This window comes from Eleutherodactylus coqui, chromosome 4 (assembly GCF_035609145.1).
Source record: "Eleutherodactylus coqui strain aEleCoq1 chromosome 4, aEleCoq1.hap1, whole genome shotgun sequence".
In the NCBI taxonomy this organism is placed as follows: Eukaryota; Metazoa; Chordata; class Amphibia; order Anura; family Eleutherodactylidae; genus Eleutherodactylus; species Eleutherodactylus coqui.
In genome coordinates, this window is record NC_089840.1 from 231,557,906 (window position 1) to 231,685,424 (window position 127,519).

Sequence of the window (127,519 nt, forward strand, 5' to 3'; positions counted from 1 at the left end):
CAGAGGGAATTATATTGTTTATATCAGCCCTCCCACAATGTATTGCATATCACCATGAACCCTCTTTGTCAGATTCTTGGTATTGCACACTAAACCACTCTAAGAGCATCAGAAATAAAATTGTAAACCCCTAATCCACCCTATGCAGAAATGTGTGATGTAGAACATGTGGAAAGTTGGTACATTTCTTCACAAAACTCAGTGGCATATAATTTCCTGGTGAATACACCTAATATACAGTATGTATCAGATATATCATATACAGAACCTTGTTTTCCCCACGAAAGCCAATCACCAATTACTCACAATGGGACTGATTCATTTGATAGAAGTATAATAAAGAATTTTAGTATAGACAACTCCCTAATGTACGAGGGGACGTTCCCCTAAAATCAGCTTCTACCTCATTGTTTACTTTTAGATTATGATCCAGAAGGTGTTCCAGTTGATCCCACTACATGGAAGATGGATTCGACGTCCAAACAATATAAGAACCTATATTCTGTCGTGGAGAAAGCTATAGCTTCTATAGTCAACATTGCGTCCCCAGAAAAGGCTAAGAAAAATACTCGTGATAGAAGCAAAGTATTCAAAGTCGCGTTATCTGAGCGGAACAGCCATGGTGAAGGACAGCCTAAATTTGAAAGCAAGAGTAAAAAGTGCGAAAAAAAATTGGAAACAAAACTAAAGGAACAAGCTGTAGAATTTTTGACTAAGGAAGCATTGAAGAACCTGGACACATTGATTGGAAAAAAAATGAAAAATAAATAACTGATCCCTGGCTACTGTATGTTACAGGTAAGAAAAGGAAAGAAGAACGAAAAATAAAAATACCATATAGCCAAACATTGCCAGGACTGGGCATTTTGAGTGTGCTATGAGGCCATCCTTGTATAGTCCCTGGATTACATCACATTAAATATTAGCATCATGTTAAAAGGTTTAAACCTCATTGTGAAATATGCTATTATTTCATTGTAAGTTAATAGAGAAGGCTCCTCCCATGTGACCATCATCAATTATCTGGAGTAGAGAGCAAGATTGGATTGACATTTATGCTGCATATTACGTGCACAAAATTTGTGTGTCTAATATGCATTTTATAAAACCCATTGATTTCAATGGGTTCATTACAGGAGCAAGAGTCAATTGAAATTAACCTTTTCCAATCCACTGTCTGACATCTGAAGACATTATGATTTAAGGCTGTACAGCTCCGATGTTGGAAGACATCCGTCTGGGTTCTCTTACTGTATATTGTCAGCCTCTCTGCTGTCGGAGCCTATCCAATGTGTCACCTCATGCAGTACTGGCTTTAGCCAGCATATAGCGCCGTTGTATAACGGCAGAAAAAGAGCAAGCCCCCTAGGAAAACTAGGATACAAATTGGATTGGAAAGGGTTAATAGGCTTGCATAAATGCGTGCGACATACACAAAAACTTGAATATTCAAGGTGCATATACACACAAAATCAATGGGATTTTGTGCACATTTATTTGCACGGCAGAAATGTGCTCCAAAGGGAAGTGGAGTACTCAGTATCTTTGCAGCTAACATGGAATGATCACATATTTGAATGGGTATCATGTAGTACTTACTTTTTCCTGTGATGGTGCTACAGAAAAACTGAGTACTTGCATCTTACAACTGAAGACTAGGATCACAGCGATGGGACAACTTGCGTCCTGCTTCTCTTAAGGGGGCTCTTTAACAGAAAGGGCTGTAAAAAGTGTACAAAGTCTTTAAAGTTCTTCTAAGTAATTATGTTATAAGAGATTTACGCTCACAGTTACCTTCTTTTTTCAGTTCTGGAAGACCACAAGTCCCTGAAGAATGTATATGTCAACAACGCATGTATGTTGATACAATGACAATAAAGAGCATTAACCAATTTCCTTTGTGTAATTACTTGTTCCTCTCATACATTCCACTTGTTCTGGATTAGACATTTCTAGTCTCCTTTCACACTTCGGCCTAAGTCACACGGGCGTTTTTCCGCGCGATTTGAGGATCGCATAACGGATGCGCATCCGCAAATCGCGTGACCGGGGCCGATGATTCGCTGAAAAATCTGCACCTAGTAGCGTTTTCAGTTAAATGGCCCAGCGCTGCCCGCTATCCTCTGCCACAGCTGTGGCACAGCTGTGGCAGAGGAGAACAATGCTCGCCCATTGAATTCAATGGAGCCGGTAATACAGCCGGCTCCATTGAAAGCAATGGGCTGCCGGCAAGTGCTGGATGAATGTTCGGGGAAGGGCCTAAAGTTTGATTGGTCACAGCCCTCACCAATCAGAGGCAGCTCTCACTAACCCATTCATGAATTCATGAATGGGTGAGTGAGTGCTGCCTCTGATTGGCTGAGCGCAGGGACCAATAAGAGGCAGCTCTCAGCTATTGAATGACAGGTGAGAGCTGCCTCTGATTGATCCCTGCGCTCAGCCAATCAGAAGCAGCACTCACTCACCCATTCATGAACTCATGAATGGGTGAGTGAGAGCTGCCTCTGATTGGTGAGGGCTGTGACCAATCAGAGGTAGCCCATTCAGCAGGCGGGGATTTTAAATCCCCACCTGCTGAATACTACAGAGAGCAGTTCAGGAGAAATGCCGGCCAGACGCGGCTGAACTCCAGCTGCAGGAAAAAGGTAAGTATACTTTTTAAATTTTTTTTTACACATTTGCAGGATGGTTTTCAGGGAAGGGCTTATATTTTAAGCTCTTCCCCGAAAATTCATCCAGCACTTGCCAGCAGCCCATTGCTTTCAATGGAGCCGGCTGTATTGCCGGCTCCATTGAATTCAATGGGCGAACATCGTTCTCCTCTGCCACAGCTATTACAGCTGTTGCAGAGGAGAACGATCTTTAGTATATGTTCTCAATGGGGTCGGCGCTGCTGCTGGCCCCATTGAGCGCATATATAGAACACAACGATTCGCAGAACGCAGTTAGGCGCGTTCTGTGAATCGTTGTGTCCTATAATTTATCGCACATCCGCATAAAAACGGACATGTGCCTGCTCCCATTGGCATGCATTGGGTCTATAGATCTGCAGATCTCAAGCGCGTCTGCAGATCGGACCAAAAAACGCTTGTGTGACCGAGCCCTTCAGCTGCATGCTCCTCTAGTTACAGCTTTCTATTATTACAGTGTTCCATCAGCAGCCTGAGGGCTCTTTCACATGAGCATGAAGATTTTTGGACAGACCGTGTCATGAACACAGCGCGGCTGAAAATTGTGTGAACAAGAGGCAGCTTGGACCAAGTCATGGCTGTAGCTCCTGTTTAAACGCCGCAGCCTCAGAATACCGTCAGCCGTTGGGTGGGGGCCAGTTTACAACAAGGGGATGGGGTGGGACCTTAGCAGAGCTACTCCCTCCCGCTCTCCGCTCCTGTTGCAGATTTACTGCTGCATGTATTGTGACACACTGTAGAGAGACCCACTGTTGCCCATGGGTTCACATAAACCTGGAGCTGGCCCTGACAACAGGTACTGTTGTTGTCTCCATTGGAGACATATTTATGTTCTTTGAGGCATGTATTGATACTCCTCCTTCTCCTTACTCCTTTTTTCCTTCACACTCACCCCCTCTTACTAGTTCCCCCTCATCTCTCCCTTCATTTTGCCCTATGTTATGTAAATTTCCATAAATATTAATGTCTTGTTTACTTGATATAACGTGATCTCAGAGTTACTTAATATTCTGCTGACTGCAATATGTTGAGAGCCTTTTTACTCTGGATTTCTGACTTTTTCTTTAGAATCAGCATGTTGTTGTATTCTTTGAAGTCTATTTCCAATCAAATATTTTACAAAATAGGATAAAAAGAAGCCTTTACAACACATGTTTCAAACACAAGGCCCGTGGGCTGAATCCGGCCCGCTGCCTCATTTTATGTGGCCTGCGGCGTGCCAACGCTGCTTACCATTAAAGCGATTACCAGCTGGGGTGCTGCAGCTCCCCGCTGGCATATTAACATTTTCCAAGCCACTTCTGCCCTATTCAGCAATTCCAGCAACCTGATTGGCTGTTTGACGAATTAGCCAACCAAAACAACCAATCAGGCTGCTGGAATTGCTGAATAGGGCACAGGTTGTATCGAAAAGGTTAACATGCGTACCGGCACACATACTGACGTCAGTGTGCATCCGGGCTCAGCACGAGCGGAGGGGGAGCGGTGCTGACAGCAAGGAGGAGGTAAGTATTGGGTTGGGGGAGAACTATTATTTCTGAGGGGGGGGTTAATGTTGCTGTGGGGGTTATTAGTGGCTGCTGAGGGGGTGGTTTAAAGGTGGCTGCTGCGGGGGTGTTTAATGGTGGCTGCTGAGGGGGGTGTTTAAAGGTGGCTGCTGAGGGGGGTGTTTAATGGTGGCTGCTGAGGGGGGTGTTTAATGGTGGCTGCTGAGGGGGTGTTTAATGGTGACTGCTGAGGGGGGTGTTGATAGTGGCTGCTGAGGGGGGGGGGTTAATGGTGGCTGCTGAGGGGGGGTTTAATGGTGGCTGCTGAGGGAAGGGTTTAATGGTGGCTGCTGAGGGGGGGTTAATGCTGGCTGCTGAGGGGGGGGGTTTATGTTACTAATGGGGCCACTTTGGGGGTCACTATTAGAGTTGTTTACACAGGCATAATCGATTTCGGTCGCACAAATATGCTGTGCATTTGTGCAATCGAAAATCTCTTATGCCTGCATACTTGGGCACGCAAAAACGAACGCAGATAGGCCCACTGAAATGGTGCGCAAATATGCAGTGAATACACAGGTTTCCTGCGCATTCACCAAGTATTTGCGTGGCCCATTCACTTCAATGGCCTATTGGGGTGCTTAGTACGCAACAAAATAGGTCATACTGTGGGAAAATAAACATTCATGTGAATGAACTCATTGAAATCAATGGCTTCTATTCACTGCATATTATGTACACAAATATGCTTGTGTGAACAGGCCCTTACTAGACTGTCTTACAATCGGCCCTTTGAAGGTCACCATAAGCCTGATGTGGCCCTGAGTAAAAATGAGTTTGACACCCCTGCTTTACAATACGAGGTAAGGAACTCCTTGTTATGGAAGCTTGTTTCATTTTTTGGCTGTAGTGTTCTGGAAATAAGCCCCATGAACCATTACCAAAACGTTTGAGAAGTTAAAAGGTCAAAAGTTAACATCACTTTTACAACCTTTAATCCACCATAATTATCAGATTTACGCACCACTAACTAGTGACATTTAGGTTAAAGCACCGTGTTTAGAAATAATACTTTACTCATGGATAGGGAAGGTCACTCCCTCTATGTCCTGCTGAATAGAAGCAGCATAAATACTTCAAGGCCAAATCATTGGTATAATACCTATCCAGGCTGTCACCACATTCCCCAACCATGTTGCGTTGTGCTACTTTTCTTTCTCTTCTGGTTCTAACAAGGACTGAACAAGGTATGGAAGCAGGATTATTCAATATAATATTGCTTTTATATATATATATATATATATATATATATATATATATATATATATATTAACTAGAGATGAGCGAGCACCAAAATGCTCGGGTGCTCGTTGCTCGAGTTGAGCTTTTCGTAATGCTCGAGAGCTCGTTTCGAGTAATGAACCCCATTGAAGTCAATGGGAGACTCGAGCCTTTTTCAAGGTGACCCATGCTCCGCATAGGGGAGGTTGTGTGAATCACCTAAAAACATCAGAAAGTGATAGAAACACCACAGTAATGGATAGGGAAACAGCAGGGGCAGCATGCATGGATGCATCTGAGGCTCCCAGGTCTCACTATCAAGCCAAATTGTAGATAAGAGCCTGGCGGTCACCCCCCTAACAATTTAGTTGGGCCAGATCATAATCAGCAAAGCACACTCGCTGGCACATCTTAGCTAAGTACCACACTAGGTGGAACTAAGGCCAATCACCGCCTGCGGGTGACACCGCTGCCTCTTCTCCTGTGTTACATGCTAGCATTGCTGTCCAATCCTCCACATGACACTGTGTCCACAGCACACACAAAATTTTCCATGCGCAGCGCTCAGCTGCCCTCATGCCACACGCTCGCTTCATAGCCCCACCACCCTCATGTCTATATATAAGTGCGTATTGAATGAGGAGGAAGAGGAGACAAACACTGCAGAGGGTTGTCAGGGCCTGGCAGCGACCCTCCTTGAAATTGTGGATGATAGCCCACAATGCTGATGAGAATTGCTGATAAATTAATGTACAATGATAATTCCAATCCCATGCCACCTCCATCACAAAATTGTCAGGAGCCACAAACGTGGCTATAAAGGGGACTCAGATGCCGGTACTTCTACCCATCTCCACAATTCTGCAACGCATTCTAAAACCAAAGATTGGGCTGAAGCAGGAGGTGTCGCAAAAGTAGCCACCACAGGTATACAGTGAAGATGTCAATTTCTCATGAAATCAGTTACACTTCCTTGGATCGCTACGAGGACAGTGTGATCCATGAAGAAATTTGAGTGGCCAAAGCAGGACCCCGCGCTGTGCAGCAGATCTGGAGCAGATTCTACAAACCGATGAGCGCTGAACCCCAGGGATGCGTGTGTTTCTCAGGCCTAAACCAATCTGGTTGTTTATGACTCTGGGTATTTTACGCCACCTTAAATCCAAAAATAGACAGTGTGCAATGAGTTCTGTTTTGTTATACAGTGCTGATCAGAATTTCAATCCCATGCCACCTCCATCACAAAATTGTCAGGAGCCACAAACATGGCCATAAAGCAGACTCGGATGCCAGTACTTCTAACCATCTGCACAATTCAGCAATGCATTCTAAAACAAAAGATTTTTTTAAGCAGGAGGTGTCTTAAAAGATGCCACCACAGGTCTATACTGAAACTGTCAATTAGTCATGAAATCAGTTACGCTTCCTTTGATCGCTACAAGGATAGCATAAACCATGAAGAAATTTGAGTGGCCAAACCAGGCACAGTTCACGCTCCCGTCTTGACCTCGGCCTCTGCCCAACCCTCATTCGGGCACCAACGTTCTCGACCCTAAGGGCGCCCACCCACTGGCGATTTTTTTTTCTTTGCGTTTTTTCTCAAGAGCAATTAGAATTGAATGTACTCCTGTCCACTGGCGTTTTTTTTTGCGTTGCGTTGCATTTTTTAACATAGGAACTGTCAGTTGCATATGTGTCCTTATTTTTCTCCTAATGCACCCATGAAAGTCAATGGAAATTAATGGAAAAGCCACGAAAACGCCGTGAAAACGCGGGAAAAACGCAGCGGAAAACGCGGGAAAAACGCCGCGAAAACGCTGCGTTTTTCACGCACGAAAATCGCAAACGCCAGTGGGTGGGCGCCCTTACCCCTAGTCTTCTTCATGTTGTATAATGCACTGCTTCAAAATGCTATGCAAACTGCAAGGTATTTTGCGTACGCTTTCAGCCAAAAATAGACAGTGTAAAATGAGGACAGTCTTGTGTGTCGTCTCGATCTGCACTATATAACCCTTGGGCCTATTATGCAAATGATTTTAGCCTAAAACAACTAAAAAAAACTGAAAAATGAGAGGAGTTTTGTTAGTTCCTATATAGTCTGTGTTCACCAGTAGCAATATACTGTATAGAACCGGTAACAGTATGCAGTATACAGCCGGGATGCTTGTGAATGCTTTGTGCGCACTACTGGTCCCAGCAGCCAAACTGATGATGCACACAATGAGAGGAGTTGTAGTCCTAGAAAGGACTGTTGGATTCCAATAATTCCAATCCCATGCCACCTCCGTCACAAAATTCTCAGGAGCCACAAACATTGCCATAAAGCATACTCTGATGCAAGTACTTCTAACCATATGCACAATTGAGCAATGCATTCTAAAACAAAAGATTTCTTTTAGGCAGGAGGTGTCACAAAAGATGCCACCATCTACAGTGAAACTGTCAATGTCTCATGAAATCAGTTACACTTCCTTTCATCGCTACAAGGACTGCATAAACCATGAAGAAATTTGAGTGGCCAAAGCAGAACAATTCATTCAATGTGTCAGATAGCTGAACACTGCGCTGGGAAACCTTTGTGTACCAAGAGTATAGGCGAACCCTTAATAGATTTGTTGTCCAAGAGTACAGGTGAACCCCTGAAACAATTGCTTTACTAAGCGTATAGACGAACCCCTGAAACATGTGTGTACCAAGAGTATTGGTGTGTGCCGCGAGAGGCAGCTAGGGGTGCCGTGGCTCTCTGGCTGGAAATTATATCGGTAGTGGGGACATGCAAGACGCTGCTAGAGGAGCTGGAGGAATGCTGCCAGGAGCAGAGACTGAGCAGAGGCACAGCCCCGCTCCCAGGGAACATGCAAGATGCTGCTAAAAGACCTTCAAGGACATGGAGGAAAGCAGCCAATGGGGAGCTAGGGCTGTGTCAGCGGCGTACCTACATCCCTGCACTGTCAAACCCCTAGCTTCATGGTGGCGTCAAGATACACCAGTACCAGGAGGAGGTAAGTATATGGGTTGAGGGGGTTCATGTTATTACTGGAGGGGGTTAATGTTGTTACGAGGGGGGGGGGGGGGTTAATGTTGTTACTGGAAGGGGTTAAATGTTATTACTGGGGTGGGTTATTGTTTTTACTGGGGGGTTGATTACTTGGGGGGTTAATGTTATTCCTGGGGGGGTTAATGTTACTGGGGGGGGGGGGGGGGGTTAGTGTTATTACTGGGGGAAGGGTTACTGTTACTGGGGTGGTTAATGTTGTTACTGGGGGGGGGCTAATGTTACTGGGGGGTTAATGTTATTACTGGGGGAAGGGTTAGTGTAACTTAGGAGGGGTTAATGTTACTACTGAAGGGGGGGGGGGTTAATGTTTCTACTGAAGGAGGGGTTAATGTTATTTATTACTGGGGGATAATGTTATTACTGCGGGGGTTAATGTTACTGGGGGGTTAATATTTTTGCTGGGTCTACTGTGGGGTTACTACTACTACTGGAGTCACAATAGGGGTTGCTATTGCTACTAGGGCCGCAATAGGGTTCACTATTGCTACTGGGCCACAACAGGGGTCGCTCTTGCTACTGGGGCCGCAATAGGGGTCGCTTTTGCTACTGGGGTCATCTATTGCTGCCAGGGCCGCAAAATGGGTCACCTATTACTGCCAGGGCCGCTATAGGGGTCACCTGCTACTGCCGGGGCTGCAATAGGGGTCACCGGTTACTGTGAGGGGCCGCAATAGGGGTCACCTGTTACTGCTGGGGCCGCAATAGGGGTCATCTGTTACTGATGGGGCCGCAATAGGAGTCACCTGTTACTGCCGGGGCCACTATAGGGGTCACCTGTTACTGCTGGGGCCGCAATAGGGGTCACCTGTTACTGCTGCGGCCGCAATAGGGGTCACCTGTTACTGCTGCGGCCGCAATGGGGGTCACCTGTTACTGCAGGGGCCGCAATAGGGGTCACCTGTTACTACCAGAGCCGCAATAGGGGTCACCGGTTACTGCCAGAGCCGCGATAGGGGTCACCGGTTACTGCTGAGGCTGCAATAATTACTACTGAGGCCACTGTGGGGGTCACCATTACTACCGGGACCACCAATATAGGGGGTCGCTTTTACTAGTGAGGCCACCAATATAGGGGGTCGCTATTACTAGTGGGGCCACCAGTATAGGGGGTTGCTATCACTAGTGCGGCAACCAACATGGGTGTGGGACGCTTTTACTCCACGGGGCGGATTAGTCGTGGAATCCATAGTAGCTGTAGCAGCAAAGTGGATGAGATTTTGAAAATCATCCACACGGTGTGGAAATAATCTGTACAAAACCAGTGTGGACACTGACATGAGGTGCAGGATTTAATTCCGCAGCAAATTCTGAAGCGGGATTTCCTGCAGAATTTCCGCTCATGCACGCCTACATAGGATTGCATTACAATACGCAATCCTATGCAGACGGCCGCGATTGGTCCGCGTAAAAATACACGCAGAAAACAAATTGCGGCATGCTCTATTTCTGTGCGGGTCTGTGCCTGTAAAGATAGGACATGCGTGCACCATAGGGAATGTACGCATTGCCTTCAACGGAGCCGCAGCTGCTGCCAGCGGCTCCATTGAAAGCAATGATCTGCCACACACCTTAATTGTTTTTCACGGAAGAGCTTTAACGATTTTTGGCGGATTTTCTTCTCCATTTTTCAAAAGTCATAACTTTTTTATTTTTCGGTTGATGCGGTTGTATAAGGGCTTGTTTTTTGCGTGGCGAACTGTAGTTTTTATCGGTGCCACTTTTGGGTACATAGACTGTATTGTAAAACTTTTATTTTTTTATGATAGCAGGGAGAGAAAACGCATCAATTCTGCCATAATTTTTTTTTACAGTATTAATCATGCAGCATAAATGACACAATCCATTTTTTCTGCGGGTCGGTACAGTTACAACGATAGCAAAATTCTTACTTTTTTTAGGTTTTTCGCCTTTTCTGCAATAAAAACCCTTTTTTGGAAATCTTTTGTTTTTTTCTAAATCGCTGCATTCAAAGTCCTGTAACTTTTTTATTTTTTCATGTACGGAGCTCAATGAGGGCTTATTTTTTGGCGAGACGAGCTGTAGCTTTTATTGGTACCATTTTGGGGTACATACGGCTTTTTTGATCACGCTTGTTGCGTTTTTAGGGAGGCAAAATGCCAAAAATTAGCATTTTGCCTCAGTTTTTTAGCGTTTTTTTTAACGCTTTTTTCCGTGCACAGTCAATGTGCAACTTATTGCTCGTGTCGTTAGGGATGCGACAATACCAAACATGTGGGGTTATAATTTTTTTTTTACTTTTTTTATGTTAATATGAGAAAAAGCATTAAAAGGGGTTTTTTTTAACTTTTTTTTACATTTTTCTTTTTTATTCATTTTTTAATCTTTTTTTTTTTTTTACACAATGTGAGTCTCTCTGAGGGACTTGCAGCACAGCACTGGTGATCGCTGTGATAAAGTATGGCAGGGCTAATGGTATTTAACAAGGAGAAATGCAAAGTCCTACATCTGGGAAGAAAATTGAAAAAAGCATATACAGAATGGGAGGAATTGAGCTAAGTAGCAGCACATGCGCAAAGACTTGGGTATACTAATAGATCATAGACTGAACATGAGTTAACAATGAGATGCAACAGCCAAAAAGGCAAACACAATTCTGGGGTGTATTAAGAGAAGCACAGAGTCTAGATCACCCTCTACTCTTCCTTAGTCAGACCTCATCTGGAATACTGTGTTCAGTTCTGGGCAGCCAGCTTTAAAAAAAGACATAGCCAAACTGGAACAAGTTCAGAGAAGAGTTACCAGGATGGTGAGCGGTCTGGAAATCATGTCCTATGAGGAACGGTTAAAGGATCTGGGAATGTTTAGCTTGCAAAAAAGAAGGCTGAGAGGAGACTTAATAACTGTCTACAAATATCTGAAGATTTGTCACACTGCAGAGGGATCAGCCCTATTCTCATTTGCACAAGGAAAGACTAGAAGCAATGGGATGAAACTAAAAAGGGAGGAGACACAGATTTGATATTAGAAAAAAACCTTCTGACGGTGAGGGTGATCAATGGTGAGTTCTCCTTCAGTGGAAGTGTTCAAACAAAGGCTGGACAAATATCTATCTGAGATAATTTGGTAAATCCGGCACTGAGCAGGGGGTTGGACCAAATGACCCTGGAGGTCCCTTTCAATTCTACCATTCTATGATTCTATGATATAAGCTGTTCCCTGAAAAACAACCATTTTAGTGTAAAAAAAAACCATATATAATATATATATATATATATATATATATATATATATATATATATATATATATATATATATATATATATATATACACACACACACACACATACACTTACCTGTGCGTCGCTGCCATGTCCCCCGCAAGGATGAAGAAAACATTTGCCGCATGCTGCAGATATTATTTTCATTCCCACAGGGAATAAAGAATTCCCTGCTGCACCTGTCACAGATGACAGCTGCAGTAGGGGGTCCAGCTGCCAGCACTCTGTGATTGTTTTTCAGGGGAGGCCTTTAAGGCAAAGTAATGTTAAAAATAATAAAATCCACATACTCACCTTTCTTCAGCTGCCAAGGCTCAGCCGCGTCCTCTCTGCACTGTCCCCGACTCTGCAATGCAGTTCTTTCAACAGGCGGGGAATTAAAATCCCAGCCTGCTGAAAGAGCTGCTTGTGATTGGCTGAGGCGCTCAGCCAATCACAAGCAGCTCTCATCTGTTATTCATTTAGCTCTTTCAGCAGGTGGGATTTTAATTCCCCGCCTGCTAAAAGAACTGCATTGCAGAGCTGGGAACAGCGCAGAGAGGATGCGACTGAGCTTCAGCAGCTGAAGAAAGGGGAGTATGTGTTTTTTTTATTATTTTTAACACTACTTTGCATGGTTTTTCAGGGAAAGGCTTATATTTAAAGGCCTTCCCTGAAAAACAATAACGGGGTGCCAGCAGCTAGCTTCCCTACCGCAGCTGTCATCTGTGACAGCTGCGGTAGGGAATTCTTTACTCCCCGCAGGGATGTAGATGTGGCAGGTGCAGCAGGGAAATCTTTAATCCCTTGCGGGGGACACAGCAGCGGCCAACAGGTATATATATATATATATATATATATATATATATATATATATATATATATATGGGTTTTTTTACACCAAAATAGTTGCTTTTCAGGGAAGAGCTTACATTTAAAGCTTTTCCATGAAAAACAATTAAAGGGTGCCAGCAGACCATTGTCTTCAATGGAACCGCCAGCAGCAGCTATGTCTCCATTGATAGCAATGTGCGCACCTGCATTCACTTGTGTTTGTGCACACATGTGGGTGTGCACCTATGTACGGCACATGGATACGCTCATGTGAAGCCACCCTTAGGGTTGGATTCCAAGGACTGTTCCAGTGTGTTCTGGAGCATTCCATTAATAGCACCATCTTGAGTCAGCCACCAAACTTCAGTATCCTATCCAAGAGAATTTTGGAAAAAATGCTGAAAAGTTCAGCTCAACTGAATATTCAGAAGAAAATATAAAATCACAAACTTTATTTCATGACATTAAAAAAGAATAGAGGGGTGACTGTCACGAATGGAAGAGGGGGGACCCCAACAGATCAACAGATCCCAATAATATCACCAATTTGTCACAGATCGGTGAATTCCAGATGTCTTGCTGCTATGAGCACGTGTCACCGCTGAGCCTTGATCGATCACTCTAGCAGGATTGCATGCTTGGAGTCGTTAGAATACAGGCTGATTTGTACCCAGCTTTCACAGGCTTCTGCATGCATGTAAAGCAAAAACTCAAATCACCACCTGATCTAGTCTAACACACTCCAATACTCTACAATGCCACGCACATACACGCTGCCACCACCAGCTTGTAAGGGAAGACTGAATTATGAACAGAACCTTCAGAGTAATGGTTTGTTTTAAAATGGACAAGGCTTAACTAATAAATTGCAGATTTAGGGCGAGCACCCACTGGCGTTTTTTTACCTGCGTTTTGCGTTTTGCGTTTTTCCTGCACAGGCATAGAGATAAAGTGTGCTCATGTCCACTGGCGTTTTTAAAATCGCCCCGCCCCGCAAAATCGCATCGCAGCTGTCCTTACACTCTGGCTCCTTTTTTTAATCTAACTTCTCCCATGGTTTTCAATGCTCCCGGAAAAAACGCAACGCAACGCAATTCGCACGCGCCGCGTGGCGTTTTTGCAGACAACATTACTGAAGACTGTGGAAGGGCGGGCATTCTTCACAGGTGCTGTAGGGTGTGTTGGTATAGAAACGCTATGCAACGTTTTAGGATGAGACATTCTCCGCGTTTTGCATTAAAAAAACGCAGCGAAAAACGCGTGAAAAACGCAAACGCGTAGATGCGAAATCGCTGCGTTTTTCACGCACTAACAACGCAAACGCCAGTGGGTGGTCGCCCTAAGTCTAGAAAAAGACTAGCAGTGCAAATATATATAAAGGATATACTAAAAGGTTGTTACACAGGAGTATAAAGTTATACAGGTATACACAACAAGACAGTTTTTTTTAAATGAAACAGGGAGAAAAGAAACAAGAGAAACCAAATTTGGGATTTCTGGCCCAAGATTCTGATTGGCGGAGTTCCTGGAAACAATGGGGAAGTCCTTATGCTGGGTGTATCTCTGAAGATCTGACACCCAGCCTCTGTGAGCCCCCAGGTTTAAAAGTTTCACCAGAACACACCTCCCCCCACCCCCTCTTAGGTCATACAGAAAAGAGAGGGTTGGATTTGTACAAGCTCTGAAAAATCATAATTCCCCATTTTAGTTATACCTCCGCATGAGTTACTTTGTTCGGGAAGATATGCCTGCCATATTTCTGGTCATGATTTTATCTATTTATTGATATCAAGCATGACGGTAAATTATAATCAGGTACGATGTTATCTGGTTAGAGGGTGTTCTAGGCCTATACTGAAACGTGTGTGTGTGCATTTTATTCAGCTGGGCCACCCTATTCTGAAAATATATTTCATACTGGGCTAGGACCCTGTTTTGCCAACTGGCAAACAACAAGTTCGGATACAGCTTTAAAGAAGGACAAGTGGGTTGATACAACAAAATTTATTAATACAAATGAATAAATGATAAAAACAAAACAATTTACATAAAAATAGGTGATATTACGCAAAAGTTTATAATGATTCTCTACAGGTAAAATACATATGACACATGATAAAACATAAACACTCTTTACAATACAAAAGACTTACAGAGACATACTTACAAGCTTAAACACTTCTGCCTGGAGTTCATCTTTCCACTGGAGAAGCCACAGTGAGAAGCAGGCAGGTTTCATGGACCAACACTGTAAGAGATCATCTCCCTACAGGTACAAGATGCTTCTCATCTATTACAATTTCTGTCCTATTTTATACACTAAAACGTGCTTAGTCATAGGCCATATGCTCCAAGCTTTGCATCCATGATGTTATCAAACTCTAGAATTGACCAGTTTCTATAGAGTGATAAGATCTAGTCAGACAAGGTCTACCTCCTAGACAAGAGATATGTTTATGGCAGGCTCCTGTACCAACAGTTTGGTATCATATGTGGTTACAACAAACACCAAAACCATTCTCTTAGTTACCCACAGTACAACACGTAGAACAGGTCTGGAGTTAGGTTCTGGGAATGCGGGGTCTAGTTGATATATAAAAGCCTGTTCAGATATATATATGAAATCAGAATTAATGGCTACAAAATAGCCATTAAAAATATTTGCCTTACAGACCCTCACACAACTTGTAATGTCATTCTGGCATATGGGCACTCTGCAGAGTCCTACTGGCACATAAACTGTAGAACTGTGAACTGGACAAAAAACTTACCAGCAGGCAAACTCAGAAATAGCAGACATAGCGCACAGTCAGACAAAACACACTGACTGACAAATGCTCAAAACACTCACCTGCACACATAGCCAAATGGAATAACTATATAATGTATGAGGTATTTGAATTTTGCCCCGCAAGCCCAACTTCAAGGGTCCTTGTTGTCTCGCAGGTCACTACACTAATGAGACAAACAACCCTAGGAAACTTGCCTCCAATAGGGATGACCCTGTGCTGGAACCTAGGGACCTACCTTGTCCCAGACGATAAAGGACCCACAGTAAGACATAGTTAACACTCCACGTACCGAGAGCCGCAGACATGCAGGAGCATGACACTCTTCACACTGAACATCCTGGATACTGCACAGACACTGCATGTCCAGCCACATGCACAGACATGCAGAAGCATGACTGTTAAGAAAATTGCAGATCAATATATCAGTTAATTGCTTTTGCTATTAGATTGTAGACTAGAAAGATATAGCATCTTGGAATGAGAGGGGAGGAGATGGTAGATCCCTTCCACATGATAATCAGGATTTAACAAAGAACAAACAATCTTATTCAAAGATGTAGGGATAGGTGGGCTAGAAGGATGAATTGGATGGAAAAAGATGATGCGAATGTAGATCAGTAATATCACAGACTGAAGGAAGTATTTGACATTAACAGTCGACTAGAAGCACCCGGGGGGGATACTCAGGGAGAGAGAGATGACCCTAACGCTGCATATAATCAGCAATTAAAGAATGTGTTTGTAAGTGGAGTAAAGTAGGAAATAGGAGGTTATATAATGAAACATATGGTTACTCTTAGGACGGGACTATTACAGGATGTTTTAGAATATGCAGAACACACAGAAAAGTTTTACGGGGAAAAGAGAAGAAAAGGGGGGGGGAGTCAGAATTTTTTTATACAGGGAGAAAAATGTGATATGATGGTTCAGGAAAGTCAGAGAGGTCATTGGACAAGGATAGGATGTGGAAGTAGAGGCAGGGAAGAAGCAGAGGTGGGATGTAGCCCGGGGATTCAAATATGTGTTGGAATTATGGGAAATCTGGTGATTTTGCCCGAAAATGTCCTGAGAAACAATGTTCTCAGGCACCTTGGGGAAAAAATGACTAGAAGAGGTGGATGTACAACACTTGGAGGATCTCTTGGCAATTTCTACTTTGCCTGAGATAGATCTCCAGGTTAATGGGTAGATGATTACTTTCTTGGTGGACTCAGGAGCAACCAGGACATTAATACATCCCAATGATGTACCTAATGTAAAATGTAGTAACAGTCATATCATGGTAAGAGGGCTTAATGGCCGGACCCAAAGGGAATCCTTCTCCGAACCCGTTATCATAACAGATCCAGAGACAAATAAGTCTGTGAAATGTCAGATTATATTGTCTCGAATATGTCCGGTAAATTTGTTGGGACAAGATATGATGACAAAATTAGGTATTTCTATTATCCCTAAGGGAAGAAGGTATGCCTTCACCAGAGTACCTCAGGGCTATTGGGAACATTTGTATCCCAGGCTATGTCAGCAAACTTAGCCCAGTTCCAACCTTCTAGAGGTAGTCAGCTACTACTGTATGTGGATGACATACTTCTAGCAGCAGATAGTGAGGAGAATTGTAGGGAGGACACAATTGAACTCTTGAGGTTTCTCTAGGGGGAAGGCCATAAAGCAAACACAAAGAAACTCCAATATTGTCAGCAAACAGTTAAATATTTGGGATATAATCTGTCACATGAAGGTAGGCATTTGGATGACATTAGGACATAAGCAATCCTGGAGGTCCCAAAACCACAAACAAACAAAAAAACAAATAATGTCCTTTTTGGGAATGGCAAACCTCTGCACAGCCTGGATCCCGAATTATACCTGACAGGGCCTCTTACAAGACTCATCTGTGATCAACCTCTGGCGGCAGCTGACAGGATCCAATAGGATGCGCCCTTTGAGGAAGCCTTTGCTATGTTAAAACAGACTCTGGTGGGCACATCAGTCTTGGGTCTGCTAAACTACAACAAGCCCTTTGTGCAAACTGTTGACTCAGGGAAGGATATATGACCTCTGTGTTAACTCAGGAACATGGCGGAAAAAGAAGACCACTAGCATACTACGCTTCCAGACTAGATCCAGTGGCCGGAGCACTGCCACCATGTGTACAAGCGGTAGTAGTGGAAGCTGAAGCTGTCAAATCTTCATCCACTATAGTACTGTTCCACCCACTCACACCGAAAGTACTGCACGCAGTTGGTTATACTCCTACAAAACAAAATCTCATATCTTAGTCCTTCCAGACATCTCTCCTGCATGACACTACTGCTCTCACAGCCACACTAGACAATTGAGAGATGTACTACATGCAATCCATCTACTTTACTGCCTATTTCTTCAGCTGGTACAGCACACAGAACTGTCTAGATATAGCACAAAATGAGTTACCCAGACCAGATCTACAGTACAGGGGCGTAGCTAGAGGCTCATGGGCCCGGGTGCAAAAGTTTAACTTGGGGCCCCCCTACAGACCCCTCCAACCCCCACTCCTTTTCACGGCTACTCCTTCTACATCACTTTTAGCTACATTTCTCACTGAAAAAGGCCCGAAAATAAAATATAATCTTTATTAATTTAAAGGATAAAAAACCCCTCTAGATTCCGGGGGTAATTGAGACCCGAAACAGACACAAAGAGACAAACACACAAAAAACCTATGGGAATTTAAGCAATTGGCTTAGATACATCAATTCATACCGACCTCATTGGTTTTAGAGGTAGGTAATACTGTGAGGGCGTAAAATGAATTAGTGAAAGCGGTGGCCGTTTCCTGTGAAAGAGGGCCAGAAAGGTGGTCACTAAATAATTAGCTTGTGGTTATTATCCACAGTGGATAATAACCACAAGCTAATTATTTAGTGACCACCTTTCTGGCCCCCTTTCACAGGAAACGGCCACCGCTTTCACTAATTCATTTTACGCCCTCACAGTATTACCTACCTCTAAAACCAATGAGGTCGGTATGAATTGATGTATCTAAGCCAATTGCTTAAATTCCCATAGGTTTTTTGTGTGTTTGTCTCTTTGTGTCTGTTTCGGGTCTCAATTACCCCCGGAATCTAGAGGGGTTATTTATCCTTTAAATTAATAAAGATTATATTTTATTTTCGGGCCTTTTTCAGTGAGAAATAGTCTAACAGCTTATAAGAGCCTTGGTTGTCGCAGTGAATTCTACTTTTAGCTACATTACTGTTTTTTTTTTTAAATGACCCATCAATAGATCATTAGTAATCAGGGGTTTTAGCAGAGTTTTAAAACTTCCAGAACACAAGCCTCAAGGCATGCTTTGCTTCCCCGAGAAAGAAAAAAGTAATTTATATTATATATACATATATATTTATATATTACATACACACATATACATTGGAGACAGCATAATAACAATACATACAATAGAGACAACATAAGCTAACTTTATATAACATGTTGGGGCTCATGTCCACGGCCAGGTTTTCACCACCTATTATGCGTGCGTTGCGCACACACACGTGGTGCGCAGTGAACTGAGTCAATGAAAGTCAATGGACTGCATGTAGATATGCAAGAGAAATAAATCCCAGCATGCTCTCTTCCTTTGTGTACCATGCAACGTGAGCCCTGTACACTTGTATGGGCTGCATATGATAAACCACCCATACGCAATACATTGTTTCCATACGCATTGACACTCTAAACAATCCCCATCACATGGAACACCCCTTGTCGTCGTCGCCCCCCCCCCCCACTCCCCATCACACGGAATGCCCCTTATACCCCCCCCCCCCACTCCCCATTACACAGAACGCCTCTCGTTTCCCACCCCCCACTCCCCATCACACGGGATCCCCCTCGTTCTCCCCCCCTTCCCCATCACACAGGATCCCTCTCGTTCTCTCCCCCCATCACACAGTATCCCCCTTGTTTTCCCCCCATTACACAGGATGCCCCTCGTTCTCCCCCCCATCACACAGGATCACCCTCGTTCTCCCCCCCCCACCACCACCACACAGGGTGCCCCTCGTTCTCTCCCCCCCCCCCCATCACTCAAGGTCCCTCTCGTTCTCCCCCGCCCCATCACACAGGGTCCCCTTTGTTCACCCCCCATCACACAGGGTCCCCCTCGTTCTCCCCCAGCCCATCACACAGGGTCCCGCACACTGACCGCAGTTTCAGCCCCACTTCTGTAGCCTTGAGCAATTCCAGCAACCTCATTGGTTGTTGGGGACACACCTTCCTTTCAGATGTGCCCGAGGATACATTTACACAGAGCTGTGCACGAGAAGCAGGTGCTGACAGGAATACAGTTACACAGATCTGCAGTGTATTCACTGAGCTGTGGAAGCACGAGAAGCAGTGAATGCACCGCAGATCTGTGTAACTGTATTCCTGTCAGCACCTGCTTCTCGTGCACAGCTCTGTGTAAATGTATCCTCGGGCACATCTGAAAGGAAGGTGTGTCCCCAACAACCAATGAGGTTGCTGGAATTGCTCAAGGCTACAGAAGTGGGGCTGAAAAGAAACATACGCGTGTGGGCCGGCAGCTTCTCCTGCAGAGGGGAGGAGTCTGAGCGGAGGTCGGGAGGAAGCGCCGGAGTGCAGGAGAAGCTGCCGGCCGGCGCAGAGACCTTAGTGAAAGTAACTGCGGTCAGTCCGTGTGAAAGAGGGCCCCCAGCAACCCCTATATGTACGCCTGTGCTACAGTATATACCTCTTGCAGATGCTGAATACACTCTCTTTGTAGATGGGTCTATTAGGAAGAACCCCGATGGCACCAACGCCACCAGATATGCTGTGGTTCCACTAGAAGAGACCATAATAGCTGGGTCCTTGCCAAAGCACTACTCTGCGCAGGCAGCAGAACTGCTAGCTCTGACTAAGGGCTGTCAGTGGGCACAGTGTAAAAAGATCACCATTTAAACTGATAGCGAATATTCCTTTTCTACAGTATATGTGGTTGCACAGCAATGGGAAAACAGAGGTATGGTCACCTCCACAGGAAATGTTATGCAAACACATGCCCCACAAAATGAAATACTAGATAAACAAAGGAGCTGCACAAAAAGATGGGTTAAACATTTCCACAGATGATAAACCCATCCTACCTAAGTCACTATTAAGGTATGCAGCAGTAATGAGCCATGGCCTCTGCCATGTCTCAACAGGAGGGATATGGTTGTACGCATATCTAAAGTATTCATCGCGCACGGCTTCAAAAACTACTCGAAAAATGTTTTTGTTTATCCTGTATTGTTTCTGCTAAAACACAATGCACAAGGGACTATAAGTCCAAAAAGAGGGCATTTTCCAACACATCAGTATCTATTCCGCACATTTGTATGAATTATATTGAATTAAACAAATGTGAAGGTCAAAAATATTGTCTAGTTATTATAGATGCTTTCATCAAGTGGATAGAAGTGTTTCCCACGAGTCAGTCGGATGCAGCCACAGTGGCTAAAGCATTACTATAGGAAATAATACCAGGTTATTGGGTCCTTATCAAAGTGGTAAAGAAAAAGTGGGAAGGACTCTACCAAGTATTCCTCACCCACAGCAATTAACCCCTTCCCGATCCATGACATACCGGTATGTCATGGGAGGCAAGTACTTCGTGCAACATGACGTACTGGTACGTCATCGGGATAGCGCGAGATCATGACTGACCTCGCGCTATTCCACAGTGGGAGCTGGCTGTCAGTCACAGCCGGCGTCCCGCTGCAACAGCGGGGGGGCATCGGAGATGCACCCCCCGCTGTTAACCCCTTCCCTGCCGCGATCTAAGTAGCGCGCTCCCTCTGTGTCTCCGGCCGGCTCTCTCGATGTTATTGCGAGAGCCCGGCCTGTCACCATGGCAACAGGACGCCAGACACTGGCGTTCTGTAGTGCCAATACCTATGATCGTTGTATAAGCGATAAGGCATGGCAGAGCAGTAGCTCTGCCATGCCTTATCACAGCGATCATAGGCACAGTGCGGCAAGTCCCTCAGAGGGACTCAAATTCTGTAAATAAAAGAAAAGAAAAATGTAAAAAAAAGAAAAATGTAAAAAAAAAAGTGAAAAAAAACTTTTTTTGTGCGTTTTCTAATATTAGCAAAAAAAAAGGTAAAAACAAATGAAAACCCCACATATTGGGTATTGATGCGTCCGTAACGACGTGTACAAAAAGTTGAACATGCTTTTTATTTTGTACGGTAAAAAAGCGTAAAAAAAAACCCTAAAAAACAGAGGCAAAATGCTAATTTTTAGCATTTTGCCTCCCAAAAAATGCAATAAAAGTGATCAAAAGAGCTGTACATTCCCCAAAATGGTACCAATAAAAACTACAGCTCGTCTCGTAAATAATAAACCCTTATAGAGCTCCGTACATAGAAAAATAAAAAGGTTACAGGACTTTGAATGGAGCTATAGAGAAAAAAAAAAGATTTCCAAAAAAAAGGTTTTTTTATTGCAAAAAAAGTGTAAAAACCTAAAAAAAATATAAGATATTTGGTATCGTTGTAAACGTACCGACCCGCAGAAAAAAATTTGTGTGTCATTTATGCTGCATGATTAACGCTGTTTTCTCTCCCTGTTATCATAAAAAAATAATAAAAGTTTTACGATATAGTCTATGTACCCAAAAGTGGCACCAATTTAAACTACAGCTCGCCACGCAAAAAACAAGCCCTTATATGGCCGCGTCGATGGAAAAATAAAAAAGTCATGGCTTTTGAAAAATGGAGATGGAAAAATACCAAAAAATCGCTTGGTCCTCAACGCCAAAATAGGCCGTGTAATTAAGGGGTTAAGATTGCTGAAAGACAAACTTGGATTCACCTGTCCCATTGTAAGAAGGTTTAACATGCAGAGCAGGGACAGTCCGCTAGAGGTTCCCTGAATAGTCCGGTGAATAGGGCAGATATTACATAAGGTGGTTGACATCCCTAAGCCGGTGTAGAATTCCAACCCCATACCCACGGGGAACCTTCAGTGCAGAATGGGAGGGGCAGTATTACTTTTGGGAATATTGGTGAATCTAGAGAACATTTTTTGCTGGGAGAGACCAGGGAACTGCTACTGGGGATTGTTTGAACCTACATGGTGGGATAGAACTGGCAAAGCCCTAAATTTAAGTTTTTAAAGAAGGAGTGACGAGCACCATTTTGGTAGATATGTGTCAGATGATGGACTGTGGGGATCAAACTGAAGCAGAGAAACACACCTGGGCAGACAAATATATCTGTTTCATCTCCCTTGGGACTGAGTGTGAAGGATGGGTTCAGGCCCTATGGACCACGACAGCCCAGAATTGGGGTTATACAATGTCAAGGACAGATGCACAAAGTTTAACTCTTTCCAATCCACTGTCTGACGTCTTCCTACATTCTGATTGAAACTTGTACTGCTCCAATGTCAGAAGATATTCGACAGGGTATTCTTACCGTCTATTGCCAGCCACTCCGCTGTTGGAGCCTCTCTGGCGCACACAGACTGGCTTTAACCAGCAGATGGCACCATTGTATAAGAGCAAAAAGAGAAAGTCGTTTAGGAAACCCTGAATCCAAAATTGGATTGGAAAGAGTTAAAAAAAAGGTTATCAATAATAATGGCAGTAAACTCTCCATGCACGCGTAGCAAAGATTGTAATCAATTGTTGATCACACTGCAAAATCCTACCCTAAAAGACCAAAGGCTGTTTGCTATAGGTGCATGGGTATCTGGAATAAATCCAATAGGACACTTCTTTATACGCTGCAGAATATGTTGGCGCTATATAAATAAAGATTATTATTATACGAGTAATTTAAAATAAAACAGAATATATGGAAGTAACTAAGACACAGCGATACAATGGTTGAAGACTTGGGTGACACTATAAGTGTCAGGACTGGCGGCGCTCGGGGTCTCCATGCCCGTACCACCGGATGTGTCACTCAGGCTACGGGGGTGTGGCGCAGGGGAGCCCCGGCTTTAGTGACCTCCCCTGGCCGCCGTTACCCTGGTCGCTGGCTCCAGGTGCACGCTCCCCTTCTCAGGGGGCGGACGCCTAGGTAGCCGGGGTTTGGGGATGCAGCGGGTGCCGTTTCGCATCGCGTCCCTGTTGCCATGACACCCAGTCACACTGCTCTATCTCTGCCTGTCCAGCAGACGCTCGGGGCTGGTTCTTCCAGCATCTCTGATTAGGTCCTGCTGCTGTCAGGCTCCCCGCCCTAATCAGCTGCTGGGGTGGGAGTTCTTACAGCACTTAAACTGCTCAGTTTCCTCTAACCCTTGCCTGTGTATGTTTGGTCTCCAGCTACACCCGCGTACCTTTGGATTGATGCCCTGTTTGACTTGCTTGCTTTTGGACCTGACTTCGCCTTCGTCTGACCCCTTGTACCACGTTCTCTTCTGCTGCCGATCCGGATTGCCTGACCCGCTTCTGTGTTTGTTTGTTTCCCTTTATGTATCTGTAGTCTGACTCCCTCCAGTATTTGTCTGTTAGTCAACTCCCTGCTCCGCATCCCTACTGAGCCTAGGGACTGTCACCCAGTTGTCACCCTGGAGCCTAGCCCGGGGGGACAAGTAGGTAGGGACAAGTAGTTAGGGACAGAGGTTGCGGGTAGTTTCAGGGACTTCCAGTTACCCGGACCCCGGCTCCCTAACAGATACACTGGCCCACAAAAGGTCAGACTATTATGTCCTACCGGCTACGTTAACCCCCTCCATGGAGGTCGTGTCGGCCTTGGTAAACCAGGTCCAGGTCCTGACAAACCTGGTTCTGGATTTCACTACCCATTTACAGTAGCAGGAGCAGGTGTTGTCTACGGCTCCGGTCCAGCCTTCCTCTGTTCCGGTGACAGTTTCTGAGCCTTAGGCTACGCTGCCTGACTTCTTGCTGGGGAGAGGAAACAGTTTTTTGCCTTCCGGTAAGGCTGCAAGCTGTATTTTGATCTGCGACCCCACTCATCTGGCACAGAATACCAGAGGATAAGCATCGTGATTTCATGACTAAGAGGAGACCCTCAAAACTGGGCTTTCTCTTTACCCTCTGACTCGCGCACACGACAGTCTTTAGATGCCTTCTTTTCAGCCCTGGGTCAAATTTATGACGAGCCTGACCGTGCTGCCTACGCCATCTCTGAACTGCTGTCCTTACGTCAGGGTCGAATGGTGGTGGAGGCTTACTGCTCCCAATTAAGACAGCACTGCACTGAGTCGGGGTGGAATGACTCAGCCCTCAAGGACTTGTTCTTGGCCGGCCTATCCGAAGGCCTCAAGCATCTGCTGGTTGCCCATTCTGAGCCTAATACCCTGGAACAAGCAATGTCATTAGCTATCCGAGCTGATCGTAGACTAAGGGCCAGACGATTCGTGAGGACCAGTTCGGTCCACCCGGTCACCTCCTCTGTTAACCAGACAACTTCACCTTCCTACGCTGAACCCATGGAATTGGGAACGATGTCACCTAAACAACGAAGGGAATACCGACTTAAGAAGAGCCTTTGATTCTATTATGGAGAGTCTGGTCATCGGATCGCTACATGCAGGAAGAATCCTCGGCAGGAAGAACTTCCGCTCCTTGTCAGTTGTCGGGAGGACTGTAAGGTACTCCCAGTTGTGTCTAAGATGTTCTTGCCCTGCACTTTATATATCCTTTCTTTCTCTCGTGCAGGGCAAGCCTTTGTTGATTCTGGGGCCGCAGCAAATTTTTTTAATTTTGATTTTGTGGCTCAGATTTCTGGTTCCATGGTACATTTAGACCTTCCAATTCAGGTTTCAGGGGTAGACTCTACTCCGTTGCATGCCAGCCTCATCAATCTAGCTACCCCAGAGTTAAAATTTACTGTAAGAGCCATGTATACTGAGTCTTGCACCATCCTCATCATGAAAGACTTGTCTGTGGATGTAGTCATAGGGCTACCTTGGTTAAGGGAACACAATCCCGTTATTGATTGAGACATGCTGGATCTGGTCATGTGTGGTCCCTGGTGCACCAATCACATGTATCTTGTGAACATAGATACCTCTGTTTGTGAGGGTGTTGAGTTAGCAGACTATATCTCTGAGTTTGCTGACGTTTTCTCCAGTTATCTGAAGTATTGCCTCCCCATAGAGATTTTGACTGTAAGATTTATCTGATCCCAGGTGCCAAACTCCCTAAGGGGCGAATCCACAACATAACTGTTCCTGAGAGGGAGTCCATGAAGGACTATATTCAGGACAGTTTGGCCAAGGGACACATTCGACCCTCGGAGTCTCCTGTGGATACCGGGTTTTTCTTTGTTGAGGAGAAGGAAGGGGGTCTCAGACCCTGTATTGATTACAGGGAGCTCAGCAATATAATCGTCAGAAACCAAACGCTCTTCCTCTCATCCCCGACCTCCTTAATCAGGTTTCAGCGACCGAGTGGTTCTCTAAGCTCGACCTGAGGGGAGCTTATAATTAAATCCGTATACGGGAAGGGGATGAGTGGAAACCGGGTGTGTTCACTGTGGTTTACCTGGATGACATCCTGATTTTCTCCTCTGACTGGGAGATACACTGTGTCTATGTACAAACCGTGCTTACTCACCTCAGGGCTAACCAATTGTTTGCTAAGTTGGAGAAATGTGTTTTCGGTGTCCAGAAAATATCTTCTTGGGGTATATCATTACACCATGCAATATTCAGATGGATTCCGTAAAGGTGAAAGCCATCACGGAATGGGCTCAGCCAGTCACCTTAAAGGCTCTGCAGTGCTTCCTTGGGTTGGCTAAATACTATTGTAAATTCAATAATAACTTCTCGGAGGTGGCTAAGCCTTTAACTGATCTCCCCAGAAAGGGGGCGGATGTGAATACTTTGTCTTTAGATGCTCTTGATGCTTTCTCTACCCTGAATACTGCCTTCTCTTCAGCACCCATCCTCATCCAACCTGACCTATTCAGTCCATTTGTGGTAGAGGTTGACTCTTCCAAGTTTGGAGTTGGAGCGGTACTGTCTCAAGGTCCCTCCACACTCAGGAACCTTAGACCTTGCGCCTACGTTTCCAAGAAGTTCTCGTCCTCTGAACGAAATTACAACATAGGCAACCGGGAATTACTAGCTATTAAGTGGGTGTTTGAAGAATGGAGGCATTTCTTAGAAGGAGCACTCCATCAAATCACTGTACTCACAGACCATAAAAACCTTATTTATCTACACTCCGCTAAGAGGTTGAATGCTCGCAAGCCTGCTGGACCTTTCTCTTTTCACGGTTCAACTTTGTAGTGACTTAAAGACCAGGTTCAAAAAATGTTAAGGCGGATTCCTTGTCTAGGAGTTTTGGTACCCCGGAAGCGTCAAAGTCTAAGCTTGAGAATATTCTCTCCCCCGGGGGTTTCTCACTGCTGTCTCCTTCGGCCTTTCACCTCTTATACAAGCCGCTCAACAATCGGCCCCTGAAGCCCTTCCGGAAGGCAAACTTTTTGTCCCATTGTCATTGAGGTTGAAGGTGTTAGAGGAAATGCATGCTTCAGTCCTAGCTGGTCACCCTGGTATCAGGGGTACTCAGGAATTACTATCTAGGATTTATTGGTGGCCTCATATGGTCAGGGATGGGTGGGAACGAGTCTCAGGAGACGTCCTAAGGGTCCTCTTCTCAGTGTGCCCATTCCATCTAGGCGATGGTCCAACCTGTCCATGGACTTTATAACTGATCTGCCGCTCTCGCATGGAAACACGATCATTTCGGTCATAGTTGTTTGTTTTTCCAAAATGGCACATTTCGTTCCTCTATGCAAATTATCCAATGCCAAGCAAATATCTGAACTGTTTATCAGGGTGGTTGTTTGGCTACATGGTATTTCGGAGGATATTATCTCGGATAGAGGGGTGGTAAGTAAGGATTTGGCGCTCACTAGAAGGATACTGGAGAGTGTAGTAGATGAGTGGTCTTGATTCCCAGGTGAAGATGAATATTCATAGGTGCTGTAAACAATCTCATAAGAGAGAGCAGCTAGAGGGAAACTCCAGTCATGGCATGAAGGAGGAAAACATAAATGGAATAAAAGGGAAAAAAACCTCAGCGCTCGCACCGTAGAATAAATGAAAATGGAATGTACTGAAAAGACTGAAGTTATGTCACTTACTTCCAGGAGGCGCCTTTAGGGTAGGCGCCTCCTAATCCAAATAGGCGTATCAGAAATGGCACCGATCAACAATGATGAACAGGTTCCACGATTTTAATAAAATAAAATAAAATAATATAATATATAATACACAACGCGTTTCGGCCGCACGGCCTTTTTCAAGTGTCACATTCATATAGTTGTGCTTGAAAAAGAAGATACCGCTCCAAAACGGATTGCACCTTGTACTGCCTGTGATTTAATAACTACTTAGTTTCTTCAGTACTGAGAATCACATCCCTCCTTTTTCCGTCCACCACGAATAGAGGTCATGCTCTGTTCCTGAGCCATCCACTCCTTTCACGGGGTCTAATTGTTGCTCTCTTCTTGGTTACCCCTAGTGCAGAAGTACTTTTTTCACTTTTAATCCTTTTTTTTTCCCTATATCTGTCTGTCTAGCTATCTCACATCTATCTAGCTACACTTGCAAATGTAAGTATCTTGTTTTTCCTTTTTTTTAATAATTTCCTCTATTCTTCCATTGACTTCTATATGTTCAAAACATATGTAAATTATTTCATAACCTACGCTTGTGTGAAGGAGCCCTAAGAGTCAAGCTAAAGAGTAACCCATCTGTACCTACAGTGACTGCATGTGTAATGAAATTATTGAACGTTTTTAGGGCGGATTCACACAGATGTATTTGAGCGCATATTTAAGAGTGCAATACACAGAGAATAAAAGCCACTGATATGAATGGGTTTGTACACATTTTTCACGTGCACAAAAAATTAGGATCTGCTGCATTTTTGTGCTTATTTGCGCACCAAGGGTTCGTATAGAAGTCTATGGGAGGTACGCAAATACAAACACACCTGGAACCCATTAAATTTACATAGCCATTTAAATTGGAATGGGGTATTGCCCCGTGCTCAAAAAATCATGCCCTATGTGGGCAAAAAGTACAGTAAAATGCATTGATATGCACGGAAAAGAGCCTCATACATAGTGCAAATACGCTGTGCTGAGGCACGTACAATTACGCATATGCCCAAGTGAGGCTGCCGTTATAGCTAAGTACAGTTTACATGTATGTGCCATGAAGCTGTGTGCATCCTTGTCATGTAAAAAGGATATGTTAAGTCTTCATCTGTCCCCCCTTCTAGATCTTCTTCTGGTTGGTCAATCAGTTGTCGTTCCCCATCCTGGAAACATTACATCTTAATTATAAGTAGGATTGAGGTTCATTGAGGTACATTTTCCTTGGATTAAATGCCTATTTAAGTCTAGGTTTTTGTACCTTCTATAGACTTTAGGTAGCCGGCTCAAGGTTGACTCAGCCTTCCATCCTTCTGAGGTCAGTAAAATGAGTAACCAGCTTGCTGGGGGGTAAAAGATGACTGGGGAAGGCAATGACAAACCACACCGCAAAAACAGTCTGCCAAGAAAACGTCACAATGTAACGTCACCCTAGTAGTCGGTCATGACTCGGCACTTGCACCATGGGACTTTACCTTACCGATAGACTTCTATGGGGCCTTTGCTGCACAAAACACAGGAAAATAAAGCAAGTCTTACTTTTTTCCACGTGCGCAAAACACACTCATGAGATGAACCCATTGAGATCAATGGGTTCTATTTTCTGTTTTTAGCGCATGCAGAATTTGCGCAGCAAATACCTACTCAAACAGCTTCACATGAACCCATGCACAAAAACGCTCGCTCCAGTGCAATGTATTTGGACATGACCGAGGTTGAGGTAGATTTGGACTCAAGTCAGCGCATATTACTGTCCTTTTTGCGCATGCAGGGCTAGTTCCATGAATTAAAGGCTATTTAGCCTAATGATGTGTTCTTTTTTTCCCCCTATTGTGTATATTTGCGCACCTCCCATAGACTTCTGTGGGGGCCTTAGCTGTCCAAAGATGGAGCATCTCCAGAACAACCACAAATGGTGTTATGAGGCCAATTGCTTAGTTATCCAACCTTGGGTGTGGGTGCCTAATATAAGTGGTGCAGGCACAGAACAGGAGGAAGGCTCTTAAAGAGACTGCATGCACGAGTCCTATAGGTAGAACTCGGGAAGCAAGCAGAGGAAGAAGCGTCAGCATAGCGGGGAAGTCTCTTGGCTGCAGGCGTAGATAGGCTATGATGGAAGTGCATCATGACAGATTTTATGCTGCACTCCAGGCTCACACATCTTATTTTCATACCAGGAAGCTCTAGTTGAGAAAGGGCAGATCTCTAATAAAGTGGCCGTTTAGTGTATGTAGGCAAACTTATAAAATGGCACAGATTTTTATTTTAGGGCTTTAGCATTTTTAAATGTTTGTAACTAGTGTTCAAAAACGACACAAAAAGAAACGTTATGAAAATCACTTGCAATTCCAAATATTTTATCCAAGTTTCAAGACTCCAAAAAGTATATATATATATTCTACTTTTAGGAATCACTTCTGTTTTTAGTTAAAAGCAAAAAAAACAATCTGCAATGCACTGTGCTATGTGACCTTCTGGTTTGCAGTAAACTGGGTGCAGTGATTAAAGCCAACAGTAGATGGCAGTAATAGCCTTTACTATTGACAGTGTCAGAGGCGGGAGTGAACTTTGCTTTCTTCCCACAATGCTCCTTGGAGTGTGAAGTACTCAGCAGACATGTCTCAACAGAAGGTGCTGGAGCTCTTCTATGATGTGGTGTCCCCCTACTCCTGGCTGGGGTTCGAGGTGAGAGGTTATATTCGGAGTACTGTAACTGCAGCAGGTCTTGTGTTCTGCACAGTTCTGTGCATGTCCCCCGTGTCACTCTTGTTACCCTTTCTGATAATAGCAAATTACGGAATTGCACATAGCATAGTTTCTTAAATAGTAGTTGCTATCTCGGCTAAACGCTGCTGAGAACACGGTGGCCGGGCTGAAGTCAAAGGGACTTAGGGTCTGTTCAGATTTCCGTCACCTTATTCTTTACATTGGTTCCATTATAAATGCAAAAAAAAATAGCACAGCATCCTGCACTATTTGTACTGATGAAATCATGACCGGTCTGGCAACCATTCCATTTTTAGTTTCCAAAATAAAACGGAAGGACAGAGATATCAACCGAGCCCTAGACCCCCTGTCCATGGGCGATGCGGTAGGAGCTGGCAGATGATTTTCCGCCGGTCAGCCTATCTGACAGATATAGATATCGCAATGATTCTCCGCTCATGAACACGGGGCCGGCGCTTTCCATAACAACACTATGGAAAGCTTCAGCCGCAAAATCACGTCCATGGACAGGTGGCCTTACTTTAATAGATAAGTACCGTGAGCTACTCTGTTTCTGCAGTTTTCAATTTATGGAAACAATGTAGCTTGTTGTGCTACACTGTTTGCATAACTCCCATTGACTTCTATGGGACTTATGGAATCAGCGCAGTGCAGGTCGCTCGACTATTTTTGTCTTCATGGTCACACCTGGTCATTGCATTCACAGTAGCCAGGAAAAGTCGGGGCCAGAACAAGAGATACTGTGTTTCCCCGAAAATAAGACCCTATCTTATATTAATTTTTGCCCCAAAAGAGGGATCAGGCCTTATTTTTGGGAGTTGTCTTATTATACGTATCTAGCAGGGGTATTAGTGTACCTTGACACCACGGGAAGCTAGGGGTTTGACAGGGGGAACGCCCCTTTCACACCCCCAGCTCCCGATAGGGCCAAGGCTGCCAAGTCCTACTAGAAGACTGTGCGTAATGTGCACAATTATTGTTATGCTTACATTATTAGCTGTAAATACTGCCATGTTTCTGCAGTAACGTGGCAGCATGAACAAAATGTAAGCTTAAGAAGAAAACTTACCCTCACCCTAACGTCCCCCGCACATAGATGCCGGCCTCCAGCTCCGTGTTGCCCGCTCCCGCACGCACAGCTGCCGTGCTCATGGTGTGCCCTCCGGCGCTGGGACTGTCATTTCCGTGGACGGTGCTGACCTGCTGACACATGGCGACGTGACCGTGACATCTGTGCCCCCGCTCCCCAACGTACAGCTGCCGCTCTCTGCACGTCAGCTCCGCCAAAGGGAAATCCACATCAGCTTTGGTGGGTGGCAGGGGGATTCCGGCAGCGTGTGCTACTGCTGCTGCCGGCCGCCGGATAGCACTGCGTCTTCCCCCGGGCCTGTAGGCTTGCTGTAGCTGGTGGTATGTGGAAGGTAGGGGTGGCTGTTGTGGAGCGCTGCCGGCGGCGCAACATCATCGCGTTCATGACGGTATTGCATTAAGGTGGCCAGGAACACTGTGGGAGCTATGGCTCTGCATTTTAACCAGGGTCGGCTGCATCCATTTTCCCACAACTTGCAGTGCCCTTACAGGACCTATATGCCAGGCTGTTGTTCAGCCAATCAGGTAGTGGGGGCGTCACCCCACTGTCAATTTTGACTCCACCAGGACTTCTTGGTGACCTCAAGATACACTAATACCCCTAGCAGGCTCGGTCCTGGTCCCTCCCGCTGCTCTCTGGAGCTCTAGCAGTCCTTAGCTACCCACAGAAGATCGCTTCCTAGTTGCAGGATTCATAAATCCCACCTCCAGGAATTAATGGCTCTGATTAGTGCCAATCAATGCAGCACTCATTGAACCAATGCAATGGCTGTGATTGGTTCATCCAGCGCTGCACTGATTGGTTGAGCAGTGCTCAAGAATCAATAACAGCCATCGCATTGTGGAGGGGGGATTTATTAATTGAGATGGGAATACTGCACACCTTTAATGTGAGGGGCGACTGGACACAGTCTCCACCTGAGCAGAGATGGCTACTTGGCGATCAGGTAGGGCTGTGTTTGGGGACAGGAAGGCTTCCGGGAGAGAAATGTCACTCAGTGGGGGACTTGCCGGGTCCAGTCCGCTACTCATTGCTGTGGCTGGCATGCTGTTCACTGCAATCGGAAATCTCTTTTTAAATTGACGGTTACAAGCCTTACCCAAGACATGGCCTGGCTGCTTTCCGTCTAGAGAAGGTCTCCACTCCATCTTGCTTCAGCAACAGAACTTTACTGGCAAATGCCGTTCATAGCATGTTATGGCAAAACGTGATTTCCTCTACTCGAACGGAAATTGATTGCAATTTCCCGCTCACTGGGGAGAAATCGCAGCATGCTGCGATTCTGTGCTGCTTCCGTATTGACTGCAGTGGAAGCTGTTTGCCCCGCGACCCTTCTGCAATCATCATTGCAGAAGGGTTGCTGGATCCATGTCATCAGCTAGCGATGGCGGGCGTAATCTGTACTGCGCATGTGCCGGCACATCTGCAATACAGACTAGAAGACAGGCAGGCACATTGGGTTCACTGGTCGGGCATAGAGTTGGATTCTGCTGCGGGATCCCACATGCGGAATCTGACCTGGCCGTGTGCAGGCGGCCCAACCGACCCTCACAATCGTATCTGAACTATGATTTGCACATTGATGTACAAGAATTTCCAGTTAACGTTTTCTGTATGTAAACTTTTCTGCATGGAATTATGGTGCTTTTTTTAACAACAGATACTATTACGATATAAGAACATATGGAACGTAGACATTCAGTTACGCCCCGGGAACCTTGCGGGAATAATGAGTGGAACTGGTATGTACAACAAGATAGTAGAGCATGGACAGCGGGTAGTGTAACTGTTCTGAGCTCCATTGCTCCTTCACCATGCGGTGGTCCAGAAGATCCTAAGGATAGGCCATCAATGTTATAAGGTCTCATGCACACAGCCTCCATGTATGAACTGTACAGTTTAGAGCAAGGCTGAAATTGGATCTTCTCCTGGGAAAGCCTTTGCCGATTTCACAAGATGGGATCAGATCTTATCCTTGGCAATAAATATATGGCTCATGCATGAATCCATAATACAGTTGTGTGCATGAGCTCTTAAAGTGACACATGACCCCCCCCCCTTTTACGAGCCAGAACTTGAAACCTACTATACAAGTTGTACCACTTCGACAGGGGTATCTGTTATTTTTTTTAAACTAAGTTGAATTATGGAGGTAACATATACTATTATGTTGTTTCTAAAGATGTCAGTAATCACACAATTGGGAAAGTCACCATGTGGCCACCAGGGGAGTCACACAAAATGGCAGAGACATGCTTAATTTTGAGCAATGCAAGACCATTTTAAAGCGTTAAGGCAAATTTGAGAATGTGTGTGAAATGTGACAATGACACAGTGAGTTTGGAGCAGAACCACCAACATGCATTCGTGATACATTAGAAACCTATGGTACCTTGCGTGATGTGCACCAGCAAAGATCTTGTAGCCGTCGCAACAAGGCCTGCTTCCTCAGATATGGTGTTGGAACAGTTTACATGCTGATCACAAAAGTCCATCAAACAATGGGTACGAGACAGGAGTTGGCGGATCAAGCATACAACACATTCGTAAGAGAGCACATTGGAAAGTTTACATCTCAGGATCATTACACGCCATGAATGAAGATGACCCTGTTGGAAGAATGCAGTACTGTAAGTGGTTTTGACACATGGTGCATGAGGATGAAGAGTTCATGAAGAAAATTGTTTGGTGTGATGAAGCACAATTTAATCTAAAAGGTATAGTAAATCATCATCATTGTGGTTATTGGGCTCCAGAAGATCTGAACATCCATGTGGACAAAGCAGTCAATTTACTGGGACTCAATGTCTAGAGTGGACTGTTATCCAAGGGTTTAACTGGACCATTCTTCTTTGAAGACAGTCACTGGCCTAGTGTACCTCACCATGCTTCACACATCCATTTGCTTTATATGGATGAACAATTTTTACGTCCAGCAAGATGGTGCACTACCACCATACCATGAGAGCCTATCTCAATGACATTCTGCCAGGATGTTGGATAGGATGAAGAGATCTTAAATTCAATCCTCATTCTCCTGACTTAACACCCCTCATGATCTACCTGTGGGTAACCCTACAGGTTGAGGTCTACCATAGAAAACCAGATACACTGTCTGCACTATGGGAAGAAATTGAAATGTCATGCAGAACAATCCGTGTGGACATTGTAGCCAGTGTTGTTCGAGTAGTAGTTCATCAAAATCAGAAGTGTCTGGCTATCAATGGTGACTACTTTGAGTGCCTAATGTGATTACAGAAGTCAAACAAGACTAACAGCTATGCTTTTCATGTTGAAGTGTGTGTATACAGTTTTTGGGATGCTTTTTATGAGTGGATCTCCCACTCTGGTGGACTTATTACATGGATTGCCATTCATTCGAATTAGGCCTCTTTCAGACGAGCGACAGCGATATCGGTGCTACAGAATCGCAGCGATAGTGTAGCTGTGCTCTCACGATTTTTTTGCATTAGTGATGCGCTGCCAGCGATAAAATCGCAAGAAGGTTAAGCCTTCCCCCTAAAATAAACCCTAGCTGAATTCCCTGGAAAAAAATGGGAATACTTACCTAAAAGGCTTGGTCTGGGACCTCACACTGCTCTCCGGAGCTCCGCTGGGCATCCTGCAGTCCTCGTTGCCCACAGAAGATCATTTCAAAAATCCCGCCTCCAGAAAGTGATGGCTCTGATTGATTCATCCAGTGCTAGTCAGTCAATGCAGCGGCTCAACTAATTCATAAGTCCCGCCTCCACAACGCGATTGGCTGAGCAGAGTTTAAAGAACCAATTTGGTAAGCTGGATGCACCAATCACAGTCCTCACATTGGTTCATCGAGTGCTGCATTGATTGCCTAAGTAACGCTCGATGAACCAATCAGAGCTATCGCTTCCTGGAGGCGGGATTTTTGAATGCAATGCTATACACCGGGAGGCTCCATAGGGAAACCTGGGCTACAAAGCATCACAAATCACGGCAGTATAGAGCATGCTGTGCTTTTTTACTCGCAACATCGCATCAAACAAAACATCGCTAATGTGAAGGAACCCATAGGAAAGCATGGGCTTCACATACTTGGGATTTGTTGCATTGTCACATCGCGAGAAAATTGTGCGACTTTAGCACCTGCGTGAAAGCGGCCTGACAACGTTATTCTGTGTTTTTCTGGAAGCTGCCACAGTAGGGGAAATGTATAGTCAAATGAGTCTTCCAACAACCGATTGCAGAGATAAAGAAACCGAACCCATGGCCATCAGTTGATTGCAATATCAGTCTATGTAAAAGGGGTTGTCCGGTTGTCTCGCCTTCCAAAAGCCATAACTTTTTATATGTTTGTCATTACAAATGTATGAGAGATTATTTTTTGTGGGACGAGCTGTAGGTTTTTATTGGTACCGCTTTTTAGTAGATACGATTTTTTTAAATCACTGTTCAATCTTTTTTTTTTTCTTTTTTAAAGACGGGGATAGTTCTCAAGGTATTTGAAAAAGGATTACTGAGCGTAGCAAATAATTGCGTTTAACACATACTAAAAGTGACAAGCTGCTTTCAGATGAGCGTATTTTTATTTCGTATTTGGTCCATGTTTTGTGGATGGTAATGCGGAGCTAATGAAAATTTATCAGACATGCCCGTTTTACGGACATCTGATAATATGCCAGTCTGCAATTGGCCTTAAAGGGGTTTTCTGTGCAAATAACATTGATGACCTATCCTCGGGGTAGCTCATGAATAGCTGATCACTGTGGACCCTGATCACCGAGAATTAATGATCATCGGGCATACTGGACTGCCGTTTGATTTGTCACTACATATTAGTAAGCACATACAGTACATTGGGCTGCAATAGTGCAAATGCCATCTCTGATAAGTACTAAACCTACCGATGTAGCAGAGCTGTGTTTGTATTGTCTTCGCTTTTTAAATATACCAGATGTCCTTGTTCATAGTCCATGAGGAGAAACTATGATCATGCATAAGATTGCTCAGGCAGATTGAGGCTGGTGTCACGCGGGAGTAAGCGCATTTGCACCGCGTATTTGCACAATGCTTGTTGTGTATTTGCATGCGCATCTGCATGTTTTACTGTACTTTTTACAGATGCAAATCGTGCACATTTGCGCACACAAAAAAACAAAACCGTGCTCCCATTCTATGAAATGGGCAGTTAGTGTAATTTAGCACAATATGTGCTCTTTCTCTATGTAAACAGGCAAGAAACTAAAGCATGCTGCGTATTTTTTTGTCCGAACAAAATGCGTGCGCAAAATACACTTTTGTGAAAGAACCCCTTGAAATTCTGATCTGTGCATATTCGTGCTCAAATTTTTTGTGCATAATTCACTATGCATATACGCTCGTGTGAATCCTGCCTATGTTCTTAATTGAAATGTACCTTACAGTGCATCGTCACAAGACGCACATTCAGCAGATACAATTCATTGGGGACTTTACCAAGAATCCACAGAATAATCCGTGTTATTTATAAATTTGTCACAGATTTTGCTACAGAATTCAACGTATGCTTAAATTGACATTCTACAGACTTAAAATCTGCACCCAAGTCAATTCTACTACAGACGCCGCACCATTTTTATGCAGCTGAAAGGAGGGGCCCCTGGATGGTGTTGGAGCCCTCCAGTGGGTTGAAGAGTAGGAGCTCACCTGGTTCCTGGAGGAACTCTGGGCTGCTGGTGGGTACCACCAGCGGTGGGGAGGGACATCTCTCCTGCTGGGGGGTCAGCTCTGTCACCAGACTCGAAGCCCTGCCCTTGAAGTGCATTCAGTTACACTTCTGTGTCATAAGGAAGAGTGACTTGTGGTATCATTAGTATCATGAAGTATCACTTAAAATATAATACAAAGTCCTTTAGGCAACAACAAGTGTAAGCCTTCTACTCGCGCTCAATCACAAGGACAGTCTACTATCGGAGGCAAAAACAGGCTCACAAACAAATAGGGTGCCATCAAGTCCATGTGTTATCTACTTACTCCAGTGAGTAGTCAGAATCCGCATATCAAGTTCTCAGAGTAGCGGTCACCGTTTTCTTGTAACTGAACAGAATCGCTGTATCAAGCCCTTAGTATCGCAGTTAGGAGACACGTGCTCGCAGTGGCAGGGCATGAGTGTAGTCATGGACGTCTGCGGCTGAATCTCCATTGATCCAAGCAGTTTAGGGGTACCCCAGAACTTACTAATCTTTTCCTTTTAAGGCTGTAGACAAGACAGCTATAGGCCATGCCAGACAGAGGTCCTGATGTAGCACCCAAGTGTTAGCTGCATTATCTCTGCAACCAATTCTAGTGTGAACTACATCACATCTAGAGCCAGTGCACCTCTCTATAGTACTGAGTACTACAGATATCCTCACAGCCCATGTGACTCAACACAACCCATTACAGCCCTACAGAGAGACTTAAAACAGTTACATTACAGAAACACTGGAGGCTGCACTTATACATGAAATAGCAGAAATACAATTCTAAACAGGAATACTGAAAGAACATAATATGCATAGTACATAACACTGTGAAAAATACTGTGGGCCCGTTACTTATGAACCTATCTAGGCATTCCGCTCACACAGTGTGTCACTTTGCTGTTACTGCAATAGACTGCAGATTTTCTGCATGCAAATTTATTGCATAAGGGTATATTATGGTATGAACATAGGGTATGTTCACATGTCTGCCCCATGTGAACATACCCTAAAATGTGTTGATTACACACTAAAGGCAGAATCAGTGCTGTGAAAGTATCAGAAAGGACTCTAATTTTTGTCTCCTACAGGTAACTCGCCACCTGCTTTGGTTCCAAAAAGAGGCATCTACCTGGGAAGGGACTTGAAAAGAGTGGCTGAGTATTATCAGGTTCCTTTACAGCGTCCGAGTGATGTCTTTCATGTGATGTTTCAGAAAGGTTAGTATTTGCATTGTCAGAAATGGTGATGGAGGCAACATCACAAATTCTTAGTGCACCATTAGGGTCCATTTACATGGGACGACAGTCGGGCAAACGATGCCCGACACTCATCCCTGTGTGTCCAAGCTCCCGTGCTGTCAATGGGAGCTAGCAGCGCTGGCTCACTCATGGAGCGGCCAGCAAGGAGGCCAGGCAGTGCAGAAGATTTCTCTCCTCTTACTCCCCCCGCCCCTCTCCATTGACATAACACAGAAGCCGTTTAGTACGGAACCACCACTATTTAAACTGAACGATGAGCTGATCATCCATCGTTTATGCTGCATAAACGATGGACGAAGAGTTCATCTTTTAGTGTAAATAGCAGGCGTTCAGTACTGAATGTCCGCTGTATTATGTAAATGGAGAGAGGCGGGGAAGCATGAGGAGTGAAATCTCCAGCTGCCCCGCCCCCCTGCTGGCCACTCTGAGTGAGCCAGCGATACAAGCTCCCATGGAGCACGGGAGCAAGGACACACAGGGACGGGCATCGAGTGTCAGGCATCGTTTCCCCGACAGTCGTCCCATGTAAATGGGCCTTTACTAGGGATGAGCAAGCGTACTCGGAAAAGCACTACTCGCTCGAGTAATTTGCTTTATCCGAGTATCGCTGTGCTCGTCCCTGAAGATTCGGGTGCCGGCACGGAGCGGGGAGCTGCAGGGGAGAGCGGGGAGGAACGGAGGGGAGATCTTTCTCTCCCTCTCTCCCGCCCGCTCTCCCCTGCTACCCGCTGCGACTCACCTGTCAGCCGCAGCAGCACCCGAATCTTCAGGGACGAGCACAGCGATACTCGGATAAAGCAAATTACTCGAGCGAGTAGTGCTTTTCCGAGTACGCTCGCTCATCTCTAACCTTTACACATCACGGTTTTGCAATCTGTTAGGAATTAATTACGTTTTGTATTGTTAATTAGTTTTTTTTAGGCTAAAACTGTTGATAAGCTATCCTTATGATCATCAATAGCAGATCAGTGATGCTCTACTGCTTGGGACTTCCACCCATGTACACAGGGCATTCGTATGGATGTTATTTTGACATGTAACACTGTAATAAACCATGAAAAGCTTAAAAATTGTTCAGGCATGGGTTGAGGAACATGAGGAAAATGTTCACTTGGCTTCCAATTTCCCATGATCTCAATCCGATCGAGCATCTGTGGGATGTGCTAGAAAGACAAGTCCGATTTATGGAGGCCCCACCTCACGACTTATAGGACCCAATGTTAAGGTACCAGATACTACAGGACACTATTAGTCGCCATATGGAGTCCATATGTTGATGAGCTAGAGTTGTTTTGGCAACACGAGGGGGACCTACACCATATTTAGTGTTCTGGGCGACCCGTGTGTATTACATTGCTACATTCCACTTCAAAGAAAATCTGTTATTTCTCTTCTTGCACATTTCAGCACTTTTAAATATTTAGGACCATTTTACAGGGAGTCTTTCAGCCATGAGGTTTCTAACAGCTGTTCAGATGTCACATCCAGAGTTCCTTGAAGAGGTCTCCCGGGAGTTGTGGTTGCGAATATGGTCTGAGGTTAGTGTTGGGCCATGTGCTACATTTCTTACAAAAGGACAGGGAAAGGTATCATCTGTCCTTAAAGAGAGGACCTAGAAGGTGTGAGGAGACTTATAAGGTCGTGCATGCTCCTCTGGGAAATAAATACAGTATATGAATAAGGAAGATGGAACCATACCTCAATTCCCAATCATTGTTATAAAGACCTGTATAAAGGGTTGGACATTGATTTGCAGGAATGCAGCCATGCAATAGGAGGTGCTGTAGAGGTATTGTTCCATCTTCCTTATTTGCTTGCAAAATGACAAGAACAGAAATGTATCAATTGTGTTCTATTGTTAGGGTGCATTCACACTGTGTATATAGTGTATCCACAAGCTCCCATTCATCCAATGGGGCCTTAAAGACTGTCCCTCTGACCTCTGTTGGTCTGGCATGATCCAGCACTTCTGTTTTTTCTGTTGTTAAAGAGACTCTGTAACCTACTTTTAGCCCTGTAAGCTAAACTTATACTTACCTTCCTGTCGTTGCCCCGGTTTAAACGGTAGAAGTTGTCGCTTAGTGCATTGAGCAGTGCTGCTAAGAAGTCCACCTATTATAAAGTTAGAACAGGCGGACTACCTAGCAGTGTCACTCAATGCATTGAGGGGCAGTTTCTAGAGCGGACACTAAGACAACGATAGATAAGGTAAGTATAAAACGTATGTCCCCAGACTCCATGGGTCACCCACTTTTCGCTCATAAGCTTAGCTAAAAGAGGTGACAGATTCCCTTTAACAACCGTAAAGTCAGAAGTGCCATATCATGCCACACCCGAATAAAGCCTATTGACTATAATTGGTTTCATTCGGCACCGTTATGCACCCCTAGGACGGAGCTGAACAGAGGGCTGTCACCCAAGTGTGAATTAGCTCTTATATGTATTTAGTTACCTGTATATAATATCATTTCTTGTGCGTTGTTTTATCTGACTTGGTTTAATTGTATTTCCTTCTTCAGGATAAAGACATTACAGAACCAGAGAGCATTCTTCAGGTAATAATAAGGCCTCATGCAGCTCTGTACAACCGCTGACTTCTATAGAGTCCCATTATACTGTATCTCCATATGCCTCTGATTTCATACAACGGAGCAAGGAGGCCTTTCTGATGCATTCTGAGTAAATAGAAATTCCATTAGATGCCATAATGTGGATGTATTCTGTATACGGGGGTGCAGAAACTTCCAGAAGTTCTATATATTTGGGGCCCATTTACATTACCTTATGTGGGTATTTATCTGGCCCTTTACACAAGCCGAGTCAGACTCTATAGAGGATGAACAATCGTTCATATAATCACTTGCCCCCATTCCCTTCACTGCTATTGGCAGCATATCTCCCATTCACACGGGGAGATGTGCTGTCAAAAGCAATGGATTTTTCTGGATGCATATAAGATGCGATCAGCCAATGAATGAGCGTTTGCTTGTTTGTCGACTGGTCGCTGCCTGATCAGGTGAATCAGTATAAAAGGCCTTAACGGGGCTGTGGGAGTTATGTAAAGTGCACTTCAATGGGTGCCCCATAGTGTAAAATAACAAAACGGACAATACTCACCTCTCCCCTTGGTGGCTTTGAATCGCCACTGTGTTTTTTTACAAGCTGCATATGATGTCACATAAGTAGAGAAGAGCGAGCATGCTCGGTTAAGGAAATTATTTGAGCGAGCATCGGCATTTTCGAGTAACCGCCTGCTCATCCGAAAAGATGGGGGGGGGGGGGGAAGAGCCAGATGGATATATGTATTTTTTCAGCTTAACATACCAAGTTATTTTTTCGAACCTTGTTTAGGCTGCTAAGAAAGCTGGAATGCCCGAAGATTTAGCTAAAAAGTTACTGTCCACAATGACCTCACCAGAAGTGAAAAGCAAGCTGAAGGCGACAACAGATAAAGCTTTGGAATATGGGGTAAAAATGAAGATAAGACAAAAGCTTTTTTCCCTCCTTTTTCCTCTTATGGGGGCAGTGTAGTAACTTGTCCTAAGTTGTATGAATGTACAGTAATAAATTTCTATGGGCTCGTTATATACCTATGGTCAATTTTCCCTTCATATAGATTTTGGCATAAACAAGAACAAAATGCAGAATAAGTATTTCTTTACCATTTGTTTGAGCCCAAACTTGTTTTTAGTTAAAATCTATTAAGAAAACACCATTCAAATACAGCTGTACAAAAAAGTGACTACCTGGGACTTTGAATGCTACAATGTAAAATAAATAATTTCCCAAAAAAGGGATTTTATTGTGCAAAAGTGGAAAAACCTAAAAGCAGAAAACAATTATTATATCATTTATGCTACATGATTAACACTGTAAAAAATTAGCAAAATTGATTAAAAATTAATAAACGTTTATAATGCAATATATGCACCCAAAAATAGTACCAATAACAATAAAAAAACAAGCCCTCATATGGCCATGTCAGCAAAAAAGTAAGAGTTACGGCTTTTCAAAAGGGGAGATGAAAATCGTTGCATCCTTATGGCCAAGATAGGCCGTGTCCTTAAGGGGTTAAAGGGAATATGCAACCTTGAAAAAGGAAGGCCTATTCTCAGGATTAGTCATCCGTATTTGATCGGTGGGGGTCTGCCACTTGGGTAACCCCTTTAAGTTCAGCGCTTTTGTTAACAGAGGGAAAAAAACTAACCCTTTGTATTGTGTGTGGCTAAACGGGCTGGAACTGCATACAGTGCTTCTCATGCGAGCATGGCTCTGCGTGTTTCAGATTTCCCATGCCTTTACCCTCTGGGACAGGAAGTAGCCTTCTGACAGCTACTTCCTGTCAGCCATATTGACATCCAAATGTAGCAGTGTCCCCCTTTGCCAGTCTCAAATATCAGCACTGGACACTTTGTCATGAAATTGAAGAGTCTGAAGTCCCCCAATACACATGAGTCTCCCTGTGCCCACCCTGTGCCTATGAAAATAAGGGGTTGTATGAAATTAATACTTGCAGGAATGCCGTTAAAGTTTCTAACTTATTTGATTACAAAATTCTGCTGCCTCTATGATGCATCCAGTGCCTCTTTGCTAGCCATGGCCACATGTAATTAATGGAGGGATGGCTCAGCCTATGCATCCCCATAATTTAATGTATGTGCCTTCTTACCATTTTTGTGCTATATTTTATTCAGACTGATTTATTTTAATGTCGTTGCTGTGCAGGTTTTCGGAATGCCCTCCATAGTGGCTCATATAAATGGAAGACCAGAGTTGCTTTTTGGATCTGATCGGTTTGAGCTTCTAGCACATATGTTGGGTCAGTATTTCACTACAGACTAAATTTGTATATCTGATGCAGGTGTAACGTAGGCTCTGTAACCTCCCTCATTAGCTTCCCCTTTAAGAATGGAGACAATCAGAGACCAAAAAAAATATAATAATGAAGCTTATTAAACACAATTGGAAGCACTCTATATGTTTTTGTTACTGTCACAAGATGCATAGTCATCTTGGTGGTTTCAGTAGACAGAAGTTGTTGCAGTTTCTTTAATGTTGCAAACAAACTAATGACTAGAATGCTGAGACCATACTCAGACTGTTACTTCAGACAGTCCCACACCAAGTTCTCAACATCCTCTACATGTGTGGCAGTAATCTTGCTCCTTTATAGGCCCAGCTGCCGTGTTTCCCCAAACATAAGACCCTGTATTATATTAATTTTTGCCCCAAAAGAGGCACAGGGTTTTATTTTCAGGGAATGCCTTATCATACTTACCTAGCAGGCACTGTCCGAGTCCTCAGCCGCCAACAGAAGATTGCTTCCTGGTAACGGGGCTCTGATTGGCTGGGCTGCGGCGCTTGAGAACCAATTAATGCAGCGCTCTAAGAACCATAGCCATCGCATTGGTTTATAAAGTGCTGCATTGATTGGCTCAGCCACAACACTCAAGAACCAATCAGAGCCATCGCATGCTGGAGCCAGGGTTTACGAACCCCGTTACCAGCAAGTGATCTTCTGTCAGTGGCTGAGGACTGCAAGCAAGCTTGCTGAAAATCCGGAGACCAGCGGGAGGGACCCGGAAGGTGCCTACTAGGTAATGTATTGCATTTTTATGTATTGTAGCTAGAACTTATTTTCAGGGGTAGGGCTTATGTTTCAAGCCACCATTAAAATCAGTGTAGGGCTGATTTTTGGGGAAACACAATATGTAGGGTTCTCTCTTCTGGCTACAGCCCCTGTGTTGTAAGAGTTCTGTCTTTCTATTGCCATTCTCAGCTTTTCAAGGGTTTGGCTTTTAACTCTCACTTTTCTCCAATTGCATCCAGTAACTTTGATCATAGCTTAGTTGTTCGCCATACCTGAAACTGACAGTAAGGCAGCTGTCACAGCAGGGCCCCGACTATCTTAAAGCCTATCTCTTCACCATCCTTCCCACTGCCTACTTCACCCAATCCAGTCTATTTCTGGACTACACTACCACGCTACATCTCAGGCCCGTAGGGCAACGAGTTCACACTATAATTATCTCACTGATCTGCATTGATATGTTACCATGATAGGGTTCCTCCCTCATTCCCAGTGAGGACCGAACTACATCCTCCCACAGGTTTGAGCACAGCACTGTTCACACCCAAACGTTGTTCCCATACTGGATTGACTATCTTTACAATACCAGCAGACTCTAGTGAGCTAACCACATGAACAGACCATGTACTTCAGTCATGGTGGTCTAGTTTGCAGCCCACACAGAACACCAGCAGGTTCACTTTCCTATACAGTACTGTTCTATCAACTTCTGAGACTTGTTCCCACTTGGCTTGTGACTTCTCTTCAAGACCTCTGGTCATCACTACTCTCCACCAGCTTCCTGCCTCTTCTACAGAAGGAAAAAGCTCACCTTCCCCAATGACAAGGTTCCCGTCTATCTCATACACAGGTCTAGCACCCTGAATGGCACCAAAAGAGGAAGCCTTATGTGATTTCTTACTGTTCCCACCTAACAGAATGGTGGTGCAGCAGATCTGCAGATTTTTACTGAGCACCAGGCCCATCCTGGGCCTTACAAGTCCTCCCCTGTAAAAATCACCCAGGAGACTCTCATTCCTTTATACATTCACACATAGACCTCAAGAGTGATACTATAGTGCACATTGACCTGTCATCTAGTTGACGTGAAGAACAAAACATGGAGTGCAATAGAACATATATACATGCATAGTACATAGTACAAATAGGCATTTTAGCAATCTCTCACCAATAGGAGTTCATTTAAATGTTCATTAACTTTTTTAAATAACTTGTGCTTGTATGATATCGAGTGTGATAATTAGCAAAAGTGTAATTTACTTCATTTTCCTAAGAGGATGTCTTTATGTTAAAAGGCAGTCTAAAGTGCTGGCAACTAGGGGTCACTCTTCTTCCTAACCCTCTGTCCACTGCCTGCTCTTAATTGGCAGGAAATGTGGAGATGTTAGAACAGGTGTGGGGGAGGGGAATGAGTCACTGTGCTTATTGAAGTGTATAGACCTTGGGAGGGGGGTGGTTACTCACTATTACCTACCAGCAAGCTAATAGCTAGTCACTTTTTACTGTTTTGTCTTCAGAAATCACATCTCCACTTTTCATTCTTGTTGTACACTGTAATAAATGATGATTTGATGTCTGGGTTACAGATATTTAGAGAGTAAAATCTGCAGTTCTGTGTACTGTCTATAAAATGCAGCACAGCAACCAGGCTCCCTGAGGCCAGTCCTGAGAGGACTGAGAATCAGATGTAAACCCCACAGAGGGGAAAATGGGAAAAATGCAGAACACAAGTCATATAATCGTCAGAAGTAATGTTATTTCTTATGTACACATATGACAGCTTATTCTGAAAAGTGATCTAAAAAGTAAGTTATGCTTAAGCCGCCAGGGTTGTTTCCTGACAAGCCTGTTGACTGTTTCCAATGACTAAAACAATAGTGAATATAGGTCTGGGTTATAATACAAGCTTTAACTCAGGACAAGTGCAAAATAAGTATATTATGAAGTTACTACATTTATTAATATCAAACTACTAACGACCACTTGTCAGTGAGTATGTGCGTGAGTGCTTTTCATGCTCCGCCCCTAGTCATGTCATCGCTTCGCCCCCTGGTGATGCTATCGAAGGTCCTAGAACATATATAAAACAGAGTCTGACCAACTGAAGAGCAGCACAGTTAGGGGTCTTGAAAAGGGAAGGACAAAAATTACAAAATGAGAATACAACTAAGCCGTTATTATCTCAGACACTAACCTACCGCCACCACAGAGTTCCGGTGGGTTGGACGTCACTACTGTAAGCAGAGCCATGCTGTGTGTGTAATGTGCGGGAATCAAGATGGATGTAGTAGAGCTGTGTGTGATGTGTGGGGATCATAACAGATGCACCATGTAACACAGCTGTGTGGTGCATTGCGCCACCAGAAACACTGATACCATAATTTCCTAATAATTACTAGTATTATATCAATACACAAACTGTAATATGATGAAATCCTGTAATGATGCTACTTGTCTCAAATCAGTCTTATACTGAAAAACACACTTCATGCCTTCTCTGTGCTTTCTTGCAGGTGAAAAATGGCTGGGACCCGTGCCACAAAAATCCCGGCTGTAACAACCTCATGAGAAAGAAATTAGTATAGCTGGAGTTACTAATACTGTATTATGTGTCTCTGCACATATGTGTACTTATAATTACTTATTATAAAAGTATGGTGCTAAAATGAATAAAAAAATAAACTGAATTCAACAATGAACAATTACTATAGCTTACATGTAGATGTTATTATGGTGGTTGACTGTAATGTTGAAGGAGAACACAATCCACCTCACTAATTACTGTCAGGGAAGTACAGAGCAGTACTGAAATCATGCAGGAAATAATGGGTTAAAAATATATAATTAGCACTTTTTCTGCCTTAAATAATAAAGTAAATAATAAAATCAATTTATATATTTGCACTGTATTGCCTTTTTATGCATAAAGCTCTAAGTTCACACTTTGCATTTTGCTGCAGATTGGAGATTATATGTTACTTAGGTTGGATTCAGACGACCATATATCGGCTGGGTTTTCACGCCCAGCCGATATATGTCGTCTCTCTCTGCAGAGGGGGAGCCTGGAAGAGCCAGGAGCAGTTCTCTGAACTCCCGCCCCCTCTCTGCCTCCTCTCCGCCCCTCTTCACTATTTGCAATGGGAAGAGGCGGGGCAGGGCTAATTCGTGGAACGTAGCCCCGCCCCATCCCACCTCCTTTCATTGCAAATAGTGCAGAGGGGCGGAGAGGAGGCAGAGAGGGGGCGGGAGCTCAGTTCCTGCTCCTGGCTCTTCCATCCTCCCCCTCCCCTGCAAATGAGGACACGGTATATCGGCTCAGCGTGAAAACCGAGCCGATATACGGGCGTCTGAATCCACCCTTATATGTGATTGCACCACACTTGTGTTTGCCATATAAGGCTAATTTCACATGGGCGGGTGTGATATCAGGCCGTGAAATTTGGCCTGATAATGTGCTTATGGTAGGAACGTGTGATTTTCCCAGTGGATGTGAGGCGTTTTTGAGAGGAGGGCGCATTATTGGCATGCAGGATGGTCGAATTGACGAATTGCCCCCCACCTGGGCTGTTCCGACCAAACTGTTAGGAGGTGCTGGGACCAGTTCAGGATGCCCTCAACAGACCACCAGTGGAGAGGATCATCTGACAAGCACGAGCAGCTCCAACTGTTTCGTTGTCCACTATTCAGAGACAGGTGGCGCCATCATTATACCCCTCAGTCTGTCGGAACCATTTCCAGGCGCTTGGCTGACAGAGATTTGGCCTCACAGTACCCATTACATGTACTGCCTTCGACACCCACCATCGTCTCTGAATGCTACGGAGTGGAACAGTGTTGTCTTCCAAATGCAGGTTTAGTTTGGGCACTGATGGAGGTTGTGTTTGTGTCCGGAGACTTCGGGGCGAGCGCATCAATCCTGCCTTTGCTGTGGAGCAGCACACTGCCCTCTGCTGGAGTGATGGTCTGGAGGGCCATCGCATATGCCAGTCGGTCCCCCCTAGTAGTGGTACGAGGGACAATGACAGCTCAGCAACATGTTCAGGACATCCTTCAGCCACATGTGTTCCTTTCATGGCAGCTTCCAAGAGGCAGCAGGATAATGCTCGGCCACACACACAAGGGGGTCACAGGAATGTCTCTACAACATTGTCACACTTCCGTGGCCGCCCGGTCACCAGATTTATCACCAATAGAACATATATGGGGAAGTCTGGGATGCCAAGATCGATAGCCTATGAGTTTGCATTATCTAGAGGCGCAGTTGCATTAAATGTAGGGTGGACACCCACTGGCGATATTTTCTTTCTTGCGCTGCGAGAGCACGTGAAAACTCTTGCATCGCAGCGCAAGAAAGACGCCAAAATACAACCGGCATATCTCCAATGTTTTCCATGGGGCCAGCAGCAGCAGTGCTAGCCCCATTGAAAACATAGGGAGAATACCACAGACTTCTGCCACAGCTGTCACAGCTGTGGCAGAAGTGCAGAATGATACTCCTTTGCTTTCAATGGGATCGGCGCTGCTGCCGATCCCATTGAAAGCAGTGCTTTCTGGCAAGCCTCACAGTATGATTATCGGGGAAGGGCTTGAAATATAAGCCCTTTCCTGAAAATCATCAATAAGTGTTAAAAAAAAAAATTATTTTAAATTACTCACCTCTCCGCTGCTCAGATGCGTCCTCCAGCTGGCTCCCCGGCACAGCTGTCCAGCACTTTCAGCAGGCGGGGATTTAAAAACCCCCGCCTCCTGAAAGGGCTGTGCTGATTGGCTGAGGGCTCAGCCAATAGCAGCTAGTGCTTAGCTATTGGCTGAGCGCTCAGCCAATTACAGATAGTCCTTAGCTATTCATTCATGAATAGCACTATCTTAGCTATTTTATATCCCCGCCTGCTGAAACTGCTGGACAGCAGCGCCGGGGAGCCTGCCGGAGGACGCGTCTGAGCGGCGGTGAAGTGAGTAATTTTTTTAAAAATTTTTTTACCACTTATTGATGATTTGCTGGGAAGGGCTTATATTTCAAGCCCTTCCCCGAAAATCATACTGCAGGGTTTGCTACAAACCACTGCTTTCAATGGGACCGGCAGCCCGCCGGAATGAAGGAAACTACTGCCACAGCTGTCACAGCTGTGACAATAATCCGCTGCATTCTCCATTTCTTTTCAATGGGGCTAGCGCTGCTTCCGCTGGCCCGATTGAAAAGACTCGCGATATCCCGGCGTGATGCCGTTTTTTTCTCGCACTGCGCTGCAAGACTTTTCCTTTACTCTCGCAGCGCAGTGGGAAAAAAAACACCATTGGGTGTTCGCCCGTAGACTGATATGCTACTGCATACTATGCAGAACCTGTATGCCCCCATGCCCATCTGTATCACATCTTGTATCTAAGCTACAGGTGGTACAATAGGTTACTAGAGCCTCCAAGCCCATCTGTGTCACACGTTGTATCCACACTAGAGGAGATACAATAGGGTACTAGAGCCTCCATGCCCTCCTGTACCACATTGTATGCAAGCTAGAGGTGGTACAACAGGGTATTATAGCGCCGCTTCAAGGGGACAGTTTTAGGTCCCCTGTCTACGGGCATTGCAAAGTCTCACGGCAGGTCGCCGCCGCCGAATCTCCGCCGGTCAGCCCTATCTGATAGGTTTGCCGCGGAAAATGGGGGCAATTCACAGCATGCTGTGAATTGCCCTCCGCTGGCGGAGAATCACATTGATTCTCCGCTAATGGACAGGGGCCGGAGTTTTTCATAGCAATGCTATGGAAAGCGTCGGCCGGCGTGATTCGCCGGCGGTTTACCGCCAGCGTATACACATCCGTGGACAGGGGGCCCTAAATGATCCTTGTACTCTGATATTGTTATCACTTTTAATAATATATAATTATTTACTATAATACTCACCAGTCATTAACGAGTGTGCAGCCGCTAGCTATTTTTAAGATTGTCAATTTTTCGCACTCTGTACAATTATTTCCATCGGTGATTAAAAACCTATGGAATTAAGGTACATATAAGTATAGAGTTGCTGATCCTGGCCGTGTCATCTGGTTCTAAACGCTCGGTGACAATGCTCCTGAAGAATCGCGTAAGCGAGGAAACGTGTTGAGCACCATATAGAGAGAACAGAACCGAAAAAGAGATTATTTATCTCTTAGTGGTAAAATCTAATATTTTTCCAAAGGATCATGTTTTTTGGTATTATATCCTTGTATATCGACAAACTAACACAAGTGATCGCATAAATACCGGTTGATGCGCTCGCGTGTATAAAATAGTCTGCAAAACACATTGCAGCAGACCATCTTGAATAAAAACCTGAATGAAGTGTTCTATGAGATATACAGAGGATAACGAATCGCATCATCTGCATACAAGGTTCTTTTATGAAAGCCTATGTGTCCGTCTAGGATTTTAGAATATATTACTGAATTAAAAGTTAAGTTTTATAAATAAATTAAACTAGGATTACAGTCTGTATTTCCCTATGATTTCCAGATAACATCTGTATTTATTTTTTTTCCCAAACACAGCAGTAAAAACTGTAGCATTTTACCATAAACACTGTGTTTGCTGCTAGCTGGGTGTGATGATTAAAACTGCCATTAGATGGCAGTAACAGTGTTCACCATTGACAAGGTCAGACAACACAAGAGGCGGGAGGAAACAGCTTTCTTCCCACAATGCTCCTTGGAGTGTGAAGTAAGCAGCAGACATGTCTCAAAGGAAGGTTCTGGAGCTCTTCTACGATGTGGTGTCCCCCTACTCCTGGCTGGGGTTTGAGGTGAGGGGTTATATTCAGAGTGCTGTAACTGCAGGACCTAGTGGGTTAATGTTCTGTGTGTTCCACAAGTGCATGTCCTTCCTGCGTCATGTCCGGGTGCGTCACCTTACTGTTACCCTTCCTGTTAATAATTGTTCCTAGCCATGGCTGCACTTACACGGCTGTAATAACATCCCTGCTTATTTGCAGATTGTTTATAAACAGTTAAAATGTATATTTTGCAATCCTGCTACTTATTTCAGTAGTCCTGTTGCACACTGTGGCGGTAAAGTTGTTACTGCGGTGTATATTTTTGCATGTGTGTATTATGTTCTTATGTTTGTGGCTTGTTCTGTAAGTACAAGAAGCTCAGCGATGTTTTCGGTTGATGTACGCTGCAGGTAACTAGAAGTGCTTTATCACCCCTCGGAGGAGATGTATAAGGGGCCGTTCACACCTGCGGAATATTCCTGCAAGACGCAGAAAATTCTGCCCCGGAATCTGCATGTAGACGTTGCAGGCTATGGAGCAGAAATCTGCAGCAGAAGAGTTAGCTGCGTCTGAGTGAAAGGTCCTTTAGGGCGACTTCACACGAGCGTGTGAGCAAATACGCTAGCCTCAGCGCAATTTATTTGTGCAGTGAACGAGATTAGATGAGGTTGATTTGTGCGCATATTGGCGTACAGTACTGAACCTTTTGCGCAGAAAGGGTCAGTTCACATGGGCGTAACACACCCCTTCTGTGATCTAAAAGGCTTTTTAGCCTAATGAGGTCCGGATTTGTTTTTTGGTTTTTTTTTCGCAGCATTTGCGTACCACCTATAGACTTGTTTGGTACCTAAATGCGCACAAAAATAGAGCATGCTGCGTTTTTCTGGGGGCTATTCTCTGCGTATTGCATGCAAATATTGCAGTCAAATACGTCCGCGTGATGAGGCACTTAGGGATCATAATGTACATGACTGTATAAGGCTGCTTTCACATCTGCGGCGGGATTCTGTTTTCCTGCTCCGTTTGGAGAGCAGGAAAGGGGAATCCTCTGGCTGAACAGGATCTGTCCTATGACGGAGCCAAACAGTGCCGAACGGACTCTACTGACTATAATGGGGTCTGTTCAGTTTTCGCTCGGTTGTGGCTTCTATAAAGGTACATGAGGTCTGTACTATTCCTCCATATGCCTCCAATTTCATGTGCTTGTCTTTCTTCATTGCTTTTTGTATTAAAGATCCAGTCATATGCCATCTGTAGAGATCAGCAAACTTGTAAAAACCAAAAACTCAGGCCAGGGGCATAGCTAAAGGCTCATGGGTCCGGGGTCAAAAGTTTATTTTGGGGCCTCCCAACTTCTCTTAATCCCTTAGCGCAGAGGCTTAACTTGAAGCTCCTGGGCCCCAATGCAAAACCTGTAACAGCCCCCAACTATAATGCTTTTATTCATAGTACTGGGCTCCCTATATGGAGAAGAGAGGCCTTACGGGCCCCCTAAGGCTCCTGGGCCAGGGTGCAACCGCATCCCCTGCATCCCGTATAGTTATGCCAGTGCCCCAGGCAGTTAATTTCTGCCCAGCTAGAGACTCATGATGAAAATCCCTTAAAACAGTGGTTAGTGCTGTTTTCTTGCAGCACTGCAGTCCTTGGTCAGATTTGAACATAGGACTTCAACGCCAAAAGGGAAAAGTGCTAACCATTGAGCTACCATGGTTCTTTTTTCTTCTCTAGAGGACTAGAATGAAAAGAGCAAGAAACGCAAAGAACATACAAACTCCATGCAGGTGTTGTCCTTTGTCAGATTTGAACCTAGGATCCTAGCGCTATAAAGAAACAATGCTAACCACTCAACCACCATGCTGCTTCTTCTGGTTTCCTCTTTGTCCTCCTTCTATGAGGAATGGTGGCTGAGAGGTAAGCACTGCTGCCTTGCAGTGATGGAGTCCTAGGTTCTGATGTGACCAAAAGACAACTTAGAAAGTGGTCTGTAGTTGTTTTCGGGATTTCTATGAATATCTGGTCCAGACCAAACTTTTTGATGGAATTCTGAGAAACAACTGAACTTTTGAAAAGTTTTCTCCTGTCTTGCTCTTTGTATTCTCTGCTAGAAGCAGTGTGTTTAGAGGAGAATATCTGTGTACATACAGTAGGGTGCCGGGCACATCCTATACAGCAGCGTGTGGATGCTTGTGCCTATCTATAAAGGATTTGTACCTTATCCATGTGTTGCCATACAGGCTGTATATGAGCCCTGATAGGCTATATCTCTCAGTGATGTAGATAAGTGTTCCCTTTAGGGCTCTCTCACATGGGCATTTTTTACCGCGTATTCCACGTGTGGGTAATGCGTTGTAACTAACTTTACATTACTTTGAATGGCGCCTCTTACACTCAGGACACAAATAAAAGGATGTGACATGCTCTATCTTGGGGCGTATTATGCATGCATACATGTCAGGATAGTGTCTGGAGATTTGTCGGCATGCAACAGTACGCAATACATTGTGTACTGCTACATGCTCCCCGCATAGGAAATACGCCTGCATCGCACCTGAGAAAGCACCCGTGTGACAGAACCCTTAACCATAGAGAAGGGAATGACTGATACCCCATAGCTCCTGACTGTGGACTTATATTGGTTACCAATTGGGAAGTACATGTCTAGCTCAGCGGACCCCTCGCAATGCTATCTGACCTATGATTTGTACTATGTGACAGGTAGCACCAGGATTTGGAGTTGGCCCTTCTATATTGAATTACCTGTTTGTTCTTCTTTTTTATATTACAGATACTATTAAGATATAAGAACATATGGAAGATAGATATTCAATTACGCCCTGGGTTTACTGGAGGAATAATGCATGCAACCGGTATGTAAGTAATACAAGAACAGCTAATCTGTACCGGCAGCCTGCTCAGTACTACCGTATAGCTTGTGCCATGCAAGTGAATGGTAGAATCTCTCCTGCATTGTTCAGTGGTCACGAAGGTCCTAGCATTGGCCACCACTGTTAAGGTCCCTTATAGACACGGTCTTGCAGTTCTGCAAAACATTCTGAGGTCTCATGTGCACGACCATCGTGTATAAACTGTACCTGTAGAGCCAGTGTTGGGATTGCGTCCCATCCTGGGACATCAGAAAGCCTTCCCTAATCTCACAGAATGGAATTCAAGCCTGACCTTGCCGCTAAATATACAGCTCATACAGAAAGTCATAATACATATTTGTATGCGCTATTAAAGGGCCACTAGACCACTCTAGGGTCTATGTCACAAAGATGACCCTTGTCCCCATGCCAGTCATAGAAGAAGGTTCCTCGCTTGGGGCACCCCTCTATGAGTCAGGACAGAAAGCTCCCGTGTAAGGCTATGTTCACACCTGAGTTGGGGGATTCAGTCTTCTTGCTCCAAGCAGGGAAATCCACTGGCCAAATGGATCTTTTTGGTGACAGAGCTGAATGGCACCGAATGGACTCTACTGACTATAATGGGGTCCGGTTGGTTTACTTTTGGGCATTTTCCCGGACAAAAAGGGCCTGGGGTACGTATCGGGTATGCAATGGAGCTTCTGAATGCCCATGTAAACATAGTCTAGAGGTGCATTTACACAATCAGTCAGAGGTATACATCAGGATGATTGCTGATGTATGCCTCTAATGGAAGGTCGAAGGGTATCACACTGAATAGGTATACAATCCCTCCTCATCTACATGGCATCAGTTGATGCCAACCACTCAATACAACACAGGTTCACCAGCATCTGCAATATCGATCGCTGCTGCAGCCCAACCTATGGTTCCCAGCGCACAATCTATCCCTGCCGGGCAGCTTAGTCCTTCTGTGCGAATGTCTTCCACCCCCCCCCCCCCCATACGTTCTTATGGCCTTAATCTATATTCTACACAGGAGGCCTTGTTAACCCTTTTTGTGCTGCAGCCACACCACCACCGTAGATGGCAGAGCCTGGGAGCACAGGTAGTGTACTCATGGAAAGCTGTCCCTGGGGTCTCCTCCCTACAATCATTGCATTTAAATGAACCCCAAAGGACACCAGGAATTTTCTACTGTCCTTTAGAGTTTATTTAAATGTAGCGATTATTAAAAAAATCATTCAAACAAGCTAAAGTGAACGATAATCGGTCTAAACGTGAGCTAACGACTAGCAAGAATCGTATGCTTCTAGCTCGTTCCATTTTATGCAGGCATAACAATCATTGTTGGCTCGTTCACTTTTCATTTCGTTTAAACAGCGCTTGTTGTTTTCTATGGGACCTTGGATAAAATTGCATGGCACTTGCATGTGATAGCGATTTATTTATTTTCCCATTGAAGTCTATGGAAAGCTCTTGTGATTCTTTCACACTTGAAAATCACAATTTCACAGAATCGATGCAATTTTTAATTGAAAAAAACATTGCCATGAAAATTGCATGTTGGCAAGCACAATGTCGCACTCGCCGGTGTGAATGTAGCCTAACATGGTACAGTTGGGACGTCTTGTCCCATTTTTACCAAATGCAGTGAGCTGCCATTCCTTTCCCTTACGGCTCCTACCCACTTGCGTATTTTTAACGCTGCGGGTTTTTTTAACGCAAATGTCAATAGGACTTTCTAAAAATGCATCACACAAAAATCGCAAACCACAAACTTGCGATGCGTTCTTAACATTAGAAAGTCCCGTTAACATTTGCGTTAAAAAAGCACAGCGTTAACGCTGCGTTAAAAAACCCCAAGTGGGCAGGAGCCACTTATATAGCCATGTGGATCATAGAGGTGATGTGGCAGGGCTGCCGTTTTATAGAAGACTGCCCTGTTGGACGGAGGCCTATGAATGATGCCATTAATGGCATAAGATTTGCTAACCATCCCAAAACTCCTGGACTGCTGTAAAAACTTAGGACTTTTTCCCAACGTCTGTAGAAAAGAGAACAGATGCGTCCGCGTGATTTTTCTTTTTTGAGGCTGTTGGTACTGGAGCAGGTTATGATGACTGCAGTTATCGTCATTTTACAGTAAATGCTTATATCCATTTCTGACCCATAAACGTCTTACCTCTTATGATCCTTATCAGTCATTATGGTTTTCCTGTTTGTCCGGAAAAAATATTGGCTGTCCATTGTTTTTGGCTAAGTTGTCAAGAAAAAAAAAATCCAGTTTTCCCTCCCTGAGTGACATCCAGCCGTGATATCAGATATATACCTGCCAGACCGAGGCCAAAAGCACTGCAGGGCTATGGATGCATCTGAAATGTACGTCTGGAACTTTCGTGACGTACACCCTAAATGTAGTCTAAAAACACTGTTCGGACGTCCCCTAAGGCCCCCTTCACACAGGTGTATTTGTGCATGCAAAATTTGCAAATGCAATACGCAGATAATACAACCCCTTGCATTTTGGTCCCCCCCCCCCCCCAAAACAATTCAGGCTTGACCTATTTCCCTGTACATTTGCACACCAAAGTCCCCATAGAAGTCAATGGGGATGTGCAAATACGCTGGATGTATGAAACACTGGAATTGCGCAGGAAAAGGAACTCGTTTAGACTAATTAGCCGTTTCAATCGGGTGCTTTTTTTTTTCTTGCCGCACACAAATGAACATGGCATGCGTGCTGAAAAATGACAGTAAAGTACACCGATGCGCGCACAAAAATGCATAGTCTATTCCACAAATACACAGCGTTCTGTCACACGCAAATATGCATCTGCTTGTGTGAAGGGGGCCTAAGAGTGGCTCCTCTGGTAGACCATCACATTCATGCATTACAGGAAGGACCATTAGTTTGAATGGCCGGCATGTTACACTATGCTTCCCGTGCAGCGGCCGCTCTAGAGGAGATGTAAATCTAGATGTAACATCATCTGGTGAAAAGAACTGATTGCAAAGAGACAGAAAAGCCGGACCTGCCGTCATCAGCCGGGACCCTTCAACTTGGAAGGGAGAAATAAAAGCAGAAAGCTTGCCCTCATGAGACAATCTCTTTAATTATGTACTAACGCGCTCCGTGTGCAGTTTATGCAGAATGCTCGGGTTATGTACCAAAGTCCATGCAACAGTGTAGCCAGGATGAAGGGCTGTCCCTAGAATATGATACGAAAATGCTGGACCTTGAGCTGTGCGCATAAAAAAGGGAAATCTTTCATCCTTTAGATTGTAGTAACGATCAGTGGGCCATGCTTATACTAGCCATGCTTTCTGTCATTTGATGTATCTGCACATTTATAAGCACATACCGTACACCAGGCTGAATAGGTCAAACTCCACCTCTGATAAGAAGTAACGGATGTAGCAGAGTTGTGTTTGCAACCACTTAGTAAATTATTAGAATGCACCAATTGACATGGTTAAAGAGTAACCGTTTCATTTTTCTGGATAGCACAAGTGGTGACAACAGACACACTCCAGTGATTTTTTTTTTTTTCCATTCTTTATATAACCAGTCCCCCAATATATATAAGTTGGCTAGTATTACTTTTAGTTATTCCTTTCTATCTGAAGATTCCTGGAGCTCTTCTCTTCAAGTGGCCACATGATCTCAATTCTGACCATTTGAGATTTACTTTTATCTTGTGATTTTTGCCCAATCACCAAACCATGTAAATGTGGCAACAAGCGACTAACAAAGGAACAAATGCTAAAGGCAGCAAATCTTACCATCTGGAAATGTGGGTGTGCTGCCGAATGATACTGTATTAGTGACGAACAACCATTCATCTGTAATACTGCTGGCATCCGCCTATGTAAAGGCCATGTAAAGAAGTGCTGGTCCTGTTCGTCAGCTATCATTTAAACAGCTGCTGTCAGCCCATGTAAAGGGACACTTGCTCTGGATTCACCAATAAAATCTGTCTTTAGTGAAAGAGAGATGAAGATAATTTATCAGCTCACTGAGAGATCAGGTTACCGCTACTGTCTGTTGAAATCTATGAAGAAGAGAGGAGGGGAAAGCAACTGCAGAGAGACACATACCGAAATCTGTAGCATAATTCTAAGTATGTACGTATGTGTCACTCTCAATACTGGTTGTTGTAGGCCTTCAGAAGGGTTAGTATCTTTGTTCTATTTTGGGGGTACCTATTACCATGCCGAACTGCTGCAGGGTCTTGCCCAGCCAAATGCAGAGTCATAAACAGCAACTAAAATGCAATTCAAATTAGTTTTTTCTTATGTTGTAACTTTAAAAAATGCTTTTATTTTCTTGTTAGGTTAACAGTAATAGACAGTGCAGATGCATCTCGATGTGATAGAAGCATCCACATAAATTGTAGTGCACAAAAAGGTAAAAAAAGAGGTTAAAGGGAACCTGTCACTGAGTTCATGCTGCCCGAACCACAGGCAGTACGAACCTTGGCTGGAATCTACAGTGCCCCCGGGTATGTTGTGAAAGCGTCGGCGTTGTAGAATAAATACACTTTTTGAAGTTTGACTCGGAGCTCCAAGTCAAACAGGCGGGCTGTGACTGTCTCTCTCTGCCCACATCATGTCTGACAGCGCTCTCCCTGCTTGTCAACATGCTGTGAGCAGGGAGCCGCCAGCACGGCCCGCTCTTTGACTTGGTGCTTCGTTCTGAGTCCAACTTTAAAGTGTGTTCACTCTAAAATGCCGCAGTGTTTCAGAATACCACATACATGGGGGCACTGCCTATATCTGTGCTGTGCCCCGGGCAGCATGAACCCACTGACAGACTCTCTTTTAAAGAGGTAAGCACCGGTCAGATGTAAAATGTCACATTATGTGAGTCAGTGATGTTAACATACCAAAAATGACTCTCTCTTGCTCAAACAGGTAACACGCCACCTGCCATGGTTCCAAGGAAAGGCGCTTACATGTCAAGAGATTTGGAAAGGCTGTCTGAGTTCTATGAAGTTCCGCTACGAAATCCGAGTGATTTCTTTAACAGTATCATTAAGAAAGGTTAGTGCTAACTTTGTCATGGGAAAATAGGCAACATAATGCAAAATACGCATCCAACTGCGAGTAATGGTCAGGAGCCACACTGAACTCAGAAATGGAGAGACACGTTAGATATGGAGAAGTAAGAATATTCTAATATTCTTAACCCTTTCCAATCCAATTTGTATCCAGATTTTCTTAGGGGGCTTACTCTTTTTCTGCCACTACACAACGATGCTATATGCTGGCTAAAGCCAGTACTGCATGAGGTGACACATTGGATAGGCTCCGACAGCAGAGAGGCTGGCAATATACAGTAAGAGAACCCCGACGGACGTCTTCCAACATCGGAGCTGTACAGCCTTAAATCATAATGTCTTTAGACGTCAGACAGTGGATTGGAAAGGGTTAATATTCCATTCAAATTGGCTCTGTTCAATGGTTAGAAATAGAGATGAGCGAGTATACTCGCTAAAGGCAATTGCTCGAGCGAGCATTGCCTTTAGCGAGTACGTGCCCGCTCGGCCCTGGTGAGCAGCGGCAGTCAGCAGGAGGGAGCGGGGGGGAGAGAGGGAGAGAGAGATCTCCTCTCCGTTCCTCCCTGCTCTCCCCCGCAGCTCCCTGCCCGCCACCAGCACCCGAACGAGAGAGCACGCTTGGTAAGGTCAGTTACTCGACTGCCTTCTCGTCCGAGCGTGCTCAGGGGGGGGGGGGGGGGGAGATCGGAGTGGAGTGGGGGGGAGAGTGAGAGAGATCTCTCTCTCCCCCGCCGCCCCCCCTGAGAACAAGAAGGCCCAATTGATGTCACTACTTATTTAGCAACTGTCTCCTTCTGACATACGTCAAAACGCAGTGAATATTCAACTCTGTATTTGACGAACATTCAACTGTGCATTTGCTGCATTTTCACACATTCCCCTAGACATTAATAGGGCATTTTGATCTGTGATACGGACCAAAATAGGAGATGCAGCGATTTTGTTCTTGTTTTCTTTTACAGGCATCTGAATAAGCCAATGCAAATCAATGGAGTCTGTATTGCGTTAGTAAAAGAAAAAAAAATACTGGTCATTAGAGATGAGCGAACGTACTCGGATAAGCACTACTCGTCCGAGTAATGTGCCTTATCCGAGTACCGCTGTACTCGTGCTGAAAGATTCGGGGCGCTCCGCTGCTGACAGGTGAGTCGCAGCGGGGAGCGGGGCAGAGCGGGCGGGAGAGAAGGAGAGAAAGATCTCCCCTGCAGCTCCCCGCTCCGCAGCGCGTCCCGAATCTTTCAGCACGAGTACAGCGGTACTCTGATAAGGCACATTACTCGGACGAGTAGTGCTTATCCGAGTACGTTCGCTCATCTCTACTGGTCATACAAAACGAAAAGCCACCCAGATTTCAGCCTGTTTAATGCAAAGTTTGAAACATGGCAAATTCATTTAAGACTTTGTGCACACGAGTGTATGGACTTCTGCGGTTGCCCGTACGCTCTGTAAAATCACGTGAATGAAGAAAAGACGCGACCAAGTCCCGAGCTTAATCAACGTTTTCTCGTCCATTCACACGGCCGGGTGCGATGTATTGGCGAAAAAAATACGACGCAGCCCTAAAAAAAATCCCTAGCTTGGCATAAATTCTTGGAAGGACTTCGATTGCCTAAATAGAGGCACCTGTAAGCTGTGTCCTGCATTGGACGCTGCTAAACACCCTCCATTTTTGCAGCTCCCATTGGAGTCTAAGGGAGCTGCTAGCATATATCAGTTGAAAGATAGAACCAAAACTATCTTTTCCGGCAGCGTATAAATTTGGACGCTGACCTTGGTCGCATATTTGCTATTCTTTCCGGCGTGAAGTTTTTACGCGGCTAAAAATCGGTCATCTGAATGAGTACATTGTAAGCCAATGCTTCAGATGGTCACGATTTTTGGCCGAGTAAAAATGCTTGTTTGAATAAAGCCTAAATGTGGATTTGGCAACTACGGATTGGCTGCGTGTTTGCTGCTAATATTCGGCTTCAGAAATTTTGCAGCTTTTGTGATGGCAACCAAAGTGAAGGGAATCATCCTGCAGAAGAATAGGTAGATTTTTTAAATTTATTTTTTAGTATGATTTTTATTTTTTTTTAAGACACCCTAAAGCTAGTAGAAAAAAACTAAAGAAAGACTAAACGCAGTATCAGGCCTCAGTCACACGGGCACATCGGCACCCGTACACCGGCGCCGATGCGCCTGTGTGACTGACACCAGCAGACGGACGTACCTGCAGACGGCCGTCTCTCTGCAGCGCTGGAGGAGAGAACATGTGACCGGCTTCATTGCCCGTCATGTGTTCTTTCCTCCGGCGCTGCAGAGAGACGGCCGTCTGCAGCTACGTCCGTCTCCTTCCTGCAGTCACATGGGCGCATCGGCGCCGGTGTACGGGTGCCGATGCGCCCGTGTGACTGAGGCCTCTGGGTGTGTCTGGTGTTGTCTGAACTGTGGATTGTCGCTTTAGATTGTGCCAAATAGTCATATCTGTTTTTATTCATTTTACAGGTAGTCTTTCAGCCATGAGGTTTCTGACAGCTGTTCAGATGTCACATCCAGAGTTCCTCGAGGAGGTCTCCCGGGAGTTGTGGGTTCGAATCTGGTCTGAGGTTGGTGTTACATCATATGTTCTAGTATTCTAGCCATTAGGCCCGGTTCACCTTACTTTAACTTACTTCCGTTTAGAGATGCACGAGCATACTCGCTGAGGGCAATTACTCGAGCGAGCATTGCCCTTAGCGAGTACCTGCCCGCTCGGAAGAAAGGATTCGGCTGCCGGCGCAGTGGAGCGGTGAGTTACGGGAGGGAGCGGAGGGAGGGAGAGAGAGATCTCCCCTCCGTTCCTCCCCGCTCTCCCCAGCCGCTCCCTGCCCCCCGCCGGCACCCGAATCTTTTCTTCCGAGCGGGCAGGTACTCGCTAAGGGCAATCCTCGCTCGAGTAATTGCCCATAGCGAGTATGCTCGCTCATCTCTACTTCCGTTCTTTTCTTTACTAAAGGACAGTGTCCATTAACAATGCATTGTCTTCTACCGGTTACACTGATGTCATTAGTTACTAACTGTAGAGTCAAGAAACTAGTGTTTAATAGACAAACTATGGTAGCCTATGGTGCTATTATCTTAAACCGTTAAGTAGATTCAAAAGGAAGCATCAGTTTCCAAGCTGTTTCTATGCATTGTTCCCTGTACATAACTTTATTGTTTCCTGTTCTTGTTTTATTGGCTGGGGTTAACTGTGTTTCTTTGTAATAGGATAAGGACATTACAGAACCAGAGAGCATTCTTCAGGTAAGAATAAGAGCTCATTCAAATGGACATAGTATAGCTCTGTACAACCACCGACTTCTTTTTGTCCTACTATAGTTAACCTCCATATGCCTTTGATTTTATATGAAAGTGTATAAGGGCGTATTTACAAAGTGTTTTACTCCAGTTTCTGGCATGAAAAAGTCGCAAGTTTTTACGCAAGTGTTTGCAAAAAAATTTGCGACTTTGCCCCTTTTTGCGCCAGCCTCGCCACTTTTCTGATTAAGCATAGAAGTGATAGTTGGACAACAGTGCATGGAACGGCTGTCGGGCACTAATGCCATGTAAAGGGATCTTAACTGTCACTATTTTCATTTCTTTTTCTTTAACTCTAGTACTGATTTTTATCTACTACTTCATATTTTCTCTATTCACACATTAAACCCTAATGAGGGGCGTGCACTGTGAAGGGGAAAATCCGTCTGCAACACAGAACACCTTCTTATACAACATCGGGCGATGGAGCAAGGATACTAATAAAAGCAGAGCTGGGGGTGAAATCATGGGGGCACAGGCCAAGTATGTTTTTTTTTTTTTTTTTTAAATCAATAAAATATAAAGGAGAGTTTATTAAGAAAGTCTCTTAAATGAAACAACTGTGCCTGCACTAGGGAGAACAATGCAGGCACAGCTGTAGCTTCCTGTTCAGCTATGAAGTCAACTAGATGAAGACTGATTTCCTAGCACCAGCTTCTCCTAGCTGCGTAGCTGAAGAGGAGTTTTGTATGAAAAATGTACAGAATAAGTTGATAAAGCATTGCAAAAATGCTTATGATCACCTGTTCTGTAGAAAAAAGTTAAGATGCAGTTACTCTTTAATGACTCAGTGTCGTTTCTTTTTCACTGTCATGTTTTTTTTTTCTAACCTTGTTTAGGCTGCTAAGAAAGCTGGGATGTCTGAAGACATGGCCAAGAAATTACTGTCTGCAATTTCCTTACCAGAAGTCAAAAACAAGCTGAAGGAGACGACAGATAAAGCTGTGGAATATGGGGTAATAATGAGCATAAGTGCAATGTTTTTTCCTCCTTTCTGCTCTGTTATGGGGTAGTATGATAACTTTACAATGTCCACAAATGGTATTGAATGAATGTATATACAGACATGTAACATAGCAGGGGCGTACCTAAAGGCTCAGGGGCCCGGGTGCAAAAGTTCAGCTCGGGGCCCCCCCTTGGGCCTCCACCCCACACTCCCCCGTACCCATACCTAGATCGTGCTGCATACATGATCTGTCTCTTGGCGTAATCTTTCCAAACATGACGCATTTCCTGAACATGAAAATTTGTTTGTAGCCCCGCAGGCCACTCTCACACACACTGCTTTTTACCGCTATTAGCACAGCGCCCCGAGTGCCGTACTAACCGCAGTACAACACTCCCGGAGATTTTAATGAGGTTACTCAAATTTGCGCTCGAACACGGTGTTTCTAACACTGTGATTTTCGAGAGCTGTCTGTTCTATTTTTGCATTTTCGTGGTTTTTAACACATCTCATCACCCATCACAATGATGGGGCGCATTAAAAAGCGCTGTCAAACGCTGTAACCTGTGATCGAAAAGGCTGCTTGAAATTCCGGTAAAAATGCCGCGATTTCAAGCTGCGTTTTTTGAACGTGTGAGAGCGGCCTTAGGGGGTGGGGGTGGGGAGAGGGAGAGGGAGAGACTTCCGTGCAACAGGAAGCAGGGGGCAGCACATGATCATTGTGCCCTGCCGTCCGATGTGAGTACCTCCCTGCTTTTCCTCTCAGGCTGGCCGTTCAGGCTGCCGCATCATGCGGGGGAAAGAACGGCCAGCCATTAATGCACTGAATGTGCATATGGGTATGGCGGAGCGCGGCCCCGGAGCCCCCTGAGCGCAGGGGCCGGGTCGCCATGGCAACCCCAGCACCCCCTGACGCTACGCCTATGTAACATAGTATTTTGGGCCTTTTTCAGACTGCCGAGAAAATTGTGATCTGTGTATTGCAAGACGCACCAATATGAACCCCTTTCTTTTAAACAGGGTCATAGACATAAGCGATCCCTTTTTTTTCTCCATTGCGGTGCGGAAAAATTACGGCATGTCCTATCTTTGGCGTTGTAAACAATAGGAAACACTTGCCGATTCTCCGTCGTGGCTGAAGGGATCACTACTTCCCTGAAGTGATGCCAGACGTTTTTTTTAACACGTTTCATGGCCCAATATCGTACTCGTCCGTTTGTCAGCCTAAGGCTAATTTCAAAGGACTTGCAACATCCACTTCAGCTCATTTTTCTTCAATGTCAATCCAGACGAAGACAAAATAAATACAATGAAGAAGATGCCAATTTTCCGCATTCCTTCTTGACTCCAAATCTGGCAATTAGCATAACTCCTTGGATAACCACCCCCTCTGAAGCAATTATTGACTATAACATGTAATCCTGTTACACCCAAGAAAGGTATCCAAGGCCCTCTTGTTCTCTCTTATAGAGTTTGCCATCACCATGCGCGCAGGCTGAGAACTACATGGTCTCACTGCTCTTACAGTAAACAACCCCCTTCGTTTTGCTAAATGAGTTTGTTTCCATTTATATCCTATTTTTGTTTCTGAGTTATGAGTGTTTTAAACCGGGAAGATCATTTGTACTAACCCTATATTTAAAAAAAATCCTGCTACCCTTATGATAAATCCAGTGCCGTTGACTGTCCATGGTCACATGTAATCAATGGAGATGCAGATCAGCCCATACATGTATAATGGTCCATAGTGGGAGGTTGGGATCACTGTGGCTGTTGTGTTATGACTCCCACCCGAGTACATCACAGTAAAAGGTTGGTGTCTAATGGCACAAGCTGGCTACTGTTCCCTGGTGTGATGTCACGGTGTAGTGTGGTGGTCCCCTTAATGAAGAAAGTCCAAGGAATCGGGCACTTAAACTTAACTCATGTTTATTCAACTTTGAAGTTGTGCAAAGGGTCAAGGTCCTGTTTTATGCCAGTCAACGATGCCCGTTCTGAAGACTGGTGGTTATTCAGTACTATTACCTTTCTACCTGCCCTGTACTGCTGATCTGGATTTTTCACTAGTGCCCCAGGATACTTTCAGCCAACACCCATTTTATTGCTTGAGTTATCCTATTCCGAGAACGACTGGTCAGGACCTGCAATGGTACAACCCTGATGTCTGTTGGTGTAGTAACAGTCTCCCTTCTCAACTTTCTGGAGCATTGCACTGATTTATATAACTTAAGCTCCTCCCATCAGCTTGATACTGATTGGCTGTGCAAAGTCACTGCATTATTGGGCTGTTCTATCCCCTCCTAAACTAAACTCTTTTGTCTAAAAAACGCCAACCTGGGCAAGAACATGCATGACACAATACAATTAAAACCTTTACAGTAACCACACGTGCCCACCCTGTTTAGTGTGTGTGTGTATGTGTGTGTGTATATATATATATATATATATATATATATATATATCCTTTTATTGTTTTTGGGCTGCATTTCATCCTCCTTGATGTACTTTATTCTTGTTATTGTTGTGCAGGCTTTTGGAATGCCCTCCATAGTGGCTCATATAAATGAGAGGCCGGAGTTATTTTTTGGTTCCGATCGGTTTGAGCTTCTAGCGCATCAGCTGGGTCAGTATATCAGTACAGACTATGTGTTCATTTGTACATTACTGGGTGTAGTGATTGTAAGGTTTGAATACAATTTATGTGTTACCGTGACTAACCTGCCAACAGCAAGTCTGATTTATTCCAATCTAGAATAATAGGTTTTTTACATTATCTACCATTTTACAATGCAGGCAAGAGCTTAACCCTTTCATGACCAAGGTCATTGATGTCCCTGTTTCCAGGTCACATTCTGCAATTCTGGTATCCCCACATTAAAGAAGATAACTTTTTATTTTTTGGGTGATCTATTTATATGAGGGATTGTTTTTTTGCGGGACGAGATGTATTTTTTAATGGTACAATTTAACATACTAATATAATATATTGGAAGACTTTTTGAATTTTTTTTTTAAGTGGAGTGAAATGAGGGGAAAAATCCACAATTAAATGATTTTTTGGGGGGGAGTGGGGCGCGAGCGGAGGTTATTTTTATGACATTCACGGTGCAGTAAAAATGGCTTGTTGTCTTTACCATGCGGGTCAGTACAATACCAAATTCATATAGTTTTTCTATAATACTTGAAAAAGTTATTTATTTTTTTAAATAATTGTTTTTTATGGCTATATTTTGATCCTTATAACTTTATTTTTCTGTCGATAGGGCTGTGTGTGTGTGTGGGGGGGGGGTTGTTTTTTGTAAAGCGTCTTGTAGTATTTATTGGTACCATTTTAGGGAAATATGACCTTTTGGTCACTTTTTGTTTTAATTTTTTTTTCTTGGAGACAGAGTGAGCAAAAAAGTGCCGTTCTGCTACTGCATGATTTTTTTTGTACGGAGTTTATGATGCAGGATTGAATATAATGTTTAATAAATTTGACCTTTTAAAGATGCAGCAATACCAAGATTTTTTTTATTTATTTTTTATTATTTTTTTTTAGATGGGACGACTGGGAAAAGGCTTTATTGTTTTTTAACTTTGATATTTTTGGTTCTGGTAATTTTAAAATCTTTCCTTTTACTTTTTGTATTTGTCTTCATTGGGGAACTTGAAGTTGTGATTGTTTGATCACTTATACAGTATAATGCAATACTATGGTATTGCATTATACTGTATTTCAATAGGCTGATTATTAAAGACAGGCCACAGGCACATCTTTATTAGGCAAACAATCGTGGCAGCCCTGGAGGCCTTCAGAAGGCCCCAGGCTGCTGTGACTCCTAGACGGCACCACCAGGATGTTATCACGGCTGGGGCATTCAGGGTATGTAAAGAATTAATGGCCACAGTCAAAGTTATCTCCAATTGTCGCTGTCACGGGTGTGTGTCGGTTGTCAAAGACGGCCAATACCTACTGTTTATGGAGCGGTTTCATCTCTCAAGCCCATCCTATATACAGCATATGCTGCGGACATTTTTATACATCCTAACTACTCTGCGTATGTGCAGATAGGATGTATATAGCCGCATGTATGATGGGAAGTGGTTAATGTTCATGTCCAAAGTTGAAAAACATTTTTACTCATTACAAATATGAAAAAAAATGAGAACTGAAGATTATTTATCTTGTCCTGGTTTTGAACTATTATAGTTGGTATAGACCAGAGCTCTATTCACGATGCTGCATACATCAGAGCTGACCTCTCCCAGCATTCCTTGCTCCCAGTATCTGCATGGTTCTTGCTTTTATTATTTTTAAGTATAGTCTTTACACCAGACACTGTATAGTACAGTGATATATTGTAGGAAAAACTAATAGTCCCCCCCCCCTCCCCACAGCATAATAGAACTTCATTCAAATGGTCACCTATGCAACAACTTGTACTTATGTGATAATGGGCAAAAGTTCTATTTACTTTATTTACCTGAAATACTGCTTTTGTGCTGAGAAATCCCCCTAAAGTCCTGACCACCAGGGGTCTCTCTTCCTCCTAACTTGCTGTTTACTGTCATGTCATGTATGTTACTGGAGGACAGTTGCAAAATAAGTTAAACAATGTAATTACAAAGTTAGGCCGCCTGCACACGAGCGTTCCGGATTCCGCTAGCGGATTTTCACGCGCGTATGGTACCTAAATGTGCTTGCGGATAGGTGCGGATGCGTGAAAAATCACGCGCGGATATACGCGGATGTGTTGCGGAAAAAACCGCGCAGAAAAACCTTATTGTAAACCCAACCCCTAGAAAACTGCCCATTCCTTGGAAAACAGCTTAAAAACCAACACCCAGACTCTGTTTTGTCCCTCTTGCTTTTGCGAGCACCGTTAAATTATTCTGGCAACATGCTTTCACCCGGTGAGCAGATGTCTTTGTGGGCATGGTTGATCCATGTAACTTTTTTCAGGCGCTTCTCCAGCGTGACTTTATTTCAGTCACTGCAAAAAAATTCACAAGAGGAATTCATTACTACAGATTTTGCATTCTTACATCCTGCATTGGCAAGAAATACTACCTATCTCCCTCTACAAATTTGCCTGTGAAGCTCTGCTGTGTGTTGGGACGCCTCCTACCATGCCTACTTCCTGTAGTCATAGCAACCAGTGACTCCATCTGCAGCTGCACTGCGGATGTGCTGCGTGAAAAACGCACCCATTCACTTGTATTGGAGGCTTCACGCGCAGAATCCGACCCAAATTAGAACAGGTCGCAGATTTTTTCACGCGCGTGAAAAAACGCGATACAAATCCGTCCGTCTGGGGACAACTGCGGATCCTCATAGGAGTATGGGTGCCTGCACACGAGCAGAATTTCAAGCGCGTGATTTTAGGCACATAATCCGCCCCAGACCGCAGCCAATATACTCCTATGAGGATCCGCAGTTGTCCCCAGACGGACGGATGTGTATCGCGTTTTTTCACGCGAGTGAAAAAATCTGCGACCTGTTCTAATTTTGGTCGGATTCTGCGCGTGAAGCCTCCAATACAAGTGAATGGGTGCGTTTTTTCACGCAGCACATCCGGAGTGCAGCTGCAGATGGAGTCACTGGTTGCTATGACTACAGGAAGTAGGCATGGTAGGAGGCGTCCCAACACACAGCACAGAGCTTCACAGGCACATTTCAACTGCAGATCTGTCCTTTCAGTCCCCTCATCTACCAGAGAGCAGCCAGCAGACACCAGCCAGGGTGCACCCAGTACCTCCTTTTTTTCCTGGGGGGCTCTTCCTCCTCCGTTACCGCAGTACGTCCGAAAAAAGTTACATGGATCAACCATGCCCACAAAGACATCTGCTCACCGGGTGAAAGCATGTTGCCAGAATAATTTAACGGCGCTCGCACAAGCAAGAGGGACAAAACGGAGTCTGGGTGTTGGTTTTTAAGCTGTTTTCCAGGGAATGGGCAGTTCTCTAGGGGTTGGGTTTACAATAAGGGTGTCTTCCGGATTTTTCTGCGCGTTTTTTTCCGCAACACATCCGCGTATATCCGCGCGTGATTTTTCACGCATCCGCACCTATCCGCAAGCACATTTAGGTACCATACGCGCGTGAAAATCCGCGAGTGGAATCCGGAACGCTCGTGTGCAGGCGGCCTATATTGGCTGCGGTCTGGGGCAGATAATGTGCCTAAAATAACGCGCTGGAAATTCCGTTCGTGTGCAGGCACCCATAGGCCGCCTGCAGACGAGCGGGTCGGATCCGGCAGCGAGAATTCTCGCCGCGCGATCCGACCCGAGCGCCTGCAGGGATGAGCGCGTGCTCACCCGCGCCTGGCGGCCCCGGCTCTTTCATGTGCCGGCTGCCGCGCAGCCGGCGCATGCGCAGACCGGAGCCGGCGGCTGGGTGAGTGCGTGCCCCGCAAAAATTAGGACATGCCGCGGTTTGTTTGCCGCGCGAGATTTCGCGCGGCCAAACCGCGGCCGTCTGCATAGGAGTGCGTATTTTAATGCACTCCTATGCAAACTTTCAGCGGCGGAAATCCCGCGCCGGGATTTCCGCTCGTGTGCAGGCGGCCTTACTAAACTTTTTTTTTTTCTTATTTGTAAATTATATTTTAAGCTGTAAATGTGGACATACTCTTTAATTATGTCACTTTTAATATAGAAGATGACAAACACCTTCTAGCACACACATACAATCTTTGTTTTGGTTTATTTTCCGGCAAAGAAGTTATGTTACTAATCTATACCAAAACCTTTTATATACCCCCATTGCCCCTTCCCCACTGGCATTTAGGAAAACTGCAGGGAAGTTGAAATTCTGTAGCTCTCCAAGATACTAATGCAGAATTCTAGAAAGCCATGCTTTATGTAGATTGCTTCACCTTAGCAGCAGGTTCACTTTATCACTAAAAAACCCACTCTTCTCTGTGCTTTCTTACAGGTGAAAAATGGCTGGGCCCCATGCCACAAAAATCCCGGCTGTGACAACCTCATGAGAAAGGAAATGGTATAGCCGGAGTTACTAATGTATTACGTGTTTTTACCCACAATTACTGATTATAGTACTATGGTGCTAAGATGAATGCAAAAATAACCTACATTCAAGTTGAAATCGTCGATCACTAAAGCTGACCTCTGAATGTTATCATGGTGGTGGACCATAATGGGTTAAGAATAGAGATGAGCGAACGTGCTCGGCCACGCCCCTTTTTCACCCGAATACCGCGATTTTCGAGTACTTCCGTACTCGGGCGAAAAAATTCAGGGGTCGCCGTGGCGGCGCAGGGGGTTGCAGCGGGGAGTGGCCACGCGCCGCCACGTGCGGCGCCACGCCTCTCCCCGCCCCCCGGCGCACCCGAGTACTTTTCACCCGAGTAGTGAAGTACTCGAAAATCGCGGTATTCGGGCGAAAAAGGGGCGGGGCCGAGCACGTTCGCTCATCTCTAGTTAAGAACTTATAATTCTCACCACTTCTGCCTGAATGAATAAAGTCAGTTTATATATTTGCAGTTTATTGTCTTCTTTATGCATGAAGCTATAAGTTCACACTTTTACATTGTGCTGCAGACTGAAAACGATGTTAGTACACGTGGATTTGCTACAACTCTGTTTTTCATAAAAGCAGGACATCCAGGAAATTCTCCTGTAACTGTTTACATGGAAAGCCATGATTGGGGTTGCCGTATGTAAAAAGCAGTTTTACGGCCTCTTTCACCCTGAACTGCTGCTTGAAATAATGCGCTCATTAATATTTTTCTGCGACATTAGGCTGCTCTCACACAGCAGCGCTGGAAAGTGCCGCAATTTTACTTTCGCTTTTGGCCGCAGTGACCTCATCTTATGTAAACCTGTTTGTGTATTTGGGAGGGGATTCGCAATAAGTCCAACACAAAATAGACTCCTGTTCTATAAAAGATTTATAAATGATCTGTGTATTATTTGACATGGCGACGTTTCCTCATCAGAGGATTTTTATAGGATTCTAAATAAAAATGAAGGGAGAATTGAAGGAATACTAAAATGTTGTAAAAATGAAATATCATTTTTGGATATTACTATATCTCATAAAGAGAACACAATTCCTTTTCCCTTTATAAAAGTAGACCCAACATACTTGTCATTTGATAGTCACTATTACAATAAGTGGCTGAGATCAGGAAGATAATTCTAGTTTCTCCTTAGAACGTGTGAGGAGGCTTAAGGCCCATTTACACGTAACAATTATTGTTCCTAATTTGCTCAAACAAATTTGAGCCATATAATCATTCAGTGTCAATTCGAACAAATCGCTGACTTGTCGTTCAAGACGGCTTTTCAGTAGAGATGAGCGAGTACCAAAATGCTCAGGTGCTCGTTATTCGAGTCGAGCTTTTCGTAATATTCGAAAGCTCTATTTGAGTAACGAACCCCATTGACTTCAATCGGAGACCAGAGCATTTTTGTATTTGTCTTTCTCAAGTCATCGTCAAGTCTTTCAGTTTGAATGCTCTGCACTGGCGCTGACTACCTTAGCAGTGACATCAGTGCTCGTGCAGTCGTTTAACCCCTTAAGAACCAGGCTTTTGTACCTTAAGGACCAGACACTTTTTAAAAATTTTACCCAGGTAGTGGTTTAACTGCATTTGCTGTGACATATAGGGCTAATTTTTTGATATCTTTTTTCAAATTTTTTTTTTTTTTTTTTTTGCTTTTGTTATTTTTTTTTTTTTTGTTTTTATTGGGGTAAAACACTAAAAAAATTATATATTAAACATTTATAGTTTTCTTCTAATTAGTGTAATTATGCTAAAATAAAGTATGTGAACGGGTTCCTCATTTTGTTTCGGATGTTTTGATATATAATATGTATGGTTTTGGATTACAGGGCACATATGGCGACTGTTTTGGTTGCGTCGGATTTGGGCTATTTTCTTTCTTATGTAAATATATTTTTTTAATTCTAATTTAATTTTTATTTATTTTTTTTAATTTGACATTTTTTTAACTGTAGCTTCCATAGGAGCCCCAGTTACAGGAAAAGCATTCCCCTGTAGTGACAGTAGTCACTGGCAGAGCTGATCAGGGTCTGCAGCTCTGCTGTGCCAGGGGTCACGGAGGGCACCTGATTGCCGGCTCGCATAGTGGAAGAAACCCTTCTTTTCCCGGCGTCATCCTGACAGCAAACATGGAGGTTGCACCTTGACCTCGTAGGGACAGGAAGCAAGAGACTTTAAAAGGCTCCTCCCGTCTCCCATTCACCAGTGCTTCCTGTCCCTACAGGGACATGCAAGAGGAGCTCCCTCCAGGGAGCTGCAGGATGACAGCTGGGGGAACGGTCCATAGGGCTGTTTCCCCCCTCACCTTTTTCCAAAGCAGGCTGACCGTAGGGATTGACGGTCCACAGGGCTGCTTCCCTTCTCATCTCCCCTCTGGAGAGTCAGCGCGGTCCGGGAGCACGGCGGGCCACAGGTCTGACCGCCCGGGGTTCACCACCGCAGCAGTCGGAGCGGCGGACCAGAGGTCCTTGGGTCCCCTCCTTCCTCCTCCACAGCTCGGAGTTGTTTTTCAGCCGGGGAGAGCGGCGGGCCATAGGCTCAGATGCCTCTCTTCTTCAGGCATGCTGGCGCGGCGTCGGGGGGCGGAGCCAATGACGCGGCGTGATGCGGTGACGTCAGATGCCGTCAGCTGACCCGGAACAGCGGGAGAATTGAAAATGGAGACCCCCCCCCCCCCCCCCCGGCAAGCTTCCACTGACAGCACACCTTCAGAGAAGGATTTATCTGTCTACCTGATTCTGTCTGCGTTTCTGCATCATGACTACAAAGGAACCAGAGATTGAAGCCCTGCAAACTGTAAGTGTTACTTGTTGCAGGGATGTTATGCTCAGGGATTTAGCATTGTGTGGGGGGTTTTCCCTTATGTGCATGCATGTATATTCTGCAGGACAGGGAATCCACCCGGTCTAAACAGGACCTAAAGAAAAAACACAGGAACGGCGCTCTGTGTCTTTAAAAAAAAAAACTGGACGAGGCGTATAAAAAAGCCGCTATGCCCCGATTGTACCTCCAAGATCCTTACGGATGAACAGGCCGCATTCAGGGAAGATATTAGATCCCTGGTTAGAGAGGATGTCCGGGCATCGATTTCCAGTCTCCCCCCAGCTCAGCGGGAAGGAAGGGCCGCTAAAAGGGCGAGCCACATACCGCTAATGAGCTCAGAGTTTGAGCAATCCCTGGGCGACTTGTCAAATGGCGAACTCTTTGACCGTCCCCCTGACGCCAGGGATGAGAATAAAAAGTACTATTTCTCATCTGGGGACCTGGTTGACCTGATCAAAGCAGTCAGGGATACAATGAAGGTCGAGGAGGTGGTCGAGCCAAGGTCCGTACAGGACGACATGTCCGCCGGGCTCAGACCAAGGAACCGCACAGTGTTTCCGGTTAATGATATCCTGAAGAAAGTAATCACGGATAAGTGGGCTGCGCGGACAAACACCTCTATTTGTCCCGCGAATATGAAGAGAGACTCCGCTTTGCGGAGAAAGACGTGAGCATCTAGGCACGGTCCGGGAGCACGGCGGGCCATAGGTTTGACCGCCCGGGGTTCACCACCGCAGCGGTCGGAGCGGCGGACCAGAGGTCCTTGGGTCCCCTCCTTCCTCTGCCACAGCTCGGCGCAGTTGTTTTCAGCTGGGGAGAGCGGCGGGCCATAGGCTCAGATGCTTCTCTCCTCCAGGCATGCCGGTGCGGCCGCGCGTGGCGTCGGGCACAGGTGGCCATAATGGCCAAAAAGACAGCCCTGCCATTCGAGGACTCCTCTCATCTTAAAGACCCGATGGACAGGGTTGACGCCTTGATGAAACGGGCCTGGCAAACAACGGCCTATACGCTGAAGTCCAATATCGCAGCGACTTCTGTGGCAAGGTCGATGTTCCTCTGGTTGGGGGAACTCGACGACCAGACTAAACAGAAAGCTCCTAGAGATGCGTTACTGGAATGCATGGAATGCCATCAGGATGGGCAGCCGTGTACACCAATTCCAGTGCCTACCCCTCGGAATTTCAACGGCACCCAAGATATTCTCTAAAATAGTGGCAGAGATGGTGGCGCATCTCCATGTGGCAGGCATAAACATTGTCCCATACCTGGACGATTCCCTGGTAATTGCATCCTCGCCGAAGATCCTCAAAGAGGATACCAGCTGAATCATCTGCCTATTTCAGAGACTGGGGTGGATACTTAACTTCCCTAAATCTAGTCTTCTCCCCGAGACGCGAAAGACCTCCTGGGGGTACAAATAGACTCAGTGTCTCAGACCTTGTCTTTGCCTCCACACAGGCAGGAAAACCTTAGGCTGGCAGCACAGAAATGCGGCCAGAAGAAACAAATAACGATTAGGGACGCAATGAGGCTCCTGGGCCTCATGACCTCCTGTATCGGCATTATTCCTTGGGCCCAGGCTCACTCAAGGACGCTACAGAGAGCCACCCTGGGCAACTGGGACGGGGCAACAACCTCTCTGGACAGCAGAATGCCCGTGTCATCAGCGGTCACAAGGTCCCTCCGCTGGTGGCGGTCAACTGGCAACCTAGAGGCGGAGTCCCCATGGGTGACAGAGCCCTTCATCTCCGTAGTCACCAACGCAAGCCAGTCTGGCTGGGGAGCGCAAGTGGGGCAGCGTTTGCCCAGGGCAAATGGGGTCCGACATTGCGTGCCCAGACCTCAAACTTCAGAGAGCTTAGAGCCATCTGGGAGCATGTTAAGGTCTTCTTGGATAACGAGACCGTCGTTTCACTTATTCACCACCAGGGAGGCACCAGAAACTTTCACCTGCTGAAATTAACAGCCCGGATCTTCCGATGGGCCGAGTCCACGGTACAGTCCCTGACAGCGGTCCATCTCAAAGGATCCCAGAACCTGACAGCCGACTTCTAAGTCGAAGAGGCCTAGACCCCGGGGAATGGTCTCTGAATCAAGAGGAATTTCATCTCATTACAGAAACCTGGGGCAGTCCACAGGTGGACCTGTTTGCGAGCAACAAAAATTCAGAATGTCCCGCCTATTTTTCCCTAGATCCGAGGGACAAGTCTGAGGGGTTAGACGCTTTTTCCCATAGTTGGGATTTCAGTCTTGCGTACGCCTTCCCCCCCCCCTCCCCCCCCCCCCCATACCCCTGATCCCGAGAGTTCTTCACGCTGATCCTGATCGCCCCACACTGGGAAAAAAGGGCATGGTTCCCGATGCTCCTAAAGCTCGCCATCTCGGAGCCAATCCGCCTTCCATCCAGGAAGGACCTTCTAGCGCAGGGCCCAGTTCTTTGCCCCAACCTAGAGAGACTGAACCTCGCGGTGTGGATATTGAGGAACAGACGCTACTAAGACAAGGTCTGTCCTCCAGAGTTATCGCGACTCTACGCCAGTCCCGAAAACCTGTAACCTCAGCTATTTATAATAAGATCGGGGAAAAAATTCTCCTCCTGGAGGGGGCTGGAAGTCTCCAATCTTGACACTTTGGTGGCGGAGATTTTGGACTTCCTCCAGATAAAAACCTGAGACCAGGAACCCTGGAAGTACAGGTATCGGCGCTCTCGGCCATTCTAGACCAACCCTTGGCGGATCATAGACTGATCCGCAGGTTCATGAAAGCGGCAGAAAGAATGAGGTCAGTTAGCCGTAGTACAGTTCCCCCCCCCCCCCCATGGGACCTGAACCTAGTTCTCCAAAGCCTCTGCAAAGACCCCTTCAACCTATCGATCAGGTTCCAATTAGGTTCCTCACGTTTAAAACTGTGTTCCTGGTAGCTATCACAACAGCAAGGCGCGTAAGCAAGCTCCAGGCCCTATCTTGTAAGACCTCTTACCTATTAAGCCAGGACGATAGGGTCATACTAAAAACAGACCCCCTTTTTTCTTCCAAAGGTAGCCTCAAAATTCCACAGACAGCAAGAAATTATTCTCCCATCCTTCTGTCAAAATCCCCAAAACTATAGGGAAAGAGACTACCATAGCCTGGATGCAAGGAAGGCCATTCTATGCTACCTAGAGCAGACATTATCCTTTTAGGAAGGCTGACTGTCTTTTGTTCAATTTCAGGGGCCAGGCAGAGGAAGAGCGGCTTCTAGGAGATCCATTAGCCACTGGATGAAACCCACCATCCAGCAGGCCTACTCGTCCTGCAACAGCACTATCCCGGAAGGACTCAAGGCCCATTCTACCAGGGCAGTATCCTGCTCCTGGGCAGAGAGGGCTATGGCGACACCGGACCAAATCTGTAAGGCAGCCACATGGTCCAACCTGCACACATTCGCAAAATATTACAGGCTGAATGCGGACCTCTCTTCCGATCTCTCTTTCGGAAGAAAGGTCCTGCAAGCGGTGGTCCCTCCCTAAAGAGTTAATCTGGTATACTCCATGTCTGCCGTCAGGATGACGCCGGGAAAAGGGAGTGAATTTCTTACCGAAAATTCCTTTTTCCCGAGTAATCCTGACGGCACGTATTTCCCTCCCAAAAATTCACACGTTTATATTAACGTTTATGCGGGCACGAATCTGTAGCCCAGAGGCTCCTATGTTGGAATTTCCTTTTATGCGGAAAATTTGTGCATATTGTCTTGTGTTATGTCCGGGTAAGCTACCCTCTTCTTGTTTATGTTCAAATGGAACTAACCATGTTATTTTTTTTCGGAGCAAATAAATACCTTCCTTGGTTAACCACGACATGTCCATGTAAGTAATTTAGAAGACACTGGTGAATGGGAGACGGGAGGAGCCTTTTAAAGTCTCTTGCTTCCTGTCCCTACGAGGTCAAGGTGCAACCTCCATGTCTGCCGTCAGGATGACTCGGGGAAAAAGGAATTTACGGTAAGAAATTCACTCCCTTTTTTCACTCTTTAGTACATAGCACTCACTGAGTGCTGTGCATAACGTAAGGAGAAAGCAGAAAGGGTTAAAAACCACTTCTCCCTCCTCCTCTGGGTTATCAGCTGTGACTAACAGCTGACAACCCTCCTGCTTCTGATTGATTGCAGAGGCTTTAAACCCACCACCACCTCCCAGTCCTATTTTTACTATCGGCTGGAATTGAAGCCCAGGACCATGCACCATAAATTTACTGTGCTTTGTCCTTAATGGGTTAAAAGACTGTCGGACGTGTAAAAGGACCTTTATAAGGCTATCGATGCTACTCTGGGAAATTTGAATATACAAAAGACGGAAGATACAATGTCTCTACAGCGCCACCTATTAGTAGGCAGCATTCCTGCAGGTCAATGTCTGACCTTTTTAACAACGACTGTGAATATAATCCAAAGCCAGAGTCTACTCCAGAAGGAAAAGAGAGCCATGTACAGACAGACTGTTTTAGGGTTATTGCCATCCATCAGTGTGCAGTAAGTTGCTGGCTTGACTAGGTAAGAGGCCTCTCGCTAGAAGACTTTGCTGTATAAGTATTGTTCCATCTCTCTTTTGCATATATAAGTGGATGAGAAATGTATCTTTTAGTCAATATAAAAGAATAAGAAGAAATTGTACTCTAAACAGAAGGCTTTGAACAACCGGCTTTAATCTTAAAGGGGTTGTACCGCGGCAGCAAGTGGGGTTATACACTTCTGTATGGCCATATTAATGCACTTTGTAATATACATTGTGCATTAATTATGAGCCATATAGAAGTTATAAAAAGTTTTATACTTACCTGCTCCGTTGCTGGCGTCCTCGTCTCCATGGTTTCGGAATAATTTTCGGCCTCTGATGGCCAAATTAGCCGCGCTTGCGCAGTCCGGGTCTTCTGCTTTCTTGAATGGAGCCTCTCGTGCAGGATGCCGGCTCCGTGTAGCTCCGCCCCGTCACGTGCCGATTCCAGCCAATCAGGAGGCTGGAATCGGCAATGGACCGCACAGAAGAGCTGCGGTCCACGGAGGAAGAGGATCCCGGCGGCCATCTTCACCGGTAAGTATAGAAGTCACCGGAGCGCGGGGATTCAGGTAAGCGCTCCGGTAAGCTTTCTTTAGGTCCTTGCATCGGGGTTGTCTCGCGCCGAACGGGGGGGGTTGAAAAAAAAAAAAACCCGTTTCGGCGCGGGACAACCCCTTTAAATGAATGTTTTCAGGAAAATGATATGCAGAAAGCTTAATTGATAAAGCAGGAAGGGGAAAAGAGGCTTAAAGGGGTTGTCCCGCGCCAAAACGGTTTTTTTTTTTTTCAACACCCCCCCCGTTCGGCGCGAGACAAACCTGATGCAGGGACTTAAAAAAAAACCCGCACAGCGCTTACCTGAATCCCCGCGCTCCGGTGACTTCTTACTTACCTGGTGAAGATGGCCGCTGGGATCTTCTCCCTCGGTGGACCGCAGGGCTTCTGTGCGGTCCATTGCCGATTCCAGCCTCCTGATTGGCTGGAATCGGCACGTGACGGGGCGGAGCTACACGGAGCCGCTCTCCGGCACGAGCGGCCCCATTCAGAAAAGAAGAAGACCGGGACTGCGCAAGCGTGTCTAATTCGGCGATTAGATGCTGAAAATTAGACGGCACCATGGAGACGAGGACGCTAGCAACGGAACAGGTAAGTGAATAACTTCTGATAACTTCTGTATGGCTCATAATTAATGCACAATGTATATTACAAAGTGCATTAATATGGCCATACAGAAGTGTATAGACCCACTTGCTTTCGCGGGACAACCCCTTTAAATTCCATTTGACGGTGACTTTCCCACAAGACCAGACGCGCAGAAATAGCTGATGTAAAGCAGTGCTTATCGGCTCAACTGCACATTTCAGGTGGAATGCCATCTGAGCCGGCGACACGTCCGTATTTAATTTTCTGAATAGCAGAACGGTCCTCTTCCCGTGACAGAGCATCCATAGGCACAGAATGGTCATCCACAGCAACGGATGCGAGGTCATCAAGGTCATAGAACAGATTAGCCGGTGAATGGTTTAGGGCAGATGAGAAATGTTCACTCCAGCGTTGAAGAGTCTCGTCATGGTTGGTACAAGGGCTGCCATCAGATTTGTGGATTGGCGTATGCCGGCTGGTCCCTGAGGACCCTCGGATTCTGGCGACTGCTTTGTATGCTCTTAGATTCTTTGACTTCAGACCCTTCTCAGCTTGATCAGCCAGAGCATTATGGAACCACTCCCTGTCTTTCTTGGCCTTTGCCTGGAACACGCCCTTCAGCCTCTTACATTCCGCTTGGTCGTTTTTAAGGCAGGCTTTCGCCTTCGCTTCAAGGACTTGCATAGTGTCATCCGTTAGCTCGGACTGCCTATGGGAACACCGGTGTCCGAGAACAGTCTTTGCGGTTTCATGGATAGCATCTCCTGTGACATTTCAAGCTGCCTCTGGTTCATCTGGGAGATTGCCCAGAGCATGGAACCGGTTTTCGATTGCGATATTGTATTGACATTCAAATGCAGGATTTTCCTTCAAGGCGTCATCGTTTAATGAAGGTTGTGATCTGGTCTTATGGGGCAGACGGAATGAGACTGCTATTTCGGCAATAATCAAACAGCGGTCTGTGTTTGCTGGAGCTTCTGCCCCGCGGTATACTCAACACTATTTGACAGAATTGTGATGACAAATGAGTATATGGTCCAGTTACTTTTTTGTACGTCCATCATTGGATATCCAGTTAAACCTATGAATGCTATGTCTCTGGAACCAGGACCCCGCCACTGTGGGGCCCATTGAGACACAAATGACAGCATCTGGTGTGAATTGTATTTTGTTGGGCCTTTGCTAAGGGGTCCAACAACGTCTTCTTAGCCAGGAGTCCGGGAACCTGGGTTTGCATTCAGGTGGCCGAGCACTATGAGTACATCATGCAGAGGGACGGACTGCACGGTGGCGGCAAGCTGGTCATAAAAGGCATCGTTGTCTGCAGCTGTGTGTTCTTCAATTGGTGCATATGCCACAATGATGGGCATCTGACCATGAGAATGAACAAACCTGGCGTACTGCAGACACGGAGAGATCGCATGCCACATTACCATGGACTGATTTATGGGAGGGCAAAGGATTACTGCCACTTCCTGGGTGTGGTCGGAGGCATCGGAGTGTAATATGGTGGCGCCATTAACCTCGCGCTAGTCATGATGCAGTAGACGAGCTTTGGTGATGCCAGCTACAGTGATGTTATATCTAGCCACCTGGAAGTCAGTCCCATTTAAAGTAAGGACATTCCATGTGGCAAAGTGGGTGACTGAATGCAGGTCGGTTTTTGGGACCCGGTGATCAACCTTCATTCAGAGCCGTCCCGAATTGGGCTTTTGGCTCTTTCCTTCATGCGTGCACTGTGAGGTGCTGGTTGTCAGGGGCTCTAACCCTGGTGCTTGAAGTGCTAGCCATTGTTTTTTGATCGGGAGTCCCTGGATACTTCATCGCCTTGGGATAGGGGGCGACGAGAAGCGCAGTAATGAGGTCCATTTCACAAGTGTATTGGTACTTGGCCCTTAACTGTTGCATGCTGTTGCCGTTTGCCTCAACTAGGAAGTGTATACACCTTCAGCAAGAAAGGAACTGCTGCTGCCCGGCCTTCACCAGAGCCTCGTTAGCCAGCCGTACTCGAGGTTCCTGATAGGCCTTAACGACTACCATAGTGGCCACTGTACTTCGCCCTGTCAGGCAGTCCCCTACTTGACTGTTGCCCATCTCCCACGATGAGGACGTGAAGCTGGGCCTTCAATTCTTCAATTGCCCAATTTATGCAGGATGGGAGGAATCTAGGGGTTATAATACCGATAGATTTTATCACTTAATTATTGATTACATTCAATCCCTCAACATTCAGAATGTATCATTCAGTATTTATTCATCATTCCATTCATCCTTCAAAGTTACCTATTAGTTCTTATGTCACTAAGTTCCTTTATTCATTTATTCTAATGTCACTCAGTTCATTAATTCGACGCGTTTCCCCACTAATGTCCATCAGGAAGATCTAAACTGAAAATGCATCCAGGATGAGGAATCGCTCACTCAGTCCTTATAGATACCAACTGTATAAATAAGTTGTCAGGCAGCTCTAGAGGTAAGATGGCTCAGGAGAACAATAAAGACTGATATCAATACAGCCTCTACTTTCGCCACATTTGGATAATTTGTGGAGTAGCAAAAGTGTCTTTAGTCTACTTAGTTGACAAAGGTGAATAAAGAGGAAGACTAAAGTGAATAATGTCTTCTCTAAAAGATTTTTGCAGAGGAGTTCTGAGATCTATAGATATGACAGTGTGCATCAACCGCATGAATCAGCTAAATGTAGTCATATAGGCACGCTGTCCTTACCAGGATCTATAGGAAAGCTGATTTTTTTTTTTTTTTTCAGCTATTTTCACCAAAAATTGGGTTGGGCTGACCCAGTCTGATTCTTGCCTGCTGGCAAATCACGACGAGCAATCCTACTAAATAGATTGATATATGGTTTTGTGCTCTGTATATAACTTATCATTTATTGATCTAGAACTCTGCTAATTTTGAGCTTAGGTGTCCAGTTGGCAGACTCACTCAATGATTGATAATGTAACCTGTATAACTTTTCATACAAAGATGACAATTGCTGAGTACGACCACTCACTGGACTCCTAACCCCAGAATGAGCAGAGATTTAGCTAATTACATAGCTGTACAGAATCTTTCCCCACAAAACTATTATCAACGTGCCCAGCTTCTGCTCTATAACATGCTGCTTAATGATCAGACTGCATTTTCAGTGCAAACAGCCTGGACTCCAGACTGAAACATTGCAGCAAACTACCAGAGAGATTTGTGCAGCTGCTGCTGTATCTAGCTCACTGAGCATTGCCTAGACTGCATACAACTATATCCATTGTGAACTGATTACCATATGGACAGGTTTGCAGCCTCTGAATGTAAACCAGCACATTCTCATTCACTGACAGCAGACAAATATCCTAAAAATGACAAGAAACTGAAACACAAAATATAGTAGAAAGCTATAGAACAACCCTTAAAGAGTAACTGCACTTATTAAAAACTTTTTGGCATGTCAGAGCAACGTATCAAAAGTTTTGTTCAGTGGGAGTCTGAGTGAGAAGAACCCTGCTGATCACTGAAATGCTCACCGGAGTGCTGTACCCCTTCAGCTGTCTTCACTGGCCTTTGGCTCCTCTCAGGAGCTGAAGACAGATGCATAGACTTCTCTAGATGTTAGCTTCAACTGCCGAGAGGAACCAGCAGGCAGTGAAGACAGCCGAATAGCACTGCAGCCCCATTGTTTTAGCGATCAGCAGGGTCTCAGCACCTGGACCCTCACTGATTAAATCTTTTGATAAGTCACTCTGATATGTCAAAAGTTTTAAAAAGTGCAGTTACTCTTTTTTAAAGTCTCACAGCTATGATTCAGCATACAAAAGAGCAAATGACTTCTAACCTTTTTTTTATCTGCCCTGGTAAATACTACCAAGTAGAAAACTACTGTGGTACAGCATAGGACGCCATCATACTAAAATAAATAGTCTACTCAAGCTGCAGATGAGTAATCAAATGGCATGTTCCTTTAAGAAAGAAGAGATGGGGAGGAGTGGACATTCCCCAACGTATAAAAGCCACCAAAGGGCCATTTTTAGGGCAGTAAGATCAGTGACAGAAAGAGAACAAGACCGATCGAGGAAAGAGATCCCTCGAAATACCATCTGAAATCCTCCCTGCCTCTCCTTCCCTTCTCTCCCAAAACCATTTAGCAGGGAACACAAGAAAACATCAAGGATTCACAGTCATGAGTGAAGCAACAGCTGAAGAACCAAAGCCCAAAGCTCCAGGGACTGAACCTAATGCAACTCCTCCAGGTGCAGGCGAAGTGGAGAGAAAAGTGTTGGGTGAGTATTGTGACCATAGACAATATGTAGTAATCCCGTTGCGGTGTGAACTCTCATTGCTCTATACAACATGTAGACTTTCTTCAGTGGTCTCACTTTTGTGAATTAATAACCTAATGTTCCTGTCATGGTCTATTTTTGGCCTGGAAGAATCACATCTGTTCATCTACTGCATGATTACATTCCAAATGTGGCATAACGTAGTCTTTCATGAGACCTGCTTCTACTATGTGACTATCAGTCTTGTGTTACAAGTTTATATTCTTATACATTTGTGGTTATTTTATATAAAATACAGAAAATTCACACATATAAAACCCAATGTCACTTACAGTTAATATCACCTTTAAAATATACTAATAGTTTAACAGTGCGCATATATTGTACCAAGTGATAAACCAAGCTCTGAGCTAAAGTGTATTGTAGATGTATAAATACTACTCAATCTCAAAAATGACTTTCAAAACTATACATTTTTTCAGCAACCAAAGTCCAGGGAACGGTAAAATGGTTCAACGTAAGGAATGGCTATGGATTCATAAATCGGTAAGTTTTCAATCTGAAAATGGATTTGTCTATATCTTAAGTATACAAATCAAGGCGTCATATACACAGGCAAATCACAGCTCCGTACAACCTCCGAGTGCAACACCCATAGACTTCATTTGAGACTTACTGTACATCTGTGTGTCTACAATTTTATTTAAAAGCCTACAGAAATATATATTTTGTCTGATTCCCTAAAAACATGTAAAGTAATCCAAAAAACTGAAAAAGGAACCAATGCTCAGGCGCATGCAAAGTATGTTAAACGGGTAATGAATATACCCAAATGAACTTACTTGGTTTAGGGGGTTTTCCTTTCAAAACCCTGAACCATGTGCTAATGGTTTGTTTCTACTTAAAGTTGAGTCCACATCGGGGAATGGGAAAATGTATTTAATCCAGAAACAACAAGGTCTAATGCAACGCGTTTTCAAGATGTTACATTTCCTTCTTAATCAAGCTTGATATAACACAGACCAAATTAGACATTTATATAAAGGATCTTCTTACATTAGTTCTATGTATCTGAGACCAACAAGAAACAATGCCATTTGTAAAAAAAACAGACGTGAACCGGTACTCAGAACCGAGAGTGGAGAGTGTGTGCTGCTCTAAATGCTTATTTACATATTTACTTCCATTAGTTTTTTACTTCCATGATCTGAGGTGTTTCTACTATCTCTTTGGATTATATATATAATTTATCGATAGATTTTTCTAATAAAATTTCCTTTTCGGCTTCTCATGTTTATCGTCCTATATGTGGCATGCACCAGGTATGTTCCACAGGCTGGCTCTGTACTGCAAACTATAAAGGCACAGAGTGCATCATGTGACCTGAGTGCTGGTTCCTTTGTCTGTTTTTGGATTACTTTACAATTCACCAAGTCCAGTATGGACCCTTGAGTGTACTAGGGTTTTCTCCTTCCGGGTGTCCTTCTAATTATGGGTTGTAGTTATCTTTATTGGTTCAAGGCTATTGAGGACTACAGGTATGATGGCATATCAATATAGGGCACACCAGGTGAGTCCACTCTCTATCATTTAACAGGGTTTTACTTCTATCTTTGTGCGCTGTCTGATTTATTTTTTATTCCTATAATGATTAAAAAAAACAACTTGATTTTCTATTGGATGCCTCATGAATACGGCATGTCATGCAATTCTTCAACTAGTAGGATTAACATTTGCCTTTAGTCTTCAGTGCAGCTCGCCACACACTAGCAAGCCTCAGTACGCTTCTCATAGGACACGTTATCATTCCATGCAGCTGAGCTCGCAAGCATTTTCAGGGTGGCGAACTGGCTACTTAGTACAGCTCAGATCACACCAGGCTAGTGAGAGGCCTATGACATGGGTAGGAGGGGTAACATACTCTGGGTGTTTAGTCACACATGAGAATGCACTAAGATGGTGTCACATAGCCTCATGACTAGGAGTATGTTATATACTGTAAGTAGGTTGCTTACAGCACCTTGTCACAATAGATAGATTAAAAGGGGTAGAGTAGTGCTCGCTATTAAAGTCTATCACTCTGAGGATGAGCATGTGGAGAGGTGCTGCACTACCATAGTTAGCTACAGTGAGCTACAAGAAGGGTTCCCAGTCTGTAGAACATCTGTACAATGTCCCTCTCACTGGAATCAGTCTCTCACCAGTCACAATCTTCAGGGCTTCTCCTCGGGCACCCAAATCTACAGTCTGGGAACCCTTCTTGTAGCTCACTGTAGCTAACTATGTTAGTGCAGCACCTCTCCACATGCTGCTACTTCTCAGAGTGATGGACCTTAATGGCGAGCACTACTCTACCCCTTTTTAATTTATCTATTGTGACAAGGTGCTGTAAGCAACCTAATTATAGTATATAACATACTCCTAGTCATGAGACTGTGTGACCCCATCTTAGTGCATTAACATGTGTGACTAAACACCCAGAGTATGTTACCCCACCGACCCACATCATAGGCCTCTCACTAGCCAAGCAAGGATCCTACTGCACACTCACGTGGGGCAAATGCCCAAAACAGCTGTGTATAGATTGTGGCTTGGCTTTCAATTCTTAATCATTGCTCCAAAGACCTGTCTAAAGGGTCAGGCATTGATTTGAAGGAATGCTGCCATCCAATAGGTGGCGCTGCAGAGGTAGTGTTCTAGCTCCCTTATTTGCATATTATCCAGAGGAGCATGCATGCTCTTATAAGTCTCCTCACTCATCTTCTTGGTGCTCTCCTTAGGGAGTGATGTTACCCCTCCTGAATGCCCAGCCAGGATGCTTGGCCGAAGCCATAATGTTACAGTGTACAATATACATTTCTCCACCAACAGCCTGTGAATAAAATGCACATTAGGACAGCAAGTACATAATCAATAATGCAATAAAATATCAGAAAAAAGGAGAGCAGGTCAACCAGAACTATTCACTACTCAAGGATATACTGAAGGGCGGTTGGCATATTCACAATCCACATCAGTTTCCGCTCTTACATTCTAATAACCAGACAAATATTTAATTAATATCTAAATGACTATATTATAGTAAACCAAATTGTTTTTTAAGATATTTCCCTATTGTAATGTTTGTTGCTGTTTTTGGCCAATATAACTGGAACCACCAAGGAAGTCTAGCCAGGAACATATATAGATTGGTCACGCTACAATATTCTCCTAGATCAAGCTTCTAATACCACACTCCTTAACCCAAGACAGTAGTCATAGTGTTGGTAATGATATAACCAGTTTCCCTCTTTCCTGTTCCTACTCTGCTCAGCCTCTCACCATCCATATAGAAGGCACTAACCTGAGCTGAGCCACTTCACACACCATCTTATAACTAAGTCAGCCTTACTTTTCACAAGACTGCAGTGGAAACCTGTATAAATAATATGTTTTCCTTATCTTCCTAGAAATGACACCAAAGAAGATGTCTTTGTCCACCAGGTGAGATATCATACAATGTAGTACATATATGAAAGGTCTAAATAAGCCAATAAAGACCTCCAACTATTAATATTTTGGAAAGCAATGCACAAGTAGCACATGTACCAAGATCGTAATTTCATATCCCTTTTGGAGAAAGATGGAACAAATTTATGTTGTGGCGCATCGGTCACAATGGGAAAGTGGAGCTGGGGAGATGTTACGATGTTAGCCCCAGGCAACGTGACCGCAACTTTGGCGCATGTGCCTTGTCACTTGGACTGGGCTTGATTAGTTCTTTAATCCTGTAACTGCAGAAGGTACCTGAGGTTGGAAATCACTTAGAGGACTCAGTGTGCTATTTGTATTTATTCATACCCACCTTTACATGGCCACCGGTTATTGTTCTATCTGAGGTGTTTGGTGAGGCAGTGGATTCCTGGCAGCTAGGTACCTGTGGGTATTTATTCTGTGTGGCAGCTTATTTACTTCTACATTACACTGTGTTGTATACATTGCTATTTCCACCTGCATCTTCCCTATCCTCCATCTAGAGACAGATTAGCCCCCTACGTTACTGATGTGGGGCCTCCCTTATTAGGATAATTGCCCAGCTTATAGGCATTTTCTGCCACTCTAAAGTTGGTTATGGATCGCATTCCCATCCCCGTATTTCTGTTACCTTTGTTTGCCCTATTTTGTGTTCTCTGTGCTTTGGTGATGCAATCTATGTCTAGCTTGGTCCATTGCTGACCTTGATTACGTCTTGGTCTGACGTGTTGGTGATTGTCCTTGAAGGGCACTGTCTTTGTAACGTAACAATTTATTAATTGGCCCATGCACTAGAAAATCAAATCTAGGCCAATGTATATTTGTAATACAATTTACGTCAGGTATAAAAGATAGTAAATTTGTCAGGCCACATGTGGCCTTGCCTCCTGTTGTAAATACCCACCACAAAAGCGGCGAGCATAGTGGAAGAAGGGCAAAAAGTTGCAAATGTTTGAGCAAAATTCACGCATAGTACGTATGCAAAAGTATTCGTTCCTCTATAATGATACATTTCTCACTTTTTTGAAATATGACTTTGTCTACCACTTAGTGTATTGCTATGATATTGTCTATTTGTGTTTTTATCTAAGAATGCTTTATGGTTAGGGTGATGATTGATTTGTCAGTGGCTTCATTCCTTCTGGTTAGTTGTTAGCACTGACTAATTAAAATAGAAAACTATTTACTGCCGCCAGGTCTATCTATCAGACTGTAACCTGAGAAAGTCACTAACATGGAAGGAGGAGTGAAGGGTCAATTGAAGAAGTCAATGGGACAATCTGTTCTGAATAGTAGTAAACTCATGTTTCATGTCAAGAAGGCACCCAGACAATTCAGCATCGTACTAAAAGACTACAATATGAAAATTTTAGATAGATGGATATAGATATATATATCTAAATGCACAGATATATATGGACTGATGATAGCCTTTATTTCAATGAGAGCACGTTTGGCCAAACTTGGTGCTAAGTAGTCAGCGTGACTGGAAATGCTCCAGTTTTCCAGCAGTGTCCCATTCCATTTGATGGCACGGAGCCTGTTATTGCTGCTGTCCTATGTAGCATGCACCTGTTGCCTTCACATACTGCCTAGCACAGCAAAAGTGCTTATGAGGTGCACTTTATGGTCTGAATTTTATGATGAAGCAGGAGGTCGTCAGCTTGTCCTGGTAATGACATTCATCTTATTTTAAACCACAAGTGTTCACTTTGTATTGTTGGAACACTTTGTACAAAGAGGACTTTTACTCTTTACATTGCACATAAGTAATGCACGAAAAAATGTTCTATTATATGTTAGTTAGCAGGGCCAAATTATACATAAGGTTATTGTCCAGTGGCGTCCACTACCTAGTGCACTCCAGTGCTTTTCCAATTGCAAGGGAAGGGAGTTCCAAAAGATGTTAAATTTATCAATAGGGTGCTTGCCGCTCAACACCTGGAAGTGACAGGCAGCACCTGGACTTGCTATTTAATTCCAGGTGGCATATGGAAATTGGTCATCCACATGTGGTTAGAGCAAAAAACGCAATATTGTATAGGCACCCTAAAAGTTTAACTAAGTAGCAGAGAGGGGGATTAGGCAGCTTTTACTAATATACATTACTTTGGCTTGGAGCGCCATACTCCGCTACAATATACTCGCCACCCCTGCAAAAAGTGATCTCAAATTTATGCTCCATATTAGATTTTTTTGGGTTCTGTCGACATCAATGACATCTACCGACAATCGCCTAATGTTTATGTACACATCTGATGACACTACTACCAGGGAGAAGATCCAAACCAAATCTTTTCCCCAAGGGCCTCCATCAATCTTGGCCCAATTCTGGTGGTAATTGATGTGGTAAATAAAAAAAAGAAAACTACTAGTCTAAACAATAGATGTTTTTCGTAAGTCATCTATCTGTCAACTAGTTAGAATTGAGTTGATTTAAAAGGCAGTCCTTTTATGGTTCTATATGGTGAATTTTAGTGAGTTTTTTTTATTGTCTTTAATCACCTATCAATCAACGTCAAGTTAGATTTGGTATACAATTTTCTAAAATATGTGTTTTTTCTTTTATTTCATAGACAGCAATAAAGAAAAATAACCCTCGCAAATACCTGCGAAGTGTAGGGGATGGAGAGGTAGTGGAGTTTGATGTTGTTGCTGGGGAAAAGGTAAGGGGACCGTCAAGTATTGTCAACTTTGTTTTTAAAATGTGTCATGTTCACAAACGTGATTTCATGATTTGGGGTATACAAACTAGCCAAAAATATTTTTTAACTTAAAATCCAATGTTAATGTTGTTTTTTTTTTTCTGATCGCCTATATCCAACTGTTGTAGTTACTCCTATAGATTTTGAATAGGTTTACTTGGGACAATTGTTGCTCCTGTGCTTTCACACCGGAGGGATTCGACAAATCGAGGCAGAGCATGCCACAGATTTCTTCCGGTCGCCCACCTCTATTCACTCATAGTGAGCTGAAACAAAGCAACTAGTGACTATAAGGTCCCATATTTACACGGGACAACTATCGCTAAAAATGACTCTTTTGAGCAATTTCTTGGCCAGTATAAAGCCATCCAAATTCCTCCTTGCTATGATGATACAGCTGGGGGGGTCAGGAGACTGGGGCTCCCTATTCTGGTGATTGGTTGTGGTTCCAGTCGTCAGACCCCCATCAATTCAGTGTACAGTTGGTAAATGTTTTTGACAAGAATACCACTTTAAACACTGAATTGACATCATTTATAACTGTATTTATCTTCAGTGTGTTCTATATAGAAAATGAATCATTTGGGTTTCTAAAATGAATATTTTCAGGGCGCCGAAGCAGCTAATGTAACCGGCCCAAAAGGAGCTCCAGTCCAAGGCAGTCGTTATGCTGCTGATCGCCGTAGATATCGCCGTGGCTACTATGGACGCAGACGAGGACCTCCAAGGGAGGTATGTAATGATTACAATAGTTGTGGATTTTTTTTAATAGTATTTGTGAATAAATCCTGTTTTGAAAGGGCACGCAAATCGCAAATGAAACTTTAGTTTTAGATTTTAGTAAAAATAAAAAGGTTTTTAGTATAAAAATTAGTTATGTAGGCACAAATAAGCACTGAAAATACCTACTGCTCTATATGGTGTATTCTAAAATCAGGACTGTGGCAAAGATAATTGTATCACAGTTGACAGATCACTGTATACAAAGTGGTGGTTGTGGTTCAGATTATATAGTAATAGCCACAAGCGAACAGCTAAACGTGGCTTTGAACTTCTCTAATACTTTCACTTCTATCTTGGACTGCTCAAATAATGGGGCCACTAAAGGCCCCCATAAACATTAGTTAAAGATCATCTGAACCCAATGAGTTTGGCGGAACTGGCTGTCACATATGTATGGGGTCCTCCTGACTATCTCCAACAGATGACTTCTGCTGAAAGATGGATTGGGCACATCGAATTTCAACTCCTGATCCTTTTGTTAACACTGGAGATAGGCCGCTGCTAGAGCTGTCTGGCTTCTCCACTCTCCCAATGGTTCAAACAATCGTTCATGTGTTTGGGGGAGTCAAGAGAAATGGCTGTTAATTGAATGAACTTTCAGCTGACAGCTATTGAAGGTGTATGGGCAGCTCTAGTTAATTAACCAATTTTCCTGTCTTGCATATTGTGTATATCTGAGTAGCATTTTGTTTCCAGGTATACACCATTTGAGTTTAGATCGACTATCAAATTAGGCAAAGTAATAAGGCTGCTAGAGATCTCACAGTCCTAACTTCTAAATGACTGCTAGTCTCTTCTTCCTGGAAATGAACGGGTAGATGAAGAATTAACTGGAGCAGCTGCTCTTGTTGAAAGTCTAAATTTGTCTCTTGGATTTCAGACAGTGTGAGAGAGAGGAACAGATGCTTGGGATTATAAGAGAAAAGGAGTGTTATAGCCCAGTCAACTAGAACAACTCAAATTACAAGCACATGTGCCTATGGGTCATGCCCACAGTGACTTGTCATGTTTTAAGGGTTGGAGAAGTGCTGGATGGTCAAGCCTGGCTAATATTATAGCCATATTTAGGTATTATTATAGATGTGAATAATCTTCTACCCTCCTATAGCATTGCAGCATATGTGTTCATCTCTGGCAGCTCAGCCCTTTGTTAGGGTGGGGCTCTGACTATAGGGATGCCTATTAGTCACAAAAAGAGGGTTCAGAATCTCCCTGAATGAATGGCACAGTGGTCATCATGAGTGTGCACGAATACTAGAAAGGAGATAAGCTCTTATACTCCAGCAGTCCCATTGAGATGAATGTATTGGAACATGGCCACTGTTCCATTCATTTGAGGACAGTCAGAAGTCCTATCTTAGGAATGATGGGGGTCCCAAGAGTTGGACCCTAACCACTTAGATTCTTATTCTCTATCTGGTGGATAGGGAATAAGTACTTTTTGTGGTTTTGTGGGACAACCTCTTTAATATTCAGCAAGGACAATCTGTGTTCCCCTAACAGCAGAAAATGGGACTTCCTCATACATTTTAGATAGTGTATTCAGTAGATTATGTTGTTTTTGATGGTACTGTATATGCCAACAAAATTCTATATGGACAGCTATTGTATAGCTAACCCATTATATGACACTGTTACTGGTTAGGGGCACTAACTAAGTTTTTACATAGCAGTTGCCATGATTCTTGATCAGGCCCTTCCCATAAAAATAATCATTTAATTTTTCCAACACAGTTTGGAAAATGAAATCTGAACTCATAGTGGTTGTTTAAGGGAACAAGGTCACTTTGCTAGCATTTGCCTCTAATGTATACATAATACTGTTTCAACGTTTGTACCTGACAATAAGATATCCCTTTATCATGCAGGGCGGTGATGGAGAGATCAAAGACGGTGCCCCTGAAGCAACCCAAACCCAGCAACCAATTCGCCAGCCAGCAAACTACAGACCGAGGTATCGCAGGTCGGTTCTCGAAGTTGTTCTTTTTTTTACACCCATGTAGTTATTATAGTTATTTATTTTGCATTCAAGCATCAGGATGGTGAGTGGTTTGCAAATCATGTCCTATGAGGAACGGTTAAAGGATGTGGGAATGTTTAGCTTGCAAAAAAAGGCTGAGAGGCGACTTAATAGCTGTCTACAAATATCTGAAGGGCTGTCACAGTGCAGAGAGATCAGCCCTATTTACATTTGTACAAGGAAAGACTAGAATGAGTGGAACAGGTTGCTACAAAAAGTGGTGAGTTCTCCTTCAATGGAAGTGTTCAACAGAGGCTCCACTGACATCGCTCTGGGATGTTTTAGTGAATCCTGCATTGTACAGGAGGTTGGACCCAATGACCCTGGAGGTCCCTTCCAACTCTAACATTCTATGGTCTCATGTGATTGATGGTGGCACTCTATCAAAACTGCCATGTTCACCATAAGTAAATAACCTAAGCCCACTATCTCTTCACTGAGAGCTAGTTGTACACCCCGATTTACATCAAAGGCATCTCATCCAGCCAACCAGAATTCTGCTCAGTCTGTCTATTGATGGGTTGCTCTTCCATTTGGCAGAGTCTCTGAATTTGCCTATTGGCATGAAAAACAACTCCCTTATAGGGAATACAAAGTTTTATTTTAGTACAATCATAACAGATGAGGAAGATGAGACTTGTTTCTATACTAATAAAACAGCTATGCGTAAACAGCCAGCGCTGACTAATTTCATAATCTGTAAGATCAGTCTAATTGGTGAGAAATCAAAGTGTGTAAACCCAGTCTAACTTTGGCTTGCACCATTCATGCATTATAAGGATGGCTATTACTTTGGTTCCCAATGACTGACCTCAATGCCTAAGTTTCTAGAACACAAAACTGGTTGAACAGATAATTGCTGGGCTATCTTTATCTTCAGAAGAAGTTCTGAGGATGAGACAACCTGATTAAATGGGGTCTTCCAGGGAAATACTTTTTGATGATCTATCCTCAGGATAGGTTATCAATAGTTGAACGGCTGGGGTCTGCTACTAGAGCAGCTCCCATTCATTATAATGAGTTATACCTGCAATTACAAATGCTGGCCACTACACAGGGGTTGGAGTAGCAGATTCTACTCCGTACCCCTGTGTATTGTGACGCTGATGGTGAGTATCTAATCAGCTGATTGGCCAGGGTCCCAAGCAGCAGACCTATGCCAGTGAATAGTATTTATATGAAAAACCCCTTTAAGTTGGTCTTACACAGTGGGATATTATTATCGCTGTTATTTATTAGCATTCACATTATGAGAAAACCATAAATTTATCATTTCAACAATTACACATATTTTGTCACAGACCTATGCCTCAGTCCAGACCTGTTCCACCTACCGGAGAAAATGAGAACAAAGAAAACCAGTATGAGCCAGGGGCTCCAGATCAAAACCGACGTGGTTTCCGAAGACCGTACAACTACCGGCGTCGCCCTAACCAAGGAAGTGTTCCAACACAGGGGACTAAGGAGGCCAAGGTAGATGCAACTAACTAATTAAATTAATGAAAGTTTGAAAGGCTAAAGATTCGCTTTTTTTTGCAAAAAAATGTGTCGACCTTCTCCCAACATTTTACATTCATGGCCTTTTTTGATCTACTTCCTGTTCAAACAACTGAAAGTCATAGACCACTTGTGGTTTGGAATACAGTGCAGATGGTAGATGACTGGTGTAGTTCTTAGCAAAGCTGGAAAAGGCCTTTTGTGCCATATACAATAGTAGAGGAGAAGGGGTGGTACAGCCAGTAAGAGAGGAACGTGACCACACTATTTGAAGTATGCAGAGGCTGTAGGGAACTAATGCAGCCAGGGACCATATCACTGGGGGCAAGGAACAGATCAATATACAGTTGTGCTAACCTGTAAGGAAAAAATATCTTCTTATAACCCCCGACAAGTCACATAAAAATTGGAAAAATCCTGCTGAAAATATCACTTAAGTAAAGTTATTTGCTGGCTAAGTCAGCTTCTCGTAACTAATTTTTGCCTTAAAGAAGATGTCCACTTGTAAACTATTAATGACCTATTTTCAGGATGGGTCATCAATGGTAGAACATCAGGAGTCTATTGCCCAGGTACCCCACCAGTCAACTGTTCTCTTGGTTGGTACACTCGTGATTTCTGCAGGAAACAGACAGCTCTGTTCCTACTGTAGCGGCCAGGCTTGGTATTACGGGCACAGCTCCCACTTATTCTATGAGTGGCTATTATTACAAAGGACACAAAATTTATACAGGTTTTATTATGTTTTACTAGTTTTACAAAATAACTCACCTATTTTAACCATGGGACTTCTTTTTGTGTTGTCGCATTCTAAGATCTACTGTATAAGTATTTTTACTTTTCCGCTAACATAGCTGTATAAAGGTTGGTTTTTTTTCAGGATGAATTCTAGTTTTTATTAGTACCATTTTAAGCTATATATTACCTTTTTTATTACTTTTTAGTACTATTTTTGGAAGGTGAAAAAATAGAAAATGGCTATTCTTGCATTTTCTTTATGGCAATTAGTGTTAATGTTATAGCAAAAGTTGTTACAGATGCAGAGAACAATTATGTGTCATCTATTATAGTTTTACTTTTTTTGACCAATATAACATTGTGTAACAAAAAAAGCTTGTTTTTCAGTAAAACCACTTACTGTTGGTGTCACAGTTTACTGGGCTGTAGAGTCACTAAAAGATTGACTAGATAAGCAAGTGCTCATCTAATCACTCCTTTTCTGGGAAAAAAAAAGACATGCATGAGTAGCAATCAGTGAGTAATGACCCTTTTACACAGGATGATTATTGTTCAGAATCGTTCAAATTACCCCACCCCTATGGGAATTTGAACCATAATCGTCCCATTTAAATGCATGTAACAACTGAATGAAAATTGTTCAGTTTCTGCATGCAGAAAACGGAACGTCGTGCTGTTCAGTGTAAACAGCAGTTGTTCACTTCTGCATGACTGTGTATTTACTGTGAATGGAAGTGAGCGGGGAGGGTGTTCCCAGCCCACTCTACCTCCATTTAACAGCACAGGAGCAAGCATCACTGGGACGAGCTACAAGGCATTGTTTGCCTGACAGCTCTTCCCGTGTCAGTGGAACTTAAGTTTGCTCTCTGATTCATAATGGTAGGGAGAAGTGGGGATAAAATGGACAAAAGTCCATTTACCCTCTCCCTGAGGATCATCTAATGCCTTACAGATGAGATAGAGATACAGAGGATAGCGACACATCCTTCTTTCTTACTAATTCCTCACTGGCCCTCCTCTCCTCTGCATGGACTGAAGTGACAGCTGCAAGTTTAGTACATGCAGCTTCCAGTTCAATCTGCTGTATCTCCACCTATATCAGAGCTACCACTGCAGTTTGGGTCTTGTTTGAAAGCCAAGACTCTTCATGGTTTACAAACAAGACCAAACCACTGCTCTTGTCCAATTCTTGATGTGAATTTGTGAAATTATGAGAAAGCTTTCCTATTATTCTTTTGATTCAAACTGAGGACATATGTTGTGTTATGAGCTTGTCATCTTATTACCATAGTAATTAATGATGTACTTACTGCTGACATAAAAATAATTTGTCTTATCTTTGCACTGCCAGCCGACTGAGACCACAGCTGAGAAGCCAGTGCCTGTGGCTGAGAAAAGCAATGCTGTGTAATCTGAGTGACCCAATCTTTCATCATGTAAGTGAGATGGTCAGTTACAGTTACAAAATATGCAGTTCCTTCTGTTCCTCAGTCCAACTCAAAACAGGACAGCGATGATCATCAGATTCAGGTTTCATTATAAAAACACAAAATGATCTATTTAATTTTCCTATTCTGTTCATATCCAACAGAACTGTAAAGGTGGATAATAAGCTGTATAATAACAGCTCCCCTCCACTGCAGTTCTGTGTACGTACATGAGATACTAGATCACATCTACAATTGCAAACACAAATAAGCAAACCCTTTAGAAGTAGCTGGAATTCTGTATTGATAGATAACAATAAAAACCACATTTTATTAGCAAAGTCACAATTATAGACAAACACAATCTAGGAAAACTAATAAGACACAAACCATTGTACCATTCTTTTCTTTTACTGATCTCATTGAGTAAACATCCACAGCCCAGGGAGAAAAATAAAATAAACTTCTGAGTTAATGATTTCTCCAAGAACTACTGATATAGTGTTCACTACATTGATCGTCATCGATGCTATGGCAATAGTTTAGTGTAACTATGATATCTGGTTAGGGTGCCACTGATTCAAAGTGAATGGAAAAGGCCAAGGTACACAAATAGGGTGAAGCTCTGTGGCATGTTATACTATTGATATACTAGGCCTGCAGTCAAGGTAACAATCTCTACTTCTGTAATTGACAAAATGCTGTTTCAATTGAGGAGATGAAGTTGGAAATGTGGGTTTCATAGATATATTGCCCATTAAACAAAGACACACAAAGCCTGGTTACTGACAAATCTGGTTTTCCCAAGATACATTAGATTAGTTAGTGTGAACCATGCCTCATTACAAACAGCTTTCAAAAAAAGTTTTAAAGAGACACATCAGTCTGGAAAAGGCTACAAAAGCATTATTAAAAACTTTGGTATACATCAATCTATGATTAAACAAATCTACAAATGGAGAAAATTCAAGACTGTTGCTACATTCCCTAGGAGTGGGTGTCCTATTAAGATCACTCCAAGAGCACATTAGACAATCTTGAAAGCGGGGAGAAAGAGCTCAAGAGTAACCAAAAAAGACATACAAAAGACTCTACGAGCTGCAAAGCCCTATGTTGATGGGTCCATAATTAGGAAAACACTAAGTGAGAATGTGTTCATGGAAGGACAACACAAAGGATGCTGCTGATGTCCAAAAAAAAAGACATTCCTGTCTGTCTCAAGTTCACCGAGTCTACCTGGATGTTTTAAAATGCTGTTGGGAAATGTTCTATTAACAGATGAGCAAAAGTGACATTTTTTACACAAATACACAGCAGAAATCTTGGAGAAAAACAAACCGGCAGGCACACCAACATCAAAATCTCATCCCAAGTGTGAAGTGTTGTGTAAGGTGCATCATGATTTTGGGCTTCTTTGCGGCCTGAGAGCCTGGACACCTTGTAATCATTGGGGGAACTATGAATTCTAAAATATATCAAAATATTTCATAAGGAAATGAAATGGCAGCAGTCCATGACTCCAAGCTGAAGCGCTGTTGGGTGATGCAACTACACAATGATCCAAAGCGCACATGTAAATTAACTAAAGAATAGTTGAAAAAAAATAATTGTGTTTTGGAATAGCCTAGTCAGAGTTCTGACTTTAACCCTATGTGGCCTGGCCTGAGGAGGGTTATGCATGCAAGGCATCCCAGAGATATTAATGAACTGAAATATATTTGCTGAGAGGAATGGTCCAAACATCTTTTCAACTTTGTGTAAATCTTATTTGTGGCTAGATGAAACATTTGGTGGAGGTAATTGCTGCTAAAGGAGGATCTACAGGTTATTAAATTCAAGGATTCACTTACTTTTTCCCCCTGCATTGTGGATATTTACGAAATGTGCAATATAAAAAGGGGAATTTTTTCTTACCGATAATTCCCTTTCTGGAAGACATCATGACAGCATACGCTGGAGGTTGCTCACCTGCTGACCTGAAGGGACAGGAAGAGGCAGAATATAAAAAGCACCTCCCCTCCACCAACACCAGTGCGTTCCAAATGACCACAGTGACCAGTTACTTAACCAGAAGGTGTGTTTTTATTGACATCACACACCTCAGAAAACAAAGTTAAAGCATACACATTACCTCATGTGTTGGACAAACTAGGGTAACCATGTTGGTAAGGGGGGGAAAAAAGCCCGTATGCTGTCATGATGTCTTCCAGAAAGGGAATTATCGGTAAGAAAAAATTCCCCTTTTCCCCATGACATCATGACAGCATACGCTGGAGGAATACCAAATAAGTGGCATGGGCTTTTTAGGGAGGGATTACGGCTTGGAGCACCTTCCTACCGAAGGATGCGTCCTGACTATATTTAAAGTCCAGCCTATAATGTTTGATGAAAGTATGGCCTGAAGTCCATGTGGCTGCGTTACAGATTTGCTCAATCGATGCGTGCGCTCTCTCCGCCCAAGAGGATGCCACCGCTCTCGTTGAGTGGGCCTTCAATCCTTCTGGAGGGGGGATGCCCTTGGCCTTGTAAGCCTCCTGGATGGCTCTCCTGAGCCACCTGGCGATCGCATCTTTAGAAGCGGCCTTTCCTTTGGCCTGCCCCTGAAATTGAACGAAAAGTTTGTCAGACTTCCTAAAACTTTCTGTTGCCTCGAGGTACGCTAGTACCGCTCTTTTGACGTCTATATTATGGAGCTTTTGTTCTTTTGCATTTTTGAAATTTTGGCAAAAGGCTGGAATAACTATTGGTTGGCCCCTGTGGAAATCTGACAATACTTTAGGCTGGAAGGATGGGTCTAAAGAAAAAACTATTTTGTCCGGGTGGATAGTCATATATGGGGCCCTTCGTGAGAGGGCCTGGATTTCCCCCACGCGTCTGGCTGACGTAACTGCCACAAGCAGGGCTACCTTGTATGTCAGCCAGGCGATGGATAGATCCGTAATCGGTTCAAATGGGGGGTCGCATAAGGCCTGAAGGACTATGGTTAGATCCCAGGGTGGTGCCGTGGGCCGTGTGAATGGATGTAATCTGCTCGCCCCTCTAAGAAATCTCCTAATCCACCTGTGCTCCGCCAGCGCGAGATCGAAGAATGCCCCCAAGGCCGCAATTTGGACTTTGAGTGTATTCGGACTCAAACCTTTATCCAGGCCCGCCTGGAGAAAATCTAAGATTTTCCGGACGTCTGGCTGATCCAGCTGCTGGATGTCCTGGCCTAACCACTCCGAAAATTTTTTCCAGACTTTGGAGTAGATTTTGTGTGTCGAGGGTTTAAGGCTCTCGCTAATGGTGGAAATAACCTTAGGGGAAAGACCCTTTCCTAGGAACTTTACCCGCTCAAGCTCCAGGCCGTAAGCCTGAACTTGTGAACTTCCGGGTAAAGAAGAGGGCCCTGCGACAGTAGGTCCGGTCTTGTTGGAAGGTGGAAGGGCTCTCCCACTGACAGGGATCTCAGGAGGGGGAACCACGGTCTTTTGGGCCAATATGGTGCTACAAAAATTACTGTTAGGGTTGACTGCAGTAATTTCCTTAGCAGAAGCGGGATTAGTGGTAGAGGGGGAAAGGCATACGCTAGGTCCCAATCCCAGGGGTGAGAGAGAGCGTCCGTGCCCAGGGCCTGTTTCTCTGCGCCTCTGGAAAAGAAAAGCCGGCATTTGGTGTTTGCGCTTGACGCAAAGAGGTCTACTTCTGGTACCCCCCACTTCTCCACAAGAAGGCTGAACACCTCTGGATGGAGTTCCCACTCTCCTGGGTCCACTTTCCTTCTGCTTAAAAAGTCCGCGGCTGAGTTCTCGGCTCCTCTTATATGAAAGGCCGATAGGGACTTTGTTGTGCCTTCCGCCCATTGAAGGATCCGCCCCGCCAGTCGTTGTAGTGGAGGATTCCTGGTGGTACCCTGGTGGCGAATGAGTGATACTGTTGTCATATTGTCTGAGAAGATCCTCACATGTTTCGCCACTAATCGTGTTTGCAGGCTACGCAGGGATTTCCATACAGCTTTAAGCTCCCTAAAGTTCGATGAGCTAGCTTTCTCGTGAACGTCCCAGGCCCCCTGTACATAACCGCCTTCAAAGTGGGCCCCCCACCCTTTGGCGCTGGCATCGGTCGTGATTATTACGGCCGGGTCCAAATTCCAATCGGATGCCTGAGACAGGTTGTCCGACGACACCCACCAACGGAGAGAAGCTCTGGCTTCCGCAGAAATAGGGATTGTCTGATCAAGCGAAGCCTGCAACTTGTCCCAATTCTGGAGAATTAGTGACTGGAGTCCGCGACTGTGGAATTGGGCCCAGGGGACCACGCCGATGCACGAAGTCATTAGTCCCAGGATCCGCATTGCGTCTCTTATCGTTACCCTATGTTTTTTATATAGGTTGGAACATTCCTCTATGATAAGATGTTTTCTTAGGGGAGGAAGGGACGAATTTTGTAGACTGGAATCCAGAATGACACCCAGGAATTTCTTCCTGGTTTCTGGCTCCATGTTGGATTTTGACTCGTTAACAATCCAGCCAAGCTCCTTAAATAACTGCAATGTGGACTCCAAGTGTGATCTCAGAGTAGATGGGGAATCTGCCACCAACAGGAAGTCGTCTAAGTAGGGGATGATCATGACACCCTGGTTTCGTAAGAAGGCCACCATTTCCATCACGACCTTGGAAAAAATTCGCGGAGCCGAGGAGATTCCAAATGGTAGGCAGACGAACTGGAAGTGGCGGATTTCCCCCTCCACCCTCAGCGCAAATCTCAGAAATTTTTGTGAGTTGGCGTAAATAGGGATATGAAAATAGGCATCCTTAAGATCTATTGTAGCCATTACGTTATCCCTGGCAATTAAAGGAGTTGCAGTTCTAATGGTTTCCATTTTGAATCTCCTATATTCAATGAATTTATTCAGTTGTTTTAAATTGATAATGGTGCGGTGGGAGCCGTCTGGTTTGGGAACCAGAAAGAGGGGGGAATAGAAGCCTTTTCCCTGTTCCTTCTTAGGGACTGGGATAATCGCGCCGAGACCCTGCAGGTTCCGTACGCCCTCCAACAGAGCCTGTTCTAGGCCTGGAGACTGGGTTGGGGTTATCATAAACCTGTCCGGGGGGCGGGATAGTAGCTCGATCCTGTACCCCTCCGCCACTAGGTGCAGTACCCACTCATTAGTTGTAATACTACGCCAGCTATTGGAATAGCGAGCCAGTCTACCCCCTACCGGGCCCGAAAGTATGGGCTGAGGGACAAAAGTTAAAGTCTTACCCCTTCCGCCCTTTGGATAAGACCATCTTCCGGTCTTTCCCTTCCCGGCGTACGTAGACGAGGGATGAGGGGTGAAGGGTCTCTTGGGTGGTCTGGTGGCAGGCAGTCCGTGACTCTTGTCAGCTGCTTTCTCCAGCAGACGATCCAGGTCTGGTCCGAATATACGCCCGCCCCGGAACGGTAGGGTACATAGCCTATTTTTGGACGCTGCGTCCCCTGACCACTCTTTCACCCACACTGCCCTTCTGGCGGTGTTCGATAGGGCTGCCATGCGGGCTCCGAGGCGGACTGTTTCCATCGAAGCATCTGCCAGGAACCCTGTTGCCATTCGCAGCAGAGGGATGCCGCTTGCGAACTCCTCCCTAGGGGCTTTTTGGTCGACTAGGGCTGCGAATTGGTCCAACCAGATTGCCATGGAACGAGCCACGGAAGTGGCCGCGATGTTAGCTTTCATGATGAGACCGGAGGTGGACCAGGCTTTACGCATGGATGTGTCCACCTTATGGTCCAACGGGTCCTTTAAGTGGGACGTATCCTCAAAGGGCAACCCGGACTTTCTGGATACCATGGCAATTGCAGTATCGACTTTAGGTATCTCGTCCAAAAAGGACACTTCATCTCCCGGAAATAACAGGCGTTCTTTAAATTCCCTGGGGATTAGCGGAGCCTGATCCACGCTCTCCCACTCATTTAGGATCAGCTGCTTGAGTGTGGCGTTTACGGGGAATGAAGATTTTTGTTGCGGGAGTAACCCCGCGAACATATCCTCCTGGACTGTGCGGGGTTGCTGCACATCTTCCTCCACCTGCATGGTCCTGCGTACTGCTTTCAGCAGTTGATCCATGTCCGCGGTAGAGAAAAGATATTTCTTGTCCTCCTGCGTCACTTCCCCGTCAAAATCCACATTTTCCGCTATGTCGGAGTCAGACTCAGACACCGCCGGAACCGACCTGCGTGTAACCCCGGAAGGCCCAGGTTGGAGGTCCGAGAGGGAGGACTGCACTTCTTCTCGGACGACTGACCGAATTTCGGCCATAAGGGAAGTTTTTTCCTCCTGCATAATTTTCGCGGAGCAGGTAGCGCATAGCGTTTTGGTGCAGGAGTCGTCGAGTTTGGTTAGACATACTGGACATTTTTTACTCCTGCGTCTAGCCTCCCTTGGTTTTTGAGTATCCCTGTCCTGTAAGACAAGGGAAACTCTGTTAGTCGGGAAGTGTATGTAGTGCAGGTGTAGGTTGGTCCACTGGACCACTTACAGTTAGGAGGGTCTCTGGGTCCTCTCTGGTCGACATCTTGCGCTTTGCAGGAACGCTTCCTGTGCTTAGGATCGTTCCTTAGCGTGGAGAAACACCACCAGCTGATGCAGGGGCAGCGGATTTTTGAATTTGGCGCCGGCCGCGCCAGGCCACGCCCCCTTTGCGGAGCGTCCGACGTCACCGCGCTGTATCCGAAGCCACGCCCCCTGGAGCGCTCCTGTCGGCCCTGGACCCGGAGATGGCGGCCGCCGCCGCAATGACGGCCGCAGTGGTGCCGGCAGCCCGTACTTGGACCCCGGCCCACCGGAGATGGCGGCCGCCGCCCGAAATGACGGCCGCAGTGGTGCCGGCAACCCGTACTTGGGCCCCGGCCCACGCAGTCCCCGGAAAGCTCCCAGATGGGGTCCTTCCCACTGGGTTTGCCGGGGCTGCCCGAAAGATCCACGCCGCCGCTTCGCCGGTAAGTCCTCCTCCGGCATGGGACAGCGTTGCTGGAGTTCTGCCGCTGCTGTCCTGAAGGGACAGGAAAAACACTGGTGTTGGTGGAGGGGAGGTGCTTTTTATATTCTGCCTCTTCCTGTCCCTTCAGGTCAGCAGGTGAGCAACCTCCAGCGTATGCTGTCATGATGTCATGGGGAAAGACATGGTACAACTGATTGTGTGTTATTAGGTTAGTTAGATTGATCTGTTTATATTTCTGATTTAGGTAACAATAAGACCACATTTCATAGTAACCCATGCAAAAATCCAGAAGGCATACAGGCTCCGTCTGTTATCCTGCTGTACACTTGCTCACAGATGTTGCAATTGGGCCTCTAAATTCTGCACACTTGTACACTGCTGAAGCTGGCAACCTGGCTGGTCCCATAAATGTTCGATTGGCAGGCCAAGGAAGTGTGCCAACCTGGTGGAGACATTCCTGGGATACCCCTGCTGTTTGTTACCAAGCTCGTACTACTGAAAAATGCCAGTTGGAAGACCTGCCATAAGAGGCAACACACATGGCTGCAGGATTTCCTGCACATATCACTGAGCCCTTGAACCACTACTAGGCATGACCGACTGTTGTATGCGATGGTCCCTAGGTTATTACATTAGCCCTCACATAACCACTACTCCCAACAGCTCCTAACAGCTTGGTCAGAACAGCCTAAATAGCGGGCAATTGGTCCAAACGACCATTCTGCTTCTCTCATTTCAATTATGTGCCCCCTCTCAAAGTCTATTAACTGGACAAAATATCTTCGAGTGCATCTTAGAGGCTTGTCTAGCAGTCAACAGTTTCTCAACAAGAGGTACACTACACAAAAGTAGCCTTGGAGAGACTTTTTATAGGGCAATGGGGAAGTATTTTTTTGGCCTCTGGTGGCAAAACCCAGAGTCTAATCAGACTACAATTGTAATCACTTACATATCTGTCTGAGATAGAACAGCATGCTGCAATTATTAGCAATCCGATATTTTCATCGGAGTGCTCACAATCAAAATTTCTACCACAGTAGCACGCAAAGCAGAAGAAAAGCATGGGAACCTGGCACTGCTTGTAGAACAACAGGTGGATACCAGCAGATTGGTGAAAATCATTATTAAAGCAGGCTAGGGAGGTGTCATTCTGACTCTAAAACATGTAGCCTACTTTAATAATGACCTTCAATGATTTGCTGGTATCCACCTGTTGTTCTTTAAGTAGTGCTGAATTCTCTTGCTTTTCTTCTGCTTTGCTTGTGAATCACGTGGAGGACCACGTCACTCCAGCTGGGGAGGTTGCCACTTACAGGCTCAATTAGTGTGCCTGGTAACAATATTTCTGTTATTATGCAGCTATTTCCTCATTTAGCCCCTCTACAGCATGGAGTGAAAATTAGGGCTAGATTGAAGGAAAGCCAAATAGCCTAAGCAAATGCGGGCAAACACAATCAGAACATATGAACTCTGTGCAAATGTAGGTCTTAGTCAAATTCTAACCCAGTACCCCAGTATTGCAAATCAATGATGCTAACCACTGACACCCATGCTACTCATACATACTGATTCCTACCCTGTGAAGTGCAGAGAGATACATGATCCAACTTTAGAGGTGCAAAGTTCATTTGTAAAGTTGTTCATTTTTTGGTATAATTTCCTTTTCAGATAGAATGTGAACAGAAGGAAGAAGAACCTTAAAGTGGCCATTAACTATTACTAATGCTACAAGTTCTAAAGTTGCCTAATAATTAAGAGGGTGATGGACTGACTCTTTACTACTCAGCTTGCCTGCTGTGGATTTCTGCACTGTGAGCTATTGGTGCTATAAAACCTAAGCTTGCCAATGTCGGAATTAAATATATAGAATTTTATCAGCGAGAACAAAACATTTAATAACTTATCCAGATGTGAAGAACAGATATTGAGGACTGTTAAAGATCCACTTATGGCAAGTTAAAGAATACTGGTACTAGTGTACCCTCAGCTGAATACTACAAAGTCAAGTTGATGCACTGAATAGTAAGACAGGACTTTCCAGCTAATGCAGCAGATGTGAATGCAATTGAAGCAAAGAATAAAATCGATCAAATCGAATGTAAAAAGAAAGCTTCAAGCAACCTTTTCCCTCTGAGCTGTTGCACATCTGATGACATCACGGGCCATTTAATGACCTTGGTTCACAGATACTTTATTGGCAAGTTTGTTATTTTGCACAAGCCACATACAACCTCCAGACGCCTTGAAATAAAATCAATGATTTTGAAAGATCATAATGTGGTGTCCTTATTTAGCTTTATTAAAGTATATTGCAGATTAGTGCTATGGATTTTTCTGTCCCCCATTGCATCTATGTGGACAAAGTATGGCACACTTTGAGCACTGTTTGGCACTATATGATTGCTATATGACTTTATGTGGATATTTTATAGCTCTATGGAGGCAGGGCTTAACACTATGTACTCTTTATGAACATGCCATGGCAACACCTAGGCGTTTTTGTCTGTAACTGGGCACTCTTTGTACTAGCTATGGACATATAGATGAATTAAAAGCTGTATGGCACTACATGGGCACAGTAAATTATCCAGCAATATTTTGCCACTTTTTGGCACTAACTCCAGGGATTATAGGACACATTGCAGCACACTTAGTGGCCAATTTGTTCTAAATACCTAATACCTTTTGATGTATGCTACCTTTAGAGGCAGTACATTATATGATACAACTAGCTTGTTACCCACAACTTCATCTGCGTGGAATTTTTTTTTTTAAATCTAATCTGTGTTTTACTGTATATTGATGGTCAGCATCTAGGGCTCGGCGGACCTGGGGTTGCTCCAATGTATCTCTAGCTCTGAGAGATGCGTGATGGTCAGCATCTAGGGTTCAGCGGTTCTGAGATTGCTCCAATGTCTCTGTAGCTCTAAAAGACATGTCATGGTCAGCATCTAAAGTTTTGTGGACCTGAAATTGCTCCAATGTATCCCTAGCTCTGAGAGACGCGTGACGGTCAGTAACTAGGGCTCGGCAGACCTGAGATTGCTCCAATGTATCTCTAGCTCTGAGAAATGCGTGACGGTCAGCATCTAGGGCTCGGCGGACCTGAGATTGCTCCAATGTATCTCTAGCTCTGAGAAATGCGTGACGGTCAGCATCTAGGGCTCGGCGGACCTGAGATTGCTCCAATGTATCTCTAGCTCTGAGAGATGCGTGACAGTCAGCATCTAGGGCTCAGCAGACCTGAGATTGCTCCAATGTATCTCTAGCTATGAGAGACACTTGACGGTCAGCATATAGGGCTCGGCGGACCTGAGATTGCTCCAATGTATGTCTAGCTCTGAGAGACGCATGACGGTCAGCAGCTAGGGCTCGGCAGACCTGAGATTGCTCCAATGTATCTCTAGCTCTGAGAAATGCGTGACGGTCAGCATCTAGGGCTCGGCGGACCTGAGATTGCTCCAATGTATCTCTAGCTATGAGAGACACTTGACGGTCAGCATATAGGGCTCGGCAGACCTGAGATTGCTCCAATGTATCTCTAGCTCTGAGAAATGCGTGACGGTCAGCATCTAGGGCTCGGCGGACCTGAGATTGCTCCAATGTATCTCTAGCTATGAGAGACACGTGACGGTCAGCATCTAGGGCTCGGCGGACCTGAGATTGCTCCAATGTATGTCTAGCTCTGAGAGACGCATGACGGTCAGCATCTAGGGCTCGGCAGACCTGAAATTGCTCCAATGTATCTCTAGCTATGAGAGACACGTGACGGTCAGCATCTGAAGTTTTGCAGACCTGAGATTGCTCTAATGTATCTCTAGCTCTGAGAGACACGTGATGGTCAGCATGTAGGGCTCGGCAGACCTGAAATTGCTCCAATGTCTATGTAGCTTTAAGAGACGTGTGATGTTCATAATCTAAAGTCCGACGGGCCTGAGACTGCTCCGGGGTCTCTACTGCTCTAAGAGCAGCTTGTCTTACAGCTTGTTGATGCCTTCTTGCCTCAACATGGTCATCAGATTCTTGGGTTCCAGTCATTTTCACAGCTCGAGCTCTGCTAGAGCTACGTGCTAGATCTGACATGCGCTTGCATGGCATATTAAAAGAAGACCAAAAAATGGATACGATTATCAAAAGTAAATAGAGATGAGCGAGCACACTCGTCCGAGCTTGATGCTCGTTCGAGAATTAGGGTACTCAAGATGCTCGTTACTCGAGTCGAGCACCACGTGGTACTCGAGTCAATTGCATTTCCTTCCCCGCATGTTTAGCTCCATTTTCTAGCCAATAGACATGCTGTGAAGGCATTACCACATCCTGCTGTGACGTGCCAGCCCTCTCGCCCCCACAGTAGTGAGTGGCCGATCAGGTGACCGCCGAGTACTTAAAGTGGTCCCGCCCGCGGCTCGCCTCAGACGTATGCTGGCAGAGGTTAGGGATAGTGCTGCTGCTGATATAGGGACAGCGTTAGAGTAGGATTCTGTCGTCAAGAACCCCAACTGAAGGGCTACTCTTCATAGTGTACATTACTGTTGTGGCTGGCTGGGAGCAGTAGTGCATCAATTTTTTTTTAAGAATCTCGGGCTGTGCAGGCCTTTTCAGCTATAGCGTTCTGAGTCTGCAGTGCATAACACAGAGTTTAGGGACAGAGCTGCTTCTATAGGGAAAGTTACACAGTCATGATCTTCCGTACAAGAACCCCAACGGTCCTTCTTAGGGCTACATCTGACCGTGTGCTTTACAGTTGTGGCTGGCTGGGAGTAGTAGTGCATCAATTTTTGTATTACGCATCTAGGCCTGTTTCCAGCCGTTCAGTAATAGCGTTCTCAGCCTGCAGTGCCGTACAACCAGCTCTCACCGTAAAACTGCACTCTAACATTTCCGAGCATACTGCAAACTACTTCAGTTTTACGGTTCTGTGTCTGCAGTGCATAACACAAGGTTTAGGGACACAGCCACTTCTATAGGGAAAGTTATACAGTCCTGATCCTTCGTGCAAGAACCACAACGCTCCTTCTTAGGGCTACATCTTACTGTGTGCTTTACAGTTGTGGCTGGCTGGGAGCAGTAGTGCAAGACGGCGGGTTAATTTTTTCAAGTCACTTCGTAGAGCCTCAGCTATCTACAAGTCTCTGTGTGCGGTGAATTAAGCCACAGTTGTCAGTGCTATACAGTGGGGTAATTTATTTGGGCCCTGCTCTATTCTTAATCCGCCATGACAAGGAGTAGGGGTAAGGGTCGAGGATGCGGGCGTCCAAGTGAGGGTGTAGGCACAGGCCGAGTTCCTGGGCGTGGTGAATCACAGCCGGCTGCTGAGGGATTAGGAGAGAGGCAAGTTTCTGGGCTCCCCAGGTTCATATCACAATTTACAGGTCTGCGTGGTAGACCTTTTATTACAAACAGAGTAGTGCGAGCAGGTCCTGTCGTGGATGGCAGAAAATGCATCCAGCAATGTATCGACCACCCAGTCTTCTATGCAGTCCACTACTCCCGGCCTAGGGACTGCAACTCTGAATCCTCTGCCTGCTCCTCTTTCCTCCCAGCCTCCTCACTCCATGAAAATGACATATTCTGAGCCTGCAGACTCCCAGGAACTGTTTCTGGATCCCTCCCATGAGTGGGAAAAAACGATTCTCCTCTCACCTGAGGCATTTGTCGTGAACAATGTCCAACCTTTGGAAAGTTTCCGGAGTCCGGGTGATGAGGAATGGGGACTTCCAGCAACTGTCTCAAGAGCTTTTTGTGGATGAGGATGATGAGACACAGTTGTCTGTCAGTGAGGTAGTAGTAAGGGCAGTAAGTCCGAGGGAGAAGCGCACAGAGGATTCGGAAGAAGAGCAGCTGGACGATGAGGTGACTGACCCCACCTGGTTTGCTAAACCTACTGAGGACAGGGCTTAAGAGGGGGAGGCAAGTGCAGCAGCAGGACAGGTTTGAAGAGGTAGTGGAGTGGCCAGGGCTAGAGGCAGGGCCAGAGCGAAGAATCCCTAAACTGTTTCCCAAAGCACCCCCTCGCGGCAAGCCTCCGTGCAGAGGGCTAGGTGTTCAAGGGTGTGGATGTTTTTTAGTGAGAGCGTGGACGACCGACGACCAGTGGTGTGAACCCTGTGTTGCACCAAGATCAGCCGGGGAGCCACCACTACCAGCCTCACCACCACCAGCAAGAGCAGGCATATGATGGCCAAGCACCCCACAAGGTGGGACGAAGGCCATTCACCGCCTCCGGGTCACACCACTGCCTCTTCCCCTGTGCCCCAACCTGCCACACAGATCCAATCCCCCTCCCAGGACACAGGCATGAGCGCCTCCAGGCCTGCAACCACTCTCTCACCTCCACCATCCTTTACTCCATCCAGCAATGTCTCTGAGCGCAGTGTTCAGCTGTCGCTAACACAAGCATTGGAGCGAAAGTGCAAATACGCCGCCACCCACCCGCATGCACAATTTTTAAACGTGCACATTGCCAAATCAATCAGCCTAGAGATGCTGCCGTAGAGGCTTGTGGAAATGGAGGCTTTCAAAAACATGATGGAGGTGGTCCTGCGCTACTCGGTCCCCTGTCGCCACTATTTTTCCCGGTGTGCCGTCCCTGCCCTACACCAGCACGTCTCCCGCAACATAAATCGTGCCCTTACCAATGCGATTACTGGGAAGGTCCACTTAACCAAGGACATGTGGACAAGTACTGGTGGGCAGGGCCACTATATCTCCCTGACGGCAGATTTGGTGAACTTTGGTGGAGGCTGAGACCGAGTCAGAACCTGGGACCGCTTACGTCCTACCCACACCCAGAATAGTGAGTCCTACCTCGGTGCTGGTATGTGCGGCGTTTTATGCCACCTCCTCTAAACCCTCCCCCTCCTCCTCCTCCATCACGTCTACCTCTCAATTAAGAAGTGTGAGCACGTCGCCAGCAATCGGTAGTGCGCGGCAGCACAGTGGTGGGCAAGCATCAGCAAGCCGTGCTAAAACTAATCAGCTTAGGTGACAAGAGCTACACAGCCCCCAAGTTGCTGCAGGGTCTGCCAGAGCAGACCGATCTCTGGCTTTCGCTGCTGAGCCTCCAACCCGGCATGGTCATGTGTGACAACGGCCGTAACCTGGTGGCGGCTCTGCAGCTCGGCAGCCTCACACATGTGCCATGCCTGGCCCACGTCTTCAATCTGGTAGTTCAGCGGTTTCTGAAAAACTACCCCCACTTGTCTGACCTGCTCAGCAAGGTGCGCCGCGTCTGCGCACATTTCCGCAAGTCCACCACGGACGCTGCCACCCTGAGGACCCTGCAACGTCGGTTTCAGCTGCCAGAGCACAGACTGCTGTGCGACATGCCCACACAGTGGAATTCTATGCTGCACGTGTTGGCCAGGCTGTATGAGTAGCGTAGAGCAATAGTGGAATACCAGCTGCAACATGGGCGGTGGAGTGGTAGTCAGCCTCTGCAATTCTTTACTGACGAGTGGGCAAGACTTTGAGAAGTCTTTCCAGATCGTGAGCGGCATTGCGGCAATCATTAGCGTTACCATCCCGCTGCTTTTCCTGCTGAGAAGTTCGCTGCTAAGCATAAAGGCCGACGCTTTACGGTTGGAACAGAAGATGGGGCATGACAGTATGTTGCTTGATAGCCAGACCACCCTTATGTCTGTATCTCAGCGCATTTTGGAGGAGAAGGCGGGTGAGGAGGAGGAGGAGTGGGAAGAGACAGCTGGCCACACTGCAGAGGGAACCCATGCCGCTTGCCTCTCATCTGTTCAGCGTGTATGGACTGAAGAGGAGGAGGAAGAGGAGGAGTATCCTGAAAGTCATCTTCCTAGTGAGGACAGTGATGTGTTGCATACTGGGACCCTGGCACACAGGACTGACTTCATGTTAGGCTGCCTTTCCCGTGACCCTAGCTTTAGACGCATTCTGGCCAACACTGATTACTGGGTATACACCCTTCTCGACCCACGGTATAAGGAAAACCTTTCCACTCTCATTCCCAAAGAGGAAAGGGATACAAGAGTGATGCAATACCACAGGGCCCTGGTGGAAAAAGTGATGCTAAATTTCCCATCTGACAGCGGTAGTGGCAGAAGACGCAGTTCAGAGGGCCAAGTAGCAGGGAAGGAGCGGGGATCAGGCAGTATGTCCAGCGCAGGCAGGGAAACAGTCTCCAAGGCCTTTGCCAGCTTTATGGCTCCCCAGCAAGACTGTGTCACCACTCTCCAGTCAAGGCTGAGTCAGAGGGAGCACTGTGAGGGAGTACGTAGCCGATCGTACCACTGTCCTCCATGATGACTCTGCTCCATACAACTATTGGGTGTCAAAGCAGGACACGTGCACGAACTTGCGCTGTATGCCCTAGAGGTGCTGGTCTGCCCTGCCGCTAGCGTCTTGTCAGAGAGGGTGTTTAGTGCAGCTGGGGGAATCATCACGGATAAGCGTACCCGCCTGTCAACTGCCAGTGCCGACATACTTACACTTATAAAGATGAACAAAGGCTGAATTTCCCCAGACTTCTCTTCTCCACCGGCGGAAAGCAGCAGAACCTAATGATTCTTTTCACTGCAACGGGAGAAAAATGCATCCTCTATCACCACAAAAAAAAGGGGAAATTAGCTTTGTCAATCACTCTCGAATATTATTACTCTTCCTACTCCTCCTCCTTAAACAGCATGTCATTACGCTGAACTGCCAATTTTTCTGCGGCCCAAAAGGCTCTGATTAAATGTTTTTCACAATTTTTCAAAAGTACTGATGCTATAACAGAAATCAATTTTTTTCACAGGGCTGCCTCCAGGCTCTGTTACAAATTAAGCAACAGTGAGCTGTATTTTTAAAAAATGTCTATGGGTTTCACCTGCCCTCGCGGTTGAGCAATTTTTCAGGGGTGCACTTGTACTCTTGGTACACCAATTTTTCTGGCCCTCGTCTATACTGTTATCTAACTAATTTTTCCGGCCTTCACCTACACTCTTGGTAATCACATTTTTTCAGGTGTTTACCTATAATCTTGGTACTCCAATGTTTCAGGGGTTCGTCTACACTCTTGCTACAGAAATGTTACAGGGGTCCGCCTATGCAGTTTCTACTGAATGGTTTGAGGGGTCCGCTTATACTCTTGCTACAGAAATGATACTGGGGTCTGCCTATACTTTTGCTACAGAAATGTTACTGGGGTCCGCCTATACTCTTGCTACAGAAATGTTACTGGGGTCTACCTATACCTTTTGAACTGAAAGGTTTGAGAAGTCCGCCTATACTTTTGCTACAGAAATGTTATTGGGGTCCGTCTATGAAGTTTCTACTGAATGGCTTGAGGGGTTCATCTATACTTTTGCTACAGAAATGTTTCTGGGGTCTGCCTATACTCTTGCTACAGAACTGTTACTGCGGTCCGCCTATACTCTTGCTACAGAAATGTTACAGGGGTCTGCCTATACTCTTGCTACAGAAAAGTTACTGGGGTCTACCTATACCTTTTGAACTGAAAGGTTTGAGAAGTCCGCCTATACTCTTGCTACAGAAATGTTACTGGGGTCTCCCTATACTCTTGCTCCAGAAATGTTACTGGGGTCCGCCTATACTCTTGCTACAGAAATGTTACTGGGTTCCGCTTATACTCTTGCTACAGAAATGTCACAGGGGTCTGCCTATACTTTTGCTACAGAAATGTTACTGATGTCCGCCTATGCAGTTTCTACTGAATGGTTTGAGGTGTTCGCCTATACTTTTGCTACAGAAATGTTACTGAGGTCCGCCTATACTCTTGCGATAGAAATGTTATCGGGATCCGCCTATACTCTTGCTACAGAAATGTTACTGGGGTCTGCCTATGCTGTGGGTGCACAAAGACTTCCGATCACGCTGTTTTACCTGTCTGGCACAAATACACTGACTGACTTGGGCAGAAATTTTGGCCAAGGCCGAGGTCCTTGGCGGGGTGATTGATTTCTTCCTGTGTAATACCATATTTGTGCACCCACAGCATAGGCGAGCCCAAGGAACTCAAAGAGTTCCCATTGCAGTGTTGAGCTATCTGACAGCAATACAGAGTGAAGTGTGTGGGGACCCATGGATTTCCCATAGCTCTTTGACTCATGGCACCTTGGGTCACACAGGGTGGAGGCTGGGACCGAGCCTGACCCAGGGCCCTCTCACGTACTTCCCACACAGAGTTATGCGGGTTCTACCTCAATTATGGTTTCTTGGCCTTATTATGCCACCTCCTCCTTCTGCTTGGGGTCTGCGGATCAGCGCTGGACAACATGTATTTTCTCTCGTGTTACCACAGTTATCTGAGACACTGGTTTTGGACAAACAAAAGGAGCGTTACTGCATTAATGAGATGTTCACAGCTGCACTAGCGTCCGAGTCCACTTTATGCCTACGATTAATGAGGGTGTGAGCCGAGGTCCTTGGCAGGGTGAAGCTGCCATGTTTGGGCGCTCTGATTTCTTTATGTGTAATACTTTTCTTGGGTTCCAGGGGCTCGCCTATGCTCTGGGTGCACAAAGACTTCCCATTGCGGTGTTTTACCTGTCTGGCACAAATACACTGACTGACTAGGGTAGAAATGTGGGCCGAGGTCCTTGGCGGGGTGAAACTCTGCCATGTTTGGGTCACACAAGGTGGAGGCTGGGACCGAGCCTGACCCTGGGCCCGCTCACATGCTTCCCACACAGAGTATTGCTGCATTGTGGAGATGTGTAGAAGTGCTGGCACCCGAGTCCCCTTTATGTCCACGTTTGCGGCTCCTGACAATTTTGTGACAGAGATGGCACGGGACTAGAATGATGATTATACGTCAATTTATCATCAATTCTCAACAGCATTGTGGGCTATCGCCCACACTTTCAAAGCCTGACCCTGCCAACCCTCTGCAGGGTGTGGCTCTGGTTCCTCCTCATCCAGTGCGCTGTGGACGCAGGGTCGTGTGGTGGGTTGGACTGTAATGCCAGCATGTAACCCAGGAGAAGAGGCAGCGGTGTCACCCGCAGGCAGTGATTGTCCTTGGTTGCAGGTAGTGTGGTGCTTGGCTAAGATGTGCCAGCACGTGTGCCTTGCTAATGAGGGTTTGTCTGAAGTAAATTGTTAGGGGGGTGACGCCAGACTCTTGCCCCCATTTTGGCTTAATAGTGGGACCTGGGAGCCTCAGATGCAGCCATGCATGCTGCCCCTGCCCTTTCCTATCCGTTTATTTGGTGTTTCCATGACTTTCTGATGTTTTCTGGTGTTTCACAAGTCATGACCTATGCAGAGCATCGGTCCCATACAAAAATGCTCGAGTCCCCCATTGACTTCAATGGGGTTCGTTACTCGAAACGGGCTCTCAAGCATTACAACAAGTTCAACTCGAGCAGCGAGCACCCGAGCATTTTGGTGCTCGCTCATCTCTAAAAGTAAACCATTTCTTACACAGCTGAGGTAAAATTAAAGCAGCTCTGTGATTGGTTGCTATTTGTTATACTGCTGTGATAAAATAAAAGTTGTGCTGTGATTGGTTGCTATGGGCAACACAGATTTTCTTTAAAATCTCAATCCTTGGTAATGTGTTTTTTGTTCTAGTTTTAATCCCGAGCAACGCCGGCTAACCATGCAAGCCTAACAATCCTACATGCCCTCATGTTCATGTATCTGTCCATTTGGGGAGGCCTAGCTTATGATGAGCACTCACTTCCCCTTTGCTCTTTCTTACTTAATAATCGCTAACGTGCGGCAACAACATCTGCCCTCACAGGTCTGCCCATTTGTATAGGCATAGTTTATGATGTGCACCACCTTCCCCTCTGCTTCACGGCACGGCTCGGTGGGGAGGTGCGCCTGTGCATCACCAAATAAATTTGTCTTGTCACGCTTCCTAGAGAACTCTATACATTTTCGAGATAAAGCATAGCCTATGTCCTTCCTCAAGATGCAAGTTATCTCCCTGCCACATTTCATCAAAATCGCTTAAGCAGTTTAGCCGTGAAAAGGTAACAGACAGAGTTACTTTCGCATTTATAATATTAGCATGGATGTTGGGCATTCCTTTGCTTCTTTGCCTGTACAAGTCTCTGCTCTACTCCTGAATCAGTAAGCCATTAGATTCTGCTCTTCCATTCTGGAAAGTACTAATCCCAGGAAGTAGAAAGAAATCCAAGACAAAATTCCACAGAAAATGTAATGTGTATAGAATGTGTGTGTGTATGTATATATATATATATATATATATATATATATATATATATACACTACCGTTCAAAAGTTTGGGGTCACATTGAAATGTCCTTATTTTTGAAGGAAAAGCACTGTACTTTTCAATGAAGATAACTTTAAACTAGTCCTAACTTCAAACAAATGCACTCTATACATTGCTAATGTGGTAAATGACTATTCTAGCTGCAAATGCCTGTTTTTTTGTGCAAAATCTACAAAGGTGAATAGAGGCCCATTTCCAGCAACTATCACTCCAGTGTTCTAATGGTACAATGTGTTTGCTCATTGGCTCAGAAGGCTAATTGATGATTAGAAAACCCTTGTGCAATCATGTTCACACATCTGAAAACAGTCTAGCTCGTTACAGAAGCTACAAAACTGACCTTCCTGTGAGCAGATTGAGTTTCTGGAGCATCACATTTGTGGGGTCAATTAAACGCTCAAAATGGCCAGAAAAAGAGAACTTTCATCTGAAACTCGACAGTCTATTCTTGTTCTTAGAAATGAAGGCTATTCCATGCGAGAAATTGCTAAGAAATTGAAGATTTCCTACAACGGTGTGTACTACTCCCTTCAGAGGACAGCACAAACAGGCTCTAACCAGAGTAGAAAAAGAAGTGGGAGGCCGCGTTGCACAACTAAGCAAGAAGATAAGCACATTAGAGTCTCTAGTTTGAGAAACAGATGCCTCACAGGTACCCAACTGGCATCTTCATTAAATAGTACCCACAAAACACCAGTGTCAACATCTACAGTGAAGAGGCGGCTGCGGGATTTTGGGCTTCAGGGCAGAGTGGCAAAGAAAAAGCCATATCTGAGACTGGCCAATAAAAGAAAAAGATTAAGATGGGCAAAAGAACACAGACATTGGACAGAGGAAGACTGGAAAAAAGTGTTGTGGACGGATGAATCCAAGTTTGAGGTGTTTGGATCACAAAGAAGAACGTTTGTGAGACGCAGAACAAATGAAAAGATGCTGGAAGAATGCCTGACGCCATCTGTTAAGCATGGTGGAGGTAATGTGATGGTCTGGGGTTGCTTTGGTGCTGGTAAGGTGGGAGATTTGTACAGGGTAAAAGGGATTCTGAATAAGGAAGGCTATCACTCCATTTTGCAACGCCATGCCATACCCAGTGGACAGCGCTTGATTGGAACCAATTTCATCCTACAACAGGACAATGACCCTAAATACACCTCCAAATTGTGCAAGTACTATTTACAGCAGAAGCAGGCAGCTGGTATTCTATCGGTAATGGAGTGGCCAGCGCAGTCACCAGATCTGAACCCCATTGAGCTGTTGTGGGAGCAGCTTGACCGTATGGTACGCCAGAAGTGCCCATCCAACCAATCCAACTTGTGGGAGATGCTTCTAGAAGCGTGGGGTGCAATTTCACAAGCTTACCTCAAAAAATTAACAGCTAGAATGTCAAAGGTGTGCAATGCTGTAATTGCTGCAAAAGGAGGATTCTTTGACGAAAGCAAAGTTTGATGTAAAAACAATGTTATTTCAAATACAAATCATTATTTCTAACCTTGTCAATGTCTTGACTCTATTTTCTATTCATTTCACAACGCATGGTGGTGAATAAGTGTGACTTTTCATGGAAAACACAAAATTGTTTGGGTGACCCCAAACTTTTGAACGGTAGTGTGTATATATATATATATATATATATATATATATATATATGTGTGTGTGTGTCATATAACCATATTTCATTCACAATAGAGCATAGAATACATATCAGAAGTTGAATGCGAGACAATTTTCCAGTTTCAAAAATTAACTCCTTTAGAAATTGATAGCAGCAACTCAAAGAAGTTGGGATGGGGTTAATAAATGACTTGAAAAGTAAGTGGTACTAATGAAAAACAACTGGAAGGTCCATTTTCCACTAAGTCACATGACTGTGTAAAAAAAAGAGCATGTTAGAGAGGTAGAGTCTCTTGGAAGGAAGGATAGTCAGAGGGGCATCGATCTGTGAAGAGCTGCATCTTCAAATTGTGGAACAATTTCAGAAATATGTTTTTCAACGTAAAATTGTGAAGACTTTGAATATCCCACCATGTACAGTACATAATATTAAACGATTTAGAGAATCTGGAGAAATTCTTGTGCACAAGGGATCAGATCGACGGTCAATATTAGATGCTTGAGATCTATGGGCCCTCAGGCCTTTGAAAGCATTCTTCTTTGCAGCATTCTTTCCACACCTGCCTTAAACTATATATATTTCACTAATAATAAAATGGGCCAATAATCACACACCTAAAAATGAGAAATGTATACAATCTAAATATGGCTATGCCGCCGACACCATTAAAAACCGAAACCACGTCCTATATAATATTCAATACAAATGGACAACTTTATGTAACCTGAAGTGGCTGGTTACAGCATACACCTCTATCCCTGGAGCCTTTCACTTGAGAGATAAACAAAGGTAACATGACACAGAGCAGCCTGTGACTCCTGTAATGATATACCTGGAAACGTGTATTTGAATAGGACGGTGCTGCTGTTAAGGTGGACTGGGAGCTTGAAGTGATAATACAGTTTGATGTAATAACTCATACATTTAAGGAAATGTTTGAAAAAAATTGTGGCTATTTTATGTGAATTATATTTTAGCAGAATCTGATGGACTGTCAGACCCCAATTTGAAAGTGAATGAGGTTAGCAAGGGTTTATGCATTAGGCTTATGTTAGCCATGGATGTCTCAATTTTTCTTGGCCATGTGGTATCCGATAAATATTACTGAAAATCTTTTAGTAATCCTTCTCCTTTCAAAAAAATAGGAGTAGACCTCTGCTAGGCCAACGGTATCACTGACACGGTGGGGCTTTTGCTTAGTAGCGGAAGCAAATTTTGTAATATTAAGTAGTACATAGTACTATATATTAATATAGAACTGCTTCCAAACTTTGTTAGACATACACATTTTAATTCTTTCCTAAAGAAAAAAGCTACAACTGGTCATATATCTGCTATAGCTTAGCCTTCAGTGGACAACTATGACATACACCCATGAGAACAGCTCATCTCCCGGGCCATGTGAATGTTCAATCCTTCTTTCCCCAACATCAGATGTCAAGGTCTGTTTAGTTGTCACACACAGATAAGATGGTCACCTAAGGCTATGGTCACATCTGTGTTATGGGATTCTGTTTTCCTGCTCCATTACAAGAGTAGGAAAATTGGGATCCCCTGGCCAAACAGTTCTGGTATGATGGAACTGAATGGCACCGAACGAACCCCATTGACTACAATGGGGTCTGTTTGGTTCTTGTCAACCTATCCAACATTTTAAAGCATGAAAAAGTTCTGCATCTAAGACTTTTTTGTCTACAGTTCATGCCCGATCTGTGTCGGATATGAACACAGGCTAATCCTGCCAAAATGAGCATGTTTGGACTGTATTTCTCTAGTATATATGTACAGATTAAAGGTGAATATTTAGTATCGCCCTTACCAAGACTCAGTTTTATCAGTTTTAATATAGCAGTTGGTGTGTTAGTCGCTGGTAATTTACAATTATTTTGTCTTTTCCTTAATAGCAGTCAGCTATTTCTCAGAAGTCAGTTTTACCAAACAGGGTTGCAAAGGGGTAGGACTAAATCGCAACCTAAGCCAATAACGTGACATAAAATTGATATTTAGTCTACCTCAGACTGCCATTATAGAATGAAACTAAGCTGGAGTCACTTCTCATAGCTGTGTCTTAAAGGACCAGAGCTGAAATATGCAGCCAAGCACTCAACATGGAAAGCAAATATCAGATAAACATTGCCCAAATCTCTCCATGGGACATCTGCTTTAATGCATCTCTGCAATTGAATCATTAAAACAGGGCTCCAAAGGTCTAGCAGAAGACCATGTCATTTGCAGCTGACTTCGGAGCCAATAACTAGATATCCTATAAAACCTTACTGATAAGTCCTGCATGTGCAACGATAACCAGAATTACTTAAAGGAAAGTCCCCGCATGTCCCCACAGCACTATAGACTAATGAGCCATTTACACGGGACGATTATCGCTTAAAATTCGTTCAAACAAATTAATTTGAGGGATAATCGTGTGGTGTAAATGCAAAAATACTGCTCACTATTTGTTCAACGGTTCTTATCACTGACTTTTAGTCAGAATAGAAATCATCGCAGGATTGCGGGCTTGTCATTCAGTGTAAACACTGGTGAAGGTGAAGCGCTGAGCGAAAAGTTCAAGATCTAGCGGCGAAGCTTGTCAGTCTAAGTACTCTGCATGAGCGCAAGCGACAATAGCCACTGGAACTTCTAAGTAAGAGTTCCCACACACTTGCGTTTTTTTTAACGCGATTGTCAATGGGACTTTCTAATTTTAAAAACGCATCGCACAAAATCGCAAAGCAAAAATTTGCGATGCGTTTTTACCATTAAAAAGTCCCATTGACATTCACCTTAAAAAAATGCAGTGATATCGCAGCGTTATATAAACGCAAGTGGATAGGCACCCTTATGGTGCTGTTAGGGGACATGACAGCGAGCCAGGTGATATATTTTTTATAGCCTCCTGGTCCTGGTGTCCACCTCTGAAGTTGGCACATGGCACAGGAAAATGCATCTCTTTTCATCGTCAATGGGAGAAGAAAAGAGTCATATATGCGTGCCGCGTGGCAACTTCAGAAGGGAACACCGTTGAATCGTGGCAGTGGGTGACTATAAAATACTTCACCCGGCTCCCTGTCACGTCCCCTAACAGCACCATAACTTAGTTTAGGGTGCTGTGGGGACTAGACAGGTTCCCTTTAAAAGTGGCCGTGCTCCTGTCCTGTGTACACAGAGGCTTAGCCTTTTAAATCACTGTTCATGGTGGGAACAGTGAATTTCAGTCTGACGCTATTTGTTTTACACATTTTGGGCAAAATGTATACGTGAAGCGATACATTGCCTTTAGAGATGAGCGAACATGCTCGTTTAGGACAATTACTCGATTGAGCATTGCTTTTTTCGAGTAACTGCCTACTCGGGCGAAAAGAATCAGGGGGAGCCGGGATGGAGCTGGGGGTAGCAGGGGGGACAGGGGGGAGATCTCTCTCTCCACTCCCCACCGCAACCTCCCACTCACCCCTGGCGCCCCCCGAATCTTTTCGCCCGATTAGGCAGTTACTCGAAAAAAGTGATGCTCGATCTAGTAATTGCTCTAAACGAGCACGTTCGCTCATCTCTAATTACTAAGATGTATAAAATAATATAGATGCAGAACAGAAAAGGCCATGGCTGCTGAATACACAGCTGAAGTATATAGTGTTGCTTTATTTGAGTGTCTTTTATGAAGTTAATACACATGTATCTGTAGATAGTGATACATGTAATATGCACACCTCACTATTTAGTAATGGTCATGTTACATACATCTGTTTCAGTGAAACTTCTATTGCCGGGAAATATTGAGAGATCTACCTTAAGTACAGTCGTTCGTCTTGATCACATTACCAGTGGCATGTTGCCAGCAAAAAAACACAAGAGAAGATCACTGAGCAATATATTAACAGAGATGCACTACAAGCATCAAGAAGTAACAGTTTGCAACAATTCCCAGAAAATGTGCTTCTTCGCTGAAACCTAGGATTTGAAAGAAACCGATCTCCTTCAGCTACCATTGCCTGACGTCTGCAACGACCACTTATCCATTGGAATTAATATCTATAACAATGAGCGAAAGAGATTCTGTATCCAGCCAGGATACCCCTGCTGTACTCCGTGCTCTGGGGACATTGGCTCTGGCAGCTGCCACGGCTGTAGCCATCAAGTGGTTTATTTCACGTGGCAAGACGGAAAATGCAGAGGGTGAAGAGTCAAAGTTCCAGGTCAACCAAGATCCAATAGAAGACTCAAAGGATAATCCTAAAACAGATGAAGAACTGCTGGAAAATACCATAAAGGATTCTCAGGTCAGTGATGAACAAGTAATGACTGTTTTAGCATTTGATTATTTTTCACGTGGACCTTTAAAAAATGCTTTAGACACATCCTGGCCTGATACTGCTTATGTGAAAGAAGACAGGGAATGTCTGACGGATCATAAAAGGCTGCTAGGTAACGTCAGACCTGTATTCTGCAAACTGAACCATGTGGCAGGTCCAGAAAATACTTTGCACAACTCCGAGGGGGTAAATATCAGCATTTCAGGATTACCTGCTGCCATTGTGGATGATAAAACAAATGATACCCAGAATCAAGAGCTTTCTACATGCTTCACACAGACCTATGATAAAGCAACTTATGAAAGGTCACAGCAATGCGACACTGGAACAAGTTCAAGTAATGGTGAGTGCACTGATGTTATAAATGTGAAGTACCTGGGATATACAAACCAGCCTATCAGGGATGACAACATGGTGTCTGGAATATGTTCAGAACACAAGACTGTAGACATGGGTTTGGATGAAGACCTAATTAATATCAATAACTGGGAAATTAATGAAAATATAAACTATGATACTGATGTAAACATTGTATCTCATACTAAACCATGTGTCGAGAATAATGACAATGTGTCAGGTTCACTTAGTGGTAAGAATACAGAAGACGATACCCAGGAAGATCCCAATAAGAGAGAGAAAGCCATGTGTGCCCTAGCCCCTCCTAAATCACAGAAGAATGTAAATATAAAGACTTCTATAAGTCCCATCTATAAGCCTATAAGGGCTTCTATTCCAGTTCCTCATCAAGTTCTTACAGGTTGTCATAAACAGCAGACAATCTATACAGCATTCAACATGAAGGATATTCTTCAGGCTGTAGATGTAATGCAAGAGACTAAACAGACCAACATAAGGATATTTAATGAAGACACTGTATTAACAGATACACTTTGCAACAGTAGCTCTCAGGATGAAAAATCCAATTTTAAGCCCAATAATCACATTACATGCACACAGCAATCAAGTATGGAGCTCAAGACCTGTGCACCTACTGAAGACCTACTAGAAGAAACAAATGAAAATGTGAAATCTTCCAGTATGAACTTTCCAGTTTCCAAAGAGTACATGACCGTTGAAGAGAAAAATGGGCAATTATTGTCATCAGTCAACACCCTGCATAATTTGCATAATGGAAAACATGACACAGAGTTTCTTTCGAGAGATAAGCAGATTAATGGTGGCCCTCAAAAACATATGGAGTTGTGGTGGTTACATGAGACTGATACAAGTGAAGAAAGGAAAATTGAAAACCCAGTGTCTCATCATACTAACCATGTACTGCAATGGAATACTACAACTGTGTATAATTCGGCGGAGTATATTGACTTGATGTACCCACTGGATTTTCATGCACCAGAAAATTCAATTACTCCTTTTAAAGAGAAAGATAAAGGCCAAGCCAATATAGAAAGCACTGATTCACTTGTAACTGAGAAATCAATGTCTGTGTGTAACAAAAGAGACTATAATAATTTGGATGCTGATGTGGCAAGTTCCTTTGAAAGATCGACATCCCACAATATAACCAATGATAAAACTATACAGAGCAGTACGACCAGGAAGATCTTATCTGATCTCTCTAATCTCAACACATTCAATTCAATGATGATCACCAAGACTGAGATTCAAAGTATCAAATCAACAAGTAATGAACAAGACAACAATGTAATCTACAACTGGTACAAACATGATGCTAACTTTCTTACCATGGACAAAAAGGAATTCTGTGCTGTCATCACTAATGGATATTTCAGTAGGTACCAGAAACAAGTAGATGCCAACAGGTTTGGTTGTTCTTCTGAAAACTATAAACGAGAACGTTATGATAGTAATCAACAGTCTGCCATTTCCAAACCCTTGTCGAACTTTCTGCAGAACACAGTGAAACGTCCCGAAGGATCCTCTGGTTGGAGCCCATTCTCCTCCAATGACAATCTCATAGCTTCAAGTACCACAATGGATATATCTAAATGTGAGGCAAAATGCTTACAAACTTTGCAAGCAATAAAGAAGGATCATCATTTGTCGAAAGACCAAGAATTTGATTCTTTGTGGTCCTTAGATGCAAATCTTGGACGGATTACTCTTGATAACAAAGACGCCAGTTTCAATGATGCATCTCCTGGGCAAGCCTCAATTACATATTCTACATCAAGTCCTTCTCAAAATGAAGAACAAGACAAAGCATTACAAAATACAGATCAGGAAAGACTGGATACAGTTGATTCAAATGTTCCATCGTCTTCTAGGAAAAGGATAATGTCCACTATTGCTGAAACTCCTGAGCTCATATTACCAGAATACCAATCACTGTTCGTTCCGGAAAGGAAGAAGCCCCTAATGACTAAAAGCTGTGATAACATATATTCTGGACCTTCCAACGAGGGCTCAGCATTGAAAGCCAAAGCACAGAGTATGCTATGTTTACTTACAGAATATTACACTGCAAAATTACATTCCTTGGAGAATGGACCACTGGAAGAAGTAGCAAGAGGATGTTTTATTCGTATTCCAAAGGGCTTTCACAATATCCGAGAAGGAGTGAGATTTCAGCTAACTCTGGGCAATTGTTTGGAATTGCTAAGGCTAGCCAGAAAGAACAGTGTGCCTGAACTACTAAAGGCAATCTACACACTAATCAGTGACAACTACTTAAATGTGCTGAAGAATTCCGCTATCTACAGCCAGTTAACAGGCTTGGAGAGAGAGAAAATCCTTCAATTAAGAATGAGAGGAAAATTGTCTCTTTGTATAATTGAAGCACAAAGTATATTTGGCTTGAATAAGAATATCAGCCAATCAGAGGATATGAGTCAAGATCAACCTAAAGTTCAGCTTTCCTCATTAGATATGGAATCAAACCAATGGAAACAAGTTACTAATATTCCCGAAGAAGCCTGTCTTAAAGGTTGTAGTATCTGCTCAATGCATAACTACCTTTTCATGGCAGGAGGCATCCAAAAGACCAAAAATGGCTTATTGTGTTCCAACAAACTGTTTTGTTATAACCCTCTCACTGACATATGGACACAACTCACACCAATGAACCAGGCAAGGTCCCAGTTGAAGCTTGTCCCACTTGATGGTTACCTTTATGCCATTGGAGGAGAGTGTTTGCAAACAATGGAAAGATATGATCCAAGATCAAACAAATGGACCTTTGTAGCATCCCTCCCAAAGGGTTCTTTTGCTGTTGCCCATGAAGCTGCAGCCTGTGGAGGAGAAATTTATATATCAGGAGGTCATTTATTTTACAGGCTATTAAAATACAACCCTGCTCGAAATCTGTGGGAAGAATGTCCTTTCAATGCCAGCAAGGGCCGTTCCTGTGACATGGTAGCAGTAGGCCATATCCTTTATAGATTTGACATGCACAAGGACTCCACTGTTCATATCTTCAAATATAACACCACAGCCAAGGTGTGGTCTGAATATACAACAACTTTTCCAAATAGCAAGGTCCCTTTCAGATGTGCTGTGTTGGATGGAACCATCTATTGCTTAAACAGAGAGACAACTGCTCGCTTTTCATTGGAGGAGGAAAAGGCAATGTTTGAGTCAGCCATGTTCAGCAAAGTCCCCACTAAGGGGATAGGCTTCCCTTGTCCTGTTGTGTTAAGCCTACAAGGATCGGTGTCTCAAACATCTGTATAAGTTGTTAATATACCTGTTTACTATTTTAGTGTACAGTTTTAGGGCTTTTTTGCATAATAATAAGTTAGCTCCATTGCCCCTCATTGTATTCAGCAGTGGGATGAAGGAAAAAGTTTCTGAGCTTTTCCTTTTTCTCCCTCCTGGGATGTGTTTCCATTTTAGGTTAAAGTGTAAGTAAATTTTTTATAAACGTATGACACGTCATAGTGACATGTCAGAAGCTTTGATCAATGAGGGTCCAGCTGCTGAGACCCCCACCAATCGCTAAAACAAATGGGCAGAAGTGTTCATCTTAGTGCTGTGCCCATTCAGCTGTTTCCATCACTGCTCGGAGCAGGATACAGGTCCCATAGAAAGTCTATTGAGTCCTTACATTGCTTATGATGACCGCTAAACAGGGACATTATTCAGAAAAACACTTCTGCCTGTTCATTTTAGGAATCAGAGGGGGTCTCCGCTCCCAGACCCCCACCTATCAAAACTTCTGACAAGTCACAAGTTTTAAAAATGTTTAGTTATACTTTGTATCTCTTAGAAACCCCCTGAGCCAACAAGGGCGTATCAACCGTGGAGCGAGGGTGTCTAATCTATTAGTTTCACTCCTATTTTAATAGGTAATTAGCACCTGCACAGGGATGTATTGTGGTCTCCAAATGTGCTGTATTGTTAGCAAGCAAGAAAGAGTGAATTGTATCTCAGGCATGAATATTGCATGGAGGCACAAGGATGTCCTGTTGCAGGTGGCTTGGAGTATATTGTTGTCAGGTTTTTACCTGAATTCTAGGTACTGTTTACTGGCACACTTAGAAGTGCACCACCAGTGTACATGTATTTTTTGCACTAATTCTTTAATTCTATGGCACATATATTTTTTAGGGTGTTAAAGTTATGGTGTCCCATTATCCATACATTTAGTAACCAGGGGCACCACTAGTGGGACTGCCCCATATTCACTTTCTAATAGGAGGTGTATGCACTACTTTTTTAAGTTAATGGGTACCTAACTCAGTTATGTGTGGTGAATAATGCACCACTAGAACTCTGTATAAGCACAATACAGCTTTGATTCCATACGATAAAATATGCTAGTAATAATTAGGAAATTATAGTACCAGTGTTTCTGGTGGCGCAATGCGACACACCGCTCTGCTACATGCATGTCACACACACAGCTCTGCTACATGCATGTCACACACACACAGCTCTGCTACATGTACATTACATACAGCTCTGCGGTACTGGTGTATCTTGACGCCACCAGAAGCTAGGTGTGTAACAGGGCTAGCATGGAGGGACGCTCCTGTCACACCCCTAGCTACCGATTGCCTGTATTGCAGAAGGTCCTAGCAGCTGCCCTGGAGGGTTACATCTCTGCCAGTACTGTCTGGTGGCGACAACATACAATAATAGCGTGCGACAGGACAGCCGCCGGGAGCGGGGTGACTATAGGGTAGACGGGGATAGTGACAGCGGGGCCAGTGGCAGGACACGTCGACACGGACGGTTGGGCTGTTAATGAGAAAAGGGCAGGCGACAGGAGCAGGGCCACTACAGCAGAGATGGGACAAGTGACAGCGGGGGGCCACAGGTGGGAGAGGACAGCCTGCGGCAGTGGCACCAGTAAAGGGGGGAGTTAGAGGGGGGAGCGGAGTTGTGAAAGGACTGGCGGCGGTGGCGGCAGTGGGCCCAGTAAAAGGCATTGTGACAGCGGGGAGCAGAGGTGGGACAGGAATGTCGGCGGGAGCGAGGCCGGTGTGTGTTACTGCTCACCTGCCTCCTGTGGGAGACGACAGCCAAGGGGAGGCGGACAAGTACAAAAGGCAGTGTGAGAGCGGCGAGCAGAGGTGGGACTGGACTGCTGCTAGGAGCATTGCCAGTGTATTGTAGTGCTCAACTGCCTCCTGTAGCTGCTGCACCTCTGAACGCCGGTGTGATTTCCCTGACGCCCAGACCGACAAGGTCCAGCGTTCAGCCTCACTGCCAGGACCTGAGAGCCTGCCTATCAGCCGGCCAATTAGCATCAGGGAGTGTCAACCCCCTGTCAATCTGGTCTCCACCAGGACTTCCTGGTGGCATCAAGATACACCAGCTCTGCTACATATATTTTTCATCCCATACAACACACTGATCACCCCCTGGTCATCTGATCCCAAACTCCTCCCACATAGGTGACTGATCACATGATGGTGACATCACAGGTCCTGTAAGAACATGGCTGCTGTCCAGCAGTTCAGAGCCCCGGTTACTGATCCAATGATGGTGGCGTCTTCACATGTAACTCACACAGTTACTCACTTACAGACAGGGGTCATTAGTATTCCATAGCAACTGAGGCTGCAGGGGTTTGTAGGGGATGTAGTCTGCCTGTAAGCTGCACAGGGATGAAGGACCTGTGATGACATCGCCGTTATGTGATCAGGGGCGGAGCATGCAACTCACTCACTCATGGACGGACAGGTGGTCGTTAACATTTTGACTACAGTATGGTTTATAGCTGCAGTTTTGTTTTAACACACACTTTCTACAAATGTCTGTGTTTGTCTCCAGAGCAGATTTCTATTGTGAACTTGGATTATTTATTTACTACATTTTATTTGGAAATGAAATATTGTTGCAGTTATTTGCTTTTGTTCTGTATTTATTCTGTTATGCTGTAAATAATATTAATACTTATGTCCACAGATGTGCAATACAATGGGTTTATGTTACTCAGGAGGTATCTATATACATGTTATCAATATCACTTATGCTATACGGTCTATAGCAATTTATATAGTTTCAGTTTAGTGTTACTATAAGCAAATTAAGTCTCATGACATAAGATACACAGATTTGCAGACAGAGCAGTCATGCAAACACTCAAGAAATATTTGCGTGTTACAGTACAAGCTAAATTGAGGAATGTCTAACGGAAAATACTTTTTATGTATCTGTAGTAATAATTTCTGTTATACTGAGCACGTGCGATAGACATAAAAAAGACTGGAAATGCAGTGGTGAATGTTATGCTGCTACAACATCATCCAGCATGACTGGCTTGGTGATGGATCAGTGATCGACTGAGGAGGCATATTCTCAAAGGGTTGCACAATCCTCCACATGATAGCCAACAGTAGTTTGACTGGTTTAAGGTACTACTAAAAGCTCTGGGTTCATCCTGGTGCAGGACAACGACCGGCTTCATGTAGCCAGAATGTGTATACAGCTCCTGGATGAAGAAGGCATTGATGCCATTGATTGGCCCTCACATTGACCAGACCTCAATCTAATTGAGAACCTCTGGGACATTCTGTATCAGCATCTAAAATCGCCAACTAACACCACAAACTATGCAGATGTTCATTGATGCTCGGCTTTCTGGGAGAAGATCCTTCAGGACACCATCTGCCATTGCATCAGGAGTGTGCCTAGATGTTTTCGGGAATGCATACAGACACATAGAAGCTTTACACATTACTAAGGGCTCTTACCCACTGGCGAGGTCTTCACTCAAGCTCGCAGCGCTGAGA

General features: G+C 44.6%; 3 protein-coding genes across 5 annotated transcripts; all 3 read left to right on the top strand.

Annotated features, from left to right (window-relative positions):
* Positions 1-30,064: 30,064 nt before the first annotated feature.
* On the top strand, positions 30,065-46,740 carry LOC136626098 (glutathione S-transferase kappa 1-like). The gene is made up of 8 exons (XM_066600842.1): positions 30,065-30,158; positions 32,951-33,032; positions 38,078-38,206; positions 39,686-39,786; positions 40,768-40,803; positions 41,600-41,716; positions 42,974-43,067; positions 46,352-46,740. The coding sequence occupies exons 1-8, from the start codon at positions 30,090-30,092 to the stop codon at positions 46,393-46,395; spliced, it is 672 nt and encodes a 223-aa protein (XP_066456939.1). The 5' UTR covers positions 30,065-30,089; the 3' UTR covers positions 46,396-46,740.
* A 3,724-nt stretch (positions 46,741-50,464) lies between these two features.
* Positions 50,465-69,806, top strand: LOC136626097 (glutathione S-transferase kappa 1-like). Its single transcript, XM_066600841.1, has 8 exons — positions 50,465-50,619; positions 53,375-53,456; positions 58,371-58,499; positions 61,004-61,104; positions 61,748-61,783; positions 62,677-62,793; positions 65,313-65,406; positions 69,702-69,806. Exons 1-8 carry the CDS (start codon positions 50,551-50,553, stop codon positions 69,743-69,745), a joined length of 672 nt encoding a protein of 223 aa, XP_066456938.1. The 5' UTR covers positions 50,465-50,550; the 3' UTR covers positions 69,746-69,806.
* A 12,505-nt stretch (positions 69,807-82,311) lies between these two features.
* YBX3 (Y-box binding protein 3) lies at positions 82,312-104,490 on the top strand. 3 transcript variants are annotated; one of them, XM_066600845.1, is made up of 9 exons: positions 82,312-82,569; positions 83,052-83,115; positions 86,019-86,052; positions 88,659-88,748; positions 89,397-89,519; positions 91,439-91,524; positions 92,892-93,063; positions 95,177-95,261; positions 103,883-104,490. In XM_066600845.1, the coding sequence occupies exons 1-8, from the start codon at positions 82,470-82,472 to the stop codon at positions 95,234-95,236; spliced, it is 729 nt and encodes a 242-aa protein (XP_066456942.1). In that variant the 5' UTR covers positions 82,312-82,469; the 3' UTR covers positions 95,237-95,261; positions 103,883-104,490. The 3 variants fall into 3 exon arrangements, with proteins under 3 accessions (XP_066456942.1, XP_066456940.1, XP_066456941.1); XM_066600843.1 differs by having other exon boundaries at positions 82,313-82,569; positions 91,439-91,533; XM_066600844.1 differs by having other exon boundaries at positions 82,313-82,569; positions 91,439-91,533; positions 103,887-104,490.
* Positions 104,491-127,519: the final 23,029 nt, after the last annotated feature.

Bases quoted from the DNA above. Each gene is read 5' to 3' on its own strand.
- YBX3 (XM_066600843.1), top strand. From the start codon at position 82,470: ATGAGTGAAGCAACAGCTGAAGAACCAAAGCCCAAAGCTCCAGGGACT. The intron at 88,749-89,396 runs GTAAGGGGACCG...GAATATTTTCAG, and splicing joins ATGTTGTTGCTGGGGAAAAG to GGCGCCGAAGCAGCTAATGT. The intron at 93,064-95,176 runs GTAGATGCAACT...TTGCACTGCCAG, and splicing joins AGGGGACTAAGGAGGCCAAG to CCGACTGAGACCACAGCTGA.
- LOC136626098 (XM_066600842.1), top strand. From the start codon at position 30,090: ATGTCTCAACAGAAGGTGCTGGAGCTCTTCTATGATGTGGTGTCCCCC. The intron at 33,033-38,077 runs GTATGTACAACA...TGTCTCCTACAG, and splicing joins GGGAATAATGAGTGGAACTG to GTAACTCGCCACCTGCTTTG. The intron at 43,068-46,351 runs GTCAGTATTTCA...GCTTTCTTGCAG, and splicing joins GCTTCTAGCACATATGTTGG to GTGAAAAATGGCTGGGACCC.
- LOC136626097 (XM_066600841.1), top strand. From the start codon at position 50,551: ATGTCTCAAAGGAAGGTTCTGGAGCTCTTCTACGATGTGGTGTCCCCC. The intron at 62,794-65,312 runs GTAATAATGAGC...ATTGTTGTGCAG, and splicing joins ATAAAGCTGTGGAATATGGG to GCTTTTGGAATGCCCTCCAT. The intron at 65,407-69,701 runs GTCAGTATATCA...GCTTTCTTACAG, and splicing joins GCTTCTAGCGCATCAGCTGG to GTGAAAAATGGCTGGGCCCC.